Source organism: Monodon monoceros, unplaced genomic scaffold (genome assembly GCF_005190385.1).
Source record: "Monodon monoceros isolate NGI ecotype Baffin Bay Population unplaced genomic scaffold, NGI_Narwhal_1 Super_Scaffold_11, whole genome shotgun sequence".
Lineage (NCBI taxonomy): Eukaryota > Metazoa > Chordata > Mammalia > Artiodactyla > Monodontidae > Monodon > Monodon monoceros.
In genome coordinates, this window is record NW_021703767.1 from 18897159 (window position 1) to 19041337 (window position 144179).

General features: G+C 38.4%; 3 protein-coding genes across 5 annotated transcripts; 1 reads left to right on the forward strand and 2 right to left on the reverse strand.

Annotated features, from left to right (window-relative positions):
* Nucleotides 1-7230: 7230 nt before the first annotated feature.
* On the reverse strand, nt 7231-39818 carry GABPA (GA binding protein transcription factor subunit alpha). Its single transcript, XM_029214904.1, has 10 exons — nt 39683-39818; nt 32622-32723; nt 29025-29169; nt 26820-26904; nt 24493-24738; nt 18755-18949; nt 14965-15018; nt 13887-14027; nt 13452-13644; nt 7231-7608 (listed from the first exon to the last, which is right to left on the reverse strand). Exons 2-10 carry the CDS (start codon nt 32696-32698, stop codon nt 7380-7382), a joined length of 1365 nt encoding a protein of 454 aa, XP_029070737.1. The 5' UTR covers nt 32699-32723; nt 39683-39818; the 3' UTR covers nt 7231-7379.
* A 214-nt stretch (nt 39819-40032) lies between these two features.
* Nucleotides 40033-47381, forward strand: ATP5PF (ATP synthase peripheral stalk subunit F6). 2 transcript variants are annotated; one of them, XM_029214906.1, is made up of 4 exons: nt 40033-40274; nt 43742-43918; nt 46576-46700; nt 47201-47381. In XM_029214906.1, exons 2-4 carry the CDS (start codon nt 43755-43757, stop codon nt 47236-47238), a joined length of 327 nt encoding a protein of 108 aa, XP_029070739.1. In that variant the 5' UTR covers nt 40033-40274; nt 43742-43754; the 3' UTR covers nt 47239-47381. The 2 variants fall into 2 exon arrangements, with proteins under 2 accessions (XP_029070739.1, XP_029070738.1); XM_029214905.1 differs by lacking the exon at nt 40033-40274 and adding an exon at nt 40375-40459.
* A 7204-nt stretch (nt 47382-54585) lies between these two features.
* On the reverse strand, nt 54586-121027 carry JAM2 (junctional adhesion molecule 2). Of its 2 annotated transcripts, none has more exons than XM_029214688.1 (10): nt 120546-121027; nt 81709-81774; nt 74468-74575; nt 72889-73041; nt 69714-69916; nt 65721-65820; nt 61410-61517; nt 59629-59644; nt 56853-56895; nt 54586-55285 (listed from the first exon to the last, which is right to left on the reverse strand). In XM_029214688.1, the coding sequence occupies exons 1-10, from the start codon at nt 120766-120768 to the stop codon at nt 55253-55255; spliced, it is 1053 nt and encodes a 350-aa protein (XP_029070521.1). In that variant the 5' UTR covers nt 120769-121027; the 3' UTR covers nt 54586-55252. The 2 variants fall into 2 exon arrangements, 1 of the variants encoding a protein (XP_029070521.1); XR_003792363.1 differs by having other exon boundaries at nt 55187-55285; nt 65725-65820; nt 120546-120773.
* Nucleotides 121028-144179: the final 23152 nt, after the last annotated feature.

Consider the following 144179-nt stretch of genomic DNA (forward strand, 5'->3'; position numbering starts at 1 on the left):
GATATGCAAGAGCAGAGAGGCTAAACGACTTGCCCTCAATTTCATATCTAGTCAGCGGCAAACCTGGAACTATAACCTAGTTCTTCTGGCTCTTTCCTTGACATGCTGCCTTGTGTATTCTGTACAGTTAGGTACTCTGTATTTGTTTAATCACTTAATGAATTTCAAACCAACAGGGTAGATATTCACAGCTAAAGAATTTTCTTTAAAATAAAATATCCTCTCCATTTTATAATCTGAGAGCTGAAGACAAGAATTCTACTATGGGGTTCTTAATGCATAACTTTTTCCTTTAATCACTAAGCCAAGCGAACATTCTGGTTCAACTACACAGTAATGTTGATGGAGGTACTAATGGAATGTGTACCATATCCTTTTATCCATAAAGTAAAACCAACCTTAGAGATAGAAGCCTTCACTTTTCCTTTAGTATGGAGAATATAAGAACAATTTTTTTGCATAGATTTCTAAGCCAGTGAATTGAAGAGTTGTTCTATTCCATTCATATATAGTTACTGTTACACCTAAAAATAGCATAGGTGTTAATTGGGTGTTAGCTGTGTCATGAAGTACAGACCCCAAGATCAATTACCTTGTTAGCAGATATCAGAAAATGCTTTCCTCAGATTACAGAGACATTTTCATACACTAGTGACATTGCCATAATCATTCAGTTAAAAGTGATGCTCATCACCTAATGACAAAATATTCTAAAAATCAGTGTGGTCTGCAGATGAGTATCAGTCAGTGAGCTCTTGTTATTTGCCCACAGGGAGATAAGGACAGACATTGAAACTACAGCAATTTGACAGAGTAATCTATGTCTGTTGAACTTGATAAATTTTAAAAAGTGGGTATTTTTGTCTTTCTCATTTCATCTTTCTAGCAATTCAGTTTTTAACTTTATTGAGGTGCAATTTACATAGCCTCATGCTCCCAGCTTTACAAGTACATTTAATTTTGGTAAATTTGTCCACCCATGTAATTGTAGCATAACGTAGAAGAGGCTCATCACCCCTCAAAATTTTATTGTGCCCAATGCAGAAAATCATCCCCCATCCCCAGCCCTAGGTGACCAGGGATCTGCCTTCTGTTCTTACACATTAGATGTGCCTTTTCTAGGGTTTTTGGTGAAGCAGTAGATATTTTTTATTGCTGAGTGGTATTTCCATTGCATGAGTATTCCACAGTTTGCTTGTTCAGTCACCTGCTGATGAACATTTGTATTGTCTACAGTTTGGGGCCATTATGAATAAAGCTGCTATAAACGTTAGTGTGCAAGTCTTTCAGTAGATGTTTTATTTCTCTTGGGTAAAAGCCTTGGATTGGAATTGCTGGGTTGTGACAAAAATGTGTTTAACTTTACCAAAGTAGCGTGCTATTATTTTACATTTTCACCAGCGACATGAATGATTTCCATTTGGTCCATGTCATCACCAGCACTTGGTGTTGTGAGGCATTTAACTTTTAGCAGTTATAAGGAATATTTGGTGGTACTGAATTGTGATTTTGTTTCATGATGACTGATAATGCTGAGCAGTTTTCCATAGACTTATTGACTATTTGTACATCTTTTGTGAAATGTCTGTTCAAATACTTTGACCGTATATTACTGGATGGTCTTATTAAGAGATCTATATATATCTTTGAAATAAGAACTTTGTAAGATAAGTGTATTGCCAAGTATTTTTCCCCAACCTGTGTTTTGCCTTTTACTTTTGAAGTGTCTTTCAAAGAAGAGCTTTCAAAAGATTTGAAGTCTATTTTACTGATTTTTTTCTTTATGATTCTGCTTTATTATCTAAGAAGTCTTTGACTATGCCAAGGTCATGAAAATTGTCCTGTTTTATAAGTTTGAGAGGTTTTAAATTTTTTATTTTTAAATTGAGGTATAGTTGATTGACAATATTATATTAGTTTCAAGAAGTTTGAGACTTTTTATGTTTAGATTTTATGTTTAGGTTGATGATCCATTTTTAGCCATCCAATTTTTATGTGTGATATGAGGTAAGGACTGAGGTTCACTTTTCTCCATAAATATATCCAGTTTTCATAACATTTGTTGAAAAGGCTATCCTTTCCCTATTCAGGTACCTTGCACCGTTGTCAAAACCCAATTAGCTATATATGTGTGAGTCTATCTCTGGACTACTCTGTTCACTAGTCCCTATCTATCCTTATCTCAATACATCTTGCTGTATAAGAATAGCAAAGCTTTATATAGACAGTGCAAGTTCTCTAATTTTGTTTTCAAATTATTTTGGCTATTCTGGGTCATTTGCATTTACATAAAGATTTTATAATCAGCTTGTTTACAAAAAAGACTGCCAGAACTTTGAGTTGATTATGGATTTAGAGACAATCAACATTTACAAAACTGAGTCTTCCAATTGACCATTATGGTATATATCTTTTTTTTTTTTTCACATTTCTTAGCAATTTCTGTGGTTTTCATTGGACCAGTCTTACACAAATTTTGCTACATTTTCCCCAATTACTTCATGCTTTTTAATACTATTGTAAATGGTAGCTTTAAATTTCAATATCCAATTATTTGTTGCTAGCATAGAAATAACATTGAGTTTTGTATACTGACCTTGTGTCTTATCTCCCTAAACTCACTAATTCTAGCAGATTTAAAAAAAAAAATCATTCTTTAGGATTTTCAACGTATTTGATGTATTCTGAAGTTTTATTTCCTACAATACATATGCCTCTTTTTTTATTGCCTTATTTCCAGGTAGTCTTCAGTATAGTGTTGACCAGAAATGGTGACAGCAGATATTTCTTTGCTTTTCCCCAAATCTTAGATGGAAAACAAACCACTGTGCATGATGCTAGGCTGTAGGTTTTTCATACTCTTTATCAAGTTAAGGAAGTTCCCTTCTAATTCTAGTCGGTCCAGAGATTTCATCATGAACGGATGTTGAATTTTACTGTATTCTTTCCCTGCATCTACTGAGATGATGTTTTTCTTCCCTCTGTATTGTTAATTTGGTGAGTTAACTGAATTTTTAAATTCTCCTAGTAACTGATTTTTTTAAAATAAGCTTTAATTGTGGTAAAATACACATACCATAAAATTTATCATCTTACCCATGCCTAAGTGTACAATTCAGTAGTGTTAAGTATATTCATTGCTGGACCAATCTCCAGAACTTTTTCATCTTGTAAAACTGAAATTTTCTACCCACTAAACAACTCCCCATTTCCTCCTCCCCACATTAATTCACTTTTTATTTTATAAAAGTTTTAGTCTGTGACAAACTGGAAATAAAAAAGTCATCCTTCACACCACAGAAATTTTAAAAGTCGTGTTCTAAATCAGTTTGCCAGTAGTAAAAATCTTTTTAAACATGTGCTTATTAGCTTGCAAATTAAGCTTTAAAGTTGTACACAAAAAAAGTGTCTTGGGAGAACAAATATACCTCACTAATTTCCTAACTGATGATTTTCATCACTTCAAACCAGAAAAAATTAGACAGTGTGAAAAGCAGTTTATTTCACTCAAACTGTTTCTTTTTAAAGCATGTCAGTCAAAATGTGATCACTGCTTGACCATAAACAAAAGCGTAAGTCAGGCTTTTCTCCTGTTCCCTTTGACCCCTCTATACTCTGGTCCTGGTTTCTCAGACAACAGGGAGAGGTCATTTTTCATAATTAAAAACAAAACAAACCAAAAAACCCACAAACTTTACTAAGAATTTCTATTTTAGCGATCATCAACTTGCCTTTTGACAAGTACTCAGTGTTACCTTTCTTCTGTTGCTATTCTGAAACAGTTCGGCGTTGTGGATGGGGTTTTCATTTATTTTCTTAAAAAGACTAAACTCTCTAACACCTAATTTTAGTTCAGTGGAATTTGTTCTTCCCAAATTGATAGTTTTTAAGTAAACTATATGGGAATTATATACTAGATGTGAACTGTCATATTTTCATCTAACCTAATATCCCAGGAATTTGAGACTATCTGTATGATGGGGAAAAAAATTCTAAAAAACAGAAATATACTGTATAATAGTTTTATTTTTCTCATTTTACTATTTTTACATTTTATGCACAAATATTTTTTATCTGAGTAAAAATAGAAAATAACTGTCTTATGTAAAATTACAAAAAAAAAGCCACAAAGAAATACATAATTGTTGTTATGACAGTACAAGTGTCTTTATTTAAAGAGTAAAAATGTATGCAAAAATCCTCTTCCCTCTTACAAAAGATTGAGAATATTTTTTTCTGGCAGCAAGTGAAATATCACTGAAATATCAATATTTTTATACCCTCTAGATATGAAGACAGTAAGTTAGTCACACGTTGTTGTTTTGAAATTATGAATTTTAAAACATTTTTGTGCTATTTCAAAGATACATTAGTTCTTTTTAAAAGGCAGTAGCATAAAATGATGAATATGTAAAACAGCAGACCTCACCTAAAATATTCGGAGGCACAATCCTTTAAAGAAATATCATAGTTGAATTTCACCATTTATTCAGGGGAGAAAAACAACTAAACAATTTTTCCTAATTAACTGACACAGACTGACACAAAAATAAATGTGATGAGTCGATTCATGTGACAATCAACCACAGAGTAATTCTGCCTAATTTGTTGGATTTTCTGATGCCAACACAAATTTCTAAACTTAAGGCCAGCAAGATATGTATGAAAGTTGGCTCAATGAGAATCTCATGTGGAAAAAAAGTTTTAAAACAAAAATGAACACACTTCATTATTTTTGTACTTACATGGTATGGAAGATGGCCAATAATTTTATCTTTCTCCCTTTTGAATATATTGTAAATTCTTCTCTGGAAAATTTATTCATAAAAGCAGAGCAAATTATATTTTCTTTCAAAACACAAGTTATCTTTCAACAAAAGAAAAAACTACTTGGCTTCTGATAACTGCAACCTCAAGAAGGACAACGGAAATAGTTTATTTATAAGTTGAGACAAAGTAACCGAAGTTTCTTGAGTCAACTGGGGAAATTAATCTCATTACTTATGGTGCATAAAACAATGGTGAGAGGCAAAGAAGAAAAAAGAAACAGCACCTGATCATGTATGAGAACTGTCTCTGTTCAAATGATGAGGAATAAAATAAAAACTGCAAAAGGAAGAAAATGGATAGAATGTGGTTCTTTAAAAAAAAGTATCTGAGGAACACATAAGGAAAAAAGAAATAATAGTTTGATTTTAGGGATCTAGAAGAAATATGGGTGTTCCTTGTCTTAAAAATATATATACATACAGTTGAGACATAATGGAAATCTGTCATCTTGGCTAAAACCTTAACGTGTCTCCCCCAAAGTATTTGAAATCAAAAGGTCAATAATTTTAAGCTCTTGAAAAATATACCAGAAGAGTAAACTTTACTATTATTATTTTAAAACTGTAAGTGACTTGTCAACTTCCCAGGCCATAAGAGGATGGTGCAAACCTTCTTTTTAGCTGTTATCTGAACTAGAGCTTCTATATATTATTTCATATTGCTATTCTATTCAGATATCCTTGCAATCACAGCATCCAAATTAAACTAATAATTTGTCAGTCTACTCTGTATGTGTTTATAAAAAGGTAAAAATGGAAATTACAAATTTTATTCTTTTTAGATTCTACTGCAGGGTCTTAAAGGACTTAGACATAGACATAATAAAAACCTAAGTGACCTGACATTACACGTTGCAGTCGTACAGCATAACACTTAATATTATGATTTGAGGTTACCAGAAAAGGAGGTCACAGACGCCCTCCTCTACTCCTTGTTCCTAAGATCCCTGTCCCTATGGTTCTCTCCAAACCACTATTTGCTACTAGTGGCAGCAACTGCTAACAGTGCCTCTTTGACTGCATTAGCATGGCACTTTCCTCCTAGTTAGTCAAAAGTATTGAGCTCTTATTAAGCTGTTTAGAGGGACGGATTTAAAGGCGATGATGAGGGAGAAGATACATAAAGTAATATTTGAGAATCAATCTTCTGCTATAAGAGGATTATTTGCCAGTATCTCATATCAAGATTCGTGCGTAATACCTTAAAACAAAAAGAAAAAAAGCAAGGAAACCAAGCACAGCAAGCAAGAAAAAAAGAAAGACATTTCTAGCCATTTCTCTTTAGTGTTGGCTTGTGGTAAGTAAGGAGTTTTACGTATGTAAGAGTTATTTAATTTTTAAAGAAGTTTTTAAATGAGTTATCACCTTTTGAAATATCTTTGCTTTGAATATTATGTCTTCATTTATATGTGTGTACATGTATATATGTATAAGATGGTCAACTGGACATGTATATAGATATCTGTACACTCATATATAATATTCAAAGGAAAAAATTAAATAAATGGGAAATTTTGTTTTAAGAAAAGACTGCCTACACTGGAGTTCAAAATGTCCTTTTAAAACTATTTGCAAGTAATTTACTAATGTCTTGAAAGGTAAAGTACTACTGACTGATTTAAAGTCTTCACTTCATCAGAAACCCAGGACTTATATAAGCTGCGTTGTATAATAAACCAGCACTACAGGGTAATTAAAAAAAAAAAAAGCCGTACCAAACCAAACTAAACCAAACTTTTATTTTCAGGTTGAGGTACACTTTTTCAGTTTTTTAAATCTCTGATAGGGAAAGCAGAGATCATTTGAGAATTTTTGTAATAGTTGGTTTATTAGAATTTAATGCCTCTCTTATAATAATTTAAATTCTTGGCCTGACATTATGAAATAGCTATACAGTAAATCCTTAAAATTGGCTTGAGTAAAGCCAGATTTAAACCTGGATCTCTTTCTTCAGCACTGTTCCTCTGCCAGTCTTCTACTGTCCTTTGCTTGCAAATATATAAATTACTTTAATAACGTGATGCTCTTAGTTTAGTAATTTATTAATATTTTATTTGATATGACTATTTTAGCTCTGCTTGATTAGATGCAACAGGCATACATGCTTCAGCTGTGAAAAATTCCATTTTCTGGTTCTATGTAAAGCAACATCTAAAGCAGCAGAGGGGAAACAGTTATATTTTCAAAAATAGTTAAGCCAGACTGTTTCCTGAAGATACTTTCATTTATTTTTCATCAATAGCTACTGGCTATTTTTGGTTGGGCTAGACATTAATACTGACCAGTTTAGCTTTCTTGACTGTTAACAAACTATCCCACAATGAACCTGCCTAAAGACATTGTGGTGATCGTTTAACATACACATTTTCTAAAATATATGCTCAAAGTAAAAAGATCCAAATTCACAAGAGTATGAAATATTTATAAAAAAATCATGCATCAGATTGTACAGTCTAGAAATAAAAGAAGATTCAAATTCAGTAATAAAGGTAAGAGCAATACTTGCTCTAACATTTAAGAAAGACCTTGGACTCCCAAAAGGTCCTGGGCTCAATTATCCTTTTCTGTTTGCAGAGACGCAGTAGCCAGGGCTACTGCTGTGACTGGCTGGGCAATTCCATGGAGTTGCATCTTTGCAAGTTTCTTCTGTTCACATTCTGTGACCAAACGGTTCAACTCTGCTGCACTGTATCCAATAAGAGTCTTCAAGTCACAGACAAACTTGTATACAAATCTCTTGCCTTGAACTTTACAAATCATGTCCCCATCATAATAATACCTTTAAAAAAAGAGAAAACACATTAGGACTATATATAAAAAATTTAAATTTGGACTTCTTGGGAATTCCCTGGTGGTCCAGTGATTAGGACATGGGCTTTCACTGCCGTGGATCCGGGTTTGATCCCCGGTTGCGGAACTAAGATCCCACAGGCTGTGTGGTGCGGCCAAAACCAAAACAAACAAAACAGAAAATAAAATTTGAAACAAAACTACCATACAACCCAGCAATCCCACTACTGGGCATATACCCTGAGAAAACCATAAATCAAAAAGAATCATGTACCACAATGTTCACTGCAGCTCTATTTACAATAGCCAGGACATGGAAGTGTCCACTGACAGATGAATGGATAAAGAAGATGTGGCACATATATACAATGGAATATTACTCAGCCATAAAAAGAAACGAAATTGAGTTATTTGTAGTGAGGTGGATGGACCTAGAGACTGTCATACAGAGTGAAGTCAGAAAGAGAAAAACAAATACCGTATGCTAACACATATATATGGAATCTAAAAAAAAATGGTTCTGAAGAACTTAGAGGCAGGACAGGAGTAAAGATGCAGACGTAGAGAATGAACTTGAGGACACGGGGAGGGGGAAAGGTAAGCTGGGACGAAGTGACAGAGTGGCATGGACATATGTACACTACCAAATGTAAAATAGATAGCTAATGGGAAGCAGCTGCATAGCACAGGGAGATCAGCTCAGTGCTTTGTGACCACCTAGAGGGGTGGGATAGGGAGGGCAGGAGGGAGATGTAAGAGGGAGGAGATATGGGGATATATGTTTATGTATGGCTGATTCACTTTGTTATACAGCAGAAACTAACACACCATTGTAAAGCAATTATACTGCAATAAAGATGTAAATAAATAAATAAATAAAATTTAAAAATTTGGACTTCTTACAATATTTCACAGATTATTCCATAAGAAGAAGCCTAGTATTGTATCTATTGCAATAGCAATTAACACTGAGTCTATATAAAATATTTAATGTTATTATCCAAGGAAACATCAGAACATTAACTAAAATTTCAATGCTAAGCACTCAAATTTTATGTACTAAATCTTCAAAACATATTTTCAAAAATTACGATGAAACACTGATTTAAAAATAAACATTACTAAGCAAAACAAAAAACCTTGGGAGCAGTAACAGGGCCTAAGAATAAGGGCTCTGAATCAGAACGCCGAGATTCAAAACCTAACATCTCAACTTATTCCCTGTGTGACCACAGGGAAGGCATATTTTCTCTAAGCTTTTATTCCTCATTTATAAAATGACATTAAAAACAGTATGAACACTAATAGAACTGTTGACGATTAAAAGGATTATCTTTGTAAAGTGCTTAGCACACAATGACTGCCACATATAGCCCTCTAGAAAATAGAAGCTATATTGATATATAGCTTTATTCACATAATATGAATAAAAATTTAATACATATATTCTTTGGATTGTTGGAATGTCCATTTCCTCTCTGTCTTGTACAAAATCCTTTATTATGTAGCTATGCTTTCATCTTTATCATTTTAATATGTAAAGGCTCTCCCCTTACAAAGAAATTCTCCAAACCAACAGGGAGCCTCAAAAGAGTAAGCAAAAGGGCTTGAAAAAAAAAAAGAGAGAGGATACAGAAAAACATAAAAGAGGACATCATAAAGAAACAATGTTTCTTAACCTGCACAGGTACATTTGGGGAAATCACTCTAGAAGTCTGGTTTACTGCTGTTTTCTATGGATATAAAACAGTTGGATTTATACTTACTTTGGAAAACAGACTTTATTTACCCCTATGCACTGCCAATTCCAATAATAGGAAAAAAAAGGTAAGTCGAAACTTTTCTGGGCTGGCAGATTTTGGAGACTTTATTTTAAAACTGCACTGCCCATTTGCGCCATTTGACGAAGAGCTGTTACAAAAGAAACAGCTATTTGCAAAAGTACCAGTGGTATAAACGATCACATTTAGCAGGATTTTATTATAAAAATCACTCAGTTTAACCAAAAATCCATTAATGAAAAGACTACATGCAGGAAATTATGTCATCTTTCCCTAATTCTAGAACAGCTAAAGTATAATGGCTATGTTCACTTTCCCAGTAAGAGATATAACACACTGGGCATAGTCTCCTGTCTCCTTTTTTGTCAATTACATTAATACAGAATTTAGATCTCAGCCTACAAACTACCAATGCTTGTCATCCAGTTAAAATGCTGTAGGCATATCAATTTCTTAAGAAAATTTCGACATAATACGTAAGGCTGTAACAAATAAGACACTTGGGAAAAAAGGAAAATGAAGAGGGAAAGTGGTTTTACATTTCTAAAACAAAATTGGAGTTGGTATAATCGTATGTTTCTTGGTAAGATGTTATAACATGTCATATACATACGTTCTCATTTAAATTAACACTTAATTTTACTTAATACTTCCTCCAATCTAGATGCGTCATACGACCACATATAACAGCACTCACTGCATTTGTTTCCCCCCTAAAATGAAGAAAGTAGAAAGGTACACAATGCCTGTATTTTCTTTCATTCATTCATTCATTCATTCATTCATTTATGGCTGTGTTGGGTTTGTTGCTGCGCACAGGCTTTCTTTTTAGCTGCAGCGAGCGGAGCTACTCTTCATTGCGGTGCACAGGCCTCTCATTAAGGTGGCTTCTCTTGTTGTGGAGCACGAGGTCTAGGTGCGTGGGCTTCAGTAGTTGTGGCACATGGGCTCAGTAGTTGTGGCACACAGACTTAGCTGCTCCATGGCATTTGGGATCTTCCCGGACCAGGGCTCGAATCCGTGTCCCCTGCATTGGCAGGTGGATTCTTAACCATTGTGCCACCAGGGAAGCCTCGATGCCTGTATTTTCATGGATATGACTTCTTTTCTCCCCACCCCCTTTTTTTAACTTGTATTTTTAAAAAACTTTTAAATTGGGAAATATATTACACAAACAGAAAGGACACAAAAGCGAACAGCTCAGTGATTTATTACAAAGCAAACAGTCACCTGTTAACTACACAGGTCAGGACACAGAACACTGTCAGCACCCTAGAGCTCCTCTGCGGCGCCTCCCCATCATCACCCCTCCCTTGCTCCAAAAGGTTACACCATCCTGTTTCATGATAATAATTCCATTGCTTCTTTTTATAGTCTTATCACCCAAACATGCATCCATAAATGCTGTAATTTAGTTTTGCTGGGTTTTTTTAAAACTCTACTATATAAATCCAGTATATACTCTTTTGGGTCTGGATTTTTTTCACTGAATATTATGTTTGTGACATTCACCCACATCAGTGCATTTTTAATGGATACACAGTATTCCCTTTGTATATTATAGTTTACTTATTCACTCTACTGTTGATAGATATTTGGGTGGTTTCTGGTTTGGGGATGTTATAAATAACGCTGTTATAAGCATGCATGTGAACATATATGTACATTTTTGTCTGGTACATCCTTAGAAGACAAACTACTGGGTTATCGGTCACAGTTTACCTTCCTACCAAAAGTGTAGAAGCATTCTCACTGCTCCATATCCTCATCAACACTTGGTACAAGCAATTATTTTAATTTTAGCCACTCTGGGATGTGCACTGTACCATTTTATTGTGGTTTTAAAATACATTTCCCTGGACTTCCCCGGTGGTGCAGTGGTTAAGAATCCGCCTGCCAACGCAGGGGACACGGGTTCAAGCCCTGGTCCGGGAAGATCCCACATGCCACGGAGCAACTAAGCCCATGTGCTGCAACTACTGAGCCCGTGTGCCACAACTACTGAAGCTTGCATGCCTAGAGCCCGTGCTCCGCAACAAGGGAAGCCACCGCAATGAGAAGCCCGTGTACCGCAACGAAGAGTAGCCCCTGTTCGCCACAACTAGAGAAAGCCCTCGCACAGCAACAAAGACCCAACGCAGCCAATAAAAAAAAAAATAATAATAAATAAATAAATAAAATACATTTCCCTGATTACTAATGAGGTTGTGCACCACTGCATATGTTCATCGGCCATTTGGACAATCTCTAGTCTAATGTGTCTGCTTAAGTTTCTTGCCCATTTTTCCTAATTTTCCTATGGATTTGTAAGAGTTCTTTACATATTCCAGGTAAGAGTCTTACGTCAGATATGTGTGGCTTGACTTTCACCCTCCTAATGATGGTTTCTGATGACCGGAAGTTTTAAATTTAAATGTAGTCCATTTTATTGATCGTTTCCATTATGTTAGTGCTTTTGGCTCTGTTAATGTCTTTCCTCATCTACTGAAGTCAAGTAGGTATTTCTAGATGCCTCCCTATTTTACTTTCACATTTAGAGCTACAAGCGACATAGAATTGATTTTTAGTATGCTATGAGGAAGGGGTCAATATGGATAGTCAACTGTCCCAGCACTACTGATTGAAAAGTAGGTCTTTTCCCCACTGCCATCTTTAAATCAAATGTTCCTATATTCTTGGTTCTATTCGGGCTATCTACTCTAATCCTTGGTCTATTTGTCTATCCTAAGCAAATAGATCACTGTCTTACTGTTGTAGCTTTACAGTGAGTCTCAATATCCTGTAGAGCAAGTCTTCCCACTTTGTTAATTAATCTTCTTCAGGTGTCCTGGTTATTGTGATACCTTATATTCCTATATAAATTTTACAATTATCTTATCAAGTTCTATGAAAACATTTATTCAGGCGGTTACTGCATTGAAAGTTAGACCAATCTGGGGAGAAGTGACATCTTAACTATTAATTCTAATAATTCATCTGTAATTTTGAGGGGACTTGTATGTACACAATCACATCAACTGTCAAAACTGATTATACAGAAAGGATCTTTAGATAGTTGGCAAAGTGTTTGAGACTGAATAAGTGATAAGTACATTGAAAATAAAGCACTGTAGTTACTTATGTATGCTAAGGAAAACAAATGGTCATTCTGGAAAAGAAAAATAATCATGATAAACTATATAATAGTACTTACATGCCATGATCCTGTAACAATGAATACTGATCTAATCAACACTTCCACATAATTATATAATTACACTTGGATGAAGGGATGGGAAGGGTATATGTGTTAATAATGAGAGGTAAATCGTAATCTCTGTGAAATTCACAAACAATGCTCTAGTGAAACATGAAGTAGCAGTAAAAGCATGTTATTTAGGAATACAGAGGTAAACTGCAGAACTGCTTTACCAAATTCACTCTTCCAAAAACATAGACATAATTCCTATATATCCTACTTCTCAGATACTTAAGTGAACATACTGAATTTCTATCACTGTAGTAAGCATAATTTATGACAGTAATTATGTCAAAAACTTTCATACCACTTACGAGAAATTATAAATAATTATTCTACTCCAATTTAACTGATGTAAAGTTTGGATATTCAGATTTTGGCATATTGTGGGGGAAGGAAAAACAGGGAAATGGGTTGACATTTTGCATCTAATTATAAAAATTGACAATATCTACGTATTTGCTAGAATTTACACTCATTCAGTTCACCTATACCAAACGATAGCATCTGTTATGTAAATAACAGAAACCTCAAAGATTAGATATGTTGGTTTTAAACATAGTACATGCTTTTAAATCAGATAAAAACAAATAATCTTAGAATCATCTTTTAAAAAACTCTACGTACCTCAAATTATTACTAAAAATCTTTTTAAGAATTTTTAACATAAATGTGAAAAATTTTAGTTTTATTTATATAAAGAAAACATTTTATAAACAAGTATTTTAACATCATTATATAAGTGTTTACACTAGAATAAGAAGCTATTTTTTAGAAAGGTTTGATATTTACAGAAAAGTAATAAATTCTTACCTTAATGCACGACTAAGTTTCTCATAGTTCATTGTAGGTTTATTTTTACGTTGTCCCCATTTTTGTGCAACCAGTTCGGGCTGATTTAGCTTAAATTCTCCTTCATCACCAACCCAAGAAATGCAGTCTCGAGCATCCTTGTCAGTAAGAAGTTCTAGCAAAAACTGCCACAGTTGGATTTGGCCGTTGTTTCCTAAAAATTGACAAGAATGACAAATATTGACCACAATGCTATGGATTAACAGAGGGCAAAAGACAACACACAGGTCTTCTGGTGCATACCTCAGCCACACTAAAAACACAAACTTTTTTTACAAATGCTGTCTAAGTATCACCAGAGAAAAAGTCCATATTCACATTTTCATACTGTGAAATAAAACGAAATATACATAATTCGACAAATTTTATAAATACCAGATGATAATGCAAAAATACCTGTTCTGTTCCCAGGTGAACTTCTATCTTCTCCTGAAATCCTTGGAGCTCTTTGTACTTTAGCTGCCTTTGCACTACTATTTATAGCTTTAATGGCTGTTGGTGTAGCAGACTGCACTGATGCTGGAATAATTTGCACAGCTGCAAAGCAAGACAAGGAAAAAAAAATTTTTTCTCCTTCCAATACAAACAGTGAAAAAAATTACTGAAAGAAATAAAATGCAATTAGTTTAACTAACGCCCATCTAATTACCTCAGCACAAGTTCAGAGGATAAGGTATGATGTCTGTATTACAGTTTGTGAATCTTAACATAGCGAATAAAAGTTGGTCTCCTTATTTTGGAAAAACTTATTGATGTGATAAATCTAGTGATACATTAAAGTTATTTTAAAAAATCTATTTTTAAAAATATTTGATCATAAAAAATAGTTTATCAAATTTTGGAGAATGTGGACAAATGAGAATTCACGTTCCACCGCTGATAAGAGTACAAACATACCCTCTTTGAGAAAAACTTTGGTCTTACCCAGTAAGGTTGAAAGGGTAGAAACCCCATGATATTACAACCAGAGAATCTCACAAGCATTCTTACAATATTCATTCAATGATGTTCACAAAGTTTTAAAAATAATATACAGCAGTGAAAATAAAATTGAGCTACATGTATCAACATGGGTCTCATAAATGTTAATGTTAAACAAAAAAGCGAGTTACAAAATGATATGCACAGTATATCACCATTTTTCCCCAAAAGTTCAGACATGTAATCAACAATGCCCTAAAGTGTTTATGGTTACGTAAGTTGGTAAAAAGATAAAATATGCATAGAATAATAAACATCAAGTTCAGGATAGTCATTTAAAGTGGGATCTACAACAGGTAAACCTGATATATAAAGTTTTATCTCTTATGGTATACACAGATGTTGGTTATACTTTATTATTTCTTTGTATATCTAAAATACTTCACATGAAATTTAAAAATTAGTTTTTCTTTTTACTACCTTGCAGTACTAAATAAAGAAAACGTTTCTTATTGATAAATGGGCCACATATTATGGGCACATGAATACTCACGTTGATCAATTGTAACTATCTCATTCATCTGTTGTTCTTGGCTTGCCAATACATCTGAAGAACACACATAAAAATTTTTTGTTTTCACTTAAACCAGAAATGCAAACTCCAATCCAGTAAAATTCAAAAAAAAAAAACAAAAAAAACCCCTCCACAACTAAAACAAAAACCAAGCAAACAAAAAAGCAAAACATCAAACAACTGAAACTTATTGGCATAATAACTTAAAAAGATCCTTGATCGTCATTTTACAGGGAAAAGATGTTTTTAAGAGAAGTAGCAGAAGGAAAGTTCCAAATTCTTTTCATGTTCAGAAAAGTTATTCAGAGAACCAGGGTTTTCTAAATGTAAATACCTATTCTAAATCTATTTATCTATGTTTTATATTAAATAGGAAATCTTAAAGATCAGATCAAAGATGAGAATATACATCACAATGAAATTATTTAGATACACTTTCTTCATCAAAAAGGCTCTTTCTCTTTAAGATGATCTGAGAGAGTGTCATAATTTACTTAACTAACATCCATTTTTTAATAAAACGGCTTTAACTTTAGAATGCTTCTTCTTAAAGACAGCCAAATTTTCAGTGGAATTGTAGCTGTCCTCAGTGTCACAACTGAACTAAATAATTTAACATGTCTACAAATACAGCTCTCGACATGAGTTACAGTGTAAAAGGTCCTAGTAACCCTTTGGAGAACCATTCATTACTCATCTGTTGCTATTCCCTACCTCTCAGACAAGGGTTACACTTCCCAGTCTATATTCCTTCAGCCTATTTAGTGCCCATCATAGACTGGATGCTTCTCTCTTGAACTGAAATAGCACCTACCAGCAGTCATCTGTGTACTGAGTGAGTCCTGGGGCCTGGGCTCCCAACACAGTTCTACTTAGGATGCCACGCCAGGATCCAACTAAAGACACAGAGCTGGAGAGGACTGGGAAACTAAAAAGAGATCTGAATCCTACTTGTCAGATGGGAGCTTTCTTTGGGGGTCCTGAGTTTGGGAGTTTAAACAATTACATGGAACTAGCCTCAGATCTGGGTTCTGATCTTAGCACTCACTCACTGGCTGTGTGACTGTGGTAAATTATTCAACCAACTTCACCACTGATTTCTTCACCTTCCACTGTATGAGGTGGTTGTAAGGATTAAAGGAAAATATTTTTAAGAAGCACAATGCCTGAAACATAGTTAACTTTTCAGTAAATTGAAGACACTATTCTTTTATCCACATTCCTAGTTCTGAGCCTTCTCCCCAAGAACCACTGTCCCTCTTGAAGAAAAATGCATGCTTTATATTTGTGGTACATTTTCCCTCAGATTTTATAAAAGTAACTTGAAAAGGCAAAGTGCTATTGGAATGAAATTGTTCCATTCGTGACTGTAAATAAACACAGTGCCCTAGACCAAAAAGAGGCGAAAGAGAGTCACCACCACACAGCACAGGCATTACTGATCTGTAAGATCAGCTTCTCAGCCCTGATTTTCAGAGTGGAGTTTGGTTTGTTTCCTGGGGAACTCTCAAGATAACAAGGCAGAACACAGAAAGAGAGGGGCTTTGGAAAGGCTGGTCCAAGACCATACAGGCACTCTAATTATCATATTCCTCTATAGCCCTCAAATCCTGGTCATACATGAAGGAAGCAGAGCCCTAAGGGGCAAAGCTCTGAGCCTATGGAGGCATTTTATGAAGAAACTTTGGACACTAAAGGTATAAGGCAATTCTTTTTTCTAAATAAGACCCTCAGCAAACTGAGAGCTTTGTGCCTTTGGTGGCAGAAGACATATTCATACGAAGAAGGACATCATAGAGCTGGTACTACTGGAACATTTCCTAATTATCTTCCCCATGTATTGTAGGACTTGGATGAAGTTTCACAAGAAGGGAAGCTGCAGGAAGCTGGTGGCTCAGGTTGGAAAACTAACACAAATATGTAAAGATGGAGCTCTATCTGTTCAGTACTGTGTCTCCTTGATAGATCATTGAGGAAAAGATAATAAATGCTGGGTTAATAAATGCCTTTCAGAAATATGCTGTAGACTTCACTCTACAGGAGGGGCCAGAGAACTAGACTGTGCCCAAAGGAGCCTGTTCTGAGAGGTAAGGCTTGTGAATTATAGAAAGTCTGCCAGAAATAGCCTTACACACCACCCTATCCATTCCCAGATTCTGAGAATTAGATTCCCAAACCAGATGGGATTTCCTCACCAGGCAAAGAACCACGGCCAGATAAGCAAGGAATTCCCTAAGATACTCATCTAGGCTCTGGGGCTTTGTTACTTTTGAAAACAAAACAATTCCAGAGCAGAGCTCTTCTGAAGAAGACCCATTCTACCACTGACTGCAAGGAGATGGAAAGATACACAAGATTTCTCTGCCCCCCGTACTAGGAAAAGTCTCCGAATGAGCTTTAACATTTGAGAAGCACTGGGAGAACCAGAGAGAAACAACCAAAAAGTGCTGACCTGGGAGACAGAGCGAAAACCATGAATTTGAGAAAAACTAAACTGTAGTCTAAACACTGTCCTTGTTCTATTCTCGAGAGTCCCTAGAAGAAAATGTTTCTGTAAACATAACTTACATGTTAAAAACCTGAAACAATTCAGGAATTTACCTTACTTAGCTGAAAAGCTCTGCAGAGAAGAAAACCTGTGAAGCCAAGGATAAACTTTCAACCAGAACATTCAACTTATTTATCTAATAGGAACTGAAACTGGAAATAAACCGTGTAAATATAATGAATGTAATAAGTCTTTTAAATATTTTTCTCCTCCTGATATTTAAGAGAACCAACACAAGAGAGATATTACCAATAAAAACAATGAAGGAAAGCTTCTCTACAGAGCTCATTTCTTATTCAACAGCAGATGAAAACACTAAGCATTAAATGACTGTGAAAAATCTCTCTACCAGATCTGTCCCCTTACTGGGTATACAGTAAGATGAAATGCTACCAGTTACATTTTCATCCATAACCATTATAAAACAAAGTCAGAGTGTCCTATTCACACATTCAGAAAACTATTTGGGTTTGGCTAGCATTCCTGATTTATTTAACAGTGTCAGGGAATGGGTTACTGCTAAGATATTTTAACAGTCACTGAAATATAAGATGGATTAAAATTCAAGCAAAATAATTTACATCTATTTGAGCTCTTTTTGTTGGACAGCCATAATCATAATAATAATGTCTGTCAAGCAACATGGTAACACTATAATCTGTGGCTTCCAATTCAAGATGGTGTGTTGCATACTTACACTTCCCCTTTCTCCCTTAAGATTCCATTCAATTAAAAGACATTTTAAAAGATTTAATCCCAATAATGAAGGGAATGCAAGGGAAGCCACCTGTGAACAAATAATCTTAAATTTCTAGAAGATGAGCATAAAGGACAGGACTGACTGATGAAACAGAAGTCAATAACTAGAATATATGAACAGAGCTAAATGCAGGGCATAGAATCTTACTTCAGAACTTGGATTCTAGGGTTAGTCTGCCTGTTTGGAGCCTGGCTCTGCCTCACCCTAGGTTCTATAACCTTGTAGGGGCTCTCTAAGCCTCAGATTCATATCTGAAGAGATAAGGAAAGTAATGATCTGTGGCATTAGTACGAGATCAAATGAGATAATACATATAAAGCTCTCAGTACAACCTTACACAATTAATAAATGTTAATTATTATTGCTATTATCAATGAACAATTTAGATGAAAACAAAGTTATAAAGAAATAAAACTAAACTTAAGCTACAATGCAAATAGACAATAATTTCAATTTTATACATTTTCGAAGAAGTTCCAGATGACTCCAGAGAATTTCTCCCCGAGGAACCCGCTGAAAAAAATCTTCTTGGTTGAGACTACAGAGTTCTCTTCCGGAAATATTCAGCGTAGTGAGGTCTATATCGGTCATGCTGAATTCCTTCATTACCCAAACCACCCAATGCAGGACTTGGTCTGTGGACCACTGTATGGGATCTAAAGAGAAAAATATTACCATTAGCCTAGTTGCATCTTAGATATTATATAAATTTACAGTTAACTTGTAAACACACACACACACAAACACGCAGATAAAATCCAGACAGGTTTCTTTTTTTTACAAGTAAGTGAAGTAAATAAACTCATTATATGAAATAAAAAAGATTTTTATGCTCTATTTTCTCCTTAGCTCCTTTTCAATTTCTTAATCTAAATTTTTGATGGATTCACTTATTTCTACATCAGTTAGTCTGGAATTTTACCAAGAAAAACAAAATGCAAAACTGCTCTCCAGTGGGCCAAATGGAAGAATAAAATACATGATTACCTTGTAGGAAATGGAGTAAATTAAACAAGTTTTTAAAAATTATTTTGTAGTAGTGTATGATTTGATGCACTGAAAAAATAAAATTATAAGGGGTTTCTGGGGAGACGTATTCTCCAAAATATGAACATAATCTTTCCTCACTTTTACTTCTTGTAAAAAGCTAGTTGTTCCTGCACTTACCCTTATGGTAGCACTTACAATACAACACGCTAATTGCATGTCTACTCAGCTGTCCCCCCTATAAAACCTTGAGGTCTTAAATATAAGGACTGTGTCTTGTAAACCACTGAATCTTCAGAGCTTACCACGGCGCTTTGTGCGTACATTTGTTAAATCTATAAAAGGTGAATCCAAATAGTTTCATTTTCTTCATCATTTTTTACTACTGAATGAATTCACAAATAAAAAAGATAGTCAACATGTGTAAATAGTTCATGATTTGTATCCCTGGCATGTAACGGAATTTCTACTCACAGAATTTTAATAAATACTAGCTGAATTAATTTTGGTATAGGTATTTCTGCACGGAGAAGGTAATCTATCCAAATGGTATTGATTATATGCCCCCAAGATGCATGCTATTCAATAAGAAAATAAGTGAGGAAAAGTAACACTCAGGTACTTATCAAGAGCCAATTTACAGTAAAAATGAATCAAACATAATACAGGACTGCAAGCCACAGAATTGATTTTTTATTTGATTTTTTTCACAAGGAAGTTAAGGAAGGAAGATTCTAAGAAGATGGCAGCAAAGTTTTAAAATTTCTCTGAATGCACACATAAAACAAAACAAAACCCACCACTGAAAGCAACTAGAGAGCAAAACCAAAAATCCATGGACATTTACAATTAAACCAGGTGACATGATATCCCCTTGGAACCCAAAATACACGCAGGTGAAGACAAAGCAGTAACAGTCACAAGAGCTGTATGGTATCAGCATCTGTGCAGGAGAAAGCAGAGGGAAGCAAAGGAACATCTCACTCTCCATCCCGAGCATGCGAAAAACTGAACACAGCCAGGAAGTATTCTTTGAAAGCACAGTTTTGCCCAACCCAATAGCAGAGGAATACAAAGGCCCATGGTCAGCTTTAAAGGGGATGGAGCAGTGAAGCACCTGTGAAATTTTCAAACTAAGCCAAGGATCACTTCCAGAGGAGAAGACCACAATAAAGAGAAATCGGTGGGAGTGGAACTGAAATTGAGTAGCATCGAAACACGAAGGAAAGGGAGAGAGGAGGTCCAGATAAAAGTGAAGTCAAGGAACTGACAGGAACTGAGAAAGCAAGAGGCTCTATTTTTTAATACTACTCCAAAACAACAAACAGAAGGAGCTCTGGAAAGTTAGAAAAGCTATCCTGAAACACACTTCAAAGTTCAAGTAAGCACATTTTACGTAAACATGAACAAAAAAGTATCAGGATCAAAAAGTTAGAGGAGGGGCTTCCCTGGTGGCGCGGTGGTTGGGAGTCCGCCTGCTGATGCAGGGGACACGGGTTCGTGCCCCAATCTGGAAAGATCCCACATGCCGCGGAGCGGCTGGGCCCGTGAGCCATGGCCGCTGAGCCTGCGCGTCCGGAGTCTGTGCTCCACAATAGGAGAGGCCACAGCAGTGAGAGGCCCGCGTACCGCAAAAAAAAAAAAAAAAAATGTTAGGGGAAAATAGTCCGCCTTGTTTTCTTAAATAATATCAGGTCTTCTAGTTTAACATAACTAATTGCCATGCATGTTCTCCCTGCCTCTTTTCTCTAAGTCCTTAGTAAAATGACGCTAAAGAAACTTCTGAAAGATGTAAACTCACAGGAACATGAGTGGGAAACGACAGAAATGGAAGCATCTCCCCACCACGTAGGCACCAGGAACACTTTAGACCGGTCTACAAACCGAAGAGTGAGACCCTATCCACCCACTCCACTTCCCTTTCCACTTCCAGAATGCAACATTTACACACACACATCAACCCTAAATCCTCACCCCAACCTTCTACTCCTGACAGGTGTTTGGCCAATTTTCCAGAGAAGTTGGGAGACCCAGGAAAAAGATTTATACATGCTGACACTTGAAAATCTTTTAATAAAATGACCAACACCCCATTTCACCAGCATAGTCAACAAACTCCTTCCAGACTTCAAACTAATTAGCTTTAAAGTTATTCACTCTTAAATATGAACAGGTGGTCAAAAATAATCAGATATTTGAGAGACGAAAAGGAAACCACTAGATGACCAAAAATAAACAGAAAAAAGCAGAACCCAGAGGAAGCAGAAATAATGCAATAACAAACTGCACACATCAAAAAAAATAATAATAAACCTCCACTTCACTGTAATCAACATAGAGAGGAGAGAAAACATGATATCTGTAATATAAGGTCAGAATGCTATGGAAAGGTAACAACCAAAATAAATAGCCCTTGTAAATTGAAACTAAAAATCAGGTTGCAATATAAAGAAAAGAAAGGGACTTCCTTGGTGGTGCAGTGGTTAAGAATCCTCCTGCCAATGCAGGGGACACAGGTTCGAGCCCTGGTCCGAGAAGACCCCACATGCTGCGGAGCAACTAAGCCCGTGCGCCACAATTATTGAGCCCGTGAGCCACAACTACTGAGCCTGTGTGCCCCAACTAATTGAAGCCCACGCGCCTAGAGCCTGTGCTCCGCCAACAAGAGAAGCCACTGCAATGAGAAGCCCGTGCACCGCAACGAAGAATGGCCCCTACTTGCCGCAACTAGAGAAAAGCCCACGCTCAGCAACGAAGACCCAATGCAGCCATAAATAAATAAATAAATAAACAATATATAATTAAAAAAAAAAAAGACAAGAAAATTTGGCAGAAAGTAGTACAAATAGATATGAAGATGAAAAATAAGGAAGAAAAAAGATGTAGAGTATCAACCCAGGAGATTTGATAGGAGTTCTAGAAAAAGAACAGAGAAACACAGAAGGTTATTATCAAAATAATAATGAAGGAAAACTCCCCAGTACTGAAGGCAGAAATTGTGTAGATCAGCACTGTCCAACATAATGCAGGCCACTATGTAACTTTAAAATTTTCTAATGGCTACATTAAAAAGGTAAAGAAACAGATGAAATTCTTTTTGATAATAATTTCACTTAATACATCCAAATGTTTTCATTTCAGCATGTAATCTAGGTAAAAAATTTATAAGATTTTACATTCTTTTCCTTTTGTACTGGGTGTTTTACTCTTACAGCATATCTCAATTCAGACCAGGCATATTTCAAGTGCTCACATGGGACTGGTGACCACGGCACTGGGCAGCACAGGGCCAGACTGAGATGCTACACAGAAAACCCGAAATTGACAGCAAATGAAAAGATCCACACTGCCACTAGACTTGGTCTTAACAGCTTTCTTATTCTTTGAGGAATGGCTTAGGTCTCATCCTTCAAACTGGACTCTTTTATCTTGTTATGAATAACTCCTATCCTTGCTTCTTTAATCTTTCCTTCTCCCACTAGTTCCACACCATTTATCTACAAATACACTCAGGTCACCACCAACTCTTGAACCTTCAATATTATTTATTTATTACCCCAGCATTCTTCCCACCTGCCCCCCCCATTAATACTCAATTTTCTCCATTTCTACAATGTTTATTTAGTTCTTATAATTCACCTTTGTCGCTCCAACTCAGCAGCTGCTTTTATCTAAATCTACCAATGAGCCTCTAATGACCAAATGTAATAAGATATTACTCAGTCAGCATTCTTTGACTTTCTCAGCAGTGTCGAGTCTTGTGACCATCTAAAACTCTTCCCCAATTTCATCAGCACTATATACAGTTCTTATTTTCCTTCTATCTGTTAAGCTTTCCATGTCTCCCGCACTTCCTGTTCCTCAACCCTAAATGTTGACAAGGTCCAGCATTATGTTCTCTTCCATTTTATCTCTCTCCGTCAGAGACTGCATCTACTTGTATGACTTTAACAAATTCAATGTGACTGAGTCCCAGATAACATCTTTATCTCCAGTCCAAATTTTGTGCACCTGAAACTACTTTCTGGTGACCTCCAGTTGAATTTGTACTATTACTTGAAAATCAAGTACAATCAACACTTTTCCTTGAAAAATCTTTCCAATACCAGACTTTCCTACCTTCCCCACTAAGGTTTAGAAGGCATGGACTATCTTTCCTGTGCACTACTGAAAGCCCAGAATTTAACATGGTGTCTGGCTCAGGAAATATGTAATGAAGATGTAACCAATTCTTATATTATTATTGCCTAGTCACCCAAGCTTGAGAAGTTAGATCAATACTTGAATCTCCCCTCTCTACCCTCACACAATCCATCAATCAGTTGCTCAGTCCCATCATTATTTTGATTCATCTCCTCCTTTCTGCTCCCACAGAAATCATCTGGTCTAGGCTAACCTAAATATTATCACCTAGTCACACCCAAACTACCTGCTCCAACTTATGCCATATAGCACTGCCACATTCATTTTCAACTGTCACTTCCATCAATCAAAAACAGTTCTACAGGGCTTCCCTGGTGGCACAGTGGTTGAGAGTCCACCTGCCGATGCAGGGGACACGGGTTCGTGCCCCGGTCCGGGAAGATCCCACATGCCGCGGAGTGGCTGGGCCCGTGAGCCATGGCCGCTGAGCATGCACGTCCGGAGCCTGTGCTCCACAACGGGGGAGGCCACGACAGTGAGAGGCCCGTGTACCGCAAAAACAAAAAAAAAACAAAACAAAACAGTTCTACAATGCTACAGAATAACTCCTTACCCAATGCATCTTCTCACTACTCACACTTCTCAGCTTTGCACAAACATTTCCTGTCGGCAATGTCTAGCAGTTTCCTTGTCTATAATAAACTCTTTCCCAATTTTCCCCCAGACCACTATGATCCTTTTGAGATTCTAAGAGTATGTTTCTTTATACCAGTTATTGACAGCTTAAAAACATGTTACGTTTATAGCAATTATCTTTTTTCATTTATCTTCTCTCTCTTCAACTACATTGTGAATGCCCTAAGGGCAGATTTTTTTTTTCTTTGTATCTTTGTATTCCCAGCACCATCATATGTTACAGTCCAAAAAAAACAAAAACAAAACCAAAGAAAATCAATATATTTCCTAAAAATTCTACATTTAAGATAGATAATCTACTCACCCTACTGTCTTTCATGTCAAGCTTAATTCTTATTATTCTACCTAACATAATTATTATGCATTTTATTACCATAGGGTATCCCAAGACGTTCTTGCTCTTTCCTATAACCTTCCAGAGCAGCAGCCCATCTCGTCACTTGTTCTGAGGTTTCATCTGAAATGGTTGTAATGTGTTTTGTGCCATCAAGAGTTATCACTTGAGCTTCCTCAACAAGATGTGCTTCTGCTTCGGCATGGTGGGCATCTGGATCAATAACTACTTCAACTGTTTCCGCAGGTTTAACAATTTCCAGGATGTTTAGCTTTGGTTCAATTCCTTACCAGTGATTAAAAAGAAAACAAGTATATCTAAGTGAAAACACGAAAGTCTCTAACAAATAAAAATTTAGTTTATATGTTCTCAAATGGTAGAGCAAGGCTCCATTTTAAATATTTTTAGCATTATGTCTAGAGAATTTAAACAGATTTCTATTAAATGAGAAAAACAACAATTCAGCAGAACTTTGATAGATTAGATAACAGTATTGTACCAATATTAATTTCCTCATTTTGATAACTGAACTGTGGTCATGCAAAAGAGTTTCTTGTTTTCGGAAAACACACTAATGTATTTAGAGATAGGAAGGAATAATGTCTACATCTCATTCTTAACCAGGTCAAAAAAATAATGTGGGGATGAGGGAGAGAGAGAATAAAGCAAACATAGTAAAAGTTAACATTTGGGGAATCTGGGTGAAGGATATCCAGGAATTCTTTTACTACACTTACAACTCTTCTGTAAGTCTAAAATAATTTAAGAATACCACCACCACCATGCATATATACACACACACATGCATGCAAGCACACACACCCCCCACCTACAAACATTAGGAAAAAAAGTACCACTATGGAATAGAAAATTAAAACTACACTATGGAGAGTATAAATGAGTAGCTACTTATCCTGAGAAGTTGAAAAAATTAAAATTATTTACTGACTCCTTTTCTTTTTAGAAGACAAAGTACATGTATTAAAAATGAACAGACATTAAGCTTGTTACATTAAATTCACATTAAATTCTGATTTTCATTTTCAATTGAATAAAGAAAAACCCAAATACTTAAGATATTCAAAATAGAATAAACTAGCCCTTTATGAAATAATCTCAGATACTTATATTAAAATAACAGCTGTAAAAAACTATCATACTACTTAACAGCTACTGTTTGCTCACTGATTCAGTTACAATCTTCATCAAAAATTTAATCAAAGTGTATTTGCAAGAAAAAACAAAACTCAATTTCAATATTCTGAAGTTCAATCAGGAAAATCATTATTACAAGAAAATATACAGCTATCATTCATCAGGTAGTGTAAACAGAAGTCAGTTCTTTCAAGGATACATGAGGAAACAAATTATAATTTTTGAAGAAGATTTTTCCTAAAAATTATCCCCTAATCCTCCATTCAAATTGCATCAAGTCAACTCTTCTTAAACACACCTATACTGAGAGGTCACTAACCTTTTAAAGATAAAAAACAAAGATTGATTTTCTTTCCTATTCCCAACAATAGTAAATCCTGGGGAAATTAAGGATCATAAGTAGGTAGTTACCATTTTCATAATGTGAAGAAAACTTTGGTTTGTGAAATATAATTGTAAGCAATACAATATGTTCAGAGATGAAAATTAGTCTAAAACTCTGGTTAGAAATCCCAAAAAGCCACATTTAAAAAAACTAAAATTCAACCCACCAAAAATGGTTTCCTAATTTTCTAACTTGTGTATTTACACAGATTAGTAAAATACTGTGATGGATATGGCTGACTGGGTCACATCACACCCTTTGCAAATTCCTCTCTCTGTGCTAAACTGCAGAGACTATACATGTCCTTGCAGCTACGGTGGCAGATGTGATTTAGGTTCTAGAATCACTGCCATGAGCGTTCTATTTGGAGATGAGTTAAGAGGGGACAAGCAAGCACACGGCATCCATTTTTTGGCTAATGGGAATCACTGAAAAGGCAGCATGGTTCCAAATCGACAGCTATAGTTGTGGCTTTCAGATTTGGCATTTTCCAGATCCCGGCAGAGCAGCAGCTTCCTTGGCAGTCCAGTTCTACAGCGTGGCTGAGGCATTCTTAGAAAGTCAACTAGAACTTGTTCTTTCAGCCCTCCCTGTGATCCTGTTATTTACTACCCTGTAATATACCCTTTCCTGATTAAAGTAGGTAGAATGTGTTATACTATCTGCTTCATCCTGGCAGATAAAACAATTAAATCAAAAGCATGAATATTTGGCTATAACATCACATTAACTAATTTAGACAACCATCTAAAACTTATAAAATTGAGTTCCCATATTAGAAAAACATGAGCTAAACTTTTAAGTAACAACATTAAAAGTAACTTACCTTGGTAAGAAATTACCTGTACACTAAGCTGTACAGTTCCATCTGTCTTTACTCCTTGGTCAAATAAACTTCGTTCTGGATCCAGCTAAACATGGATAAAATGATTAAGATTATTTTAGCTCAGTCATCTTGTTTAATATAAATGGATGTGCCAAACAGGACTTAATTACTGAGGCATACTAATTAAGTTACAGAACACGTTTAATTATTCAAGTTGTCCTATCATTTAATTCTTTGCCAAAACTGAAAATAACTTAACCACTGTGGTAGCAATTAAGGACAACACAAACGACAGAATTTATTGTAAGTGGTAGTTTTCTCTAGCTCTGGAGTCTAGTTTAGAATTTTAAATAATGCCAAGGGCAATTATTTTTTCTGTATAAGTATTTAAAGTAGAAGATAATGCTATTTATCTGCCATGAATAAGCAAGGGTGTTTTATTAGTGGGGACAATTTATATAAATTTATTTACGTAATTCTTGCCATATCTCCCTTGTAACCAATGATACACATTTAAGATCAGGGTTAACTCTAAATTTCTGATCATAAAGTTAATGAAGTTAAAGGACTTATAACCTTACTACTTGACCTAGCTATGAATATCTTTAATCATAATTCTGTATCCTTTCAGTATCTTTCAGTATCAGTGCTTTTGAATACATTTCACACAAATGGCAAAAAGTAATTCTGACTTCTAGACATTTTGTCATCCATTTATAAACAGGCTTCTGTTGTAATTATTTTGAATAATGTGTATCTCTGTGTCTGCATATCATACAGCTGGAGGTACAAAGATCCTCCCACTCTCATTCCCAAGAATTCAGCCAATACTGTAGTCATGGTACAAACATATTTTCTAATATTAAAAACATCATACACATAAAGCCTAAAATCTTAAGTGACTGCATCTAACTCAAACAGAGACAAGACAAACTTTGTAACACTACACTTGGACAGGTCAAACGTGGCAGCATCACTCCTTAAGACAATAGTCTCTGCCTGACATTTTGTTAAAAATTCTCCTCATAGCAAGACTTCTCCCCTCTCCAGTAGACACTGGTACTATCTACTAGAAGCTAAAGCCTGTGTAACTCTGAAGAGGGCTCTCAGGTACTGGACACTCTAGCTAGTTCAGTTAAGAGCTGGCACAAGGACAAAACTCAAGCATGATATTTGATCTCAGGTCATATTCCTTAGAGAAGTGCAACTCAACTGTTGTTCATCAGCTCTGAAGTCAGCACTCATCTGAAAATACAAAAGCATTACCACAAGCAGCAAGCATTCTGACTCCAACTGTATATTTGCATTAATTGACATGGAGAACAGAAGTTACTATCCTCAGATCCTTTTTGAGGAGGAGAAGGGGGAGGGGGACAGGAAGAAATCCAAAATGTCCTAGATGCAAGGCCAGCTCTGAATTCTATGATACTATAAATTATGCATATTTCCATTTATTCTACCAATATATATTGAGATCCTATGATAGGCTGGGTACTTTGCAGGTGTTACTTTCGTTTTGGTTAGGTCAGGTATTGTAAGAGCAGCAACAAATATCAGAGCTAAAAAACAAGTAAGAGATTGAGTCCAGATTGAGTCCCTTAATTTTACATATGAGAAAAAAACAGGTCAAGTCCAGTGACAATGAATTATTCAATAAAAACTTTATTAAAAAGTCAGCCTCAAACAAGTGAAGAGTTTTAGAGTCACACAGGCCTGGGTTCACATTCCAATGTATCCCTTTGTAGCTTATCCAGAATTTACTGCTGGAGCAAATAAAGATGGAAGGGAATATAAAATCATTTGGTCAAACTATCTCTAAAAGATGAGGAAACTGATACACAAAGAAGTTAAAAGTTAGAAACAGGGTGTGAGGACACACTTCTTCAGCTTCCAAGGTCAATGTGTTTCTCACTACTCTACGTTTTAAGCTCTGATTAAAATGTATTTAAACTTCTAATTTTATATTTGTCAAAGTAAAAAAATGAATGTTTGATTTATTACTCAATCTTTTAAAAATAATTTTAAGTGGAGGAAGTTTTTCTGAAAGAATTCTTTTTACTTCTAAATGCTTACATTTTATAATAATATAGGTCAAATGGAGAAAAAGGTCACAGCTAGAGAGAAAAGGCCAACAACAACAACAAAACATTTCTAATGCAGATATAAATGCTGAAATACAAATCTCAAAAAAGAAAAAAATAATACCTGGATATCTTGCAGGCAAATTTCATGAGCATCCAAAGAACACTGCAGTCTTGGTTCTAGTAGTTTCTTTAAATTGCCTATTGGCTCATTGATGTCTATGGCCTGGCTTACACATTCAGCTGGAGTGTAGGTTTGTTCAACAATGCTAAAGAATACAATGTTAAAGGATCCAGTGTTAAAGAATATAATGGTTAACAATTATATTCTTACCCTGGATATTAATGCAATGATATGGTGAAAACAAAATTCAACACCAAAACACATTTCTGGCCTTTGAAACTCCTTTCTGCACAGACACCTTTCACAGTGGTAGGCTCATCACCAGCTAGTGTTGCCAAGCTTAATACTGAATCACATCGCACAGAGAAATGCTAGCTTGAAATTTAAGGCAACTTTTCAAATACACCATATTATATACATACATATGTATGCATGTGTGTATACATATACAAATATTGCATATACAATATTTAAGGAGAAACGTTTGCATTTATATTATATTTCCAAGTTATTTTGAAGAATTTTAGGCTCAGAAAGGAATATATAAAGCCTCTTCAAAACTTGTATGCCATCTCTACTAGTCAACTTCTCTTTCCAAGATTAATACAATTTAATAATGTAAATTATAAGACAGGAAAATATAAGTTATCAAAAATATTTTCATTTAATCTAATCTGAAAACTACTGGTTATAATCAGTCTAGATCCACCTTAAAAATTATAATTTTCCTTTACAACTCTCTAAGGGCTCTTTTGCATTATTATTTCATACTTTGAATTCTACAAAGTTCCTTGAGGTAAAATCTCTGGTACGTAATTCTACGTATCTTTTGTGAATCCTTATTTGAGGCCAAACAGAAAATAGGCACCAATTAGTATTTGCTGAATTGATAAACCTAGAATTCAATCAAGTTTCATGACATGTTTAATTTATATATGGTTTAAATCTCATTTGCAGTTGTCAAAAACAGTATGTATTTAAAATTTGTCAAGTTCCATTTTCACATAAATTCCAAGTATAATGCAATATACACATGATATTCACTGAACGTATTCAGCCTAAATTCCTAAAACTTTTAAAATTTATAAAAGAGAACAGTCATGACTGAAAAAAACAAGATTATTTTAAAATAATAGTAAACATATTCTTATTATTACTATTTGTTAAGGTAAAATAATTGGGTCTGGCTAAGTGAGTATTTTTACTAATTCTTCAGCTATAGCAGAGTGGGCTACATTTTTCTTCTTTTCATAACAATAATCTTTAAAATGTCACTTTAACACAGATTTTTAAAGACCTATTTTACATGAGCTCAACATTTAAAACATTTTTTAATATTCTGTTGCCACCATTTAAACCTTGGGAGATCCATATAAAAAACCTGATTACCAATTTCCCTTGAGAAAGTGTGGATGATCTCACATCACTGGACCTAAATTTCTGCATAGCAATCTGCTACAACTAGACAGCTAGCTATAACTGCTTCCTTTACATAGCTACTCCCCAGGTCAACAGTAACTATCAACCACAGTAACTACCAATATCTTACATGAGACATCAGCAAAGGTTTTCTGTAAGGGGTCAAACAGTAAAAACTTCAGACTTTGTGGACCATTTGTATGTATGTATATATAAAAATAAATATGTGCATGTCAGTCTCCAAGATAGCCCAAATGATTCTTACCTCCTAATATTCACATCTTTTCATAGTTCCCTCCTGAATTGTACCAAGGTTGGACTGTGTGACCAAAGGACTAAGGACTAAGAGTGATATATGTACTGCTTCTTAGATTAGGTTATTTAAAAATAAGACACTGTGGCGAAGGCTCTCTCTCAGACCATCTGCTTTAGGGAAAGCCAGCCGCCATGTCATGAGCAGCCCCGCACGGAAAGAAGCCCATGTGGTGAGGAAGCGAATGGTCCTGTCACCAGTCTTATGAGTGATCTCAGAAACAGATATGCCAGCCTCACTCAGCTCTTCAGATGGCTGTGGCCCAGACGAACAGCTTCACTGCAAGCTCACAAAGTACCCTGAGCCAAAGCCATCCAGCTAAACTGTCCCCAGGTTCCGGATTCTGAGAAACTTCATGCGATAATAACAGTTGGGTGCTTTAAGCTGCAAAGTTCTGGGGTAATGTGCTACATAAATAAATAAATAAATGTATGTATGTACGTATACACACAAAACCTAAACATTTATATGTGCACATGTATGAAAATTAAGAAAGACATGCAGCCTATTGTTTCTTCCGTTGGAGAAAATAGCATAATCGAACATGTTGAAAAGCTCCATTAAAAATTTAAGGTCTCCCAGGCAGTCATGTCAAGGTATTTTAGACCTTTTCTGTCAGGAAAATGTTTCTGTGCCAGGGCATGGTGGGAGAGGACAGGACGGAGGACACTAAACTGGGGTTTCTCTTTTGAGGTAGAGCCAAACGCCTCTTCTGAGCAGAAGAGGTGGCATAAGTAACCGCAGAAAAAATGGGGGAGTTGCTAATTAACTGGCATGAAATCTCAATTATGCAAGATGAATAAGTTGTAGAGATCCATTGCACAACATTATGCCTACAGTTGACAATACTGTATTGTACACTTAAAAATTTATTGAGGGTAGATCTTGTGTTAAATATACTTACCACAATAAAATACAATTTTTAAAAAATTTAAGGTCTTTAACCTCAGCTGCACTCTCAACACTCAGCATCCTACTCAACTTTAGTGATCTTCTCCATTCCCATCATAGTTGTTCTAAACCTTCGTTACTCTATGTCAGTTTTCTGCTACCCTTTAGGTCCTTTTACTTTCAGTTTATTATCTCCTGCTTTACACAGTAAAGTAGGACTATTAGCCATTACCCTCCTCAACCTTCTTGACTCCCAAATCCCTATTTTTTACCCATATTCTCTCCTTGGATTCTGAACTCATTACCACTGCCCTCCTTCCTTAATGGAGTAATATTCTATTACTATTCCAAAAACTAACACCTTTCACTTCTCTATATGCTTAGTACTTTGATGGCTCATACAGATGTATGTTTCTTCAAATACAAGGTAGTCTCTACAAGGGCAAGTTACAGTCTCATTTATTCATGTACTCCAGACAGCTGTTATTTGTTGAATTAGTTCAGGCTGTGGATTAAACTCTTACTGAAATAAAAGTAATCAGCACTGACAAAAGGAAAAAGAATCAAACAGTGCCTGAGGGGGAAAAACCATCACAATCAATTGCTTGATCATTATCAGCTATGCTTATTACTGTCTTTAAAACTATCTTTTCCTCCCAGCTACAAAACCAACAAACCCAGTAAGTCTGAGGAAAAAGGCAATACATATCCCGCAAAATGCTGAGGTCAGTTGGAAAAAAAAAAAAGGCCCCCAAAAGAACTTGGCTTGATTTTTTTTTTTTTTCTTTTGCGGTACGCGGGCCTCTCACTGTTGTGGCCTCTCATGTGGGATCTTCCCGGACCAGGGCACGAACCCATGTCCCCTGCATCGGCAGGCAGACTCTCAACCACTGCGCCACCAGGGAAGCCCTTGGCTTCATTCTTAATTAGGCATGTTGATAATATAAAAAGTGGTAAATTAAAAAAATACCAACCTTTCTTCTGTGCACTCTGGTTTCTCTGTTCCATCAATCTCAATTTCTATCAGCTCCTCTGCTTCTCTTTTCGTCATGATTGAAGTATTTCAAAAGCTGACCCTACAAAAGTTAAAATGAAAGACATTCTGAAATTATCTGCATAAGCAGACACGGTATACAATAAGTAAAGACCCAATTCAAATAAAAGTGGAGGATAAGCAGAAGAGGAGGAAGTAATCTTCACATATAAAAGAAAATCCACAAGTAATATTTATAAACTAGTTTTTGTTTAAATGGTGTTTATTAGCCTGACATGACATCATTATCATTCCCTTGGACTTACTGGGATGTTTTCAGCCCAATCTCAGTCAATAAATTAATTCAGGTTACTTCAAAATTAAGTGAAGACATGTCAACTATATTACAGCAATTCAGTCTTAATAACAGATTCAAACCTGCAGCTTAAAAATCAACATGGACATTCCCTGGCGGTCCAGTGATTTGGACTCTGCATTTCCACTGCAGAGGGCATGGGTTCCATCCCTGGTAAGGGAGCTAAGATCCCACATGATGCATGGTGTGGCCAAACAAAAAACAACATGGAGATGAACAATCTACAATCGTTCAGCTAAAAGCTGTACCTTATTAGCAGAATTTATTGCAAACCATTATACTGACAGAATAATATAAATTACAAGTTAATCCCAGCTTTGTGTTACATTTCTTATAAATGCCAGTACAATATTCTCAAACAGCAAAATAAAGTAACAAAATCATTATAGATATGTGCATTATTGCCCTGATTACACACTAGAATTTTTTTTTTTTTTTTTGGCTGCGTTGGATCTTTGCTGCTGAGCGCCGGCTTTCTCTAGTTGGGGCAAGTGGGGGCTACTCTTCGTTGTAGTGCACGGGCTTCTCATTGTGGTGGCTTCTCTTGTTGTAGAGCACAGGCTCTAGGTGCGTGGGCTTTGGTAGTTGTGGCATGTGGGCTCAGTAGTTGTGGCGCACGGGCTCAGCTGCTCTGCAGCATGTGGGATCTTCCTGGACCAGGGATCGAGGATCGAACCTGTGTCCCCTGCACTGGCAGGTGGATTCTTAACCACTATGCCACCAGGGAAGTCCCAACACTAGAATTTTTTATGATTGTTTTTCAGATGTGGTTTTATACACTTTAAACAAACCATTACTTCAGTTTTTAATTCTCTCGTGTAAAATTATTACCTGCTACATTAAACTTCCATTGATTTTTGTACCATTGATACATTATGTGCCATTTTGTACCATTTGTACTCCTGATACTAAAACATTATAATGAAAAAAATGCTAAGTAATGCATAAAATAGCTGCATATATTGGTATTTCTTTATGGCCATTTCCAAGGTGTTAATGTAAGTTTCAGGATGTTAGGACCTCACTGTAGGTCAGTGAATCTGTCTCTGGACTCGATATATACTCTCAGTCCAGAATAGAGTTTTCTAACTTTACTACTACATCTAAACAAGTACTTCTAAGTGCCTTCGACTCTCTGACTTGCAAGGAATTGTCCTCTAAATTTGGTACTTAAATGTTTACAAAGGAGTCCATGCTCCCACTTTAAAGATTTGACAAAATGAAGAATTCAAATATTCATTCCTATTAATAATAACCATTATTTACTGAGTATCAGGCACCACATTCAAATGCTTTACACAGAACAATCTTATTTTGAGTCCATCCTCATAAGAAAACTATCCAGAGGTTAGTGAGGCTAAACTGCCTGTGGCTCCATAATGTCATGCTTTAGGTCTATCAACTGAAGTACATGCTCTATACTGCAAATATACACTAGAACAAGAGCCTCCACCATCTCTTACCTGGAATAGCCTCTTCCTAACACGTTTCCCTGTGTTGGTGCCCTTGCCCCCCTACAGTCTATTTTCAGTCAATACAACTGCCAGTGTGATCCTTTTTAAAAGTGAAGTTACATCACAGCACTCCTTTGATACCATTCACAGTAAAAAAAACTAAAGACTTCACAATGGCCAACAAGGTCCTATGTGATCTACTCCCCATCCCCATTCTACTACTGCTCTGACTCCCTCTCCCACACTGGCCTCCTTACTTGTCCTTGCATCTTTCTTCTTGTCCACAGCACTCATCCTCTAACATACTAATAATTTACTACATTTATTGTCTTTCTTTCTCTGTTGGATCATTGCCAGGGTGCAAAAACCAAAACTGTCCCAAAGTGACCCCAGGAACTTAAGTTGGTTTGCCTGGCCTACGGACTTCCCCTAGCTACTGGAGGTGGGAGGGGCTTCCCCAGGTCCCAACTTCTCAAGGAACCAAGGTCTTTGTGGTAGGTACAATAACAACCCAGAACCTGTGATTATGCTAAATCACATGGCCAAGGGGAATTAAGTTTACTAATAAACTGACCTTCAAATACAGAGATTATCCTGGCTTATCTAGGTGAGTCCAAGGAAATCACAAGTATCCTTAAGAGTGAAAGAGGGAATGTGAAGAGATCCAGAGTGATTCAAAGTGAGAAGGACTTGACTGGCTGGCTATGACTGGCTTTGAAGATGAAAGAAAGGAGCCACAAACCAAGGAACGCAGGCAGCCTCTAAAACCTGGAAAAAGGAAACAGATTCTCCCCTAGAGCCTCCAGAAGACGTGCAACTCTGCCAACATCTGATTTTAGCCCAGGAAGACCCATTTCAGACTTCTGACTTCAAGAAATGTATGATAATAAATTGTTTTCAAGCCACTAAGTTTGTAGTAATTTGTTACAGTAGCTCTGGGAAACTAACACAGTCTTCCTTCCCACTTTAAAAAGGATTGTAACTCTCCTCAGGTCCAAACATCTCCAAATGCTGGGGAGCTGGTTTTCTGACAACTTAGTCTATAAATCGCTGGCATCCAAATCTAGACTGCCTAGTACAAAAATGATCTGACTTTCCCCACATTATTAAGGTTGCTCTCACAGCTCCCCTACAATAAGAAAGCATAATAAGAGGGTGGGGCTCTCCACTGAAATAGATACACATCATGCACATCCAGCAGAATGCCTAGGCCCCAGCAGATTTTGGTTGGGATGATGAAAGAATGAAGGGCTTTTGTTTTCTTTTCTTGCTGACCCTGGCCTAGTAAGTCTTCCCTTTCCCCATAAAGCCTATTTCTTAACAGATACTATGTAAAACTATGGAATTCATCCTGAGCACTAGAGCAAAACAGGAGGTGGTGACCCAATAGGGCCTATCCTTGTAGGACAACACAAGCTCACCTGGGAAGGGGTATTTGTTCACAGATATATACAAAGAACTTTGAACTGCCTCTCCCTTTGTAGGCACTCTATTAAAATGTGTTGGATAAGTGAATGTTATAACAACTATTACACACTGTATAACTGACTCCAGAAGCCTAAAAGGCTTCAATGTGAAAGGTAAAACTATGAAGCTAATAGAAGAAAATGGTGGGAATTTTTTTGTGGTCTAATGATAGAAAAGATTTCTTAAATATAATTTCAAAAACATAAACCATAAGGAAAAAAACTGATATATTTCCTTACATAAAAATTAAGAGTTATGTTTAACTGACAGGCTACAGAGTAGAAACAGATATTTCCAATATCCACACATGACAAAGGACTAATAATTGGAATACACAGTGAACTCCTGCAAGTTGATAACACCCCCCCAAAAGTCAGGACAAATTAGAAAAGTCAGTAAAGCACAGAAAAAGGAAACTCACATGAAGAGAAACCAAAATGGCTACGGACATGAAGAAATGCTCACATTCAAATGATTCACTTTATACTGTGCATATATGGCAAAGATTAGAACGTTGAATACTGAAAAGAGTTAGCAGGGACATGGGGGCATAGAATATAGACAGGACTATTGATAGAGTATAGACAGGACTATTTTTGAGAAAAATCTAGCAGCACTTGCTCAAATAAAGTGCTTAGACTTATGACCCAGCAATCTTGCCCTCAGATAAGCATTCCAGAGACATTCTCACAATGATTGATAATAGGATGTTAAAGGCAGCTTTGCTGGAGATAGCTGAAAGCTGAAGCCAATATCCATGGTAAGAGAGTACTGCGGATACAAGAAAATGTGAAAGAAGTACACACTATGGAACTATAGTAGCCGTTAGAAACAAGGAGGTAATGTACACACACACGCGCAAAAATCATAAAAACTGTACAAAAAAAGTAAGAACCAGAATAAGGTTTTTAGCAGGACAGCACTTAAAAGGATCATTTATGTTGTATTTTCAGGGCCTACAAGGACATCCACTCCCATCTCCATAACCAACTTTAAAAAAAAGATTAGAAAACAAGTGAATTTTCTAGGAACTTTGGAAAAACAGAAAGCCTAAGAAGCAGTAACTGTAAGCAGATAGGGTAGGCGGTACCCAGAGAAGAAGGACCAGGCATGGCTTTCTTGACATGAGAAGCCATTTTTGGCCTAAGCCATTTGGGAATCTAAGCCTGGCCACAATGATTACCCTTGAACAGGTCTCAGTAATAATGCTCTTAAGGAGTAACAATAGCAAAGATAATAAATCAGTTATAAAGACTTCCAGTTCTGTTTCCATGGTAAAGATTAGCCTGAAGCACTTTCTTAAGCTGTTTTTCAGAATTTAAACCCCCCCCTAGCGCTCAACCATCAGATCAACTGTAACCTAAGGGATGATAATGTTGACCTTTTCTGACCCTTGTGACTTCAATCAACTAAAGCATGGATGCTGTCAACCTTTGCCCCAATTCTATGCTGAATTCTCCTGCTGAAGCCCCTTCATGAATAGGCATGCACCACCCAAAACCCTTCATGAATATGCAAGTACCCTTAGCTTAAAAGGTCATCAATTTTGCTGTTCAGGATACTGCTTTGGGAAGATCCTGGTATTCTCCTTGCTGCAAGTAGTACACCCTTTCTTCTTCTGATCTTTGGCTTGGTTGTGTCTTTTGTCTTGCCACCCACCAAGAGATGAACCCAGTTTTCTGGTAACAACCAGAGGCTGAGAAAAGGCCCTGAGGGCTTATCAGCAGGGACACCTTTGGTACCTCTGAGTATAAGCACTAAGACAGAGGATTGTTAAGAAATTTACCTTGTGATCTTCCAAAAAAGTCACAGATCAGTCTCTAGAAGGTGCCAAATAAAGAAAAAAAAAAAAAAAGAATCCAATATGCTTTTGGAAAAACTCATGCTACTTACAGTCCCTGAATTGATCTTCCTCTTTCTCAATTCTCTAAATTTAAGCTAAAGAAGCAATGGAGAGATTTGGGAAACTGTCCAAATCTTTGATATCACTGCTTGAGTGGGTCTTAGCTCTTTTTCTGGAAACAATTCCCCAGGATTCTATATCAATACGTAAGAAAATGGAGAAGAGAGCATTACTTTGAGCCCTTCCCCCTAGGAAAAGGTGCCCCTTGACACCCTGGTTTCTCCTAGATTAAATCTAACCTGGGTTCAGAACACTTCACAAAATGAATACAAACTAAATTTATATTTAACTAACAATTCCAGGAAAGGTTACTATTCTTTAAAATACAGTTATGTTTATCATTCTCGTTTAGAGTCACAGATAAATTTGAGGATTATTCTTCACTGGAACATATTATTAGTTTACAGAGTTTAGGCCAATTTTTCCCAGTAAAGGACAATAAATAAATAAAGGATAATAAATAAATAAAAGATACATAAATACAAGTGCAATCTGGGAGTACCTACCAGATAACTGCACATTCTCTCAAGCTAAAAAATACTGTTAAGTATCCTGAGTAAATTAAAAGACATTTTTGTTTCTTAAAGATAAAGTCAATAGCTAAGAAAAAGTAACACACATATATCTGTGTGGATACACATGGAGAAAGAAAGCAAGTGTGGAGAAAGGTTAACACTTGGTGACCCTGGGGGTGAAGGTGTTCCTTGTATAATTTCACTGTATAATTTTTTCAATTTTCCTGTAAACTTGAAGTTTCATAAATAAAAGCTGGAGGAAGATTAAAGTCAACAGTTTTAATTTGGTATTCAGCCTCCACATGCTCTCATGACTTGCCTCAACGAAACACCTAGCTCATTATTTTCTTACTTCAAGACTATACACCCCTCATGGCATTGGTCCTGTAGACGCAATCCACGTAAAAACTGCTTAAGTCCATAGTGTCAGAATATGTTTAAAAATAAATAAGCTTGGAAAGCTTGGATCAAACCCTAAGAGAGAGAAATTATTATTCCCTTTAAGTAGTTCCGAACGAGTTGGACCAGTTTGATATTTAAGAACAGCAAAGTACCTAAGAACGTTATCACTGTCCAGTTCTTCACTTTGCTTAAGTGGACCTTTCTAAACTTTGCTCCTCTCACGACTCTGACCTACTGCGCGTATTTCTAAATCACTACTCGTCATCTTGCAGTGCAACATCAGGCGTTGTCCTCTCTGCCGTTAACCTAATCAAACTAGGGTTCCTAAATACAAACACGCGCGGGCGTATCTTCCAGTACACAAAAAAACTAAAAAAGCTGACAAGCTACACTAACCCATCATTTTCCCCTTGCCTCACACTTCCTCGTTTTTAAAAGAAACCCAACGGACACCATATACATTAATAGATAGATTTGATGCAACTGTAAGAATTCTAGAAAGACAACTGGATACGAAGTGAAAGCGAATCGCTGAGTTGGCAAGGAGGATGGTTTTGCATGTTCCTCTGAAATCCCCGGGGCGTCAGGATCAGATCCCGACCGCGGCGAATGCGGACCACGGCGGACAGTCGAGCAGGGGATAGTGAGGGAAGGGGGCGGCGAAGGGTGACACGAACGACCGGGGCCCCGAGTGCGCGCGGCTTAGCAGAGCCCCGCGCCGCGCGCCCCCCGCCCCTCCCCTCCGCTCCCCGCACAGCCTCCCCCGCCCCTCCCCACCCGGCTCCCTCAAGCCTCCACGAACGGAAATGGGAGTCACAGCGCCGGGGACCAGCGGAAACAAAACACAGAGGCGGCCGCGGGGGGGCCGCTGTGGGGGAGAAGGCCCCGGAACGAAGCCGGCCCGCGCGGACCCGCGCTCCCCTCCTCCCCAGCGGCCGCACTCACCCGCTCTGGATTCGGCCCCGTCGCCCCCGCCCGCAGTCCAGAGCCGGCTGAAAACCGCAGCGCCGCGGGCTCCACGTGCGGCGTCTCTCCCGGTAAGACCCACAGCTCCAGCGACTCGAAGTGAGAGGCCCCTGGGCCCTTCCCGCGAAAACGGCGCAGAGAAACTCCAACCCCCCCTCCCACCTCCCAGGCACCCCCGGGTCCGGGACTACAACTCCCAGCAGGTTGCGCGAAACGAACGCCCGAGGCAACGGAGGCTCACGAGGCAGAAGGGAGCCCAACGCCCCAATCCGCTTTGTTTTACACTCTGTCACTTTGCCTGCACAGTCGTACACCTCAACCACCCCAAGGAAGAGGACGCTGACTCGGGGCGGTGGGGATTGAACTAGGGGAAAGGCCAGTCCAAGTGCGCATGCGTACACAAGGTTTCCGAGAGGGAAAAAGAGAGCAGGTCAACTTGGGAGAAGGAAAGATGGCGGAGGCGTCGCCAGGGGACCCGGAAGCACTTACCCTCCACTTCCTCCTCCTGTTTGGCTTCTGTCTCACCTAGAGCCGTCCGGTCGCCGACTGTCTCCGAGACGCTTCCTGTCCGGTGAGTGTCGACCGACTGAAACGGCGGCCCATAATGCATTGCGATGGCGGGTAGGCGGGGGGGCGGAGCCAGGGCCGGAAGTAAAACGGTGGCAGCGGCGGTGGCGGCGGCGGCGGCGGCGGCGGCGGTGGCATCGGTGGTGGTGGTGGTGGTGGTGGCTCTGGCAGCTCGGCACCAAGTGCAAGGTGACTGGGAGGGTAACTGGACTCACTTGGCCTCTAGGGACGAGCATTCTGGGTTTCTTCACGAGGTCTGGGATGCCTATCGCCTCTGCCTTTCTGAAAGAGAGAGCAGCCTGTATCCTGGACACCTTCACGGTCTGGCCCGGAGTCATTGCTGACCTCGGCGCCTTTAGGCCTTGAAGTTTGCGGTAGACTCAGTAGGTAGCCCTGATAATACCGCTCTCAGGGCCAGCCTGACGCTCAGGGTGGCGTGGGAGTCAGGGGGGCCGGCGCTTCATGGACCCGCCGCTCGGCTGGGGCAGCCAAGGTCATGCCCGCGGGGCCGGTCTTCAGCCAGGCCTGCTCAGCCCTGGCGCGCGGGCGATTGTTCTGAACTACAGCATTTAAAAGTAGAACGTAAGAGGGGAAAGGATAATAGTAATCTTAAAAGTTTGCAACCTACCTAAAAACGTTGGTGGTGCTAAAACTTGGTTAAGCAGCTTTGTTTTACATCACGGATTCCAGGAGGGAAAAAGAGAGCCGGTTAAGTCAGGCGAGTTGAGGATTGACTTCAGCAATGAACATGCGCCGAAATCGCAGCGAAAGGCTGGTCAGTCATCATTGTAAACGGGAGAACCGTGCTCCCTCTCAGCATAAGGCCGCCTCTTACGCTGTACCCTTTTCTTGCTGTTGCCTTCCCCAGTCTTTCTGAGTGTGTCAAATCCCTATCATAGGCTGGCGTGGCCCCTCATAGTACTCGAATAGAGAACTTAATCATAGTTGGTATTTTATACCTATTTGTGTAATAACATGTATCTTTCTCACTAGATCTTTAATCAGTGGGGAAAAAAATGAAACGGAATAAAGGAAAAGGAGCAAGTTTTGATAGTGAGATTATGTGTTCATTTTTTAGATAAGTTGAATTTGAGGGCCCGGTAGGACTTAGGAAAGGATGAGAGCTGTCGAATGTATAGGTTTGGAGTTCAGGAAAAAGACCAAAATTAGAAGTGTGATTTGGGAATCATTCGTACTTAGATGATAGAAATAGAAAAAATGAAAATGGGTTTTACCCATGTTGCAGTAGGAGTAACATGATCTTTGCAATGTTAGAGCAAATTAACTGTGGGAATATGAATAATTTAATCACTTTTCTTAAACATTTTCTTATCTGTAAAGGAGGGATAAGAACACCTTTCTCTGTTTCTTCAAAGTATTGCCATAAGGGTACAAGGAGAGAATATGTCTAGAAGTACTTTGCAAAATACCTAGGGCTGATCAAGTGTTAGGTGACCACATTGCAGAGTGTTGTGTGTCTTTACATTGCCAAAGGGGAAAATATACACTGAATTGCACAATTTGAAAAATATGTTTGTGTTCTGTCAAATTCTACTGTGTAACCTGGGATCAGGTACTTACAGCTAAGCCTCAGTTTCTGTGTAAAATGAGAATGCTATTAAGTGGCACCTTAAGGTCATTTGTTGTTTGCTTGGAGCCTCCCCTCCCCCCCCTTTATTTCCTCTGATGAGGTATAAGAGTGATGTATGATGAAATCTTTAATTTCTTGAAATAGTTTTCTTTCATGCTGGCAGGTGAAGGATATTTGGTTGATTGTAGGATTTCTTTTGGTGGTTTTTATGTGCAATTTCAGGGCTTCTCAACCTTAGCACTATTGACATTTTCGACCAGATATTTCTTTGTTGTGGGCAGGCTATTGTTATTATTGTTGTTGTTATAGGATGTTTGGCAGCATCCTGGTTTTTATCCACTAGAGGCCAGTAACACTTGCCGCTATCAAGACAACCAAAAATGTCTTCAGACATTGCCAGATATCTCCTGGGGGATACCGCCACCTGTATTTGAGAACTGCTGTGCTACTCCATTGTCGTCTAGCTTAGTGCTTTCCAACTCTCATTAGTAAAGGGCCATTTTCCCCTCAACCCGTGTGGATATTTTTGAAGAATACAGTAAAAATGAATTACTGGAAAAATTAGTAGATGAAAGACAAAACAATGAAGACACACAAAATATGAACTCTTTTTGTATTATTAAATTCAACAGATATGAATTACTCTGTCAATTTGCTGTAAAAGCTTCTAAATGCTTATTGCCAATTTTGGTATTACTATAGACCAGTAAGGCAATACTACCGCTGGTCCCCAGACCACACTTTGAGCAGTAGTATTATAATTTAATAGTAGTCCAGTGTCAGTGAGATGATGCTTATTGTTATTGCTGTTATTAGGTAATTTGGGGGGGGCATGGGAAACATGTTAGCATGTTGGGTTTTCACTTTAAGGTTCAGAAATTTTACCAGGCTGTATTGAGGTGTGAATCTTTATCATCATTCCAGAAGGGTTTGGTAAGCCCTTTCAGTTTAATCAGCCTTTCTTCATCTTGGGCAGTTTTTTCTAATTATTTATGGTCTCCCTATTTATTTCTTTTCTTTTGGAATTTCTGTTTGCATACAATTTTTTTTTTTTGCATTTGATCTTTTCAGGACACTAAATGAGGTCTCAACTGAGATCATTCTCTAATTTATATACTGTAATTTTTTAGTTAGATGACCATGTATTTTAGCTTCAGGAAGTCTAGGACTTAGAAGTCTTTAAGTGCTTATTTTAAAAGTTCAGACTTTCTTCTCCTTCACAAATTCTATTTCACTGATTAGATTGTACTGCTTGATTTTTCCTCTCTTGTTGGTGGGCTCCCTTGGACTAGTTGCTGTCTTACTTGCTGGTTCTTTTGGACTTAGATTTGGTTTTTACAGTGTCCTTGAATGTCTAGAATCCTGCAGTTGTAACAAGCAGAGAGTTTCTTTCCCTGTGGGCCCGGGAAGTAGAAACTGAGGGCTCAGGCAACTGTCTCCAGTCTCCCTGCACAGCTCCCTTTTTGCCTTTTGAGGGAGTCAGGGAAACCTGGTACGTTAATTTGGGGATCAGTATTATTCTTTTTCTGCTGAGGGTGGGCAGCCAAGACTAATAAATTCATGGAGAAGAAAACATGCCATCCCAGATTCTGAGCTTTCTTTCTGCGTCTGACCCTAGTGGAGCCACACGCAGGCCTGAGTGGTTCCTAACTGCTGCTAGGTTCCAGGGCCTTTTGGTTAAGAAGCAAAAAACTTGCAGTGTGGGGTAGAGAGGGGAAGGGAGCTATGGTCAGGTGACTGTTCTTAGTGTTTACTGAATTCTGGTATGATTTAAGTTCTGTAGCAATTAGTAGAATTAGATGCCCACTATAACATATTAACAGGTGTTTTACAATTATATCTATTTTAAAGTATCTTCACATTCTGGTGCTTGTCTCCAGTAACAGAATCACCATGATTCTTCAGAGGCTCTTCAGGTTGACCTCTGTCATTCAGTCTGCAGTCTCCGTCTCTTTGAGGAGGAACATCGGTTTTACAGCAGTGGCATTTAATAAGGAACTTGATCCTGTCCAGAAACTCTTCGTGGACAAGATTAGAGAATATAGAGCTAAGCGACAGTAAGTGGGTAGATAATCAACTATGGTGTACGTGTGAATATTCAAAGTATGTAAGTTTTGAGATGGTAATAAAAAATTACTTGGCGTTTGAAAGTGTCTAAGACCTTCACTGAGCTGATCTCTATCATAAAGGTTCATTACCTGCTCCAAAGAAGAAGATGAGAATCTTGATTTTTTTTTTTTAAGTCCCAAATTTTCTCTTCCTTATATGGGTTCCAAGGGAGAATCCCATTAAATCTAGTGCCATTTTAGATATATCCCTACTATAATGTCATTTATTATAAACTAGAATCAATTCATACAAGTACATGGGATCTTGGAAATCATTTAGGAACCATATTTGAGAAAAACTAAGCCCCTTAGACATTGATTAGCCTAAGGTCATAAAACTAATTGTGGGGAAAACATAATCAAAATATTCTAACTCTCAATTCAGTGCCCTTTCTGTGACATCATGATTTGGGGGAAATGTATAGACACAACATTTTTTCTTTAATGCTACTTCCATATTTATATATTTCTGGGAATATCAAAAGACTCCTGCTTTATGACATAAAGCAAGTCCAGGAGCAACATAATAATAGAACCACACAGTTTTGGAGATGAATGATGACCTTAGCATCAAGTTCAACGCCCAAATCTTCAGAAAAGTGATACAGATCATTTCAGAGTTTTGTTTTATTTGGTTGTCTATCATGTGCAAAGCGCTGGACTATTAACAGTGGTGGGCTACAAAGAAAGAAGCCACTTTGCATTTACACAATATTCTTTTTTTTTTTTGCGGTTCACGGGCCTCTCACTGTTGTGGCATCTCCCGTTGCGGTGCACAGGCTCCGGACGCACAGGCTCAGCGGCCATGGCTCACGGGCCTAGCCGTTCCGCGGCATGTGGGATCTTCCCAGACCGGGGCATGAACCTGTGTCCCCTGCATCGGCAGGCGGACTCTCAACCACTGTGCCACCAGGGAATCCCTACACAATATTCTTAAAGTCTGATGGGGTAGAAAGTTTCTAAGCAAGTAAATACAATATAAGTTTAAATAGGTTAGATGCTAAGATAGTGACACATTCAGTGTTTGGAGAACTCATAGGAAGAAATGCTCCTTTCTAGCTGGTGCATTTTGGAAGGCGGCTTGGAAGAGTGAATGTTTCTAAAAGCTTGTGGATCCCAGAGCTGGACAACAGTCATCAAAGTATCTGGTTGAAGGCTCTATCTAGAACTGAACTGTATATCTCTATAGCTATTAATCACATGTGACTATTCAAATTCTAATGAAGTGTAAATAAAAATTCAGTTCCTCAGTTGCCTTAGTCACACTTCTATTGCTCAATACCAGATATGGCTACTGGTTACCATATTAGACAGCACATACATAGAGCATTTCTATTATCACAGAAGGTTCTATTGCACATGCTGATGTAGAAGAACATTGGGTCCATAGCAAGAAACATCATTAACAAGTTCTTAAATTAGAGCTGGCTCAGTATTTTTTGTGGAAATTCTGTAGCATAAATAAGATCCCATGCTTTTATCATAGGCATGGGTGAAAATATTAGCCTTGATAGAATTTTCACTTATAGATTTTTTTATTATATTCATTGATAAGTGGGCAGTAACATTCTGACAAACAGAATTTGTGTAAACACTGCTGGTCCATGATGCTATATTTATCTTTCCAAAGCACAGCTCTAATTTTGTCATTTTATTGCTTAGCAAACAAAATACAAAGTCCCAGGCTTAACATTCTCGGCCTCCTGTGATCTGGGTCCCGCTGGCTTTTCCCTCTAGGCTGTTTAGTGTTCCCCACATACAGCCAGTGCTTTACCACCTCCTCATCCTTGCTTTTTCAGTCTTAGAACGTCTCAAATTAAAATCTGACCCAAATGCATGGTTTGTCACAAATGCCACCTTTTTAAAATGAAATTTCCCTGTTCAGCTTAGCAAAAGTGATCCCTCAATTCAAGTAGCTTTTTGTTAAACCATGTCCTTGTAGGTTATCACCTAACTCCCTTACAGCATAATTGTTTATAAACATGTTATTTTTTTCTTCTAAATGGCAAAACCTCTGGGGGTAGGAAGTAATTTGCTTCTTTGTTAGGCCCCTATTATAGAGACTTAAAGTTTTTGAATGCCGTCCAGTGGTGGTTGATCTAAATCATAGTGATAGTAGATAACTGAGTGCTCACTGTGTGCCAGGCACTATGCTGAGTGGTACATGTACACAATCTCCCTTTCTCTCAACGCCACCATCAGGTAAGACTTGGAGTTGTAGATGTAGAGTTTAGTTCACACGGTTTGCTCTAGTTCACACAGTTACTAAATTGTAGAGCTGACGCTGAAACGGAAGCAGTCATTCACCCCAGACCCCGCAGACTTGGCCATTGTACCTTATTGCTGCTTAGACCCTGAGAGGTTGACTTTTAATAAGTATCCTTGATACTGACAGACCTTGAATGTTAGAGGTTTGTTTGAAGTTGCTTCATTTATGTGAAACCTCGTAATAGTTAAAATAGTTTGAGCTGAAATTCAAGTGGAACTGCTTGTTATCTTTCAGAAAAGTCTGCTTTTCCCTACATATAGAAGATCTATGAAACTTAATTTTGTTTTTGTAAACTAATGATTAAAATCTGTTTTCAACTTGGTCGTTTACACAACAGGACATCTGGAGGACCTGTTGATGTTGGCCCAGAGTATCAGCAAGAACTAGACAGGGAGCTTTTTAAGCTTAAGCAAATGTATGGTAAAGCAGACATGAATATGTTCCCTAACTTCACATTTGAAGGTAAGTCTTTTTAATCACAGATTCATTGTTGTGGGAGATCATTTTAAGTGGAGAATATTTATACTTACTTGGGTTGTGTAGAGGATTAAATGACAATTACATGTGAATTTATTAGAACAGTGACATGTGCATGGGAAGCTCTGGGATAAATGCCATTGGAGTAGGAGATCAAATAGCATAGAAGTTAAACGGCAGGGATCTAAAATCAAACTCCTGACAATATCACTTATGAGCTGTGTGATTTTGGATAGTTAATTGGTCCCTCTTTCTCATCTGACATTTGGGGAGAATTATGCTGTTTTCCTCATAATGATAGTTGTAGTTAAATGACATAGAGAGCCTGGCTCACTGTAAGTCCTGAATAAATCTTAAGCAGTTGTTATATTTCCATGTAGATGTTTCTTTAAAAAATCAGAAGATTGATGAGTTAAATATTAAAACTTTCTAGAAGATGAACTTTATTGCAGTATGGCTAAGCTTGAACCTTTTTTTCCTCTTAGATCCCAAGTTTGAAGTCGTCGAGAAACCACAGTCCTGAAGAAATAATGTAAAATTTATCTGGTAATTTGTCCTAGATTATTGTATAACTGATCAGAAGTAACAGCATAAACATACATTTCACAACTGTCATATGTTCTTTTAATTCTGATTTCAAAATAAATTATTTGGTGGTGTTGGGTATACACTTGAGTGTATTGAATTCTGTGTTTTTAGATCCTCCCATTTGGTTATATCAAAGCAGATGGAGACCTTGGATTAATTGGGTACTACTTGCCAGATTCTTCTGAGTGCAGGGGTGTCCTTTTTGTTGCGGAGACTTACTGCTGGAGGGGAGCCACCCTGACTTAAGGAATGTTTGCTGTGGAGAATGTTATACCCGTTCCCAGAATATGAAGAAATGGTTCATAAATCCTTTTTCATAGCTTTTTCAGGAAACTCAAGTGTGATTGTGAATATGTCCAGGAACATCCATTGTGTTTTAACTTCCATCTCCTCGTATGTTAAATGCTTTTATTATCCCAGTAACTCAGGTCCCTCCTCTTCCCTTGCAGTGTAATGATCACAGTGTCTATTATGGGGCTATATGGATAGATCAGGGGGAGCTGGGAGCTGGGGAGGGGAGGGTTCTACAAAGGAATTTCCTTTAAAATATTAAGCTGTAGGGCTTCCCTGGTGGCGCAGTGGTTGAGAGTCCGCCTGCCGATGCAGGGGACGCGGGTTCAGGCCCCGGTCCGGGAAGATCCCACATGCTGCGGAGCGGCTGGGCCCGTGAGCCATGGCCGCTGAGCCTGCGCGTCCGGAGCCTGTGCTCCGCAACGGGAGAGGCCACAACAGTGAGAGGCCTGCGTACCGCAAAAAATATATATATATATTAAGCTCTATGGTGTTGTTTGCCCAGCTGATGGAAGGTCCAGCAGATATGATGTGCCAGAGAAGTGGCAGAGCAAGCACATCAAAATTTCAGAGAGTAGATGGTTTTATTTTTAATTATTCTTTTTTAAAAACAGGAAAAGCAGTTGTGCCTTTTTCTATCTGACAATCTCTCTAACTTATGTCAGTAAATACCTGTCTTTAGTAAAGCTGTAGAGATTTCCTTCAAAAATGTGAAGTCAGAAATACAGCCTTTCTTATGAGGTTAGCTCACTTCAAAAGAGAAATAGATTTTTACTATGGCATGCCATACTAGCTGAAGTCTCAACCTGGTGAGGAATACCTTTTTCAAAAGATCCACAAATATTTCCTAATGGTATAGGTGTGATTAGTAAGATGTGAAGAGATGGAATTGGGGAGGGTAAAGTAGTGGGAAGAAACTGCCCAATTTTCTTCAAATGAAGCTAAGCAATGATGGGTCAGTTGGACTACTTTTAAATAGTTGTAGACGTTGAAACAGAATTCGATGTTTCATTATGGCACCATTAAAGGTAACCAAGGAAGCCTCATTGATCTGTTCCTTTGTCACTTCCCCTCCCCTGAAGTGGCTCTACTCCACCCTCCTGTGGCAAGCAAGTAGCCTGGGGTCAACAGCGACCCTGCCAGTCTAGGTGGAGATGGGGCTGACCCTTTCCGTTAATGTTTCCCTCCCCAATTCAGAGTTTAGTTGAATTTTACCTTTTATAATCTCACACCTATTATCTTCATAAATTTTTTTTTGTCTGTCTCGCAACTACTTGGAGTTTGCTTGAACATCCCAATCTCTTCATTATGTAAACAGAAGGACTCTATTTGTGGCTTTCTGCAAGAATACTGTGTTAAGCATCCTACTCATGCCCTACATCTTAGGGCTATGCATTTAGCTAAATTTTGACCAGAGAAGTGCTCTTGTTTTTTTCCAACTGAATGCTGTAGTGGTGCTTTGAGTCATGGATGTTAACCATTGCCCCATCTTCCTCATAGACCCTTCAACTTTCTGGTAAGCCTGCCCCAAATTTGCAAACTCCAGCCTTTATCTGTTACTTCAGCCTACAAGAAAGTGGTCCTGCACTTAGCATTTGGGACCACCTTATATGTTATTACAAATGACCTCAACCTTCTAGGCTTTTAGCTGTTTAAAATGGCATTTTTCTCCCTTGCCTGGTAGTGTGGGCTGAATCATATTCCCCTAAAACTCGTATGTTGAAGCCCTAACTCTCAGAACCTCCCAATGTGATTGTATTTGGGGATTGGGACCCTTAAAGGGGATTAAGTTAAAATGAGGTTGTTAGGGTGGGCTTGAATCCAGTCTGACAGGTGTCCTTATAAGAAGACTGGTGTTCTTATAAGGGCATATTTGAGTTGAGGAAAGGTACAGGAACTGGAAATGGACATGTGCCTGCCTGTTACGTGTCTAGTACTCCCTTTAATAATAATAGTAATAACCAAAGAGGGCTTCCGTTGTAGGTGATTTTTACTTAAATCCATTTAGTGTAGAATTTTGTTTCTGATTGTTGCTACCCTTGGTGTGGCAGGCCTATAAATGCTTACTCTGGTTAGATTCTTAATGTATGAGTTCTTGGAAGGCTCTGTGGGCTAGAAAGTTTCCTATTATGCAGATTACCTTAAATGGGAGGTCCGACCCATCTCTTCCAAACTCCCCTCAGCTCCCACCTCAATGGTCCAGTTCACAGACTCTTATTTCAGATGTTTGCTCTCAGACACTGGCAAGAAGGCTCAAGGCCAGCTACTTTCAAAGATGCCTACTTGACCACAGGAAACTCACACATCCTTGCCCTGAGATACAATGGGAAGATAGGTGCTTCACCATTTCCCCTGCTCTCTACCTTGATATCTTTTTCCAACTCTCTTTTCACTCTGCTCAAATAGCTCTTTGCTTCTTGGCATGTGCCTTCAATTGTTGCAGGTGATCCTCTTTAAAATCCTCTTTACTTGCCTTGGGGGGTGAGTTGGGAAGTAGAACTCACAACTTTGACAAACTCACACGACTTGGACAATTCATTCTGTCTCTCTCCATTGCGCCCCACCCCCAATCCATCCCTACACACTTCAGTTTATGGATTTTGTGTGGTGGGGTAAAGGAGAGAGGACCAGGGTAATAATTTCAGGGTAGCACAACTGTCTCTTCATGAACATCAAAGCAGGTATTTATACCCAAATTAGTTATGGGTTTCTTTAGAAAGTGAGGTACTTGTCAGCCTTCAGGCAACAAGAAAAATCCCAGTCGACATTCTGTTACATGAATATGTCTTTACGTATAAAACTTTTTCTAATTCTTTTTGCTATATGTTATCCTAAAATTTAGAAAACTAGGTTTCTTGACCTACAGCAACTTCAGTATAATTCATGGTAGTTAAATATTTGGAAGGAAAGGAAGCTTGAGAATGAAAAGTTAAATGGCAGGGGGCAACTTTAGGAATCTAACTACAGGTCATAAAAAAATCTCAGTTTTTACACCATCTTTAAGAAGCACTTCTGTGTAGCACATTCAGTGTTGAAACAGATCATAAAATGGAGCTTTAAAACCATCTGCCCTCAGTCTTAAAGAAGTTAAACAAGTCCATTGTTGACACAATATTCATTTGTTTTGACAACATTTTCTTACTAAAAAGTATAAAGACATACTCTAGTAGAAAAATATTTTAAGATCTTTTTAAGAACTGTGTGGAAATGGATGCCTAATAACTAACAGGAGTAGAATAAAAGTCATGTCTGTCCAGCCTTAATTCATGGAGCATTAATTTGTGTGACTCTGCATAACAAATGAACTGGATTATAATAACACTGCAAAATACAGTATTAATATTCTAAATCTATGGAGAAATTTTATCAATAAATACTCTTTAAATTGCCCTTTCACAAGTGCTCTTGATCTTAAAAAATTCATTTAGCACTTACTGGATACTGACTACACATTAGATACAGTTAAATACTTTGGGGCTTATAAATATGTATGTAAAACGTGGCTCTTTTCTCAAAGTGGTTCTATTAATAGATTGGTGGTGATGCCAGAGATGTACATACATAACTGTATTAAGAAATATAAAACCAACAAGTGCCATAAGAAAACCAAGTGCTATGGAAATTCAGAGAAGAAAGAAACTTCTTCCAGAAGGGAGAAGAGGGAAGGCTGCATAGAGAAGGTGGAATTTGAAAGATGTCCTGAAGAGTAACTAGAATCTACATATCTTGTGATTAGGAGAATCAGCTTTCCAGGTAAAGGAGGAGAAAGAAAGGGTCGTTGAGATATACAATGACCTTAGTTCAGTTTGAACATGTGGCTGAACAGGTAGGTGTGACAATATGACAACGTGTGTACATGGGGGGAGGCCCTGAATTTCAGGCTAAAATGTTTAGACCTTGGTGAGAGACTAAAGGAAAAGAGTGAAAGGTTTTCAGCAAGGGGATGGGAGAAAAGGGAGAAGGGAGTTGACTGTTCAAGAGAGTAATCTGGCAGTAACTGTTAGACTAATGGGGTGTGTGAGGGGGAGACTAAAGGGCAAAGGAGCCTTCAGGATGGGAGAGATTAAAAGTGCTACCAAGTGTATATATGTCCATGCCACGCTCTCACTTTGTCCCAGTTTACCCTTCCCCCTCCCTATATCCTCAAGTCCATTCTCTAGTAGGTTTGTGTCTTTATTCCTGTCTTACCCCTAGGTTATTCGTGACTTTTTTTTTTTCTTAGATTCCATATATATGTGTTAGCATACGGTATTTGTTTTTCTGACTTACTTCACTCTGTATGACAGACTCTAGGTCTATCTGCCTCACTACAAATAATTCAATTTCGTTTCTTTTTATGGCTGAGTAATATTCCATTGTATATATGTGCCACATCTTCTTTCTCCATTCATCTGTTGATGGACACTTAGGTTGCTTCCATGTCCTGGCTATTGTAAATAGAGCTGCAATGAACATTGTGGTACATGACTCTCTTTGAATTATGGTTTTCTCAGGGTATATGCCCAGTAGTGGGATTACCAAACGTAAAATAGATAGCTAGTGGGAAGTAGCTGCATAGCACAGGGAGATCAGCGAGGTGGTTTGTGACCACCTAGAAGGGTGGGATAGGGAGGGTGGGAGGGAGGGAGACGCAAGAGGGAAGAGATATGGGAACATATGTATATGTATAACTGATTCACTTTGTTATAAGCAGAAACTAACACACCATTGTAAAACAATTATACTCCAATAAAGATGTTAAAAAAATTAGAAACTAAAAAGTAAAACTAACAAAAGCATTTGTTATTTTATATAAAAAAAAATGCTACTAAGAGAGGGGGTACTTGAGGGAGGAAGGTAGCAGAAGACAAAAGATGTGAGATAGTAGCCGGAGATAAAAAGTAGTGACAATCGTGCCAATGAATGATGGAGTCTGTGGGAGGTTGAAAATGGAGATAGGGAGGGTGGTAGTGGTAGAGAATATAATTTAAATGGTGGTTAAATTTAAATCGTGGTTAGTTTCAATCTTGAAAAAAATTAGATTAAACATTTGGGTATCTGTGGCAAGGGGATGAAATGATCCACCATGGCATTTACCTGGGGTAGGGGCAAAGGGAAGGCAGAAATTATCACAGGCTGTGAGACTAGGCAGGGTGAAGGGAAGCTGTCCTAGGAGAGAAGAATTTGAGAATTTCAAAGGAAGGAATGTTGGGGGCAGAGAAAGAACATCTTGTGTAAAAACATCCTGCATCGGATAGACCTGGGTCACATAGACACTGCCTCTTCACTTGTCAGCTTTGTAAACTTGGCAGTCACTGACTCAGTTCATCTCAGTTTCTTCATCTGTAAAATGATGACATTGCCCTCTTTATACAATCGTTGAGGTGAATTTGAGATTTTATACAGCCTCAACTCCATCCACCCCCCACTTCCACGACATATATAAAGTGTTCAATAAATAGTTGTGACATTTTACTTTCAGAGCATTTTTTCAGCATTGGAAAGGTTGCCAGGCACCCAGACTGAGAGATGAGATTCTCATCTTAGGCAGCTAAAGCGTTAGCCTTGTAGCTACAGACAGTAAGAGGGACTAGTTTCCTGGGTTTCATTGAATAACAATAGGTGAATGACTCTTCCCCTGCACCATTAAATAGGACTAAAACATTGAACACGTTCAGCTATTTTTATTAATGTAGACTTTAATCAGACAAAACCACCTGTGAGATGAAGTTTTTTTCAAGGCTGTATTGAAAAACAGTTGTTCCAGATTTAGTTAGGTTAAACCCCCGAGTAAAAATAAATTAAATCTAGTTACAATGATAATAATTAAAACTTGCTATTAAAGATACTAACGCCCTAACCTTTATAAAACACAATTTTACTTCATGAAAACAAAATCAAAATGCTCTAAGAATTATAATGATAGTTTTTTGTTTTTTTTCTTTTCATGCTTCATCACCAAGAGTTGGGAAACTATGCATGTGGACCAGATCCTGTCTGTGCCTGCTGTTTTAAGAACACAAACATGACCATTTTAAAAGTATTGTCTGTGGCTGCTTTCATGCTACAATACAATGACATGAAAAATGGCAGAGTTGAGTACAGTACAGGCAGTTATGGCAGGGACCATATGGCCTACATGTCTTAAAATATCTACTACCTGGCCCTTTACGGAAACTGTTGGAAGAGGTCTGGTGAGAATCACTGAATGTCACAGACAAGTGGGGGCAGTGTGACAACAGGCATCTTCCCAGTGACCTGGTGTCCAGGCACATATTCGGCACTTCGTGAGTACTTAATCCAACTGTCTGTCCCGTGAATCCTGGCGGTTTGCTCTGCCTATTGGGCAAAAAGAGTGGACTCCTTTAAAAGCAGTTTAACCATGTTCAAAGTTGTCAAAGGTAGTGAGGGACCTTTTCGTCTAGATTTGCCTGGAACTGGAAATGCCCTAGCCATATTGTCTTTTCAATATGAAACGAATAATCAGAATAAGTTCTGGATGATTATGCTTTTAACACAGTCTAATTACTCTCCCTATTACATGGATCATTGGAATTTTCACTTTGTAACACTAGCTGGAGGTCTTTGTGGTCTATCAGTTTAGAAACCTGATGATCGGACCCATTTTTCATTTCATTTCTCCTGTGTTTTCTATGTATCAAGCGTAGCACCAGGTGCCAGGAGCCACACTGAGCCGTTTCATCTCATTTTACTTGTCAGGCAACCTGTCCTCCCCTCCATATCCCTGACTTTGCCATAAGCAGGGTTGGAAAACCACTGGCCGTAACAGCAAGGGACTCGGCCCAATGCAAAATTTCACTGCACGAATTTTAGAGACAGAGAGATGTGAAGTCACCATCACGCAGGGACAAGTATCTGTAGGGTTATGTGTGTTGGTTCCAATGGCGAGTTCTGATGTCAAAGTCACCGATCCTCTTCAAAGGGGTCTTAGGGGAGGGAAATAGCAACAAGCAGCTCTGGGGGTGAAATAAGACACTTGGGTTTGTGTTTAACTCTCAGACTGATGTTTAATGAAGAAATCAAGGGCACACACCAGGTGAGTGAGCTCTGGTCATTAGGTATTTTTCTTCATGTTGATTTTGGTTCTCAGACATGAAAGTAAACAAAAGGGGCAAATCCTTGGGTGTAAGACCCTTCCTGCCACTTCCCTTCTGTGAATATATTAGTGATAAATGAGCAACAGAATAACGATTGTATTGGGGGAAAAGGAGGATTCTGGTAAGAAATGAGACCAGAGGTTCCTTTTGCATCTGTCAGAGTATTTTCTGAACCCTCTAAATCAGACTCTTGCACAGAGGGTGCATACAGCTTACATTTTCACGCTCTGTGGATTAATTTCACAACCAGTATGATATATTTTTAGTAACTTACTCTAGAAGTTATGATATTTAACATTTCACAAGCCCCAGAATATTACAAAGTATTTTGACTCCTTTAACTTTGTCCAGACACAAGAAGCCAGACTGTATTTTAGCTGCTGACAAAACTATTTGTGTAAAATAAAAATTTCAAGTGATGTAGCAGTCATAAAGATTATACTGAAACACCAATTTCACCACCTCATGTACCCCTTGGCAAATGTAAGACAAAGCAGAGTTTTATAATCTTTTAATAGTGCAACAACTGTGGTTTTGGTGCATCGCAAAGGTGGAATTCTTTTAAATTATAAAGGATTTTGTGTGCTTGAAATCCTAGGAGAAGAAAGAAAAAAGTTTAAATATGATGTATTACTTAACATTTAAAGAAATATAGAAATCTTATGAATACAAAGATACATCCACTATGAGAATCTTGCAGGTACAAACCAGCGTATATTTAATTAAATCTATTTTATGGGGAACTAAATAATTAAATACCAGGAGACAAATCCTTGAATCTTTGCCTAAAGAGCAAAGAAGTAGGAGTGGGAATTAGAACAGGAGAAGTCCTGTTTGCTGGGGGGATGCTACTGGCATCTAGCAGGTAGAGGTCAGGTGGTCCTAAGCATCCTACAACGTACAGGACAAGAAAGAATTATGTGAAATTATAAAAAATTCGTTATATAAGCCTTAGAAGAAATTGTCATTTCTTATATAAATTGTTATATAAGAATTAGGAGAACATGACAGTAGTGCCAATGTTGAGAAACCCTGCTCTGGGGCAGAATTCAAATTGTACACTCTTGCTCTTGGCTGATGAGGGCAACCAAGCAGAAGACAAAGAAAAAGAGCAAAGCTTTTGTTCTTCCGACTCAGCCACAAAGTGTCTCTTCCTATTTGGTCAGGTGAGATTATTTTACTCTGCACTCAAAGGAGTATTTTCTATGCAAATATAGAGTTAACATGTTGCCTGTCTGCTAATTAATGAACAACATGCTTTGGTATTGTAAACCACAAAATAAAGTGATTTCCATGATAGATTATGGAGTAGACAATTTTTTAAATTTTTGGCGGAAAAAAAGTCTATGGAACAGTATGTAGGTCTTAAAGGATAGTGTCTATCAGAGTCACTTAAGTGTTTAAAATACACGCCCCACCCAAGCTCTACTGAAAGGAAATCTAAGCAAATCCCTGCCACAGAGTACTAAGGAATTCAGGGAAGTAGCGCTCCATTTCTCAAGAAAGGGCTTAGACTTCTAAAAACATCGGGAACCTCCCTTCCCTCACTGTATTGCTGAAAAATAGTCCAGAAGGCTGAATAACCATCCAAAGAGCTACAAAATCTGAGTAATGATGGCATTTACTGCTTCAGTGTAGTGCTTACAAATGCAAAAGTACACAAGGGTCCAAGCATCTAAATTATGTTCCCTTAACCATCTGAATTAGATAATTCTTGCATCTTTTCAAGGATTTCTGAAATGTTCCTTTCTGCAAAAGCAGAGGATATTCCATATCCCTAAAATTTCCAAGTGCTTTGAATAACCACAGGAGAGTCCTGGAACCACAGATCTTCTGGAAGTGATCTGCTTGGTCAAGCTGACAAGAATCAAGGTACCTGGGTCCCAGCTTGGCCATTGTAATACTGTGAGAATGTGTGTCCTAATTTCTTCATCTATAAAATGGAGCTGATAATGCCAGATCTAATGATACTAAGGAGGCCGACTAATAATAGAAAACACAATGAGAGAAAATAATGGGATGGTAAAGCCCCACTGCTCTACAAATGCTGCCTTCCCAGACAGGGGATGGGAGCTAACATTTATTTAGCTCCTTCTAAAGACCAGCGGTAGACACTAGTACAAGGTATATTAAAAGTGAAATATGCTTTAAAAATACTCACATTTTCACTCATTGCAGTGGCTTTAGATGCAGAACTACTCTTCCTGTTTGTGGAACATAAAAGACAGCATTTACTATATTATTGCTTCCAATTCTAAAACATATCCTCTTTTAGTTAATGTTACCTCCACACATTTTCTCAACAGGAAGATGAACATTTATCTTAGTAAAAAAAGGTACAAAAGCCTCCAGAAATCCTAACTGAATTTCTTATATTTATAGACAATATTCATAGAGAAAACCATGCAACAAAATATCAATATGTGTGAAGCCCTGTGTGTCTACTTGTAGCCTAGGGCTAGATACTAACGACTTTTGCAGAATATGCAAACCAGAGACTTACTAACTTTTAACTCAACTCATTGACATTTACTATTTTGAAAGTTTAATCATTATAATCTCAAATTTCATTTTTTCCATGGAAAGAAAGTTTTATGTGGTGACTACGGTTCCAGTTACCTGTTATGGGCTGAACTGTGTCCCCACCAAACATTCACAGGTTCAAGTCCCAACCTCCCAGTACCTCAGAATGTGACCATATTTAGAGACAGGGTCTTTAAAGAGGTAATTAAATTAAAATGAAGTAATTAGGGTGGGTCCTAATCCAATATGACTGATATCCTTATAAGAACAGGAAATTCAGACATAAACAGGGATGTTTAAACATAAGATCGTGTGAAGACAGGGAGAACACCACCTTTAAGTCAAAGAAAGAGGCCTGGACTTGTAGCCTCCAGAACTATGAGAAAATAAATTTCTGTTGTTTAAGCCACCAGTTGATGGCACTTTTAAGGCAGCCCTAGCAGACTAATACAACATCCAATTCATTGTCCAACAAATTTTGAGGAGCATGGATTTGACAAACGGAAGGTGTGTCTAGGAATAAAGATATTGCCTCTCTGGGTTAATAGAGACAGTAATAGGGACTGAATGAAAGAATAACCTCCCTCACCCTAGTATTGCCAGCCTTTCTCCATATATAAGATGATGTCTCTTCTCTGTTCATAACCCTCCCTCCAATCACTTTCCATCTTACTCAATAAAAGTGGGAATCCTCACAGTTGCCTGGAGTGCGATGGGGGATTGGCCATACCACCATCAGGCTACCCTGCTTTTCAGAACTCACTCCTGACCTGGCTACTGCTAGTCCTGTTAACTTGGACCTCATCCTGGACTTGCACTGGGATATTATGAGGCTCAGAGACCATCATTGAGGAGCAAGTCTAGGAACAGGAAATCAATGGCATCTTCTTGGTCTTCAAAAGACTTAGGAGATGACAAAGTCTCCAAAGCATGGCAGCTGAGAGTAGAGGGGAACGCCCATAGAGTCGAGGTTGGGTCTGCCATTTCCATACATACAAGGACAGGCACAAATCAACTGCAAATACACTGGAGACTCTGGTGATCTCATCCAGTTCTCATGTACCAATGACTCCTAAATTTCTAACTCTAGTTAAGATGTTTCCCCAAACTCCAGATTCATATATTCAGTTACTCACTAATTATCTCTACTTGGCAGTATAATAGGCATCTCAAATATTAAAATTTCAAAGCACTCCAGACAGACCTCTCTACCTACCTCCACCACCACTCTCAAACATGCTCCTCCTGAAACCTTTCACACTTCAGTAAATGGTAACTTCATCTTTCCCAGAGCCTTGGAGCCATCTTTGATTTCTCTCTTCTTCTCACAGCCCGCATCCAATCAACCAGCAAACTGTTCAAAATATATCTGGAATCCTATCAATCACTTCTCAACATTTCTGACACCATCACTTTGGGACCAGCCGCCATTTTCTCTTGTCTAGATTAGTTAGTAGTTTCCTAACTGTTCTCCCTGCTTCCTCCACCCTCTGTCACCTTACAGTTTATTCTCAACACAGCAGTCAGAGTGAGCTTCTAAGAATTAAATGAGATGCTACCCCTCTGTTCAAGAACCTCCAATGATGTCCCATCTTACTCAGAACCAAAGCCAAACTCCTCACAACTACCTGGAACAGACTCCATGTAATCTGGCCCCCACTACACTATTTGTGTTCACTCATCTCCTCCCTGCATTGTTCTCACTCTGTTCCAACCACACCGGTCCCCTTGTTGTTCCTCAGATACTCCAGGCACACCTAGCTTCGAGATCTTTCCCTTTGTTCTCTCCCCTCTGCTTATCTGCATATCTCACTCCCTCAGACGTCCCCTCATCAGTGAGGCCCTCTCTAACCACCTGTTTACAAGGGCAATCTCCACTCCTCCCCTGTGCATTCTCTGTTCTCTTACCTGCTTTATCTTTCTCTGTAATACTTATCACTATCTGACATACTGTTGCGCTCATGTAATTGTTTACTTTCTGCCTTACTCTACTAGAATGCAAGCTCCATGGGGCAGAGGAGTTTTTTGGTCTATTTTATTCACTGCTCTGTTATCAGTCCCTAGAACAGGGTTGGACATATATTTGGTATTCAATGAAATGTAAAATGACTTTTAGGGAAAAATTTATTTGAACATTTTAAATTTAGAAAAACACAGAAAAAGTTTTTCAAGTAGTACTATGGAAATGCCTACAAAGTCAAATTAGTGACTATATTTCTTCTCTAGGTAACTAAACATCGTTGACAAGTTGGCATGAGGCACGAGGTGGGATGTGTTCCTTGATGAATTCGAGTCACCGCCCATAGCATTAAACCCACACAAACAACCCAACTTCCCACTTTTGACTTTAAACGGATGATGAACAAAAAAGTAGTTGATATGGGGGAAGGCATGCATTAAGAAAGTATACTTACTGGAAGGAGGTTTCTTCTACAAAAGAACAAGTATATATCATTAATGCAAGAATTAATAGGGTATGATACAGAGTCATATAAAAATGAGTTTGAGCTTAATTCCTTTTTCTCAGTTTTGATTCTCACTTGCTGACATTGTATACCTCCTAAATCAAACGTTGGCAAACTTTTTCTGTAAAGGTCCACATGGCAAATATTTTAGGCTTTGTGGGCAAAGAGGTAAAATCGAGGATATTAAGTAAGTACTTACATAACAAAAGAGAAAACAAATTTTCAAAAATTTTTATCAATGAATTAAAAATATAATAATAATAATCAAAGTCTTGTAATACAGGTCTACTAATTAGAAGAATGGAATTCTTTGGAGGGATAACATTTCTCTTATTTGGGGGTTCAATGTTAGGGTTCCCTATTATCAAATAGACTGCAATGTTTATATGTAAAAACCATTCTTAGCTCGTGGGCCATAGAAAATCAAGTGGCAGACCAGATTTGGTCCATGGGTCATAGTTTGCCAGCCCCTGTCTGAAATGCAAGTTCAAGAAAATGGTTCTCTTAGATAGATTTTCTGCTAGATGAAAACGGGAGTAACATTCTTAGCTAATGAACTAATAATATTCACGTAAAATCTTTAATTAATTCAGCATTTTAAGAAAAACCGTTTACCAAGTCTTTAATAAAAACACTCAGACAGGTATTCTTTGCAGGTAGAGAGAAAAGACAAGAATTTTGAATGAGCAACCTTATCTGTCTGTACTTCCACTGTTGACCAGCAGGGGGACTCAGCCGGATTACATTACACTGGACTGGATAGGAGCACCACACAACAGCTACTATTCATTCACAGAGCAGTTATTCTTAATTATAGGGAATATCCTTGAAACCACATTCATGGAAACATTTTACAATACCTATTTATAGGTATTATTAGAAACCCCCTTTACATTTAAGTTTTATTTTGGTATAAGATATTTTTTAAACATAAATTTCAAAATTAATGTTCACTATAAAAACAGCAGGTCTAAAATTTGTTCATGCTATAAATGTATTATCCTTAAAAATTCTACTTTATACACTATTTTTAGTGGACTTGATGGAGTTGTGCAACTTTGAAGGTCTCAGATAATTTTAAAGACTGGAAGTAAAATGCATTAAGAGAATAAAACATTTAAAAATCTCATCCATTTACATCAAACCTATTGTATCACCAAACGCGAGTTCCAACAGACCTAAACTTGAAGAATTAAAAACCTCAGAAGCAACTATAATACAATAGGTTTCTAGTTTTTAATTGAACAATTGTCTTCTAAATACAGTTGTGCTAAATTTGACATTCAACATTCCACTGTTCTATACTGATAAAACATTTCACAGATTTATTCCAATGAAATTTCTTATCATAAAACTAGAAATTAATTTTCATCTTGAGATATACGATCCCTTACTTAAAATAAAAGGATCTTAAATACATGTACATGTGCTATAAATATCCATCCACATTGCACATCTCTCGGTATCGCTGCGCTATGCCCCTCCCCAGTGCCTCTCACAAATTCTGTGATGATTCCTGGAATGTTGCGATGAGACACCTCTGCCTTTCCTCCCTATATTCGCCGGGGTGCTTCATGACTCACCTTCATGTCATCTTGGACATTTTCTACTGCAGAAAAATTAACGAAAAATATTCTCCAGAGTCTGTTAGAACATCTTAGGAGAAACAGTGTCTCAGAAGAAAACTATATCCACAGGAAGTTGTCTGGCAAAGAGTGAAATTCACTTACTTGAAAAGTAGCCTTTCCTCTGAGCATAGCACACGCCAAGGCCACAGACAGAAATCACTAAGGCCACAACTACTACAGCTGCTATTATGCCACTTACGTTGAGATCATCTGGAATGCAAAATAAACCATGCATGAATTCATGTCAAAAAGATGGACCGATGTAGTTATTAAATCGAAAAAGCTCAAAAAACTCCCCTCGGACTTCCCTGGTGGCGCAGTGGTTAAGAATCCGCCTACCAGTGCGGGGGACACAGGTTCGAGCCCTGGTCCGGGAAGATCCCACGTGCCACGGAGCAACTAAGCCACAACTACTAAGCCCACGTGCCACAACTACTGAAGCCCGCGCGCCTAGAGCCCGTGCTCCACAACAAGAGAAGCCACTGCAATGAGAAGCCTGCACACTGCATTGAAGAGTAGTTTCTGCTCGCCGCAACTAGAGAAAGCCCGCACGCAGCAACGAAGACCCAACACAGCCAAAAATAAATTAATTAATTAAAACAAAACAAATAAAAGCTCCCCTCTGTAGCTATACCATAAATACAGATAGTTTCATGCTTTTTAAGCCTGTTCCACTAACTCACTTCCACGGATATGGTTCAAAATTGATTGAAAATATTAACAGAGCTAAGTCTTGCAAGAATCTTAAATTTTAAAAAGTTCTATGATCCAGAAATAAAATGTATGGTATTCTCTTGCATGCATTTGGAGATGCAATAATCCATATAACTAAATATCAGATTGGAAGTGAGCTTTGAAATTCAGTGAGTTCAAGTATTCTACTACAACACTCCCCTCAAATTTTCCTTAAAATTCCTCTACATCGTCATCTGGGTCAATTTCACAAATACGGAAAATTCATTCAGCCCCAAAGAAAGCCCATGCCACTGTTGTTCTATAAAACTAAGTATCAGAAACATCTTCTTTCTTGAATTTATATGGGCTTGTGCGTGGGTGTGTGTACATACGCACACATAACACACCCACATACATATATGCCATTAAACTGTTATCCCATTAAGTTAAAAATGAATTAAACTTCCCCAGGCTTTTTCCTGTTACTACTAAGTCATCTTTCCTCTAACCCAATATAACTGCATTTTTTGGACCTAACTTTGAAAAATCACTACCATGTTACCAACTTGTGAGGTTTTTCCAGTTACTGATTCTGTTGCCGAAGAATTAGATTATTAACCTTCTGAGGTTAATATTTCTGCAACTGGGAACTGCATCAAAAATACAGTCAAGTCATTAATAAAATGATAAACATGACTTTGGGAAAGAACTATTTAACAGGCTATTAGACATATATCTTCATATAACAAAATTTACTAGCATGCTCTGGGTGAGGGATCCAACCATGTGTGAATCCATCTACACATTCAATTTGGGTCACATCTTTCCATCTTGTCCATGAGGATTTCATGAGCCATACTCTTCTGTCATTTAGACACTTCTTATGTATTGATTAATATGCAAATTCCTACACTTTTTAAAGGAACAAAGGGTTCTTTTTTTAAAAGCAAGTATTAATTAACATATGGTTAAATAACTTGGAGAAAATATTAGGTACCAGTTTCTCACTAGTAATTTTAGATATTTTAAAGCAGTGCACATTTTGGGAATGATTTTTTAGGAAATATTATTTGAATGAGTCTGCTTATCGTAAAATTTCCTGGTCTTAATTTTTTTTCTTAATGCCAAGTGTTATTAATTTTTCCAGATGCCTCTGAAATATTAACTGATTTTTTTTTAAAAAAAGGAAACTGGGTCAATCTTTTGAAAGGCTGAGTAATTTGACTAGAGTAGGAAACCTTAATTATTGCTTGATATAAACTCGGTTCATATTTGCTTGGGTATTGGGAGGTGGAGATTCATCTATTTATGCACTTGGACAAAAAATAGCAGAGAGGAAAAAAAGAACTACATAATAATCATAATCTAAGGCAAAATTAAATTAATAACTAAATAAAACTCCTGAGAACCAAACTGCCTACAATTTTCTTTGTAATAGTCAATGATTTGACACCTACAAAGGGTTTAACCTAAGGGCTATAATCACCCTTAGATTGAAATTTTCATTGACAAAAAACTGTCCTGTAGTTTGTCAATGAATCTGACATCCATGAAGTATTCAAGCTAAAGGCAAATTCTAAACAAAAAAAACTGTCTTATCCAGTAAGTACTAAGTCGTGGTATAAATGTTATTTTATTTTCTTCAAAAAAATAGAAGAGAGAAGACTTGTAAGTTAGAGGTAAGTTGTGTTCATCCCATTTGTAATTACTGTGAGATTCTGAGCAAGTAATATGCCCGCCTTATTATGCCTCACTAAAGAGAAAATGTAATAACACGTATGAAAATATTGTGTGTTCTTTCTTAATAAAAAAGCCACAATAAAAGGAGGGTATCATTATTCTAAAATAAAAGGAAAGGAACCAAATGCTAAGTGTGAGCAGAATTTTCTGGAGTTGTACAATAAAGCAGCCTGGGAATAATCAGCAAACCCATGATTTACTTTCTTTCTGTACCTCAGAAAGGATTTATTTAGAACAGTAAACAGATCTGGTTTTGGTTACAAGTTGTTGGTGATACTTCACAAAGAAAACTGGAAATGAGACTTCATGAATTATGTGTTTCCAAAGATCTGAATTCCAAACCAAGGATGTAAAACATCGAGGATCAATGGATGAGCTTTAAACAAAGCAATTCTAACTTTTAAGTCAACTTATACCAGAAAGAATAGATATATGGAAATCATGTTCAAATTAAAGTGATACTACTACCAAAACACAGAAATCTAAAGTTTGTTATGTATTTATTCACTGCATGCTAGGAAAAATTTAACTAGTATGTCAAAACCATGACTTCACCTATATTATTTCTTAAGATAAAAGTAAATTAGGCACTGAAATTAAACATGATCATTTAAAGAAAAAATAAAATGTGATAGTGAATTTTCTAATAACTCCAAAGCGGCATTGAGAGGGATATTTTCTGATAATTTAAGCAAATGCTTATGTTTGACTTTAAATGTCAACACTTGAGTGGGTCGGGTAGATAATATGTGTCCCCGAATTTTTTAAAAAACCCTGAAATTCAAACTTACTTGTGGAAATTAGAGTATACTATTGAATATCTTATACTTTAAGATATCCTGAAGTTTAATAAGATTATATTTTCTTTAAAATATCATGCTAAGAGTTAACTGTACACAGACAATATAAATTACTGCCCACGTATCTGCACAGCTCAAGACGCGCTGAAAAAATGAATTTCTGACCCCACAAAGCTGAGGACAAGCTCCTGAAACCTAGGGTGCAGCCCCCTCCAGAGTGACCTTTAATCCTTTGGGTGCCATCTCCAGCTCATCCCTCTCTATTACACAACCATTTTCAAAACACGGCTTTCATACAAGAACGAGTTTAACCAAATTGTTAAAAGTAAAATGAAAAACAATGTTTGCTCTGAAACTCATGTAATCTGAAAAGATAATTGAGCCTGAATTTTACTCGACTCTAAGACACTTATTTTGTGAATATAATATATGGCAGCTATGTTTTATAGCAAACTAGATCCATAACTATATTCAACATGTCTTGGGAGTTCCCTGGTGGCCTAGGACTCGGCGCTTTCACTACTGTGGCCCGGGTTCAGCTCCTGGTTGGGGAATTGAGATCCTGCAAGCCGCGCAGCATGGCCAAAAAAAAAAAGTCTTTTTGGACAGTCTACTCTGCAATAAGTATAAACATACTATTTCAGGGGTTTGAAACAAATTACCAACAATTAAAATAGCCAGTACCTATATAGTGCTCAAAATACACCAGTGCCATTCTAACACTTTTGAATATTAATTATTTTAATCTTCCTAACAACTCTATGAGGACAGTGTATCATAACTTCAATTTTGGGGAGACTGAGGCACGGAGGTTAATTAACTTGCCGAAGAGCCCGTAGTTAATAAGTGGCAGAGCTGGAATTCGAACCCCCATTCTGAATTCTTGACTCTGAGCAACTTACAGGACTCTTAGCTTTTGTTTCAAAGAGGATTGCTCAGATGAGCATATTTTAAAATTAATTATTGGAAAAAATCAAAAATCTATAAAATACAATGTTAAATATTCCTGTCTTGCTTGGAAGCTGGATTAAAACAGCATCTTTGCTTTTTGTAATATTATGTCAAACTGATTTTAAACATTCCCTTCCATTTATACTTCAAATCACTCAGATCTTACTTACTCCTTGCTCCTTCCACCCCCAAATATTTGCACATACTAATTTTAAACCATTTGTTCCTCCCAATATTTCGTGCTTACCTACTTGCATTCGTTTCCCAGGACACCTGCGATGTCCAACAGAATTACGGGCTTCACAGGAATATTCTCCACTGTCCAGTTTTGAAACAGTATTAAATTGCTATTTGTAGAAGAAAAAAATACATATTTACTTAAGCAATAAATCTATCAGTAGACTCCCAAAAGAACAGTGTTCCTTAAATTTATCATTAAGTCGGTCTTTCCTTTTCAGTGACTTAGGACTTTATAAATTTTTTTTTAAATTTTATTTTATTTTTGGCTGCAGTGGGTCTTCGTTACTGCACGCAGGCTTTCTCTAGTTGAGGCAAGCGGGAACTACTCTTCTCTGCAGCGCGCAGGCTTCTCATTGCGGTGGCTTCTCTTGTTGCGGAGCATGGGCTCTAGTCATGTGGGCTCAGTAGCTGTGGCTCGCGGGCTCTAGAGCGCAGGCTCACTAGTTGTGGTGCACGGGCTTCGTTGCTCTGCGGCACGTGGGATCTTCCCGGACCAGGGATCAAACCCGTGACCCCTGAACTGGCAGGCAGATTCCCAACCACTGTGCCACAGGGAAGTCCCTAGGACTTTATATATTTACAGTGAATTCAGAAATCTGCCATGTCTTCAAGGAGTAATTAGCTAGGCCTCTGTTTAATTTGACAGAGAAAGACTTAAATATATACAGGAAGTGTCTTTTTTAGTGTGTGATACTGAAAAAGTAGTACAGTTAGGAAGACAGTGGGCATTTTAAAAAGTTTACAGCACATGGTGGTATTAAGTATTGTAGGTAGTTCTAAGTCCTAGGAAACACCATTTATAAATAAAGGCCTCCTTGGCCTTAAAGTCAGTTTTCTAAGTCACAGTGAGTTCACTGCAGCAGCAAACAATGAACACTTCCTCTAAAGAGCCAGAGTTACTACCAGTAAGTAGCATAGGGCCTAGGAAAGTCTTGATGTCATTTATAGGATTACAACTTCTATCAGTTGTAGAATCTGTGGAAATTATGAAAAGATAAAGTCCAACCAACCCTTGTTCTGTCTACTCTGTGCCAAAGCAACTGAAAGGCAAGACTTTGATGTAACAGGCTTCATAGTAGTTTAGCACCTCGGAGAGTTTCAGGAAGGAAGGAAGGAAAGAGGGAAGGAAGGAAGGAAAGAAAGAAGGAAGGGAGGCAGGCGGTTAGACAGGAGGAAAGAAACAATGGGTAGATAGATGGATAGAAGGAGAGAAGTTGGTTAGGTAGTTAGTAGGAGGGAAGGAATTCAGTGTGTTCTGGACACCTTCAAGAATCCTGCCAGGACCTAAGGAGGGTGAGAGGGGTGCTCAGACCCATTCTTTCAGTATCCTCCTGTCACACCCTCAGTACCACAGTGGTCACTGCTGACTGCATCCAAGAGGGGCCATGAACCTCTAAGGAGCACTTCCTTATTGTCTTGTATCCTCATGTAATATATGTGCCTAAAAACAGCCAGGGTTTTGATCTATTTAAGGCCTTTTCCTCTCTTTTCCCTACCCACTACCCATATACCTCTTCTTTCTGTATCCTTCAACATGGTGCAATAGAAAGCAGTCCCTTGTGTATTCTCACTTTATGGAATCGTCAGTCCCAAGAGCCAGACTCCTTTAAAGATATTCACCATGAACTCAAAGCCAAGGTTATGTATAAACAAAAGTTAGACTAAAACCGAAAATGATCTTCCAGGATATTATAACTGGTGATTAAAAGGAAGCCGCTGTCTTCCATACACTGGAGTCTTTGTTTTGCTCATTTTTCAGAAAATAACCCATGCTGGTTCTGCCCTGGTGCACCCCTTTGACATCACAGATATTTCAAGGGTTGAGCTGAGGAAAGTGAATCTAAATCTTTTCAGACTTGGCTTGGGGCTTTTCATCACCTGCTCTGAGAAAACACAAATTTGAAAAGTAAATATAACCAAGTGTGACAGCAGGTTTTCTACCCAATTTCTCAGTGTAAAATCACTTGGACCTGCTGACTGAGCCTGCTGACGCTGAAAGGGCCAGAGCATCCCTTCCTTAGGGAGTAGCCACATCAATCCACCGATATGTTTATCTTTCAGTCACTTTATCAATATGCTTTATTACTTACCAGAGGATCTAGTTTTTAAATGTTATCATGTACTTGTAGATTGAAGGGATGAAAGGAAATATTATGCCTCCTCTAAAAATTTATTAAAATTTTTATTACCATGCCTTTAAGATTCTTTTGATAATGGTTGTGATAGTGACTCTGCCTTGCTGGAAATGCAGCATTTTTAAACTGACATATTACTTTGAATTAAAAAAAAAAAGCTTCAAATTTAATTGTCTTTTTTTTACCCCCACCTCTACCCTAAAAAGTCAGAGTCAGAAACAGTAAAAATACTTTTATTTGTAAATGTCATTAACTTTAAAGATCTTATTTACAGATTTCCAACAGGATTCCTTAGAAAGGCTTTTCAATCGATCAGACAATCTGGACTAGATCTAAAGTAATAGATACTCAAGTCACAAAGTCAATTGTTGACGAGCTAGTCATGGAAGAGTTTAATGACACAGACATCCTATCATAGGTTGGCAAGAGTCACTATTCTCACACGGCTGGTACTGAGGTCAGGGCATCCCCAAGAGAGTTTTCTATTTGAAAAAATTTTTTTATTAAAGTATAGTTGATTTACAATGTTGTGTTTGTTTCTGCTGTTGTTATACATACATGTATATCTCTATTCTTTTTCAGAATCTTTTCCCTTATGGTTGATTACAAGATATTGAATATAGTTCCCTGCACTATACAGTAGGACCTTCTTGTTTACCTTTTTTAAAAAATATTTATTTATTTTTAATTTTTGGCTGCGTTGGGTCTTCATTGCTGCGCGCAGGCTTTCTCTGGTTGCGGCGAGCGGGGGCTACTCTTCGGTTGCGGTGCGTGGGCTTCTCATTGTGGTGGCTTCTCTTGCTGTGGAGCACTGGCTCTAGGCATGCAGGCTTCAGTAGTTGCGGCACGCGGGCTTCAGTAGTTGTGGCTTGCGGGCTCTAGAGTACAGGCTCAGTAGTTGCGGTGCATGGGCTTAGTTGCTCTGCAGCATGTGGGATCTTCCTGGACCAGGGCTCGAACCCGTGTCTCTTGCACTGGCAAACGGATTCTTACCCACTGCGCCACCAGGGAAGCCCTGTATCACATTTTAGATTCCACAGATAAGTGATGTCATATGATATTTGTCTTTCTCTGTCTGACTTACTTCACTTATTATGATGATCTCTAGGTCCATCCATGTTGCTGCAAATGGCATTATTTCATTCTTTTATATATAAATATAAAAGAATGAAATATATGCGATATATATGTGTGTGTGTATATATATGTGTGTATGTATGTATGTGTGTGTATATATATATATATATATATATATATATATACAGCACATCTTTTTTATCCTTTCATCTGTCAATGGACATTTCGGTTGCTTCTATGTCTTGGTTATTGTAAACAGTGCTACTATGAACACTGAGGTGCATGTATCTTTTCAAATTAGTTTTCTCTGGATATATGCCCAGGAGTGGGACTGCAGGATCATATGGTAGTTCTATTTTTAGTTTTCTAAGGAACCTCCATACTGTTTTCCATAGTGGCTGCATCAGTTTACATTCCCACCAACAGTGTAGGAGGGTCCCCTTCCCAAGGGAGTTTTCATGCATTTCCCTGGTATTATAAATACGAGACTGCACCTAGTACCTTTCCAGGCCTGATCCATCATCAGGACTCCATCTTGGCCTGCGTCAGGCCCCTGGTGCAGACCTTTTTGTGTCCAGCTCCCTAGTTCTCTGTTTTGTCTTCTCCTCTCCTGTGGCAGCCTTTTCCATCACTTCTCTGTATGAGTGCCGCCATCTTTCCTGCTATCCTTTCCTCTCTCTACTTAACGAGCAATGGTATCAGCCCTCTACTCTCCATTATTTTAGTTCTAATATTTTTTTTTTCCAAATGCAAGACAGTTATTAGGCCAATGCTTGAAATGACCTTACCAGAGTTCCAGATTTCGTATTCATTGTGTATGAGCTGTTGGCACTTGGGGAGCCAAGTTTTGGATTCTCTAGCAAACGGATGCCATCCTTAAACCACGTGTATTCAGGAGCCGGGTTGCCTTCTTTGTCTTGACATCGCAACTCCACCACAGTTCCACGCAGTGCAGAACTGGGTACTTCACATGATGGAACTGCCGGAGCCACTGGAGGATGGAAGTCAAATAGCATTGGTTATTTACAAGCTAAATGAGGATTTTAACAGCCAGCTAAAGATGGATTTATTGGACACCTGTGACAGAGACTGGCTACTTGTTCAAGAGACCCACTTCCTTTCCTCACAGGCACACAGCTAGACCACATTTGTCAGCCCCCTTGTAGCCGGATGGGACCACATGCATGAGTTCTGACCAATGGAATCTGGGGAAAAGTCATATATGCTATTCCCATGCCTGATCCATAAAAGCTTCCTGTATGATTCTCCATCTATTCCCTCCCCCTCCCCCTCCCACTACCAAGGAGGTGTCAATACCCATGGTGACCTCAGAAAGCTATGTATCAAAGATGTCATGCTTACATTAGCTTGGGTCCCTACTGATTTCATTAAGTAGGGCAATATAGTTCCACCACTGCTATCTCTGTCTCCAATTATTTAGACTTTATTTACATAAGAAAGAAACTTCTATTATGTAAGCCACTCACTGAGAGTTCAGGGCTTACCTGTTACACTTGCAAACACTACATTGACTACTACAACAGCTATTCTTTTCTAGATAAACAATCTCTACTTCTCCCCTCATCAATGATTTTCATGTATTATTATCAACTATATTCAAACAAAGTCAAACCTGAGTATATTTTCAGGATCAGTACTCAAACTAAAATCCCATTCAGGCCAAGACAGAGAATACCTGAATTAAGGTTATTCTGGTCTCAGAGATTTGTAAAGTAAACCAGACTTTACTTAAATCCAGGAAAACCCAGAATTGTCTGTGTAGGCAGAGTTCTAACACGGTCCCCCAAATTCCCCGGCCCTGGTGTATGTACACGTTCTCTCAGTTATTCAGTCAAACACAAATGTAGGTACTACTCTGAAGGGATTTTAGAGATGTAATTAAGGTCCCAAATCTCTTGTCTTTAAGGTAGGGGAGATTATTTAGATGGGTCTGCCCTAATGACATGACCTCTTTTTTTTTTAAAAATATTTTATTTATTTATTTATTTATTTATTTATTTAGGCTGCACCGGGTCTTGTGGCATGCAGGATCTTCATTGTGGCCTGCAGACTTCTTAGTTGCGGGCATGCATGCGGAATCTAGTTCCCCGACCAGGGATCAAACCCATGTCCCCTGCATTGGAAGCGTCGAGTCTTACCCACTGGACCACCAGGGAAGTCCCCACATGACCTCTTTAAAAGTAGTTTTCTCTGGCTGGTCACAGAAGGGAAATTCAGAGATTCAAAACACAAGAAGGATTCAACATGCTTTTGTTGGGTTGTAGATAGAGAGGCCTCATGGCAAGGAATGTGGTGGCTCTGGGAACTGAGCGTGGCCTCCAGCTGATAGCCAGCATGGAAAGGGGACCTCAGTTCTACAACCGTAAGGAACTGAAATCTGCCAACAAGAATAAATGAGCTTGATGGCAGATTTGCTTCCAGAGCCTCCAGTCAATAATTGAGCCCAGCTGACTCCTCGATCTCAGCCTTGTGATATCCTGGGCAGAGAACCCAGCCACATTGTGCTGAGCTTCTGATCTACAGAACTGTGAGCTAATAAATGGGTGGTTGTTTTAAGCTAAGTTTGTGATCATTTGGTATGTAGCAGAAGACTAATACACCAGCTGAATCTCCTGCAAGGTTTTCTGAATGAAATTTCTTCTATAACAGTAAGTACATCATTAGAATTTTAGAAAGAGCCTGGACTATGTAGAAAAAGGAAGAGGAGTTGTTTTATTCTCTTTGCTTAGTAGTTTATAGTAACATCTATGGAGAACTGATCATTTCCTCCACCAGTTGTCATCATGGGCAGTTACTATCTATCAGTGAGTCTTAGAGTAACTAAATATATTGGCTTTGAAGTTAACCCCATCTGGATCCAAATCCTGGCCCAGATACTTACTAGCTCTGCAGCCTTAGGAAAATCACTTAGCATCTATCTCCTCATCTGTAAAAATCAGGTTGTCAGTGAAGATTAAGTAAAATTACACACGTGAAAGAGCCTAATGCATACTAGCTGCATAATAAATGCTAATTTCCTTTCTTTACCAAAATAACTTCTATACTTCCCCAGCCTACATTTAAAAAAAAATTATTTTATTGAAGTATAGTTGATTTATAATGTTGTGTTAATTTCTGCTGTACAGCAAAGTGATTCAGTTATACATATATATATATTGGTTTTCATATTCTTTTCCATTATGGTTTTATCACAGGATATTGAATATAGCTCCCTGTGCTATACAGTAGGACTTTGTTGTTTATTCATTCTATATATATAGTAGCTTGCATCTGCTAATTCCAATACTTTTTTTGTTTTATTGCTTTTCTATCATCTCATTTGAGACTTTTTTTTTTTTTTTTTGCAGTACGCGGGCCTCTCACTGCTGTGGCCCCTCCTGTTGCGGAGCACAGGCTCCGGACGCGCAGGCTCAGCGGCCATGGCTCACGGGCCCAGCTGCTCCGCGGCATGTGGGATCCTCCCGGACCGGGGCACGAACCCGTTTCCCCTGCATCAGCAGGCGGACTCTCAACCACTGCACCACCAGGGAAGGCCAGAGACTATTTTATATGGTAAGATAATTACTACCTATGCTGAAAATGATTGAAAAATAAACTCTTGATAAAGCAGAAACTAACACACCATTGTAAAGCAATTATACTCCAATAAAGATGTTAAAAAATAAACTCTTGGGGAAAATGCTTCTATGTACAGTGGAGGACCATTAAGGTTTACCTGAATCTTAAATGAAAAGAGATTTTGTCATAATAAGTTAGTAACAGTAACATTTAAGCAGCCAACGAGGTGAAAAGGAGTAATAGCCAAGATTTTGCAGGAACGGCGGTGCTGGTGGTCCACCTTTAAAAGTTCACTCGCTGGGGCCCTGAGTTGCCTCATTGCTCCAGGGTTGGATGATGGGGATGAGGGTGGGAACAGTAATCACACAGATACAAGCACATCACCTAATACTTCTAGAGTGAGTGTATCCTCTTCCAGGTTTTGACCTTGTTCAGATGGGGCACTAACTTCACAACGATATTTCCCGGCATCATTTCTCGTAACATTTTTGATCCGTATGCTGAAATCTATCATCTCAGCTCGATCTTTAAAATCTCCTTTTAGAAAAAGAGGACAATGATGTTAATAATGATATAATAACTTTCTATATACTACCTTTCTCTAGTCACTTCATTCAGTAACCACTGCATTTATTTTCCTATTAATAAACTCAATTTAAAAATTTTAAGATTGTATATGAGTGCTGCTCTTTCAAACTTCTATTTCTTTTTTAGAACGTCATACTGTTCACAAAAGAACACTCAGTTCCGTATTCCCATATTTCATTTGAAAGAATTCAACCCTCATTCCTGCCTCATCCCCTTTCTAGTACGCTAGAATAAATAGATTCACATCTTCAAAAGATACTGGAGAGCCTAGTTTAACTAGCTGGAACAGTAACTTTATGTGTGGTGGCTGGCATGATACTGCCACAAAAAAGAAGGTGAGGGGGTCTTTAAAAACATTCTTTGGATTAGTTTTTGATAGTAATTTGTGCGGAATTAAAATAGTGTTTTGTATCACGTTAGATTAGCATTACAGAAAATTCAAGTAAAGACAGCTGTGCTATTAGTACTCTGCTGCCCGTAATCCTATCTTAACAGGTAAGAACCACAGGGATATTTTAAATTTTCTATGAACTTTAAACATTTGCTCACTTGTTTAATTATTTAAAATTAAAGTAAAACATATTTTAAAATAATAACCTGTTTATTATACTTAAGTTATATTTCCAACTTTTTAAATAATTATAATGGAAAATTTCAAGCATGCACAAAATTAGAGAGTATAGTAAAATGAACCTCAACAAACCATCACCCAACTGTAATTTTAATCAATGCTACGCTTGTCTTACTACACCTGCACCTTTAACTACTGGATTATTTTGAACTAAATCCCAGACACCATTGCATTTTATCTATCATTACCAATACTTTAAATTAAAAGCTCACTATATATTCAACAAGAAGGATATGGAGTATAAAGAAATGTGTAACAATAAAAAATGTAAAAAAGAAAGCACTGGATAAGGGTAGCTGTATTTACCTTCCCCTAAGTCTTAACTCCCTAAACTTCTCAGTGATGGCCTTGCTTTCTCAATGGTGATATGGAAATAGGGTAAAGTTACTACAATTGAGCAGTGACCCTCCATCCCAACCCCACACCATCTTTTCTTCCTTTCCCGCAAGAGTTTAATCTACTGGGCCCCAAGAACAATTGCATCTTACATCCTCTAGAAGTGAGGTGAGAAATGAGGGGTCCAGGGCCTCCATGGAGTTCGTGCATGGAGGTGAACTTCTTCTGTTCCCTGTCCTCTGTTTTTGTGGTTGTTGTGTTTTGGGTCTCAGTCTCTATTGGTTTCATCTCACACTTAGAGAAACACATTCTCAGTCATCAGCCATGTCCTGCCCTCATTGGTTAATTAAAGGACCTGGGGTATTTGGTGCTCTCTTGCTCTCACCTTATCGAGTCCCAGCATCTTACCTTGAAGAGCCTGTTGATAGTAGACAAAGGAGACACTGCGCCCCAGTTTCTTCCACTCCAATCTGGAGGAAATGGTCTTCTTTGGGTATTTACAGGCTAAAATAACCTCTAGGAACAAAAACAAAAATACTTTTTAAAAAAATTGTCCCTCTGAAATAATATTTTACTTAATTAATAAATTTTTAACATCCTTAAATTATTATTTTATCCATTCATTCATTTATTTATTCATAAATTTCCTCAACAGGTACCATGTTGGCTTAATTCAAAGATGAATTGAAAGCATTATGATTATTTCGCAAAATAATTTTGTGACACTATGCTACTTTCCCTAGTTCTTGAGCTTCAGTTATCATCTGTAAAATAAGATAGTATCTCATAGAGTTGCTGAGTCTTAATATACAATAATATATGCAAAGCATACATGCCTGGACATAGTAAGTCTTTAAAAATGGCAGCTATGATTAATTATTTATCTTTTTCTTCCCCATCTCAGTCTTCAAGGAGTTTACAGTCTGGTAGAAGAGACAAATAAGACAGTGTAATTTCAGTCCAAGGTGATGAGTGCCAGGATGGAGGTAAATAGTGGATGCTTCACACCTACTGCCTAAGAAAGGCACTTAGCCCAGCCCAGGCCATGCTATGGAACCCCAAATGGTCCCTCAACACGCTACATCCTCACTCAGATCCCTTTTTTGATAACCTTCTCTGAAAATACATTAATACACACCCAATATGGTCTCCTAATAAATCATTGACTCCCACCCCCTCACCTCAATCCAGAAAAATTGTTCAAAGATTTCATCTTGGCATCAGGTTTAACTGCCTCAATGTAGCTCACTAAGGTTACTTTACCACGGGCAATTTACTGCACTTATGTCATTAAAGAATTCCTGGAACTACCCAAGGAGCCCCCTCTTTTAACTGTCCAAACAAGATGACGGACGGAAGAAAAACCCAGGGCTTGCCTGCCAACTACTTCAAGTTGCCAAATGGAAACCTCTAGTTCTAACTTTTTTTTTTGCGGTACGCGGGCCTCTCTCTGTTGTGGCCTCTCCCGTTGCGGGGCACAGGCTCCGGACGCGCAGGCTCAGCGGCCATGGCTCACGGGCCCAGCCGCTCCGCGGCATGTGGGATCTTCCCGAACTGGGGCACGAACTCGTGTCCCCTGCATCGGCAGGCGGACTCTCAACCACTGCGCCACCAGGGAAGCCCTAGTTCTAACTATTTTTAAAGTATGTTTCAGCCAGCTCTCCGGAGTGTCAACTTCGTATTTTTTTTAAGTTTTTATTTTATATTGGAATATAGTTGATTTACAATGTTGTGTTAGTTTCAGGTGTACTGCAAAGTGATTCAGGTATACATGTACATATAACCATTATTTTTCAGATTCTTTTCCCATATAGGTTATTACAGAGTACTGGGCAGAGTTCCCTCAACTTCATATTTCTGAAACTTTTTTTCCTCCACAATGCATACAGTTTGAGCTAAAAAACACAGTATCTTTGACTAGAAGAGAAACTATGTTAAAATCCTTCTCATACCTCTGATTTTGATGTTAAGCAGACTTAATGCCGTTAAAAAAAAATAATTCAGGATATTACATGACATGGTAGATTAGAAAGCAATACTTATAATATTTATCCCAGGTTTTATTAAAAGTATACACATAGATATGGACAAAAAGCCTGTATGAATATGTATGAAAATATTAACCCAGTGATGATTTCTGTGTGACAGAATTATGATTTTTCTGTTAAAATGTAGTTTCTAATTTTTTTTTTAGTTTCACACACATTGCCAAAAATATAGAAATAGAATAACAGGTAATGGAAGATAGAAAGTAGGATAGAGAAAAGAAAGACAAGGGAAAAAATCCAAAATTTTTTTTTAAGGATGCCTAGGTTTTTTTTTTTTTTTGGGATGCCTAGTTTTAAAAGGTTTTATGTTACAAACAGACATCATTTTACAGGCATGTTTACAATTATGCTACACAGACAAACGTGTGCCGAGGGACTTGTCTGAGGAAACATGGCTCTGTTCTGTTGATTAAGGAGAATGGGTGGTGGCCTTCCGGAGTCTTGAGCTCTAGATAGGTTTCCTTCCCGTATTTTGTTGAGTTTCCAGCAATTAAACACACACCCACACTCATTTTTAGCTCACACTCCTAGGTCTTAGGAATAAATTTACACTCAAATAATCATATTGTTTCACATATTTAACTGGACACACACACACACACACACACACACACTCCTTTTGGTGAATTCTTCCTGATTTCTATACTCATTACTCTATGGAAAAACTCTGCAGAAATTATGTTAAAAATGTAACCAATGGTTTTCTTAAGTGAAGTGACTCCACTCCAGCCTCAATCTCATTGACCATATAAAATGTGGAGAAATGGTCTATGCAATTTGTCCAAAGTATATTGAGTATTTACTGTGTGTCCAGCATTGTTCTTGAGCGATAGCAGTGAGCAAAACAAAGATCCCTCCCCTTTGGGATCTTACAATTTGCAGGGGGTCAGACACACAAGAAACATCACGAAGTGAATTATATAGTACGTTAAGAGGTCATGAGTGCTATGAAAATAAGAGTAGATCAGAGTACAGGAAGTTTGGGAATCTGGGGAATGGGGGTGCAGTTTTAAAAAAATAGAGTAGTCAGAGTTCACCTCATTTAGAAGGTGATAATTAACCAAAGACTTAAAAGAGGGAATTTGAATTTTTGAATTTCCTGGAATCTGAATTTCGCCTTGTGGTTCTTTGGGAGTGTTCCAAGCAGGGGAACACCTTGACCTCAAAAACTGTGAGAAACAGTAAATCTACTGAATCATGGGGCCAACATCTGAGGATAAAGAACCAAGTGAACTGAGAAGCTAACTACCATGGACTCGCCTCTCTCTTTTCAGCCCAAATTCAACATTCATGGCCAGCATAATTTTCTGTGTCTAGCCCTCGGCATTATTATGCCATAATATAGTAGTTTAAGGCACAGGCTTTGAAGTTAGACCTCTGCCATAAACCAGATGTGTGATATTGAGCAAATTATTAACTTTTTAAAAAAAAGATGTGATTGTGTTCACATCTGTAAAATGACAAGAACAACATTACTCATCTTGCAAAGTTGTGGTAAAGATTAAATGAGATAATATATTTACATACTTGGGTGTACATGGTACTCTGTATATAGTCCATGTTCCATAAATGGTTATTATTACTTTTACCCATGAGGCACTTCTCTTACTTGTAGTTGTAAGCTTGCCTTGGCATGGTAGAAATCCATACTTAATACCATCATAAATCTACCCCCAAATTACTCAGATTTGAGCTAAAGTGTTTCCTGTGTTTGAGACAGTAAAGAAAATAATATAGACATAAATCATACTTTCTCAAAGCAAGGCATATTAGAACAGAAAAATGCACCAAGTTTTTCTATTAAGATGATTATTACATTGCCAAAAATATCTGTTCCAGCTTGGATTGAGAAAAGATAATTCTTTGTTTGGAAAAAGCATTTGTTCAACATGTAGCAAAATAATCACTTTAAGGAATCACACAGCTAGAATCACTGTGAATTTTAATTTTTCTAAGATTCTGTATTGCTGACTCTTGTTTGATTTCATTCTCTGTGCTCAAGTTAAAAATCATCAAAATCTTACATAATGCAAGAAGAGAATGTATACTACCAAAGTAGTTCTGGAGAATTACCATAAATTATTACTTCTGGGGAGAAAAGCATGCTATTAAACTCTGATTTATTTCTCTCGGGGTCGTGGTCTCTGCATAAGGCTGCTCATGTAACTTACAAGCCTGGCAGAGCAGCGCTCGCTTTACTCTCATTCTGCTTTTGGCATCACTATGGGAGGTGATACAGAAAAGCAGTACTGAAAAGAAGGAATTAATTAATTCATGATTGTTTGACATCATAGAGACAAGAGACAAAAAACTGAATGAATTGGGGGGAACACACATATACACAAATCATAAAATATTTTAGTACAACTCAACAACAAAAAAACAAACAACCCAATCAAAAAATAGGCAGAAGACCTAAATACACACTTCTCCAAAGAAGACATACAGATGGCCAAGAGGCACATGAAAGATGCTCAATATTGTTAATCATTAGAGAAATGCAAATCAGAACTACAATGAGGTGTCATCTCACACTGGTCAGAATGACCATCATTAAAATGTCTACAAGTAACAAATGCTGGAGAGGGTGTGGAGAAAAGGGAACCCTCTTGCACTGTTGGTGGGAATGTAAGCTCGTGCAGCCATTACAGAAAGCAGTATGGAGGTCCCTCAGAAAACTAAAAATAGAATTACCATATGATCCAGCAATCCCATTCCTGGGCATATATCCCGACAAAACTATAATTTAAAAAGATACATGCACCCCTATGCTCATAGCAGCACTATTCACAATAGCCAACACATGGAAACAACCTAAATGTCCATCGACAGATGAATGGATAAAGAAGAGGTGGTACATATATACAGTGGAATACTAACTACTCAGCCATGAAAAAAAAAAAAAGCCATTTACAGGGGGCTTCCCTGGTAGCGCATTGGTTAAGAATCTGCCCACCAATGCAGGGGACATGGGTTCAAGCCCTGGTCTGGGAAGATGCCACATGCTGCAGAGCAACTAAGCCTATGCACCACAACTACTGAGCCTGCACTCTGGAGCCCGTGAGCCACAACTACTGAACCCAAGTGCCACAACTACTGAAGCCCACGTGCTCTGAAACAAGAGAAGCCGCTGCAATGAGAAGCCCGCGCACTGCAACGAAGAGTAGCCCCCGCTCGCTGCAACCAGAGAAAAGCCTGCGCGCAGCAACAAAGACCCGACACAGCCAAAAATAAAATAAATAAATTAAAAAAAAGAAAAAGCCATTTGCAGCAACACGGATGCCGCTAGAGATTATCATACTAAGTGAAGTAAGTCAGAAAGAGAAAGACAAATACCATATGATATCACTTATATGTGGAATCTAAAATATGACACAAATGAACCTATCTAAAAAACAGAGACAGACTCACAGACATAGAGAACAGACTTGTGGTTGCCAAGGGGGAGGGAAGGTGGGGGAGGATAGACTGGGAGATTAGGGTTAGTAGATGCAAATTATTACATATAGAATGGATGGACAACAAGGTCCTACAACAAGGTATAGCACAGGGAACTATATTCAATGTCCTGGGATAAACTGTAATGGAAAAGAATATAAAAAAGAATGTATAATGTACATATGCATAACCAACCGAGTCACTTTGCTGTGCAACAGAAATTAACACAACATTGTAAATCAACTATACTTCAATTTAAAAAAGTAAAAACAAAAAAAATATTTTAGACTTTAAGTAAAATTAAGTTACTGCATAAAATATCCTAAAAGTGAAATGTTGAAGAAGATAGATAGAAATTTATTTTTGCTTTATGGAAAGCCAAGTTGGAATGATTGGAGCACGTATAAAATAGAATCAAAATGTAATTTTTAATTAAAAGGAGCAGAGGCGAGATTAAAAAAATAGAAAATACTTACTTGGGAGTAAATAAGACTAACATTTGATTGCAATAAACATAGAAGGATTTTCTATTTCCTATCTGTAGAAGGATTTATTTTAAAAATAAAACACACATTTTAAAGTGATGTAAAAATGGTACAGGGTTTTAGTTTAAAGTGTTGGAAATGCTTTGAAACTAGACAGAGGTGGTGGTCACACAACATTGTGGATATAATAAATGACACTTAATTGTTCACTTTAACATCGTGAATTTTATGTTATGTGAATTTCACCTTAATACATTTTTTTAAAGTAATGTAAGACTAAAGAATATACTTATGGCATCCTAATTCAGATATCATGGCGTAGGGCCTGGGGAGGCAGGGATGAATATCCACGGTATCCCGCTGGACCCAACAGTAAGATCCTCCAGAGAAGTAAAAAGTGAGAGAAATTAACTTCGTTTCCTTTGTCCCACATGGATATCCTGCTCCATCTTTTCCTCTCACTGTGCTCACTCATTGGCTTTTCCAGTCTCCTTTTTGGCATCTCACCCAGCCGTGTTTGTCTTCCCTATAAGTACTCCATAGTCCCAAATTACTACCAATCATTAATTTCTTTTTCCCACCTCTCCCCATTTAAAACTACGTCATGATAAAGAGTGTTTTATTAGCTTAATCATGTAAAATATTAGGACTTCAAAGAACCTGAATAACCTAAATAATTATTTAAGTGAATGACTGATTCACTGATTCTTATTATAGCATATTATTATTTAACAAGCACGTATAACTTACTCTATGCCAGGCATGACTGGTTAAATACTAGATAATTTAATTCTTCTCACATCAGGCCCCCTTTTTAAATCTTCTTCTCTTTACTCCAAACCTATCTCTCTCCAACTGCAGGAAACTAAGACATGCCTAAAGAAAAGGGATCAGACATTTGAAATCAGTTTCTTAAATGTTTATGGTCTAAAGAAGCATCACATTTAAGAAACAGTAATTTTTCAGGTTGCCCAGTATTATTAATGTGTTCTAGGCAAAAACCCTTCAGAGAAGTAGTAGATAGTCAACATTTGAAGTAAATTTATAAAGGCTCATAATTCTTTTTGGTTATTAGATCCTTAAAAAAATTTTAATTGTGATAAAATATACGTAACTTAAAATTTACCTTCTTAATGATTTTTACTGTACAGTTCAGTAGTGTTACATACATTCACATTGCTGTGCAAGCAATCTCCAGAACTTTTTCATCTTGCAAAACTGAAACTTTACACCTGTTAAATACCAACTCCTCCCTTATAAATATTTTAAGAGGCTAAAATAAATAGCAAAATGATACCCCAACAATAGGCTATATTAATGTTCTCTTAAATACATAGAGTGGGGTTTGCAGTGTTAATTCCCATTTACCAAATTTAGCTGACTGGAAACTTTGCAAGATCTCCTTCTCCCAGTTTTACAAATTAGATTTGATTTGTTGCAGATACTTTACATAATGAGACATTCTTTGTACATCAGGTCTCTCGCGGAATGTCCAAAATTTCTACTGAGGAGGTGGAGAAAGGGTTCTCAAGGGGGAAACAGCAGGGAGCAGCATTTCAGCAGGGGAGTTAGCGTGAAGTGAGACTGAGGTTCCTGACAAACAGAAAGGCACTAACGTGTGTCATCTCTGTGAGTTATTTCAACAATACAGACCGTGAAAATCAGTAAGGTACTCTACCTTGATACTCTATTGCTGTGACTACTTGATGATCTTTTGAGGCCGAGAATCCATAGGCCTTATGATCTGAAAGATGAAAACAGATAGGATAATTAAAATAGTGCAAAAGGCCATTTTCAAATGTTTGAATGGGATGCCATATTAAAGAAAACTAGCCTGAAGTTTGGTGACAGTTTCACACAATTCATAACACATAAGTTTTAAAGTATCAAAATAGGAAAAGCTCAGGCAAACTATACATTTTTTCCATTTTCTATATTGTGGTTTTGCCCTTTAAGCATTTCCCAAAGCAGAACTCATGCATCTATTTGCGCCCCCCCCCCCTGCTGCCCCCCCAGACAACACACTCTCACCAGCTCAACTGTTAAACAAGAGTTTATGTCCTTAATTCAGTCTAATGTGCGATCTAGTACTGTCACAAGTATTGCCCCCTGCAAATAAAAGCTAATTATTTTTAGTGCTTTATGAACTTATCCCTGACTATACCTATATCATATAGAAATGAGTCATTCAACGTATTTACTATGAAATGTACATAGTACGTACATAGTCTGTACATGATATATACATAGTATATATGTACATAGTATATACATAATATATAATGATTATAAACTTTGTGTAATAAAGGTCTGATAAAAAATGTAAGCAGAACACTTTTGTTATCCCCCTAAACAGTTCCATGATTTCCAATCCTGGAAAAGTCACTGATCTATAAGACTGAAACCCCTAATGGGATCTGATATGATGATGGTGGTGTTGATGATGGTGACTGATGGTGGCGATATTATCAGTTTCCCCACCTGATGAAATCCACATTTTTTTCAGGTGGGGAAATTGAGGCACTGAGAGGCTAAGAAACTTGGCCAAGGTTATATTAGTAGTAAGTGGTGGATCTGGGATTTTAACTTACCTAAATTATACCCGAAGCCCACATTGTTTATTACTGTTCTATACTGGGCCTCACATCACGTTCCTCCCAAGCTGAACTATGAGGAAGGACAGCAGATTAACAAAGGTACCTGGTGGAAAAGTCCACTGGTCTAATGAAGATGGCATAGGTTGAGAAATTGGTGGTAATAAGCAAGGCAAGGACTGGCTCAGAAGAATAACAGGAAGGTGGAAGCTAAGAGACTATGACTGGAGAAGTAGAACACTAAGGTAATCTCAGAGGAAAGCTCTAGATAAAGCTTTCTCAATGTTGACACTATTGACATTTGAGACTAGATCATTCTTTGTTGTGGGAGGCTGTCCTGTGCATTGTAGGATGCTTTGCAGTATCACCTGCTTCTACCCACCAGATGCCAGTAGCATCCCTACCCCCCTACCCCAAGTCATGACAACCAAAAATGTTCCTAGATATTGCCAAATGTCCCCTGAGTGTAGGATGGGGAAGTCCTACCTGGTTGAGAACCACTGCTCTAGACTTACAGCTAGGCTGGTTTGACAACCCAGGAATAGACTTAAGGAGGGCAAGGAACCATGAGTTCAAGGATTTGGAAAGTTCCTATAAGATCAGAATTTCTTAACTATGAAATAATTTATTACACTTTTGTGAAGGAGAGAAAAATCCTTCATATGACATGGCATCTTATCTTTCAATCATTTATCTATAAGTACATTGACATGTAAATGAATCTTCCACTGTGCCAGATTTTATCACTCCTGAAGAATACATGCTATTCTGGATAAATTTTTCTTTTTTCCTTTCTCTCTTCTCTTGGAAACCTGGACAGCAAATCTAATTGTGAAATTAAAAATCTCAAAAAACTATAAACCTCAAATGCCTAGCTCAACTGTTCAACATTGTTTAACTATTCAGGTTCTACATATCTCTAAATTGCAAACATCTTCACTAAGGAAACTGGCCAATCTATGTGAAGAATGTAGGCCTGAACTGATCCTTTTTACTGCCCTTGTAAATATATTTGTATAAAGCAGTAACCCACTTGGCTCAGTCTTAGAGAGGTATTGGAGCCACCAAAGAGTAATTTCAAAATAACTCTTTTGCTTGCATATTTCAAAAACCATGAAGGGGTCCAAGAAATCTTTTAAAATACTCTATTTTCCCTTTTCCATGTACTTTTGTCACATACTAGAATATGTCCCGTAGTCCTCTGAACCGCTCCCCCCCAGCCCCTCATGCCTTTCTTTTCCAGCTTCTCCTCTCCTGCCTCAATTTTATTTTGTAGAGTCCAAAAGGAGGGTTTGGATTTTCAGAGAGCAGAGGAAGGGAAGAGACTAAGCTGGCCAAGCCAGAATCCTCTTAAGTGAGCTGGAGAAAAGTTAGGGTCTCATGGGTCCTTGTGCATTACACCCACGTCTAAATGACATGATCGCTGAATGTTTTTCCTGTGATTCTGATTCTAAACCACTATTCTGTGAAACTTTCGAAGTACACTTTGAAAGAGTCTCTTTTCTCCTTTAGAAATGTGTAAATTAGTGTGCTCAGAGAAGTTCCAATTATGACTGGCATTTCTCATGACTTTTGAACTATTTTAGTGTACTTTTTAGACAAAACAATGAAGATTCATATTCCCTAGAAATCAGTTGAGAGGACAATGTTGGCAAAATAGGAAAAGATAATCTTTGTTCCCTTCACATCATGTCTTTGAACTTTTCAAACACCACATTGCCTACTGAGAATGTTTATTTTCTTTAGGAGTCTTGGGCCTTCTTTCATTTGAGGCAAACATTAGTCCAATCTGAGACTGGAAGATTTAGGACCAGACTGAATCATCTTTCCCTTTTCCTTTTTTAAAAAAAATTAATAATTAATTAATTTTGGCTGCGTTGGGTCTTTGTTGCTGCGTGCGGGCTTTCTCTAGTTGTGGTGAGTGGGGTCTACTCTTTGTTGCGGTGCACAGGCTTCTCATTGTGGTGTCTTCTCTTGTTGCAGTTGCTGAGCACGGGTTCTAGGCGTGCAGGCTTCAGTAGCTGTGGCACGCAGGCTCAGTAGTTGTGGCGCACGGGCTTAGTTGCTCCGTGGCATGTGGGATCTTCCTGGACCAGGGATCAAACCCGTGTCCCCTGCATTGGCAGGCAGACTCTTAACCACTGTGCCACCAGGGAAGTCTCTCTTCCCTTTTCTCAGTTCCAGTTTTCTACTTGCTAAAACTTCCTTTGAGAATTATTTCTTTAATTTTCAAAAATCACTTTTAAAGTTCTATGGAAAATAACAGCTGTTAACTTCAGGAATTTTATTAATTGCCTCATAACTTTTGTATGTATATATTTGAATAGAAAAAAAAAGTGTCTCAGACAAGGAAAAAGAAAGGATTGGTTGAATTGCAAAAGCTATGAAGGCAAAAAAAATTATAACGGGGCTTAGTACTATTAAATTAATGAATAGATAGCATTTCTTGGTAGGCTGAATATTTCCTTCAATGATTTTAAGCATCTTCTCCTAGCTGTCTTGCTTCCTCTAATTCCATTTACTTCAAGGTTTGCCTTTAATTAAGTAAAAATATTTTTTAAAGTGTAGTCACTTACGTTGAACTTATTTAAACAGAAAGCTCTAAATCTTAAAAAATATATGTAAGATTTCTACTGTTTTCCAGCCTAAGTCTTCAAATTCAGTTTTATTTTTCTAACTTGAACCCAATAACTCTATTTATGAAAACAAAATGTTTTGTATCACTATTTCACTAGCAGGTGTTAGGAATAGGATCTGTTGGCCGTATTCTTTTTTTTTTTTTTTAATATATTTATTTATTTATTTAATTTATTTACTTTTGGCTGTGTTGGGTCTTCGTTGCTGCACACGGGCATTCTCTAGTTGCGGCGAGCAGGGGCTACTCTTCGTTGCTGTGTGCAGGCTTCTCACTGAGGTGGCTTCTCTTGTTGCGGAGCAGGGGCTCTAGGTGCGTGGGCTTCAGTAATTGTGGCACACGGCCTCAGTAGTTGTGGCGCACAGGCTCAGTTGCTCCGTGGCATGTGGGATCTTCCCAGACCAGGGCTCGAGCTGTGTCCCCTGCATTGGCAGGCTGCTGGCTGGTTTCTTGAACTGATTTTCTTTCTTCACTTTTCTTGAGTAAGTTAAGTAGAAAAATAAACAAAAACTTGTCATGTAGGGCCGCTGGTTAAGGTCAAAAATTGTTTTAAACCTAGTTACAAAACGTCTTTCATAGCTATGGATATGTTCCAAAATCACTGGCAGTTCATAAAATGAGATTAAGAGATGATTATTTCAATAACTTCTAAATCTCCAAGTCAAGTAATTCCTAGTCAAATAAAACCTTTGTGATTCTTTTCTCCCCCCCCACTGTAAGAATGAAAGTTCTTATATGTCTATCACCCGTCTAAAATAATTTGGTTTGACTAAGAATAAATATGTATTCACACTATCACAACTTAAAAATTTACTATAAAAGTGTTATTTAAGTGAATACTTTTCATTGAAAACATGATTAGGAAAAACTGATATGTTACAGAGGTTTTGTTTGTTTTAAAAATACATTAGAGAGGACTTCCCTGGTGGCGCAGTGGTTAAGAATCTGCCTGCCAATGCAGGGGACATGGGTTCGAGCCCTGGTCTGGGAAGATCCCACATGCCGTGGAGCAACTAAGCCCGTGAGCCACAACTACTGAAGCCTGCGCGCCTAGAGCCTGTGCTCCACAAAAGAAGCCACCACAGTGAGAAGCCCGCGCACCACAACAAAGAGTAGCCCCTGCTCACCACAACTAGAGAAATCCCGCGTCCAGCAACGAAGACCCAATGCAGCCAAAAATAAATAAGGACTAATAACTAACTAGTAAGGACCTACTGTATACCACAGGGAACTCTACTCAATTCTCTGTAATGACCTATATGGGAAAAGAATCTAAAAAAGAGTGTATATACGTATATGTATAGCTGATTCACTTTGCTGTACTCCTGAAACTAACACAGTATTGTAAATCAACTATACCCTAATAAAAAATTTTTTTTAAGTACATTAGAGAGAATACCGTGCATAAAAGCAAGTCATAAAAACTGTGTATAAATTATTTCATAAGTTTTCAAAAATAAAAATTAATAGCCATGTGTTTTCTTTTTTAAAATTTATTTATATTATTTTTTGGGGGGCTGCATTGGGTCTTCGTTGCTGCATGCGGGCTTTCTCTAGTTGCGGCGAGCGGGGGCTACTCTTTGTCGCGGTGCGCGGGCTTCTCATTGCAGTGGTTTCTCATTGCGGTGGCTTCTCTTGTTGTGGAACATGGGCTCTAGGTGTGTAGGCTTCAGTAGTTGGGGCACACGGCCTCAGCAGTTGTGCCTCTCGGGTTCAGTAGTTGTGGCTCGCGGGCTCTAGAGCACAGGCTCAGTAGTCGTGGTGCAAGGGCTTAGTTGCTCCGCAGCATGTGGGATCTTCCTGGACCAGGGCTTGAACCCATGTCCCATGCATTGGCAGGTGGATTGTTAACCACTGCGCCACCAGGGAAGCCCTTAGCCATGTCGTTTAATCACTTATATACAATTATTAGAGTAACAAATATTTTAAAAATCCATAGGACTAGCAGTAACAATAATACCATCCAGTATTTATGACAGATAAATATTTATATGGATAGAAAGTAACCTAATGAGGTAGGAATTAGGATATATTAGATAATATACTCATCTCTCTTGCTATCCGTCATTCAACCATAATAGGTCATAGAAGGGGAGGGAGAGGGCTTCCCTTGTGGCGCAGTGGTTGAGAGTCCGCTTGCCGATGCAGGGGTCACGGGTTCGTGCCCCGGTCCGGGAGGATCCCACATGCCGCAGAGCGGCTGAGCCCGTGAGCCATGGCCGCTGAGCCTGCGCGTCCAGAGCCTGTGCTCCGCAACGGGAGAAGCCACAACAGTGAGAGGGCCGCGTACCGCAAACAAAAAATAATAAATAAGGGGAGGGAGAGGAGAGGGCGGAGGAGGGAGAGGAAGGAAGTAAGGGAAAGGGAGAGAGAGACAGACACACAGAAGGACACGTTCTTCTAGTCTCGGGCCATTCTGGCCCTTCTTCTTAATGAGACATTGGCATCCTATGTTCAGAGAAAGGGGAGCCACACCAAAGCGCAAGGAGGAATAAAAGATGTGTTTGACTTTGGAGCTACCCATGGCTGATGTCCTGGTGAGTTAGTGATGACCTGAAGAATTTAAGGGTGATTTTGACAATGAATAAATTTTCCCCTTAAGAACCTGGCATCTAACAAAGATGTGACTCCACTCTGTTAATATCCTTATTTGACAGATGTGACAATTGAGAGAGGTTAAGTACCTTGCTCAAGGTCACAACACTAGAAAGCAGGGAAGCCAAGATGTGCATCTACCTACAGATACGTTTAGTCCGGCTCCACAGACCTCCTCCCACCCCACCCCCTCATCCCCCGTTCTCAAATCTGTGCAAGGCATTGGGAGAAATCAGTACCAAACAATGCTACTCTCAGGCACTCTGCAGACAACTTCACATCCACTATCAATCTTTAGGGTTGTAAAAATATTCTTCAGAGAGTTTATAACAAATTGCCATTTTAACAGAGAAAGTGTTAACGGACAGATGTTTATGGTGAATGAATTAATTTGAACAAACTTTGTATATTTGTTATATACTGCACAAAAATTTTATGCTCCCTCCCTTTTCTGATTTTTTAATCATTTGAATACAAGAAGGACAAATGATGCTTTGGCACTAAGTATAAGTTGTTTTCATAAAACTATATGCGTTAGTAAATTTAGGGAAACTTTCACAGTTTTCCGTTACCCAAACCACTGGACGATTCAATTTTTCATGTGATATTTGCAATGAAGTAAATAAATTAACTTCTTACAGTAAAATAAATTCTCAAAAATTTCAAAGAAATGTTCTTCAAGCACATCTTCAAATGTTTAATGGTGGCCAACAGCATCAGAAAGCCATCAGTAGCTGAATTTCTCACCAGATGCTCACCACTAGGACATGAAAGAAGCCCTTTGAGCATTCTGAGATCTTTCTTTGACACTCCCCAAGTGACAACCTCAGCCAAACACAATTTGTTCACCAGTGGCATTGACTATAGATTTTAGATAGACAACAACAGTCAACTCAAATCCAGCAGACTCTCGGACAAGATGAGGAAATGCTATCTTCCAACACTGATGCTAATAGGAATCACATACTCAATGTAAGGCATGGATATTAACCATTCTATGTCCTAATTCGTTCTCCCTAAGATTAAGGTGCCAGAAAACAATGGCCTTAACACTCTGTTAGTGTAAAATAAGAAATCGTTACTAAAGATGTCAAGTATCAAAACAGACAATGGCCAAGATACTAAAATGAGAGATAAACCTGAGTGTCTCTCTTCACTAATTGATTTGTAGTCTGGGTTGTGTCTCAGGAACATCCTTAAAATATAGATGGTACATCAGGCTTTGAGAACTTGATGATACTTTAATTTAAGATTATTCATTGCCCTTTAATGCAAAATGATAGTTGCTAATTCTTAAACTTCAATATAGTTTTTCAAGATTAAAAGTCCCACCACCAGCATTCGATAGTTACGTTTCTCAGCAGCAATAAACATACTAATATAATTATCAAATAAACAATTTTTTAGAAGACGTATTGTTAGTCACTTCTCCAGAATTTTGATCAGCTCTGAGCAAAGAGCTAAAACCAAGCTTCTGAATCTGGATTCTGAACTCTGGTTCTGAATCTCTACAATATGCAAATCTGCACAGAAAGTCCTAACAACTGACAACACAGATTATTCAGTGGCTGTTTGGGCCAGGGGACAATGAAATGGTTATTTTACAGTCATTTGATATCTATAAATCCACTGAAGCAACATATGTGAGAAGACAGCTCTTTACCATCTGTTAAGCTCTCTCTATCCCCAACTCTGTATAGATGTTTGTTTTAAACTTTCTTTACACTTCAAGAGTTTTATTTCTCCACCTTACTGACTGAATTTCCGGAATCAATAGCAACCGTTTAATGCAGTAAAAGTTATGTTTTGAAAGAGTGAACATGCAGCTATGAATACAAATTGTGTTTTACAGAGACTAGCATAAAAAGTATCAAAAAGATCTCTAATATCACCAGTCTGTTAAATTTATAATCTGCAAATGAAGTTATCTTTGCATTTCTCAAATGAAGATAGTGCACAGCTAATGTTTTCAGTCTTTTTCTGAATTAGAAGATCTATAGAATACAATGAATAGACACATAACAGGAGACAGACTGACTGAGTTTAATAAGGCTTAAGCTTTGGAGTCCTCCCTTGCCTGGACACCTCCTAAGGGTCTGGGGGTGAAGTGAAGAGGGCCTAGTAATTTGCACATTTTGTAAAATTTGCAAGGATAAGATTTTTTTGTATAATTTTTCTTAGTGAGAACTCTAATAATCCATCCCGGCACACACTTATGGACTGCTCCTTATAAATGAGTTTATTTAGCTTTCTAAATTTGACCACCCACAATAAAGTGGTCTCCAGGGTCCTGAACTAACTGTCTAATAGTTCAGCCTTTAAAATAGTAAGATTTTAAAAAAATTTTTTTTAAAATTAATTTATTTTATTTTTGGCTATGTTGGGTCTTTGTTGCTGTGCGCAGGCTTTTCTCTAGTTGAGGTGAGCAGGGTTACTCTTCGTTGTGGTGTACAGGTTTCTCATTGCAGTGGCTTCTCTTGTTGCGGAGCATGGGCTCTAGGCGCATGGTCTTCAGTAGTTGTGGCACGTGGGGTCAGTAGTTGTGTCTTGTGGGCTCTAGAGCACAGGCTCAGTAGTTGTGGTGCATGGGCTTAGTTGCTCCGCAGCATGTGGGATCTTCCCGGACCAGGGCTCGAACCCATGTCCCCTGCATTGGCAGGCAGATTCTTAGCCACTGAGCCACCAGGGAAGCCCCTAAAACACTAAGATTTTATATGACCAAGTAAATTGTATTCTCTTTCTCAAATTTCAATTCTTAAAATATGAGAGTTGAATAAATTTTAGTTTTTAACTCTCCTGCTGGATGATGATTCATAAAAGCTTTAGCCCTTACATTTCATACATGTGCTATTAATTAAATTCTATTACCATAAATGCTTCCAGAAGAGATCTGAAAACTAAGGGAAAGCTTCCCAGTTTATTGTTGCTTCATGTTTCCTTGATTAATCTTCAGGAAGCCAAAGGAACAAGAACCATTTATTTTGAAGTGCAGAACATGGAAACAATGGCTTGGCGTTGCTTAACTGTCATATTTTACTACTGTCAGGCAAGATTGCTCAGGGTTAGTTACCCTGATTTCTAGGGTGCTCAAATCCAAGAACTATAACTTCCCCTTCCTTTTATTAAAGACAGTTCTCTGACTCATTCTTTTATTTCAAAACTGGTCCTACACATCCAACTGTGAGCTAACACCAGAATGCATTTTTTAGGGCCAGTCAACTAAGCCAATTGAAAGAAATGATTTAATGAACATCTGTGTTATGGACTGAATGTTTGTGTCTCCCCAAAATTAATATGTTGAAATCCTAACCCCCAATGTGATGGTATTAGGAGGTAGGGTTTGGGGGAGGTGATTAGGTCTTGAGGATGCCGTGACCTCATGAATGGGATTAGTGTCCTTATAAAAGGGACCCCAGAGGGCTTCTCTGGTGGCGCAGTGGTTGAGAGTCCGCCTGCCGATGCAGCGGACACGGGTTCGTGCCCCGGTCCTGGAAGATCCCACATGCCGCGGAGCAGCTGGGCCCGTGAGCCATGGCCGCTGAGCCTGTGCGTCCGGAGCCTGTGCTCCGCAGTAGGAGAGGCCACAGCAGTGAGAAGCCCGTGTACAGAAAAACAAACAAACAAACAAACAAAAAAACAGGGACCCCAGAGAGCACTCTCTCTCTCTCTCCACCATGTGAGGATACGAGGAGTTGGCAGTCTGTATTATTAGTAAAATCCAAAAAGTCGAAACAAACCAAATGTCCATCAACTGATGAATGGATAAATAAAATGAGGTCTAGCCATACAATGGCATATTATTTGGCAATGAAAAGGAATGAAGTTAAGATAACATGACACAACATGGATAAACTTTGAAAATATTATAAGTGAAAGAAGCCAGTCACAAAGGCCATATATTATGACTCCACTTTTATGAAATTTCCAGCATAGGCAAATCCACAGAGACAGAAAACAGTACGTAGTTGCCAAGGGCTGGGGAGAGTGCCTGTTACAGGTATGGGGTTTCTTTTGGGAGTAACGAAAATCTTTTGGAATTGGATAGTGGTGACAGTTGCACAAATCTGTGAATATGTTAAAATAAAACACTGAATTATCTACTTTAAAAGGGTGAATTGTATGGTATGTGAATTATATCTCAATAAAGCTGTTTAAAAAACAAAACAAAAAAGTATCAGTCTGCAACAAGGAAGCAGGCTCTCACAGACACTGCATCTTCAAACCCATTGATCTTGGACTTTTAGCCTCCAGAACCATGAGAAATAAATGTCTGTTGCTACCCAATCTGTGGTATTTTTGTGATAGCAGCTCAACATAACTAAGGCAATCTGCATGCATTCAAATCAGTGGGGCCTACAGAGCTACATCCTGGAATGGTCGTAAAATGAGTATTAGAGATCCAATTTTTGACCCTTATTCAGATCAAGTATTAAAAAGATGGACAAAGGTATTTGTGTCCAAATACGGCATGCAAAAGTCTAATTGCTGGGACTTCCCTGGTGGTGCAGTGGTTAAAGAATCCACCTGCCAATTCAGGTGACACAGGTTCGAGCCCTGGTCCGGGAAGATCCCACATGCCGCCGAACAACTAAGCCTGTGTGCCATAACTACTGAGCCTGCGCTCTAGAGCCCGCAAGCCACAACTACTGATCCCGAGAGCCACAATTACTGAGGCTGCGTGCCACAACTACTGCAGCCCGCACGCCTGGAGCCCATGCTCTGCAACAAGAGAAGCCACCGCAATGAGAAGCCCGCACACCGCAATGAAGAGTAACCCCCGCTCTCCTCAACTAGAGAAAGCCCGTGTGCAGCAATAAAGACCAACACAGTCAAAAATAAATTAAAAAAAAAAGTCTAATTGCCATAACATAATTCAAGCGAAATGGCTTTGACATCCTGTACAGCATGATGAAGACTGAATTTGTGGCAGAATCAGCGAGATATTTTGAATTATGTAGAGTCAGTCTCAGCATTTCAAGTTTCTGATGAGGAGATATTAGAACTCACTTCTCACCCATGGGGATAAAGAGCTAAATAGTATTGTATCACCAACACCACCACCTTCCACAGGTTGGCTTTTTGACTGAATATCATCCAAAGGCAAACAAAAAGCAACGTTAAGGTCCAGATGGGTGCAGAAAGGGTAGTCTGATCGAAATGTGACCTAAGTCTTTATTCCAGATGAAAAGAGAATCATTCTTTGTCTTCAGGAAGTCAGAACTGACAGAGAGGAAATGAGATCTATCTAGGTTGGAAACCCGTTGCTGTGAATGATTAGTTACTTCGCCTTGGGCAAGCTACAGCCTCAATCTTCTAAACCTTAGTTTCCACTTAGGTAAAATGAAGCTACCAATGTCTTCCTTATAGGTTGTAAAGATTAAATTAAAGTATGTAATTGCTTAGCCTCGATGCTGGCAAGGGTCCAATCTCTACAAACATTTGTTTCTCCTCTCCCTCTCCTCACTCCACATTGTTTTTTATCCAATGTGTTGATGCAAATTTAGTGTTTCATAAATGACTCCATAGTAATCATGTATTAGGATGGACTATAAAAATAGAGAATGAATTTTTAGAGTTATTACTTTTTCTTCCCTTTTAATTAATTAATTAATTAGGCTGCGCAGCTTGCCTTGTGGGATCTCAGTTCCCCCACCAGGGACTGAACCCAGGCCATGGCAGTGAAAGCGTCAAATCCTAACCACTAAACTACCAGGGAACTCCTATTTTTCTTCCTTTTCAAAATGACTAGCTTGACTTCTTCATTACAGTGGCTGCCTAGAGAAGGGAAGGCCTAGGTTTAAATTCTTGCTTTGACATATTTGGGACAGTTATAGCCTCTTTGGATTGTGTTTTGTCATTTGTAAAGCATGATTTATGATGACACCTTCCCTAACTATCTTAATCTCACAGAATTCATCATACCCTTCTCCTTTATATGCTTTTTGCACTTAACGTCCAGGACAACACACTTGTCTAGGTTTCCTTCTCATGGATCTTATCCTGGGACATCTCCTCTTCTCTGTCTATACTTCCTTCCTTAATGATGTGAACCAAACTCAGGGCATTAAACACTCCCAGATGTTAACAACTCCCAAATACATAGCTCCAGTCTAGGTGTCTCTGCTGAACTCTGGACTCAGATCCAAACACCTATTCAACCTTGAAGGTTTAACAGACATTTCAAACACTACGTCCAAACCTCATCTTTATTTATGAACCTGCTCCACTTTCCCCACCTCAGATGATTATTCTGGTTGCTCTCGCCAAAAATCTTGCAGTTATCTTTAATGATTCCACTCCCCAAAGCCCATGCCATATCCAGTTCATCAGCAAACCCTATTAGCTCTACCTTCAAAATGCATCCAGAAACTGTCCATTCTCACTAATTCCATTGCTACCACTTGATCTGAGCACCACTGCCTCTTGCCTGGATCACTGCAATAAATTCCTGACTGGCCTTCTACGCTATCCTGCTCCTGCAGAATTTAATCTCAACACATACACTAAGGTGATCCTTTGAAATGCTAAATCAGATCGTGGCACCTTGGATTAGTTCTTTATTTCACCAGAGTAAGGGTAAAAGTCCTTCATTGGCCGAGATGGCTCTATACAATTTGGCCTCATTGCCTTTCAGACCTTCTTAACTCTTCCCTCTGAGCTCTGCTCCAGGGACAATGGCCTTCTTCTTCTTCCTCAAAACAGGCCAGGCTCTGTCTATTTCCTCTTCCTGAAAGCCTCTTCCTTCAGAGGTTTACAAAATCCTTCACTTTTTCAAGTTTATTCTCAAAAGATACCTCCTTGATGAAGTCTACTCTGATGACCCTGTTTAATATCACAATCTCACCTGCACCTGACCTTTTCCCTTTCAAACTCCTGCTTCCCTTAATCCTGCTTTGATTTCTCTTTTTTCCATTGAACCTGTCATTCTAACATAGTATATAATGTACTTATGTATTGAGGGCAGGGGCCTTTATTTCTTTATCAATAGCCCAAGGGCTAAGAATAATGCTTGATGTGTAGCAGATACTCAATAAATATTTGCCAAATGAATGGAAATGAATTTAATTATGGAGAAAATGAAAATGGAATATAAAGAGCTATGTTTAATTTTTTAAATTAAGGGATGAGACACACAAGATTAAACAATGAAAAATTTTGAAGCAGCCGATTTGAAACTAAAAACACTTAGTGCATCACTGTGGAGAATCAATTTTCATATTATGCTGCAACAAAAAATTAAACATATTTGATGCGAAAAATGATGAGTCAACTCCTAAAATATCTTTCTGAGTAGTTACCTTAAATGTGATTTTAAATGCCATAAATCACCATTCTTGTTTTAAAAACAACTTTGTCACCTAAAAGTAAATGTAATAAAAAATTCTAATTTTAATAACCACAAAAGTGAGAAGTTTTATCTTTTAAAACAAAATTACTTGCTTTTTAAAAGTTTTGATGTATGATTTAAAATAGCATTGTGATGGTTAATTTTGTGTTGACTTGGCTGTGCCACATTGCCCAGATATGCGGTCAAACATTTTTCTGGATGTTTCCATGAGGCTGTTTTTGGATGAGATTAACATTTAAATTGGTAGACTTTGAGTGAAGCAGATTGCCCTCCATAGTGTGGGTGGGCCTCATCTAATCAGTAGATGTTCTGAATAGAACAAAAGACTGAGCTCCCTCAAGCAAGAAGGAATTATGCCAGCAGACACCCTTGGAACTTGAACTGCAGCATTGGCTCTTCCTTGGTCTCCAGCCTGCTGGCCCACTCTGCAGATTTTGGACTTGCCTGTCTTTTTAATCGCATGAGACAATTCCTTAAAATAAATCTAGATATCTATATATTTATATCTATGTACACACACATATCCTATTGGTTCTGTTTCTCTGGAGAATTCTGACTAATAAAAGCATCATAATGAATTACAGTAATAAATTAATTTTGGAGTGTCTAATTTAATACAAGTGTTCTTTTTTTTTTTTTCTTGCGATACGCGGGCCTCTCACTGTTGTGGCCTCTCCCATCGCAGAGCACAGGCTCCAGACGCGCAGGCTTAGCGGCCATGGCTCACAGGGCCCAGCCGCTCCGCGGCTTGTGGAATCTTCCCGGACCGGGGCACGAACCCGTGTCCCCTGCATCGGCAGGCGGACTCTCAACCACTGCGCCACCAGGGAAGCCCAATACAAGTGTTCTTTGTATCTTAGGAGTTCCTTTTGGAGGTTCAGCAATACGCTGTAATTTTAAGAAATGTTCCATAATCATTTATGTTCTGAGAAAGCTCATCTAGAATAAACTTACAAAGTCAACCACTCCTCTTTAAACTTTAACAAACACCCTTCTCAGAGCCATGTCTATATCTTCAAGACATGTTTAATTTAATCTTCCTTATTATTTTCACATAAGTCTTCACTTGGAGGTGTGGGCATTAAAATTCTCCACTAAAATTCTTTCCAATCTTCAAGGTCCCTCTTAAGTCTCACCACCTCTAGGAACTTCTCCTGTGAAAGCTCTGAATGATATTTTGACTACCCATGGAACTTTCCTTTCCAATCTACTTTGATAAAATTAAATAGCATTTTATGATTTGGCTCATTTGGTGGCTTTTGTGACACCATTTCCCTCCTGTTTTTTTTTTCTGATGCTCCTTTTCTGTCTCCCATCCCTCAGATTGGCCATTGACTTTTAGCATTTCACAGAAGATGAAGGTTTCATGGTCATAAAGATTTGACAAACATTGGGTTAGCAAGTTAAATCAAAGTTATCTACTGTAGGACTTTACAGAGCTCTTAATATGCTAAGGATTATTGTGACTTTCCAAGGGGGGGATATAATTTATAGTAGAATAAGAGAGAAAAAGTCCAAGAGAAAAGTATGTAGAAGATTGAGAAAAGGCGATCAGAGAAGTAAGAGAAACCAGGAAAGAATGACGTCATGGAAATCAAAGATGGGCAGACTTGCAAGAAGGGAGTATCAACAACGTCTGAAGTCCCAGAGGTCAAGTAAGGTTTTGATGAAAGTAAGCTGTGAATTTAGGATCTAATAATGTTACTGGTGATACAATGATAGCAATTTCAATGGCGTGGGAAGGGCAGTTTGACGCAGGTTGAATGGTCAGTAAAAAATGGAGAAAATAAATATAGAGCATCAATTCAAGATGTTTGACTATAGAATCATGGTGGATCTTTTTCCCTCTCGAAATTGCAGAGACTTGAACATGTCTATAGCCTGTGATAAAAGAGTTAATAATGAAGATAAGTTGAAGATATATGAGATAGGGAATAACTGCTGAAGAAAAGGACCCAATGAGACTAGAAGAATAGCATCATGAGCACAAGCAAAGAATTAGCTTTCGACAGGAGACACTCCACTTCCTTTGATTCAGGAGGGAAATAGCCAAGAATGAATGCAGATGTGGACAAGCTCGCAATTCATCTGCCTCCCTCCTACACGAGTTAGATTCTGAAAACACAATCTGATCATATTTAGCTTCCTTCAGAGGCTTCCCCTTTGCCTTCAGGATGAATTCCAAATTCCTTCAAATGGCCTTTCAGAACTAGTTCCTGTCTTTCAATCTCCCCCTCAATCACTGCCCCCCTCCATACCCTATGTTCAAGTCACCCACCATGGGGCTCCCACTCACGTGGGCTCTTTTCACTCCAAAAGCCTTTGCAGTCTCAAAGGCTCTCTGCCTCAAATTCCTGCTCCTCAATACTCTCCTGAGAAATGCTGAACTTCTCTGTATAATTCAACACCCCACTGAAATATCAGGAAAGGTAAAGTCTTCACCAGCCCCTTCTGTCCTTCTATACATACTCATCCATTATCCTATCTGACACAGCACTTTTTACGAGCCCTTATGTGTTTATTTTTACAAACTGTCTCTTACATATCTGATTCTTCCATTGGGTAGGGTTGGCACATGGTGATATTAGGAACTGTACCTGTATTGTGCTTAACACACAAAAGGAGATAATTAAATGTCTGTTGTAAACAAGACTGAACATGTTTTGTCTTCAAATCGGATGTATTGTAAATTTTTTGCAGTATTTTGTATAAACTATATACCTAATATAAAGCATATTTTAAATATACTATAAACTATATATATATATACACATATATTTTTAAATTTTATTTATTTATTTATTCACTTTTGGCTGCTTTGGGTCTTCATTGCTGAGTGCAGGCTTTCTCTAGTTGCGGCGAGCAGGGGTTACTCTTCGTTGTGGTGCACAGGCTTCTCCTTCTTGTGGCTTCTCTTGTTGAGGAGCATGGGCTCTAGGCACGTGGGCTTCAGTAATTGTGGCACGTAGGCTTCAGTAGTTGTGGCTTCCAGGCTCTAGAGCGCAGGCTCAGTAGTTGTGGTGCACAGGCTTAGCTGCTCTGTGGCATGTGGGATCTTCCCAGACCAGGGCTTGAACCCATGTCCCTTGCATTGGCAAGCAGATTCTTAACCACTGTGCCACCAGGGAAGTCCCTAAACTATATATATTTTTAATCTAGCACAATACCTGACATACTAGACCAATGAATAAAACCAGCTGAATTAAAATAAAGTATTAAGCTTTAGTTATATTTTAACATTTCTTTGATTGTATTAAAGGTTTATAGCCTCTTTGTACAAAAATCTAAAATATTGACACTGCATAACTCTAAACTAGCAATACCTTCATTACATATAAAAGGAAAATACTATTTTAGCATATTTTAGTGAAATGTGCATATATGCACACATGGTTTTCCTGCAGTGCATTCTGTAGTGTCATTATTTTTAACATTTTTCTCCCATTTCACTTTTTTTTCTCATGTCAGCTAAAAATGGACCTTGGAAAGGGAAAAGTTGGTTCCCTAAAAATAGAATATATAATAAATTTCCTACCTTCAACTGCCACAAGCTGAAGAATTTAGTGCAATGATGAAATACATGTAATTTACATTTATTTATTTTAACTCATTGGTTCTCAGCACTATCAGAATCTCTTTTCATAATAAATTTTTGATGCCTCTATTATTATCCTGAAACAAAATTTATAGATAATTAACATTATATATTTATATTATATACACAGAATTTGGAAAACTAAATATAAAATTTATAACAAATATATTATATTTATAATATATAATAAATATATTTATATATTATATAAATATAATATTTATATAAACTAAATCTAAATATAATATTCCTTTAATATTAAGGAGAAATAAAAGGAAAACAATTTATAGTAACATAATATATATTTCAATTTATAAATGCTTGTACATGACTACACTAGAAGACACAGTGAAGAAGTCATATATTAATCTACACTTATTGACAATAGCCAAGATATGCAAACTACTGTCGACAGGCAAATGCATAAAGAAGCTGAATAAATATTATTCAGCCATTAAAAAAGAGTGAAATTTTGCCATTTGCAGCAACATGAATGGACCTTATGCTATGTGAAATAAGTCAGAAAGAGAAAGACAAATACCATAGACCTCTCTTATATGTAGAATAATTTTTAAAAAGAAAATTTCTTAAAAAGCTCATAAAACAGACTTCCCTGGTGGTCCAGTGGTTAAGACTCCATGCTTCCACTGCAGGGGGTGCAGGTTTGACCCCTGGTCGTAGAACTAAGATCCCGCATGCCATGGTGTGCAGCCAAAAAAACTCATAAGAAATAATAATAACATTAAATTGGATTTAAGAGAAGTAAGAAAACCAGAAGCCATTCCAAATGGTACTGAAAAATAAAGAACCGGGTTACTGTGGACATAAGAATAGAAAATTGTATATTTAGATATATATTAAGGCTGTGCAGCAACAAAAAAACTGTGTTCATAGGTAAAAAGTTTGCACTTATATGAACATGCAATGGAATCTGAGAAAGTCATGGAGGATGAAAGGTGAGGGACACAGGGAAATTATTTTGCAGCATGGCTTGGCACACAGATGTTTATCAGCCTGGTCCCTGCCCCGCAAACCACCCATCACTGTGACAATTAAATAGGTCCTACAGAGCTCCATGACACCCCCTGGGGCAGGAACACCGCTCCTGGGGGTAGTTCCCAATTGAATTCCTTGAACACACTCTGAGCTAACGGAAATTTGGAAGCTTTGCTTAATAAACTGAAAGTGTTCTCCACTTATACAGCTGATGTAACATAACCATAAATTTAACTTTTCAAGAGTGAAACTTATGATCAGTATCATGATACACTGGTGGTACCTGTCCTCACAACAAAACTGCAAATGGGGTACTGGAGAGGATACAGGATTTTTTCAAGACCTATTTTACACAGTTTGGAGGCTTTTCAATTTTGTTACTTTCTATCTTACCTCTTTCAACTTTGAATTACTCACTGCTCCAAATTGAAGCCCAATATAATTCTTCCTACTCACAATATGCTGTATTTCAAAGGATAACATTTTCAGCTAAGAAAACTTTAATTTTGATGAATTTAACTGGGATAATTGATGTCTCTTAAGTCTTCTTATCTCTCAATAACAGTATGCCTAAAACTATTTTATTCTTTTTCAGGCATGTACTATCACCCTTTTAAATGATCTTTAAGATCTCTGATCCACATCTTCAATAAAAATCTTTGAAAAGGTAAGTATATTATGAAATCATAACAGTGTTCTCCACCTTCAAAGATATAACACAGAGCTTCCCTGGTGGCGCAGTGGTTAAGAATCTGCCTGCCAATGCAGGGGACACGGGTTCGAGCCCTGGTCGGGGAAGATCCCACGTGCCGCGGAGCAACTAAGTCTGTGCGCCACAACTACTGAACCTGCGCTCTAGAGCCCATGAGCCACACCTACTGAAGCCCGCGTGCCTAGAGCCCGTGCTCTGCAACAAGAGAAGCCACCGCAATGAGAAGACCACGCTCCACAACGAAGAGTAGCCCCCCGCTCCCCGCAACTAGAGAAAGCCCGTGCGCAGCAACAAAGACCCAACACAGCCAAAAATAAATAAAAATAAATTTATTAAAAAAAAAATGATACAACACAGAGACTCATATTAATTAAGCTATAAGTGCCCGAAGCGTAATTAGAAATCCTGGACTCAACATTCTGAAAGATCTTATAATATTAACTTTTAGAAAAAAGGCTAGAAATTAGGGGGACTTTTTCCATTTCCCTTTTAAATGACCTGTGATGCTCTTAGGTTGACTAAATTCGATAATAAATCCCGGATGATATTGAATATGCTCATTTTTGGATATTTTTCCCATTTACTTAAACAAGATTTTCAGATCATGAAATATTTATTGCAGGCTTATGGGTTACCCTTCGGGTTAATATTGCTCTGAATTCAATTTGAGTTGTGAACATGGAAGGCATTTATATATGTTGAGACAACCACAGTGCAAATATACGAAATATCAAAAAGTATTTATTAACTCATTAAGATATTTAAACCATGAACCACATTCCAAACAGGATATTCAAATTATTTTCTTATTACGATAGAAACAATTAGTCATTTTTGCACTGAGCCTGCAGGGCACTGTGTGCTGATTCTAAATCTGTACATAACAAGACGGAGGGAAGCTCCCTCTCTCCCTGCCTCGTGCATCATGTTGCTGAAGTGAACACCAGGAAGGAGCATCTTCATTTCCCCCCGAATCTCCTCAGCCTTCTACCTTTCCTGATACTTTGTCATCCACAAAGGAAAAAAAATGAGATTTGGAGTCAGCAGTTCTAACTTCAAGTCCTGCCTCTAAGTACTGTATCACTAAAGACATTCTAAGCCTCTGTTTCTCATTTATGAAACCGTGATAAAAATAGTTCTAGGTACCACAAAGGGATGTTAACACGACTTAAATACCATAATTCCAGTGAAAGTATTTTTTTAATTCTAGAGTTGTATTCAAATGCTAATTTTGTTCTTTCTTTACTTTTTAATCCCTCAGGTTGCCCGCTACTTCACTCTGATCTTTCCCCTTCTTCATCCTTCTTAGCCTCCAGATAACAATTGACTTGGCAAAATTCCTCCCCTCATCCATGACACTGTTCTGTTGCTTGCCTATTATTTCCCTGGGCACTTTTTCTTCATTGTCTCTGCTCCTTTACATTCTTTTTTTTTTAACATCTTTATTGGAGTATAATTGCTTTACAATGGTGTGTTAGTTTCTGCTTTATAACAAAGTGAATCAGTTATACATATACATATGTTCCCATATCTCTTCCCTCTTGCGTCTCCCTCCCTCCCGCCCTCCCTATCCCACGCCTCTAGGTGGTCACAAAGCACCGAGCTGATCTCCCTGTGCTATGCGGCTGCTTCCCACTAGCTATCTATTTTACATTTGGTAGTGTATATATGTCCATGCCACTCTCTCACTTTGTCACAGCTTACCCTTCCCCCTCCCCATATCCTCAAGTCCATTCTCTAGTAGGTCTGTGTCTTTATTCCCGTCTTACCCCTAGGTTCCTCATGACCTTTTTTTTTTTTTTTCTTAGATTCCATATATATGTGTTAACATACGTTATTTGTTTTTCTCTTTCTGACTTACTTCACTCTGTATGACAGACTCTAGGTCCATCCACCTCACTACAAATAACTCAATTTCGTTTCCTTTTATGGCTGAGTGATATTCCATTGTATACATGTGCCACATCTTCTTTATCCATTCATCCGATGATGGACACTTAGGTTGCTTCCATGTCCTGGCTATTGTAAATAGAGCTGCAGTGAACACTGTGGTACATGACTCTTTTGAATTATGGTTTTCTCAGAGTATATGACCAGTAGTGGGATTGCTGGGTCCTATGGTAGTTCTATTTGTAGTCACTTCTCACCCTCTTTCCAATTGTCTATACAGACATTTTTAGTTGGCTATTTTGTTGCCTCCTGAACTATAGACAATAATCACTCCTTTTCCATTTAAATACTATGATTTCTATGGTTCTTCATGTTTACAATACTTAGAAGTATTGTTCTGATTTCTTTGATGTCCCCTATATTTAATCAAGCACTAAGACTTACCAATTTCTATTTTAAATGTCTTCTGGATTTAACTCTTTTTAAACAATTTTTTTGACAGCTACCACTTTAATCTTGGACTCTATTACCTAATACCTGGGCTAAAGTTACCTTTTTCCTCCTGTCTATCCTACATGTAGGGATCAAAATTATTGTTTACTTCAAATACCAATTTTCTGGCATATTGTTTCACTCATCAAAACTTCCAGCAACTTCCTGTTGCCTACTGCATCAAATAGAAACTAAACATAATATACATGAAGATATGAGCTCCATGAATACCAAGCCACTTTTGGAGCCCATGTCTTGCTTCTTTTCAAAACAAACTCTGTGTTTTAACCAATAAGAACTCTGAAAAAGGCAGTTTAGAATTAAAACATGTTCACAACTCCACACAATTTTTTTTTTTTTTTTTTGCGGTACGCGGGCCTCTCACTGTTGTGGCCTCTCCCGTTGTGGAGCACAGGCTCCGGACGCGCAGGCTCAGCGGCCATGGCTCACGGGCCCAGCCGCTCCGCGGCATGTGGGATCTTCCCAGACCGGGGCACGAACCCGTGTCCTCTGTATTGGCAGGTGGACTCTCAACCACTGCGCCACCAGGGAAGCCCAACACAACTCCACATAATTTTATCATCACAGGCTAAGTATGGTACATTTCCCCCATTAAAAAATATAAAACGTTAAATTATAAAGAACATTATCATCATTAAATCAAACCTCCTCCCTCATTTTACAAATAAGGAAAATAAGACCTGAAAAAAATTAAGCCGTTTTCTAAAGCCATATCATTACTAAGAGCAGAACTGACACAATCTTAGCTCCTTGGATCCCAAGCTCCATTTTATTTACATCATACTTTTTGTTTCTTTGTGAACAAATGTGACATTTATGGTTTAAAATATAAGGAGGTTCTTTGAACCATCCAGTAGAGACATTTCACATGGATATTTAACCTATAAATTTGATAATGTATCACTGTCAAATATACATTAGAAATATAATTCATAAAATTAATTTAAAAAGTGAAGGTGATTCTGCCCATCATCCCAGTCAGTTTGAAAATGCCCCAGAGTCACCCTGTCAGGGAAAATGTAATGGATATTCCCTCAGGTAAAAGATGGGAATCCACTGTCCTCTGGGAAGAAACATTACTATTCTACACACTCATTGGTGAGGTAACTTAGCTTTAGAAAAAAGTACCTCTGTGTCCCACTTCCAAAATTACTTGTCCTTTTTTTCCCTAATAATTAGAAAAATACATTTCTTCAGCTATTCTAGCCCATGTAATGCAAAAGACTAGTTTTGACTGTTCTCATCATTCCTCAGCAGATTTGGGTGTCTCACCGCTAAACATATAAATAGTTGAACGTGTAAAATGGTACAGGCTATAGAGATTCGACTTGTTTGTTCAAATAATTAGGACTTTAAATATAAATTCTATGAGAGGGTTGTGATGCAATCTTGCTTGCACTCTAAAACCAAGAAATAATAGAATGGAAGATGAAGTGAAACTCTTTCCTCTATTAACATCTACATTCTCTTGCTCATGAATTCATGGCGCATTGGGGGAAAGTGTTGAAAATAGCTTCTGACATAGATGACTACATTACTAGTGTGCATAAGCTGCTGACACAGGCTCTAGGTTTCTTCCAAACGCCTCTATTTCTTCCATTTTTTCCCCACAGAGTCTTCTCTAGAGAATCTTTAGAGCTTTGGAGTCTTCAGGGTTCGAGGAACTATGGGAAATTAAATCATATAAAGAACTCATTTCGGGGACATCCTTGGTGGCGCAGTGCTTAAGAATCCTCCTGCCAATGCAGGGTACACAGGTTTGATCCCTGGTCCTGGAAGATCCCACACACCACGGAGCAACTAACCCTGTGAGCCACAACTACTGAGCCCATGTGCCACAACTAGAGAAAGCCTGCTCGCAGCAACAAAGACCCAATGCAGCCATAAATAAATAAATAAATAAAATAACTCATTTGGAACTTGACATTAAGTTATTAATGACATGGGTTTGAACATTAAATATTTTAGAAAGTATGAGCAATTTTGAAAGAGTTGATAATGTCAAATGCTGGATATGCCCTTACCCTATAAGAAGGCTGCAAGTGTTCTCTTTTGTTGTTTAGAAGAGCCAGATGCTTGATAAGAAAGGCCTGATTGAGTCAGCCTCCATTAAATAAATGCAGGAGAAAAAATTTTAAATATTTAGGAATTTAATCAACTCACTTTTTACATTCATCTTTTCTTGCCATCAGTCTATGAATATGACATGCACTCATCTAATGGGTCCTTTCACATTTTAGGGAATAAAATATTAAAGTTCCTTTCAAAATAAATGAACCGAAAGATCCACACTACATCATGAAGGAAAATGGCTGTTATGCAGTGGATTTACTAACAGATTTTGCAGTGTAACCCAGAATCGTGGAGTTCCAGTTAGTGGCAGGGTGTTCATTTGTTTGTCTGAAGGCATTTTATTAGTGTGAAAGAGACAAACTAGATTTAAAAGGGGGCTATTCAAACAGAATGTGGGTTTCTTATATTGACTACCCTGGCTAAGGTGTGGAGTTTAAGAAAACAGATAATTCAGATATCTTATGTAGACTCACTTTGGTCTTTTTATTTTCTCTTTAAACCAGTAGACTCTAAGGTAGAATGTATAAGAAAACCCAGAGGGGTGAATAAAAATATTAGAATTTCTATATATTTGTCACATTCTTCTCTTTATTTGTATTTATGGGTTTAAATAGTTTTTTACTATGAAAAATTTCCAAATAGACATAAAAGTGGAGAGAACAGAACAATAACCCCCATATTTCATTATTTGGATTCAACAGTTATAAAGACTTTGCCACATTTACTTCATCTACCCCTTTTTGTTGTTGAGGAATTTTCAAGCAAATCATATATATTAAAAATTTTTTCTTTATTAAATATTTAAGTAGGTATCAACTCAAATTGAAGACATATGTCTACAACTCCATTAGAACAACTAACAAAATTTAAAATACTTCCTTGGTAAAATCTAATATCTAGCCCTAGTCCAATTTCCTTGATGTTTTATTTGAATCAGGATCCAAACCATGTCTCAACATTACATTTGCTTTGTAGGCTTTTTGTCTTGGTTTGTTCTAATCTAAAGCTAACCTGCTCTTTCCTCCCTTTTATTTTTTCCTTTCATGCCATTGACTTGTTGCAGAAACCTGGTCAGTTATTCTGTAGAAAAGCCCAGTTTCTGAGTTTGTGTGTGGCCTTGTGGGGTCATTTAATCTATGTATCTACTCTCCTTCAAACAGAAGTTAGCTTGTCTAGAGGGTTGATTCAAGGAAAGGTCACTCTTTTTTTTGAGAGATGGTCAAAAATACTACATAGGGAATGTTATATGCTTCCTATTATATCACTGAATGTTTGGTTGTGCCACTTTTAATGATGTTAAGACTAAATAGTGGTTTCAGGTGATAAAGAGACTGATCCCTCCATTGTAAAGTTTCCCATCAACATTTTTTCTGTTTTTACCCATTAATAATCATATCCTAAGCCAATTACAAGTTGCAGGATAATGATAATTAGATTCTATTTTTTTCTATTATCTTTGCACATTTATTAGCTTGAATTCTATAAAGAAGAACTTTTCCTTGTCAATTAAGGATGTGGTTACATATGCAAACATAAAGGAAAGCAGGACAAAGCCTTATTATTGACTGCCAAATATCAGAGTAAGAAGAAACTGACTTAGTTCAGATGGTGACCAAAGCGTGGTAACTGTGTCTTTTTTTTCTTTCTAATTGACTTTCTCTCTCTTTTTGGTATCTGCATAATTAATACATCAAAAAATATATTCAACATCTTTAAATCAATTGCATTCAATATTTAAAAAAATTTTTTTGATTCTCAAATTGCCTCTAATTTGGCCAAAGGGAGCCCTTTTATGTTGATTCCTGTGTCTTTTAGACACAACCTCAGTAGCTCTGAGAGTTCTAACTTGCTTTCTGGTGCAACAAAATGTCCCACACTCATATATGCCCAACTCTAAACACGGAATCAGATGCTCCTCCAAAGATCCCGAGTCACTGCTAGTGTGGAATGGTATCTAGATCACAGTCTGCTTGTGATCATTTTTATGGGGTTGTAGAATAGATTATATTATTATTCCCAACTACTCATTCCCTTCCCACTTATTATCGCATGATTTCCAGGGCATCCTGGCAGACAGAATACACTCCCCTACCCCAGTTCCAGGTCTGGCCATGTGACGCGCTTTGACCGGTGGACATCCATCATGTTAAGTGGATGCTTTCAGAGCTGTTGCATGATTTAGCTCTGCCTCCTGCCTTTGCCCTTGGCCACAAGGACTGTCTCTTCCAAATAGGGGCAGCTCTTTCAGCCTGGGGCCAGGAATGAGACATGTAAAGCAGAGATTTTGCAGCTGACCTGGAGCCACCAAAATTGAAAAGCAGCAAAAATGATGCATATAGTTGCAAACTACTGAGATTTGGGTGGGTTTTGTTACTTCATAAGAGCTGACTGATACAGGTTGTGATTTCATCTAGGCCTTTTTAGTAGACAGACACAGAAAATGTGTTGTTCTTTCTTTTTTTTTTTGTATTTTTCTTTTTCTTTCATTTTTTAAAATTTAAATATAGTTGATTTATCATGTAGTTAGTTTCAGGTATACAGCAAGGTGATTCAGTTACTGTATATATATATATATATATATACATATATATGTTTATATATATATATATTCTTTTTCAGGTTCTTGCATCTGAAAATAGCATCATGAGTTCATAGTGATTTTTCAAATCAAATATACCATTATAGAGCTTTAACTTACCTTTTTAAAAAACATTATACATGTATCTCTTTTTTCCTACAATGAAAATCTTTATCTTTCTATATCGATATAATTACTGATTTGAATTGTCCTGTAATACAAAGTAGTTTCAAAAGAACAAAACCACTATTTTAAATTACTTTAGTTTACAAAGTATTTGTAGCTTTATTCATCCCTAAAGTATATTCTACTATTCAGGGGAATATTATTTTCTAAGCTCAGACTGGAGCTTCTTTCCTCTATGTGGTTATATCACTGATTTGATATACAGTAGGTTCATCTCTTTCCAATTTTCACAGATGGATGCTTTAATGAATTTTATCTTTTAAATAAAACCTTTAAGTTTTCAAAATCAAATCTATGTAATAAGTTATTAAGAGAAATCTGTTCTATTCCTGTCTCTTCTACCCATTGTGAATAGTTTTCATTTAACTTCCCAGCATTTCTTTCTTACGAAAAATGTAGCATGTGAAGCTATACAGTTCTGTACCTTGCTTTTTTCACTTACTATATCCACACATGGAGACTGCCCTCATTCCTTTTCATGACTACATTGCACACCATTTTATTTATTCAGCCAACCCCCTACTGATGGGTATTTGATTGTTTTCAGTCTTTTTTTAATAAATAATTTTGAAATAAATAATATTATGCATGAATCATGTCCTGTTTTATACAGCTCTGGAACAGGCTCCCAGTAGTGGGGTGGATGAGTCAAAGGGTAGATATGTAATTCTTCTACACATTGCTGAATTCCACTCCAGAGCAGACACCTCATTACACTGCCCATCAAGAGTGTGTGAAGGTGCCTATTTCCATACAACCTCAGTAAAGGAACATGCAGATGAGTTACATGTTTTTGCTAATCTGGTAGGCAAGAGATGCCGTCTTTGTGAAGGTTTAATAATTTACATTTCAAGTTATGTTGAGCAGCGCTTCATACTTATCAGTTTTTTTTTTTTTTTTGGGCTGCGCAGCTTGTGGGATCTTAGTTCCCTGACCAGGGATTGAACCTGGGAGCCTTGGCAGTGAAAGCAAGGAGTCCTATCACTAGACGGCCAGTGAATTCCCAAGAGCTTCATACTTGAAGAATCATTTGAATTTTTCTTCTGGGAACTCTCTGGGGTTTGCTTGTGTGTATGTGTGTGTGTGTGTGTGTGTGTGTGTGTGTGTGTGTTGGCATGCCCATGTGCCATTTTTCTATTTTGTTCTTTATATTTTTATTCTCTTTCCATTTTTATGGGCTCTTTGTTATATCAGTGATAATACTCTTTGGTTTAGGATTAAACTACAAATATATTTTCCCAATTAGACATTTATCTTTTGATTTGTGTATAGTGTTTTATTTTTTTCATGCAGATGCTCTTTGGATATATAGTCCAATTCATAGAAGAACGTACCATGCTTTGTTCTGTTTTGTTTTGTTTGTTTTGTTTTGTTTGTGGGCAATGGTCTTATTTATTTGCTTACTTACTTACATTTAGATCTCTGATTCATTTGGACCTTATCCCTGTGTACACTATCAGGTTCAGATCCAATTTACCTTAAATCACTGCACAACTGTTGTAACAATATTTAATAAGAATTCTCAATGGTTTGAGATGCTACCATTTTATATGTGGATAAATAAACAGATAGATAGATAAATACAGACATATAGAAAGGTAGGTTTAGATAGACAGATCTCTATTTTTATACCTATCTATCCTAAATTTATAAATGAACTTGGGCCAATTTCTGGACTTTATATTCTGTTCCATCGGTCTGTCAGTCTCTTCATGTACCCGTCCCACAGTGTTTTAATTACAGAGCCTTTATCAAACTCTGTAATATAGGGCTACCACCACTTCATTTCTGCCCAAAGGTATTAGTGTTTGCATCTAGTATAATATTTATTTTATGTATATTTTATAATTAATGTAATATACTGATACAAAAATATATGTATATAATTTATAACCAAAAGCTTACATTGGGGCATATGCTCTTTAAAAAAAAAAAAAAAAAAGGAGAATATGGAATCAAAAAAAAAAGTTTGAGGGCTTCCCTGTTGGCGGAGTGGTTGAGAGTCCGCCTGCCGATGCAGGGGACCCAGGTTCATGCCCCGGTCCGGGAAGATCCCACATGCCGCGGAGTGGCTGGGCCCATGAGCCATGGCCGCTGAGCCTGCACGTCCGGAGCCTGTGCTCCGCAACGGGAGAGGCCACAACAGTGAGAGGCCCGCGTACCACAAAAAAAAAAAAAAAAAAAAATAAGAGGTAAGGGATTTTGGACTTAGACCTTCAGAGAGGACTTGCGTTTGGCAACATGGAGAACATTTGAACAAGGAGGACAACGACCGTAGAAGAGATGGAGGCTGGGAGGAGAAACATTGTATCTAGATAAAATGCCATAGAGGTTCACTCCCTTACACACACACACACACACACACACACACACACGACACAAACACAAAAGAGCCTGACTTCTTCTGGGAGCAAAAGCATTATATGGGGTAATAGTACAATGATACCATAGCTCCAATCAGTTTATGTAAAACTTTTATATATTTTATGGCAGAGCTCACTGTGTTTAGATTATTGGATTAAATAATAATAACCAGTAATTAAATTATTGGATTGAATAGATCAGTGTTTATTTACACTTGAGTCATTGTTTATTTCATATGTCCATTCTACTTTTGATTAGAATCCACTCCTATTTTACAGTGACTCTAGAGCATTTTTTTTAAACATAAACACAATTCTCTCTTTTCAAATTTAGCACTTTCCCAGTAGCTCAACGTGTTCCAATTTTATTCATGGTCATTACTTCTTTCCTCTCCTTTAAAAATAGCAGCAGCTTTCACTTGTCTGTAAATCCTAGCTGGTGCTGCTGTCTCTGTCCTCTCTGGCCCTTACTCTCTTCTCCTTTGGATTTTTTCACTGGGTCTTGGTTGGGATTTTTCTCTTTCTAGTTTTGATCACTGGTTTGGGAGTTTATTTCCCTCTGTTTTGTTATAGCACTTGGTTTCACTACTTATATTTAGTGGTTTTAACTAGAAGATCGTCCCTACTGCATCTTGGCATAGGGTTTTAAAAAGGCCTCTTCAAGATGTTATCATGAGTCCTGTTTGGTGACCCAGCTCTGGGTTGTGGCTTTAGTTACTGGTAAAAATAGATACTTTGTAGGAAAGCACAGAATATTATACACAATATGATTTGATCTGTTGGAAGGTGCAGAACATTAAGCACAGTAATTTTTATTTTTAAAGAAACTATACAGGTATGCTCATATATGCTGGAACTACATTTCCCCCCCACCATTTTTCTGGAATCACATGCAAGAAACTTAAGAGTGGGCTACTTCACTGATGAGGAAGTAGAGAAAAGGGAACCCTTATACACTATTGGTAGGAATGTAAATTGGTGCAACCACTGTGAAAAATAGCATGCGGGTTCCTCAAAAAACTAAAAACAGAGCTACCATGTGATGCAGCAATTCCATTTCAGGGCATATGTCTGAAGAAAACAAAAACACTAATTCAAAAAGATACATGCACCCCGATGTTCACAGCAGCATTATTTACAGTAGCCAAGATATAGAAGCAACCTAAGTGTCTATCAACAGATGAATGAATAAAGAAGATGTCTCATACACACACACACACACGCACACACACACACACACACAAACACAATGCAATATTACTCAGCCATAAAAAGAGAATGAAATTTGTCATTTGCAACAACATGGGTGGACTTGGAGGGTATTATGCTTAGTGAAATAAATCAGAGAAAGACAAATACTGTATAATATCACTTATATGTGGAATCTAAAAAATAAAACAAACTAGTGAATATAACAAAAAGGAAACAGACTCACAGGTATAGAGAATGAACTAGTGGTTACGAGCGGAGGGAGTGAGGGAAAGGGACAACATAGGGGTAGGAGATTAAGAGGTACAACCTACTATGCATAAGATAAACAAGCTACAAGAATATATTGTACAGCACAGGGAATATAACCAATATTGTATAATAACTATAAACGGAGTATAACCTTTAAAAATTGTGAATGTCGTATATCTGAAACTTATATAATATTGTACATCAACTATACCTCAATTAAACAATCAGATTAAAAGAGTGGGAGTGGAATGAAAATCAGGAGGACTGTAAAGGAGACAGTTCTCATTTGATAACTTTTCTGTGATGTTCGAATTCACCATATACATAAATTATGCTAGTTGAACATGTAAGTAGATGCATTTAACAGTGATCTATTTTTGTCTTTGATCACGTCCATCATAAAGTATTGAGCAAGTTTTCATAGTGTGAGAAAAGCTAAAACTGAAAACAGCAGGTGACTCTTTTCACAAGATGTGAGCCAGCAAACCGGAAACACCTTGCATAAAGGAGAGAGACCAGCTAGGCTTCTTCACTCTGTACAAATATAAAGACAAATTTGTCCCAAAATGTCCCTGTGAAGCACTTTGAAAACTAAAACAAAATAGAAAATCCAACGAAACAAATAAAATCTTGAGTCCAATGACACGAGAGAGAAAGACAAGATTCTTTAGTTAAGGACTAAAGCTCATGTCAGTTATGCTCACGAGGATGCTTGCTCAGGGCTTTTGGAGCCCAGACAGTGGAAAGCTAAGAGAGTAGCTCTTTTTCTTTTTTAAATCATTCAAGAGCACTTTATTTACTCACATAGAGTCCCCTCTTGTACGTTTCCCCACTTCCAGTTTCTAGAAGGAAATATTTGACATTTTTCTCCACAAAGTTTCTTTCCCAGTGGGCTGTTAGCAATGTCAACAACAGCAGTAGGAGATCCTTTGAAGACCTGGAGAACGCAGTTGAACAGGCATGAATGACCCGTTTACTTAGAGTAAAATGAAGTGTTTACCTCTGTTTTCAACAGTTTTAGAGAATTTCTGGGAGGAAAATTATGGTTTAATCAGTACTCGTCGAATTCTGTCCTTTAGAACATTATACAGTTCTGTGGTTGTACTTCGGGAACCGTTCAAAATTGTTTCCGAAAAATATATTTTTTAAATTATTATTTTTTTATTGAAGTATAGTTGACTTACAATGTTGTGTTAGTTTCAGGTATACAACAAAGTATATATATATATATATATATATATTATTCTTTTTCAGATTCTTTTCCATTATAGGTTATTATAAGATATTGAATATAGTTCCTTGTGCTACATGGTAGGTCCTTGTTGTTTATCTATTTTATATATAGTAGTGTGAATCTATTAATTCCAAACTCCTAATTTATCCCTCCCCGCCCTTCCTTTTTAGTAACCATAAGTTTGTTTTCTATGTCTGTAAGTCTATTTCTGTTTTGGAAATAAGTTCATTTTAGATTCCACATATAAGTGATATTATATGCTATTTATATTTCTCTGTCTGACTTACTGCATTATTTCATTCTTTTTATGGCTGAGTAATATTCCACTGTGTATATTTACCACATCTTCTTTATCTATTCATCTGTCAATGGACATTTAGGTTGCTTCCATGTCTTGGCTATTGTAAATAGAGCTTCAATGAACACTGGGGTGCCTGTTTCTTTTCAAATTAGAGTTTTTGTCTTTTCCGGATCTGTGCCCAGGAATGGGATTGCTGGATCATATGGTAAGTCTATTTTTAGTTTTTTAAGGAACCTCCAAACTGCTTCCATAGTGACTGCACCAATTTACATTCCCATCAACAGTGTAGGAGGGTTCCCTTTAAGAGAGCAGCTCCTGACCTACTTCACAGGACTAGGTCCAGGACAGTGTTCTGCTTCTCTCCTCATAAAACATAAGAACAATTCAAACTGCAGAACACTGCTGACCCACTCATTGGTTTGAAGATCCTCAGTAGGGTTCTGTGGGCCTGTCAGTAGGCATTCATTTGAGCACACACATCCTCTCTCTCTCTCTTTCTCTCTCTCTCTCTCTCTCTCTCTCTCTCTCATGCACACACTCATACCCTTAGTAATATAGAAGGCCACTCTTCTTCCCATCACAGCTAATCAAGTCACCCTCCAAAGGGTGGCAACTTGGTGAAACTCTAAAAACACTTAAAACAATACTGATGGAAGACAAACTCAGGTATTGGAAAAGAGAACAACACTGAAAGAAGAGAAATAGTAACCCAAAGAGCTACTGTTTTATGTTTATATGCTGGGAGCTGAACAGAAAGTTGGAAACACCTGCAGTATACATGATTTTTTAAAAAAATTCCTTAAAAACCAAAGAACAATTTTTCTCAAATCCCTGATTAATTAACTACATTTCAAATAATAAAACAATTTTCTGTGGGTATATGTATATGTTTAATGATATACGTTTGTGTATGTATATATTTCAGTAAACTATATAAAAGACATACTTAGGAAGTAATTGCCTGGACCACTCCAATCACTGGTCTCCCCACTTCCAACTTCCCACCTACCCATTCTGCCCATTCTCTATCCTCCATCCACTGGGTTCTCTTTTTGAAATGCAAATCTGATGGATATTCAGTGTTTAAAAGCCTTCAATGGCTTCTCCTTACTTTAGGATAAATTCAAAATCCTAACTGTGTCTCACAAAGCCCTCCACCACCTGGCTGCTGCCTCTCACCCTCCCCTACTCTCCATACTCTGGCCTTAAAGAACTTATTTTATTCCTTCACCCTCTTCCTGAACGCTCTCCCCCAGGGACATCTGTGCATGCTGTTGGCGCCATCAGAAATGGTCTCCCTCATCTTCTTTGCCTGGTTACAAGTATAATCTTTTCATAGATAGATAGAGATGTATGTGTGTGTATTTTGTAATAAAACTTAAAAAAACACATTCTAAAAAAAATTCTTTTTTTAACATTTTAAAGTTTTTAATCTAACATTTTAGTTATTTTATTTTACTTTATGGCCATGCTGCGCGGCTTGTGGAATCTTAATTCCCGACCAGGGATTGAACCAGTGCCCACTGCAGTGGAAGCGTGGAGTCCTAACCATTAGACCACCAGGGAATTCCCTAAAATAAACTCTTAAAATAATAAAAGTAAATAAAACAGGCTGTTTAAACTAGTACAGTACTTATGAAACAGCCTATTCTTTGTCTATGACTCTCAAAAATGTCAGAAATCCATTATAAGTGATAATATGAATGTTAAATTCATTGCCCCCCAATTTTAACAATAATAACAGTAACAGTTTTTTAAATGCTTTATACATGTGAACACATTTCTTTCTCCCTAAACCTCTATGAGGTAAGTACTGTTATTGGGATTGTCACCATTACAGATGGGTCAACTAACCCACACAAAAGTCAAATAACTTGTACAAAGTCACAGAGCTAGTAAGTGAGCAGAGTTCAGCATCAGAGTACGTCCTCTTTACCACTACACTATGCCATCTGAAATACAGCTCAAAAAATGCAAATCTATAACACTATGAAGTATAATTCAAAGGGAAGAGTTATGGTTGCGCCATAGGCTCTAGAATGTTCTTGGCCACAACACCGATTACACACATCCTAATTTTGGTTCCCGTGGTAGGCAAAATAACCACCTCCCCCCCCGGCAAGGTGTCCACATCCTAATTCCAGGAACCTATAAATAAGTTACCTTACATGGTCAATAGGAAATAAGGTTGTAGATGGAATTAAAGTTGCTAACCAGCTGATCTTGAGATGAGTGGATTATTCTGGATTACCCAGGTGGGCCTGATGTAATTTTAAGGGTCCTTATAAGTGGAAGAGGGAGGCAGAAGAGAGAGAACCAGAGATATGGCAGCCTGGCATCGCTGGCTTTGCATCTGGAGGAATGGGGCCATGGCTGGCCTCTAGAAGCTGGAAAACACATAGAAACAGATTCTCCCCTAGACCCTCCAGAAGGAACACTGCCCTTCCCATACCTCAATTTTAGCCCAGTGAGACCTATTTCACACTTCTGACCTCTAGAAATTTAAGATAATAAATTTGTGTGGCATTAAATTTATCGTAATTTGTTACTGTGACAATAGGAAACTAATATAGTTGGGCTTTTTTTCCCTGAGTTCTGACCTCAGTAACACCTTCCAAGAAAGTAGTGCCCAGTTTTAAGTTTTCTTTTTCTTCTTTTGCCAAAGAAAGCACTTGACCCAGATTCTGACTCACCCTCATCTTCCTCGAAACGTCAATCTGGGAGGGCTTCCCTGGTGGCGCAGTGGTTAAGAATCCGCCTGCCAGTGCAGGGGACAGGGGTTCGAGTCCTGGTCCGGGAAAATCCCACATGCCGCAGAGCAACTAAGCCTGTGCGACACAACTACTGAGCCTGCGCTCTAGAGCCCACGAGCCACAACTACTGAGCCCACGTGCCTCAACTACTGAAGCCTGCGTGCGTAGAGGCCGTGCTCCACAACAAGAGAAGCCACTGCAGTGAGAAGCCCGCGTGCCGCAACGAGGAGTAGCCCCAGCTGGCTGCAACCAGAGAAAGCCCACGCGCAGCAACGAAGACCCATCCAAAAATAAAATAAATAAATTTATTTATAAAAAACATCAATCTGGCAATACAGGTAGCCTGTAGTATCGGCTCAGCAGTGGTGTCACTACATTGTTATGGGATGTAAAGAAATGTTATTTTAAACAATGGCTTTTACAGATTTCTGCTGGTCTGACTTTAACAAACACAGTGGCTCTTGCCTCTATGGTCTAATACGTCTTCTCCACCAAAGAGGCCCACTGGAGGAAGACAGTGTGATAGAAACCATGGGCAGAGCAAATGTGTGTAAATTCACATGGGCTTCTCTCATTGAACTGCTCATGTGGAGGGGTAAATGAGTGTCCTCAGCCATAGGGAACTCACTGTTCTCTTTATGCTGATATTTTTGCTTTTGACATCTTCCTTTTTAATGTCATGTCTGTTACTGTCTTAAAATGATTATCAGGTCTACCAGCAAGCACAATTTGACCTTTGCATTCATCTTGACTATGTCAAGATGGAACCAGTTCTGTTCAGCTAGTTGATTATGGTGCTTTGCTCTTAACAATGTTGACAGAGGGCAGAATTTCCTGGCACCGGTTTCCTGGAGTGCTGTTTTGGGTCAATTCCATCATAGAGGCAGAACCTTGTAATTTTTCAGAAGATCCAAACTTCTCCCCGCCTCCACGGTCCTTGTCAGTTGATGAGAGATTACAAACTCAGGCCAAGTTGCCTGGCTTGGGTTCCAGTCTAGATCTGAGGACAAGCTGCCACCAGATGTGTATTGCCAAGAACAGCACACTGCTCTCATTCACATTCAACTCCTTTTCTGACATCTCACCTACGTAGAATAAGTTAGGGCTTCATGATTTATAATACAATCATTAACTCTATCCATACATTTCTTCCACCCACTCCACCTTATCCCCTTCCCCTTCGACAGGTGTATATTTACCCGTACTATTAACCAAGCACTTTGCTCAGCACTGGACATACAGTAGTGAGCAAACATCAAGAAATTTCTTCCCACATGGAGCTTCTATTTTAGTGGGAAAGAAAAATATAATTCAACTAAACACACAAATAAATGTCCATCTATTAACAGGTACACTGAAATCATAATTTAAGTAACAACAACAAAAAGCGATCCTCCTGACTACCAAAAAGAAACAAAGAATATTGACAGATAGAAGTAAAAGGAAAGAATGGGAATGAGCATGATATTATACATATTAGGATTGAGACAAAAGAGTGGTACAGTCGTATTTGGGATGAATATCAAGAAGATGAGTATATAATTAGAGCATAAGGAATCCACTGTCTTTTCTTGAATGAAGATGATAAAAAGAGTTAAGTGTTCAGAAAAATGAGAGTGAAGGCCAGCTATCTATGCAACAAAGTCTCTGATCTTCAAATCCCAGTGCCACCTCTTTCCAGCCTAGATAAGTGAGCCCAGACAAGTAACTTAGCTTTCCTGAGCCTTAGGGTCCCTACCTGTAAGTTGAAGATATGTTCTATCTCATGCATTTGTTGAGAACTTAAAAAGAGAAAACATACAGGAAAGTCCTAGGAACAGTGTGATACATAGGTAAGCCTTCAGTACAGTTTTTGGATCTGAATGTGAAACCTGAGTGGATAAATCAAAAATAGGACGGTGGGGTGAAACTTAGCCTCGAAGAACATTCTTGTTTTTTCAACAACACCCTAAAAGCAATGAATGTACCTAGTGCCCAGATCTTGGTTTCTAATACCATTCTCCAATCAAAGGAACCAGGGCTCCTTGGAGCAGTGGCTGATTCTGGAACTGGAACAGAAAATATACAGGATCAGCCTGGAGCATTTTGTGGGACCAGAAAGTAAGGAAGTGCTAAAAACAAACAAACAAACAAACACACATATATACACAATGATGGGGGGATGTCAAAGGGACACAGGAACCAATTTTAAGAACTCCCAATGGCCAAAGCTGACAATCTAAAATAAATAAAATAGTATTGGACTGTAATCCAAAGTGCAAAATAAATATTGATGAGCTTATACTGACATAAAAAAAAAATAGATGAATGAATGAATGAATGGAGTGGGGGGAGAGACATCTCTCAAGCAGAGAAATTCCAAGTAATTTATGGAGCTACTCCACTCTCAAGGAGGTGGAGTATAACTCTTCTTCCTTAAGTGTGGGTTGTACATAGTGATTTCCTTCCAAAAAATACAGTATGGAAAGTGGGGGGGAAGGTAACCCATGGAGATACCTGGCATACACTACCCGACCAGGTGATAAAGGTTAACATCAACAGTGATAAGTCATGGTCACAGTATGTACCCTTGATATGATGTGATGAAAATGATACTTCACCTCGGAGATCTCCCTCCAAAAAAAACCATAAACCCAGTCTAGTCATGAGAAAAATATCAGAGAAATACCAACTGAGGGACATTCTACAAAATATTTTGCCAATACGCCTCAAACCTGCCAAGGTAATAACAAAACAAGGGAAGTCTGAGAAACTGTCACAGCTAAGAGGAGCCTAAGGATACATACAGGATTACTAAATGTACTGTGGTGTCCTGGATGGGATCCTGGAGCAGAAAAGAACATCAGGGAAGAATGAAGGAAATCTGAAAAAAGTATGGACTTCAGTTAATAATAATGTATCAGTATTGGTTCCTTAATTGTGACAAATGTATCACACTAATGTAAAATATTAATAATAGGGGAAAGTGGGTGTGTTGTATATGGGAACTCTCTATACCATCTTTGTAATTTTTCTTTAAGTCTAAACTGTTATAAAATTTAAAAAAAATTTAAAAAGCAAATAAAACATTCTTGCAATACCAGACCTTTTGGCATCCCAGGAACAATACAGAAAAGATCCCTGCACACTTCCAAATTAATCCCCTGTAGGAGTCAGGGTTAGGAGGGCCAAAGTGTTAGCTTTACCCAAAGCTTGAAAAAGCGCTTATTCTGCCTATTCATCTAAGCCTGTGTTTGCCTCTGGGTTATTCTTGGCTACAGTTTCAAACTTAGGGTGTATTGTTTCTATTTTGATTACTGTGTAGGAATACCAGAGTAAAATAATTTTCTCTGTTTTTAATTAGTGATAATTCTACACTACAGTCAGTCCTTTTTATTTCAAATTTAAGACTGTCAGTGAAATACATAACTTTTCCAGTAGTTTTGTTACAATTCCTCCAGTCTGCCTCTTTGTTGCCTTTTGGCATTAGTGATTTTTTTGTCTGTGTGTTCAACATGATACCAATTGATATGTCAAAATTGCGTAATGGTTTTTATTGTGAAGCCTTGACTTCTTGGTTTGATTTCCTATAATATAGGTCAGCACATGCCCCCTTCACTGAGACAACTTGCACCTTCTTTCCCCACTCAGGGACAAAAACTCACACCACGTTGAGCTGAGCAATACTCAGGCAATGAGAGCTCGAGAGTCATTGTTTTATGCTATTAGACACGCAACCTGCAGGTTATTTTAAGTATTATATTACCAGAACTTGAATAGCAACAACAATAATGCATTCTATTAAAAATAAATAAAAGGAAAGTAAAAAGAAAAAAGAAAAAAAGGAAAAAGGAAAGAAAAAGGAAAACTTCGTTTCTTAAGTGTGCTAAAGATCTATTGTAATCTCCTCCATTTTTTTCTACAACGTTAACGCGAGAAAAACAAAATAACAGGAAACAGTCCCAGGATTTTAAATCTTATGAGCCCAGAATCCGTGAAAATCCTGTTTAGAACCATCCTGTGAAGTTGGCTTTGGGACGTCTCCTGCTACTGCATCAGAGCTTCTGTATCTTTCTAACAATCCCGTTGACGTACCCTGAGGACACAGCAGCTGGCTGGAGCGCCCAGACTAGACTCCTCTAACTGAATGTAGATGTGCAGGTGGAGAGGATACAAGTAATTCTGGCTCAGCAGCCAGGAATTCCCTCCCACCCCGCGTCCCAAAAGTGCACTGCACATTAGCGGCACAAATGGGACCCTCAAAAGCCATGACAATTCTAATAGTGGCCCCTGCTCTAGTGCTAAGAGTGTGGCTGGCGCCTGCCTCCGAGTGATGCCATCTTGGGATCTTAGCATCTTCTAAGGAGTTAGTGAGTTTTGCATTCTATTCACGTTTCCGTGTCTTTGAAAACTCAACCCAACTTTGCAAGATGAGAACCTGCTGGTGTAGACCCTTAACTTTCTCTAACTAGAACTGACAAAATCAGATGCGATTTACACTAAACTGAAGACCTCCGGCCCCCCGCCGCAGACGGCACCCCCGAATTCTGGGCTCGCTGGGTGTCAAGTCAGCTGCCCCGCGGCAGACCTTCCGTCCGGGACCCCAGAGAAAGCCCTCCGCCAGCGCCGAGCGTAGTAGGGGCTGGAGGTTTGGGGGAGCTGGTCTCAGCAGGAGTGGGTGGGAGGGTGGCGGTACCCCAGCAACTTACAGTCCAGGGCGACCACCAGGTAGCGCAGCAGCAACAGGAGGAGGCGGTGGCGGCTCCTCCTCGCCATCTTCGCGGGGTCGGGAGCTGCCGGCTCCTCGGAAGCCGAGGGTCCCGGCGGCGGGAGCGCGGAAGCGCGGGAGGCAGCCCGGGGGGGCACTGAACTTCTCGGGGCGGGAGCAGAGACACTCTTGCAGGGGAGGGGAGGGGCGGGGCCGGATGGCATGTCAGTTTCCCCCTTCCAGGGGCGTCTTCTTAACCGGCTGCCTAGAGGCGGGTCTGGCCTAACAGGGGACCTGGGGGGGGGGGGGCGGGGCGGTTCTTTTTTTTTCGGGGGGGGGGGGGGGGGGGGGGTTGGGACGGGGCGGGCCGAGGAAGCCGGACGAGGTGTCGGCTGGGTCCTAATGAGGGGGCCGGAGGAGGCGACGGGCGGAAGGGAAGCCCTGGCGGGGCGGGCGGCCCCCGCCCCCGCGCCGCCGGGATTGATCGGCTTTGTGTCTGGTCCGGCGCGGGGCTGCCAGCTGTCCCCCAGGGCGAGGAGCCCGGGCGCGGGAGGCCCTGGCCGCAGGGCTTGGGGGTGGGGCGCGGGGGAGGGGGCACTGCGCCTGCCTTGCTCCGACTCCTCTCTTCCCCTCCTTGGCACAAAACTTCTCTGGGGGTTTTCAGCCTAAGGGTGGAGATCTTTGGAAAATTTCTGGCCAACCCGCGAACCTGCGGGGTAGGCGCTCCCGGGAGATGGGGTTCGCCGGCTCCGCCTTGGAGGCGAGGGGGGAAAAAAAGCAATCAAGACTCGAGCTGGAAGGCAGGACTCAGATTTTAGCAATCGCCTTGGCCTCTTCTCGGTATAAGCTTTCTGCTTCTTTGGAGAGTTGAGGTGTGTTTTGTGTTCTTTGCTTTTCGCGTGTCAGAGTTAGAAGTTCATCTAACGGTGTGAAATATTTATCATGTTTCTTTCCAGTTATATAACTGCCGCCTGTGGCGTTTTCCACATGTTAAAACTCTACAGCTGCCCTTTGTCAGGTTTATTTTTGGTCTACAGTGCTTTTAAAAGCGAAACCCATTATGAATGCTCTGTTGCCGTGCTTTAAAATTGACCCGCACTTACAGTGCACACAGTGCAAGGGCTAAACAGGCAATTTTTATATTTACTCCTAGGGACCGAAAATGTCCGCTGCATTCAACAGTACTGACAGGTCTGGAAAAAGACCATTCCCAAGAGAAGAAATAGTTACACGTTTTGTTTTTTTTTTAAACGTAGAATAATGGTTAAAGTTCTGTGTAGAAGACAGTTGATTTAGTGGTGTGCACACGAAGAATTTAGTTAGCTCAGTGGACAAAGGCAACCAGAGTTCAGATATGCAGAGCTGTGAGGAATGAGCATCCCTGCTGTTTCCTTGGTGACAGTGATGGAAGCTTAATGCCCATGGCGGGAGAGGGGCAGAGGACCCAGAAAGGAAAGTCAAAATGGCAAAAATGTGAGAGCTATACTCTAGTCAAGCAAGGAGAAAGGATACAGATTCAACAACAGGCTTAACGCCAGTTTTTCTGGGCAGTAACAAGAAAGATTTAATGCTTTAGAAGAAAAGTTGTTGGCACCCTCTTTTCTCATTCTTGCCCCAACTATCTGCCTCTTTTGCTCCTTGCTAAAGATACACACACACAAAAGGGGTACTTTTTAAAAAAATTCTGTGACACCCTATGCGAATAATTGATTCACTCAGTTATCTGTCCCCCAGTCAAGGCATTTGTCAAATAGCTACAATATGCAGCTGCTGGAGGACAATGATGAACAAGATCAAGTCTTTGCTGCTAAGGAGCTCACAGTCTTGAGGAAAGAGAGAATGAGTCCCACCTGGAAAGGCCTCAAATACCACGTCATAAGTGTTACGGGAGGACAGAAAATAATACGTTTTTTTATTGAGTGCTTTCTCAGCAGTGGAGTCTGAATACTGCAATATCTAATCCTCCAACAACTCTGTTAGAGAGAAAATATTATCATTCCCACTCTACAGATGAGATAACCAGGCAGAGAGATGCTAAACAGCTTGTTCAAGATCAAAGGTCAAGGCTAAGGGGAGGTTCCTATGTTGGGGATGCATGCAGGACATATAACCTACACACGTCCTCCCATACACTCTTTATCGGCATGGAAAGTTGGGGCAACTTTTGAAAGGAAGGAAATAAGGGAAGGACATTCTAGGCAGAGCAAAGAGCAGGCTCAAAGGCTGAGAGATCTAAAAATTATGGCTTGTTTAGGAAAAGCAAGTTTCTACAGTGCTAGAGTAGAACATGTGGAATGGGGGCAGGGGAGGTAGCAGAAACTGAAAAGACGTTTGGATTATGAGTGTCATTCAATGTCATACTATAGACTCTAGACCTTATCCTGTAGGTAAAGAGCTTTTGGAAAGCACTAGGGTAGGATATAAAATAATTCACAGTAGAACTGCTCTGTCCATTATGGTAGCCTCTAGATTCATGTGGCTATATAAATTTGAATTCCATTAAATTTAAAATACAATTCTCCGGTCATACTTGTCACGTTTGAAGTTCTCAATAGCCACATCAAGTAGTGTCTGTCCTCCTGGACAATGCAGATATGTAGCATTGCCATCATTCCAGAAAGTTCTATAAGACATTGTTGCCTTAGAATGATGATTCATATGGAAATGTAGAGAATGGTTTAGAGATAAGAGAATCAGAATGTTAGACAAGTCTGAAAACCATTGCAGTGTTCTGAGAAAGAGATGAGGCATGAAGTAAATGGTCACAGTAAGTGAAGAGGCAGGTAGATTCCAATGGTATTCCACAGCAGGACTGTGTCATCTAACTAGATGATTGTGTCAGCTATAGAGGTGAGAAAGTGGGGGAGTTGTAGTAATGGAGATTTCTAGCCTCGGTGGCTATATGTGGTTATAGATAGCATCATTACCTGAAAACGAAACATAGGCAGCATACATAGTTCCAACAGGATTGGGTTGAGTTGACTAAGGGTTATCTAGTGAGATGACCAGCAACTATTAGAAAAATTGGGCTAGAATTCAGAAAGCCCTGAGAATTGATAAAGAAATAAATGTAGGGCTTCCCTGGTGGTAGAGTGGTTAAGAATCCGCCTGCCAGTGCAGGGGACCCGGGTTGGAGCCCTGGTCCAGGAAGATCCCACATGACGTAGAGCAACAAAGCCAGAGCGCCACTACCGAACCTGCACTCTAGAGCCCGCGAGCCACAACTACTGAGCCTGTGTGCCACAACTACTGAAGCCTGTGCGCCTAGAGCCCGTGCTCTGCAACGAGAGAAGCCTGCGTACCACAACGAAGAGTAATCCCCGCTCACCACAACTAGAGAAAGCCCGCACGCAGCAACGAAGACTCAACACAGCCAAAAATAAATAAATAAAATAAATAAATTTATTTTAAAAAAAGAAGTAGATGTAAATATCATCAGCTCCCCCTAGAACAGTGATCGCTAAGATTGCTCTTTGGAATCTCCTAGAGATCCTTAAATATGATTCTCTGCTTAAAATTATGTTAAAAATTCTGAGTCCCAGAAGTTTCTATCTCAGGGGCACCTGGGAAGCTGTACAGTCTCGTCCTTGGTGTCTGAGGGGGATTGGTTTTGGGACTCCCCATGGATACCAAAATCTGAGGATGCTCAAGTCACTTATATAAAATGGCATTAGTATTTGCATGTAACCTACGCAATCCTCCCATATACTTTAAGTCACCTCTAGATTATTTATAATACCTAATACAATGGAAGTGCTATGTAAACAGTTGCCAGCACGCATCAAATTCAAATTTTGCTTTTTGGAATTTTCTGGAATTTTTTTTCGAATATTTTTGATCTGTGGTTGGTTGAATCTGAGGATGCAGCACCTGTGGATACAGAGGGCTGACTGCATTACTGATAAGCACCCTGGTTGACTCTGATGAAACTATTCAATGGACTGGTATTTGAGAACCTTTCTAGAAGATGGGAGAAGCCATGAGACTGAATGAATGAGATCAATCAGAAAAAGAAGTGAATATTCATCTAGAGGTAAATCTAAGGAAATAAATCCAATAAGAGGTAGGAACAAGATCCATGTTAAAAAATAAAAGTGAATCTAGACACAGACCTTATATTTTTCACAAAAAATGAACTCAAAACGGATCACAGACCTAAATGTAATCTGCAAAACTACAAAACTCCTAGAAAATGTAGGGAAGGAGAAATAATTTTTCCACTCCCCTTTTAGGTTCTTGGCTGAGATCCCTCCGTAATGAAAAGACAGGTTAATGGGAGAAAAACAAACACATTTAGTAAATTGTATACCTTCTATATTCAGGGGAGATATCCAAGAACACTGAATAACTCTCCAAAATGGCCCAAGTCACCACCTTAGATGCCGTCTGTAGTTAAAGACAAAAGATGTTGCGGTCTCCCCCTACCCCCCCACCCAGGCCAGTTATAGGAGGTGACCAGCAAAAGCACAGTAAACAAGGGTAAGGTTGTTCTGCAGATTTAATTCACTGCCTTCTCCATTAATAAGTGTTTCCAGAGATTTAGAATCACCCTTCTCTTCTAGGTACAGAGAGGGAGATACCCATACAAATAGAGATTTCCCTTAGAAATATAAATGTCTCCTACAAAAGGAGCTTTTGTACTTCTACTCAGTTTTCAGGGCTTTCCCTATGTTTGCTGTTTCTTACAAGTATCAGCCTAAAATAATTCTCCTGCCAAAGAGGCATATTTTGGGGTGACAGATTCTGCTCCCCTTCAATAACAAAGGACAAAATCTAGAGGACCTTGGGTTTGTTGGTGAATTTTTTTGTTTACTATGTGCCAGATCTTAGTTGCAGCATGAGAGATCCTTAGTTGCAGCATGTGGGATCTAGTTCTCTGACCAGAGATTGAACCCAGGCCCCCTGCACTGGGAGCACTGGACTACCATGGAAGTCCCTGGTAGTGACTTTTTAGATAAAATACCAAAGGCGTGATTCAAGCAAGAAAGAATTGATAAACTAGACTTCATTAAAGTTTTTAAAATTAAAAACTTCTGCTCTTTGAAAGACAATTTCAAGAGAATTAGAAGCCACAGATTGGGAGAAAATATTTGCAAAAAAATGTATCTGATAAAGAGCTATTACCCCAAATATACAAAGAACTCTTAAAACTCAACAATAAGAAAACAACCCAATCTTAAAAATTGGTCAGGGGACTTCCCTGGCAGCCCAGTGGTTATAGACTTCACCTTCCAATGCAGGGGGTGCGGGTTCGGTTCCTGGTTGGGGAGCTAAGATCCCACATGCCTTGTGGCCAAAAAACCAAAACATAGAACAAAAGCTATATTGTAACAAATTCAATAAAGACTTAAAAACAAAAAAAATTGGTCAAAGACCTTAGGAGACACCTCACCAAAGAAGGTATAGAGATAGTAAGCATAAAAAAATTAATTAACAGAAACTTCAGGCTTCCCTGGTGGCATAGTGGTTAAGAATCCGCCTGCCAATGCAGGGGACACGAGTTTGATCCCTGGTCCGGGAAGATCCCACATGCCGTGAAGCAACTAAGTCCGTGTGCCACAGCTACTGAGCCTGAGCTCTAGAACCCGAGAGCCACAACTACTGAAGCCTGTGCAGCTAGAGCCTGTGCTCCGCAACAAGAGAAGCCACCGCAATGAGAAGCCCATGCACCGCAACGAAGAGTAGCCCCTGCTCGCCACGACTAGAGAAAGCCCGCGTGGCAGCAAAGAAGACCCAACACAGCCAAAGATAAAATAAATAAATTAAAAACAAAAACAGAAACTTCAATTAAATCGAGTCGGGGGACCAGAATGAGACGCTCTCATGCCCTGTGACAATAGCAGCGCCCAAGAGGAAGAAGAAAGACTCCTTCCCTGGCAAGGACTCAACCAATGAAAAGCCATGAACTCTGTTTATTTTACTGTTTATTTTAGCCCTCCCAACTTCCTTTTACCCTCTATAAAAGTGTTCTCCTTCCCTTGCAGTGCAGGGACTTGCATTTGGCTCACCATGGATGCAGACCCCAAATTGCAATTCTCTGAAGATCCCAAGTAAACCCATCTTTGCTGGAGAAATAACTCTCAGTCTATTTGTTTTAGGTCAACACACGCAACTATATGAAAAGATACTCTGCATAATATGTCATCAAGGAAGTCCAAATTAAAACAACAACAAGATACCACTATCACACTTATTACAATGAGCAAAGTCCAGAACACTGACAACATCAACACCGTCAAATGCTGGTGAGGCTGTGGACCAAAAGGAGCCCTCATTCATTGCTGGTGGGAATGCAAAATGGTACAGCCAATTTGGAAGAGACTTCAGCAGTTTCTTACCAAATTAAACATACACTTAATGTATATGATCTTTTTGCATGGGATTTTCTTCCCTCATACCAGACAATTCTCCCACTTTCTAGACACTGAGGGGGTGTCCTGCAATTCAATTCAATTCTGACTCTAACTACCCAGAATTAGTGCAGACCCCCCAGGTTCAGGGCTCAGTCCCATGACAACAGAAAAAAAAAAAAAAAGCACAACCTAGAAGTTGAGAATTATGTTTTATTCGGCAAACTTTCTGAGGGCTTAAGCTTGGGATACAGCCTCTCAGCTAAGCTCTGAGAGACTGCTCAGAAGAGGTAAGGGAGGAACCAGGATATATAGGAGTTTTTGCTACAACAAACAAACAAACAAATCCATGTAGTAGAATGTCAAAAGATTACTGCTAATCACAAAAACAGACATTTCAAGTTAATGAGTTTAGTGCTTTTCTATGTAGGGAAGATGCAAGAGTCAGAGATCATTAAAATCACTCCTTTGATATCTAGGGCCAGTGTCCTGTTTTTCACCATCCTGAGTTCCTCTCAGGGTGCACCACTGCGGGAACCTGCAGTGGTTGATGGCTTGATGGCAGGCAATATTCTTTGATTACTAAAATGTCAGGCAATATTTCTTTGTCCATAGTCCAAACCCATAGAATGTACAATACCAAGAATGAACCCTAATGTAAACTATGGACTCTGGGTGATTGTGATATGTCAGTGTATGTTCATCAGTTGTAACAAATGTATCACGCTGGTGGGAGACATTGATCATGGGGGAGGCTAGGATGTGCTGGGGGCAGAGCGTACATGGGAAATCTCCATTCCTTCTGCTTAATTTTGTTGTGAATCTAAAACCTAAAAAATAAAGTCTAATAACAAACTTGAAACAAACAAAAGAACACAAGAAAGAGCAGTCAAAAATGTATGAGAGGAACTCGGAGAGAATCAGGAGCCAGAGGTGGAGGTATTTACTGTCTTCAGTGCTAAAAAGACGATTGAAAATTGTCTCCTGCATTTAGTAATTATGAGGGCATTAACCACTTGGACAATAGAGAAAGCAAGCCTCCAAAGAACTTGTAGAAAAAATTTAAAGACTCGTGTTCTTTACTTAATAAAGTATAAAACTAGTGCAAAGATTGAAATGAATACTGAAATGATTACAAACAGCAGCAGCATAGGAGTTCCCTGGCGGAAGTGACTTCTTAAACTGAGTGACTTCTCACAACATCTCAGATTTGGTATTTCTATGTTGAATGGGTTATTTTTCCTCACGGGTGTGGAGAAGTTGCTGGTAAATGCCCACACTCTCTTTTCTTAGAGAAAAGAGGGGAAAACGTCTTCTATTTCCAGAACCACATAAATTCCCAAGTGTCTCTCATATACATTTTAACTGCCTGTAGATAGAATTTAAGGTCTTTCATGGGATGCTTATTACTCATCCCTCATCATTATCCCTCAGATTCTTTTCTGAAATAAGCCTGATTTCAGTTTTTCATTCTGATATACCCATAAGCACACTCATGGCTTGTGCTCAAATAAACCTATATTTAGAGAAGCCCTATTCTACAGCCCCTCAAGAAGATCTTTCATGACTCTCCCAAAGTGACATCTTTCTTCCAGTTATTATAACAATACAGTGCTCAAAACTTTCTTCCAAGAAAGAAAAAAAAACCCTCACTAGCCTTGTAACAGGGGAGAGCTAAGTCGGACTCCATGTTTCTTTGACTTTAACCTTTGCTTTTCGTTGCTTTTGTTATTATCATCATACGTAGTGGCCTGCCTCGGAACCCTGCCCCTCTGCCTGAATGTTAAAGTGCCTCTGTTCAGCTCACAGGGAGACAACCTGACCAGGCGCACTTGTGGAAGGCTGCAAGAAACAAGAAATGAACACATCCCCTCCACAAGGCTGGCCATTCCAGGGGATATTTGCAAAATTTATGGCCTTTTTACTTTACTTCCTCATCTCCTCCCCCTCTCTGTGCTATAAAAGAAACTGGCATCCAAACCCGGATAAGATGGTTTATCAGGGGCACTAGCCTGCCACCTTCTCGGTCAGCTGGCTTTCCGGATAAAGTCGTCTTCCTTGCCTCAACACCTTGTCTTGGACCCGGTAACAGCCTCACCTGGTTCTAATTACTACAAGCAGGACAGCGTTTCACAGTCTCTGCTCCTACATGACTTAACAGCTCCAGGGTGGTTCTACCTGACAGTTAAGTGACGTTCACCAGTGATCAGTAAATTAGTTATTAATGCTTTCTTTCCTTTTTTAAAAGCACATTTATTATCAACTCAGTGGTTGTTTTTTTTAAAATTGAAGGATAATTAGAAACTTCATAGGGAATTAAGTAATATGAAAATGACTTTTTTTAAATAGGATTTTCTTGGGGAAGAGACAGCATTTAACAAACATTTGCCAGGGTCAAACAAAGGATGGACAGGCATCAGTTAGTCTATAAGGATGGAGTCATAACAGCTAAAACTTGGGGGAAAAGGTACTTCCCAACTCCATCCCCTCCCCACATTTCCCCTCCCTCATTTCACAGTTAAGAATGATGAGAACCAAAGGAGTGATATAATTTACCCAAGGTCACACAGCAAGATAAGAAAAGAGCCAGTCCTGGAATGAATGCTAGTTATGTCTTTCCTCTGCAGTCCCCCAAAGAGTGTAGATCCCTCAGTACCGGCTGGGAATGGATTTGCCTTTTTGTATATAACTTGACCCACATTATATCTAATTTTCTCCTGAGACCCCTTGCCTAGGACAGCTACACTTAATGTATGTCCTTCATTGAAGAGTGAGTGGGGGAAGTAAAACTCCGCTGGGTTGCGGGAGCTTTGCAGTCTAACTCACCATCTTGGATCTATAGCAATACAGCCCAGATGAGAGGATACTAAAAAGATTTAGGAAAGATGCAGTGATTCTTCCATTTGGTTGCTGCTCTCCAGAACACTTCTAAAGACGAGGATATTAATTGTTACCATGTATTAAGTACTATTTTCTGGCACTATGCAGAGCACTTTATAGGCATTATCTGATAAACAACTTTGGGAAGAGGTACTATTATCATCTTACAGATGAGAACAAAGGCTTAGGAAAGTTAAGTCCCTGACCCAGGACTAGGCAACTAGGAAATAACTGAACCAGCTTTAAACCCAGATTTGTCTGACTTCCAAGACCCACGTTCTTAATTACTAAGATATCTGAGAAGATGGACTCCAGTGGAATGCATTTCTCTCTTCTAGGGAGAAGAAAAAGCCATCCTGAATGTTGTGACTTGTTCTGTGTCATGATAATGTCATCTTCATTTGTTTGACACGATATCTTGCAGGTCCTTTCGTACACATTTTCTCTTTGGATCTCTGCAACAACCCAGTGAGGGAGCTGGGGAAAGGTATGATTATGCGTTTTTAAACAGCCCTATCTATAACTGTTGGGTATCAGTAAGTACCCGATCAACTCCAGAGGCTAAACAAATAGAAGATCAAAATCTGTATGATTTCTGTATGATGAATGTTCAGGGTAATCTGAGTGACCAGCTGGGTGTGAGGCAGCCTGGGGATGTGGGAAACACACTATCGGGAGTTTGGCTGGCTGTGATAGGGACCTATCTCTCTGTATCTGTCTGGTGACTTAGAGACTTACTAACCTGCCCAAATTCACACAGGTAATGAACCCAAACCATCTGTCTCTAAAGACCCTGCTATTCCCCATTCCCTTACTTCAGTTATCTTTCATGTTCTAATAACTCTGTAGTCTATATCTCTCTAGCTCAGATCTTTCTCTTGAACTCCAAATCAGTTTTCCCTGTTTTTAGAATATCTAGATGTTCCACTCAAAATCAGTTAAAATTGATTTTTAAATATTTAAATTAAAATCAAGTCTAAAATTGAGTTGACTTTATCACCGCTTCACCCCACTTCAATTTTCTCCACTTTTTTACCTTCCCCCTTCTCTCCCATCCTTTCTCTCTTTCATTACACAACATGAAATAAGCACCTACTATAGGCCAACCACTATGCTGATGGCTTGGGACACAATTATATGCAGTAACAGACAATATCTCATCTCGTGGATGAGATAGACATCAATCAGGCAAAGCAAGCATGGATACTAGGGGGGCTAATTAATTAAGGGATTGCATATTTGGGAAGTCAGGGAAGGCTAGTCTGAGGGAGTGACGCTTAGTCTGAAAGTTGAAGGGAGTAGGAGAAAAGGTGGGAAGAACAGTCTATGAAAAGGGAACACCAGGTGCACAGACCTTGTGACAAGTACACAGAGTGAGAGTTGGCAGGTGGGACTGTAGCACAAAGGTTGAGAGCGAGAGCAATGGAGGCCATGGAGAGCCTGGCTGAAAACCTTCAAGGATTCCAGCAGCTTTTAGAATAAAAGGAGAATATACAACACCACTTCATTCCCTTTTTCTCATCATGATACCACAGGGCCTTTGCATATACTGTCCCCTCTTTGCACTTGGATCTTCATTCTTTGTTCTTTCTTTAGTATTATCTTTGAATATTTGCTATATATATATTGAATATTTGCTATATATATATATTAGGCACTATGCTAAATTCTTTTCACATTACCTACTTTAATCCTCATAATCATATAAATTAGAAAATCTATTATTTCCATTTTACAGGTGAGGTCATTGGGACAGAGAGATTGAGTGACAAGCCCAGAATCGCAACAACTTGTGGGGGATAGAGTAAGGTTTGCAATGGCACTGGGCTTAGTCCAGATTCAACACGCTGAACTGTTATGTTCACTGCTGTCATTTCACCTCCATCTCAGCTGGTCACCACCTCTTCATCCTTCTGTCTCTGCTAAACTTCAATTTCCTTAGGAAATTTTCCTGCCCTTCCTGACTAGATCAAATCCTACTATTGCAAGCTCTCGTTACCCTCTTCCTCTTTGGTATCAAAGCTCGGATTTTAAACTCAATTGGTCACAATCAGTCACCAGTAGTAGACTGTGAACTCCATGAAGACAGGGTCTAATTTTTAATCTCATTATTGTAGTCCCTTTTCCTAACAAAGTGCTTGTCAGTTTTTAAATGCTCAATAGATATATAGCTACTGGTTGGATATATGGATCCATATATCTTTGACAAGAGTGTGATAGTACTGTAAGTTTTTTTTTAACCTAACAACTTAGTTCAGGCTGCTATAACAAAGCACCAGAGTCTGAGTGGTTTATAAACAACAGAAATTTATTTCTTAAGTTCTGGAGGATAGGAAGTTCAAGATCAGGGTGTTGGGACAATCAGGTTCCAGCAAGGGCCCCCTTCCAGGTTGCAGACAGCCGATGTCTTTTTGTGTCCTCACATGGAGGAAAGAGAGCTCTGGCATCTTCTTATAAGGAGACTTATCCCATTCATGAGGGCTCCACCCTCATGACCTAACCACCTCCCAAAGGTCCTACTTCCAAATACCATCACATTAGGATTAGGGTCTCAACATATGATTTTTGAGGGAACACAAACATTCAGTCCATAACATCCAACAATGTCTTTTTAAAGTCAGTAGTACTGCTTTTAAGCTTCAGTTACCTCTACATGCCAATCTCATTGCTAAGTGCTCTGTGTTCATGATCTCCTTTGATTCTACATATGAAGGAACTGAGGGTCTGAATGAGGTCCAATAAATTGCCCCAGGACACCCAATTGGTCAATGGTACAACAGGACATGGTTCCAGGTCTGTCTATATCTAAAGCCTTTACTCTATAGCACTGCCATGTTACCTCCACTCCTATAACCCTTTTTCCAAGTCACCCAATCTACGGCAATATCAGTGCTGATGGCACCATTGTATTCGCTCTAGGGATATAATAACTGTTTAACAGATCCATATTTATTTACTTTTAGGTTGTTTTGATTTTTTAACATCATAAAGAAAGCTGTGATGCACATTCTTGTATGTTTGTACTCTTGTGTGATTATTTCCTCAGGATAGTTGGTGGTAAAAAAGTCAAAAGTTTTGATTCATATGGCCAAATTGGCAGCAGTAGAATTTGAGATTTTCGTAGTGGATTCTAATACCTGCCTATTTGCCAAGAGGGTATGTTTTGCCATTGGCCAACAAAGAAAAACATGACATAAAAATATTCTTTGCATTTTCATTAATTTATCCTGGAGTACAGAAAAAAAGGATAAAATCCACTGTGGCCCTTTTTCTTTGTACCTAGTTCTTAAGGCTTTTTTTTTTTTTTTTTTTTTTTTGCGGTACGCGGGCCTCTCACTGTTGTGGCCTCTCCCGTTGAAGAGCACAGGCTCCGGAAGCGCAGGCTCAGCGGCCATGGCTCACGGGCCCAGCCGCTCCGCGACACATGGTATCTTCCCGGACCGGGGCACGAACCCGTGTCCCCTGCATCGGCAGGTGGACTCTCAACCACTGCGCCACCAGGGAAGCCCACAAGGCATATTTTTTAAGTACAGAATTTAGTATGTGCTCCAACTTAAGACAGATAAATAGGAGTACTTGTAGCAAAAACAGGCTGCTTTTGATTTGTTTGGTGTTTACTATGTATCCTGAACACATTTTTCTCTAATGTATCTCTATAAACCTTTAATTTTTTTGCATAATCAAATTCTTAATGCTAATGAAATTCTATACCTAAAATAACTTTTATTACCAGCATCTCAACTGCATTTTTCATCTTTAAGACCTTTGGGAAGGGGTTAGAGAACATGAATAAACTTGCTACAGAAAAGATTAGATGGATAGACAAGAAACAGAATGACGCCTTTTTATTCCCAAAGATTTAGGAAACTGCTATGTTCTTGGATCTTTCCCCTTTAAAGCAGGTGGATAGTTTTAATTTTTCTGGAATGCTCTTTTTGACCCTGATGAAAAGTAGCTGACTGGAAGAGCAGCAGAAGGTTAACATTTGGTTTCATGACTGATATAATGCTCTAAGTGACAACATTCTGTCTACCAAACAAGCCAAGATTTGTGTTTCTCTGGAGAGGTCAAGAAAGGGCATATTTTCTCATATGATAACCTTTAAAACCCTCTTGCTTTTCACTGAATTTTAAGGTTTGCCTTGTGCCTTATAGATGTGAGTGCTCCTAGGAATTGGAAGAGTTTTCAAAAATATTTTTTTCCTGGAAGTGTGATATTCTAACAAAGGCCAGGCTGCTGATTCCCTGAAGTGCTAGGAATCCTCGCAGGGACAGAAGTTCAAATGTTTGTCCTCTGGCTTGGAGCCAGTGAACACAATGGCAGGGAACTTTGATGGAGACCTTGAAAATGCTTGATGGGGTGGATGCAGTTTAAGAGGCAGGATATGGGGGTTAGAGCCTATGGCGGAAATGGCCATCCTTGTCATTCCTCCTTAGGATAGGGCCTAAACATCCTGGAGCACTGACAATCAAAAGTGGAGATATATTGGCCATTCCAGAAACTACATCTTTTTTTCCCTAGAGACACTTTTAGATAAGCCATCTAAAACCTCTGGAACTTTGGTTCCTCATATATAGAAAATGGGACTGAGGTTTGTGATTTTAAAGGCATTTTCAACTATAAAACTAGGCTACACTTCAAATTCAGAAACAGAGAATAAGCAAGTCTTCTAGTAACAATACCGTATTTTATTGCTGCTGGAAAGTTGTCAGTATGATAAGCAACCTCTACTCAACTACTACAGATTTTTTCTTTTCCCTCCTGCCCCAACCACTTTAAACACACACACACACACACACACACACACACACACACACACATATACACACACACACGGTCTCTCTCTCTCTCTCATAAACTGTTTAAAGCATATTTAATTTTATCCTAGTAAGTCAAGAATCTTAAAACAGGACTTCCCTGGTGGTGCAGTGGTTAAGAATCTGCCTGCCAATGCAGGGGACACGGGTTCAATCCCTGGTCCAGGAAGATCCCACATGCTGCAAAGCAACTAAGCCCGTGCACCACAACTACTGAGCCTGTGTTCTGGAGCCCGCGAGCCACAACTACTGAAGCCCACGCACCTAGAGCCCATGCTCTGCAACAAGAGAAACCACCGCAATGAGAAGCCCGCGCACCGCAACGAAGAGTAGCCCCTGCTCGCCGCAACTAGAGAAAGCCCGCACCCAGTAACGAAGACCCAACGCAGCCAAAAATAAATAAATAAATTTATTTAAAAAAAAAAACAATCTTAGAACAGAAAGGGATATAGGCAGATAGAAGAAAGAGATGCATTGATTGTGGTATCTGAGTTGGGGTTTATAAGACTGTTTCTTTTCTTCTCTCTTCTGATCTTCCTCTTATCATCACTTTTCTCTTTTCCATACTCCCTTCCCTTCTTTCTGCATTCGAAACCTCCAACATGTTGACTGAGATTCTTAATTTAAAAAAGCTACTGGTATTTAGCCAAATCTTTCTGCCGCATTTTTCAATGAGGAGAGCTTTGGCTTTTGGCCTAAGTTGACCACAGTCTTTGTCAATAGTTTAGAATTAAAGAGATTTTTGCTTTCTGATGTCAGGGCCTTTCTGGAAACACCAAAAAATCAAGTCTCAGCTGGTACTTGGACCAATTCTAACAGGTCCAAGTTTTTCCCTCCTCTCCTGCTAGTAAGGGAAAGAGTGATGGGAATAATAATGAAAGCTTTGTAGTATTGGAAATCTCTCCAGTTTTAACCTCAAAAGTTTTAGTCAAGTGTAACTTGCTTTTATGTAAGAAAATGTCATTATTATTAAAAATATACACACTGAAAAATTAGGAGTGAAATGTCATAACATCTGTAATTTATATTAAAATGGTCAATAATATTATAATAGCTCTGCACAGGGACAGATGGTTACTAGACTTACTGTGGTGATCATTTCATAATGTGTGCAAATGTCAAATTGCTGTATAGTATACCTGAAAGTAACATAATATTGTACATCAACTCCACTTCAATTTTAAAAATGAATAAAAGAAAATATTTCATAAAAACATGGAAGAGGCAAAATGTGGCAAATTGTTCATCTAGACAGTGGGTATATGGCATTTGTTATACTACTTTTTCTTTTTTTCTGTACAGCTGAAATGTTTCACACATATTTCACACACATTGCAAAATTTCATACACATAACAAAAAGTGAATGAAAAAGTAACATCATCTTCATAAATAAGAAACCAAAGACTTAATTTGGTATCCTCTCCTCCTATGCAAACTTGCTGGATCTTCAAAATCTCTCTGCTATGTTACTGGCTCCACTTACTCAGCTGATCCAAGAGAAGTAAGCACTATCAAAACAAGTTTAATTTTATGAAGGCCTTGACTGCAAGTTGGAAGGCCAATTCACTGGGGGAGAGAAACAGAAACTTCTCTTCACTGTTTTTATCTTGCTCTCTCCAACTGATTCTAGCACTCCTGCTGTTCTTCGGGGGAGAAGAGCAAAGGAAAGAAAGGGGAGGCAAGGGAGCATGATGACATTTCACCAGGATTTTCACTTGCCTAGGAGAAGTAAATAAAATAAACTTTTCTGAAGAAAAACAAAACACACCCAACCTAATTAAGCTTAAAAGCTTTTTTACATCAAAGAAAGCCATAAACAAAATGAAAAGACAACATAGAGAATGGGAGAAAATATTTGCAAATGATGCGACTGACAAGGGATTAATTTTCTAAAATATACAAACAGCTATACAACTCAATAACAAACAAACAAGCAAACAAAAACCAAACGACCCAATCAAAAACTGGGCAGAAGACCTAAATAGTCATTTCTCTAGACGAGATTCGGCATGTTCAGGATGGTATGGCCGTAGACAGACAATTCTCCAAAGAAGACATACAAATGGCCAACAGGCACATGAAAAGATGCTCAACATTGCTAATTATTAGAGAAATGCAAATCAAAACTACAATGAGGTATCACCTCACACCAGTCAGAATGGCCATTATCAAAAAGTCTACAAATAACAAATGCTGGAGAGGGTGTGGAGAAAAGGGAACCCTCCTACACTGTAGGTGGAAATGGAAATTGGTACAGTCATTATGGAGAACAGTATGGAGGTTTCTTAAAAAACTAAAAATAGAACTGCCATATGATCCAGCAATCCCACTCCCGGGCACATATCTGGAGAAAACTATGGTTTGAAAGGATACATGCACCCCAATGTTCATTGCAGCACTATTTATAATAGCCAGGACATGGAAGCAACCTAAATATCCATCAACAGGAGAAGATGTGGTATATATATACACACACACACACACACACACACACACACACACACACACACAATGGAATATTACTGAGCCATAAAAAGGAATGAAATAATGCCATTTTCAGCAACATGGATGGACATAGAGATTATCATACTAAATAAAGTAAGTAAGGCAGAGAAAGACAAATATCATACAATTTCACTTATATGTGGAATCTAAAAAAATGATAGAAGTGAACTTGTTTACAAAACAGAAATAGACTGACAGACATACAAAGCAAACTTATGGTTACCAATGGGGAGAGCAGAGGTGGTGGTGGGAGGTTGGGGAGAGAGATAAATTAGGAGTTTGGGATTAACATACACACACTACTATATATAAAATAGGTAAACAACAAGGACCTGCTGTATAGCACAGGGAACTATACTCAATATATTATAGTAACCTATAATGGAAAAGAATCTGAAAAAGAATATATATATGTATAACTGAATCACTTTGTTGTACACTTGAAACTAACACAACATTGTAAATTAACTCTACTTCAATAAAAAAATAAATAAATAAGATTATTAAAAAAAACAAACAAGCATCCCAAATGGCTGTGGGACAGGTCTTTCCCTATTATTGTCTTGGCACATTTGTCAAAAATCAACTGATCATAAACATAAGGGTTTATTTCTGGACACTCAGTTTACTCTGTCATTCTATGTCTATCTTTATGCCAGTGCCACATTGTATTGATTCATGTAGTTTTGTACTGAGTTCAGAAGTCATGAGGTATGAGTCTTCCAATTTTGTTCTTCTTTTTTGAGATTATTTTTTAATTCTGTATGAATTTTAGAGTCAGCTTGTCAGTTTCTTCAAAGCCAGCTAGGATTTTGATGGGGATTATGTTGCAACTGTGAATCAATTTGAGGGGTGTCACTATCTTAGCAATATTAAGTCTTCTGATCCATGAACATGGGATGTCTTTCCATTTATTTACGTCTTTAATTATTTTCAGCCATCTTTTGTGGTATTCAGTGTACAAGTCTTGCACTTCTTTGCTAAATTTATACCTAAGTAATTTGTTATTTTTGATGATATTGTAAATGGAATTATTTTCTTCATTCTATTTTCAGAATTTTCATTGCTAGTCTATAGAAATAGAATTGATTTTTTTTTTTTTTTTTTTTTGCGGTACGCGGGCCTTTCACTGCTGTGGCCTCTCCCATTGCAGAGCACAGGTGCTGGATGCGCAGGCTCAGCGGCCATGGCTCACGGGCCCAGGCACTCTGCAGCATGTGGGATCCCCCGGACCGGGGCACGAACCCATGTCCCCTGCATTGGCAGGTGGACTCTCAACCACTGCACCACCAGGGAAGCCCTAGAATTGATTTTTGTATATTGATCTTGTATCCTGCAATTTTCTTGTACTCTTTTATTAGTTCTAATAATTTTTTAGTGAATTCCTTAGGATTTTTTATATACATGATCATGTCATCTATAAATAGAGATAGTATTACTTCCTCCTTTCCCATCTAGATGTTTTTACTTATTTTCTTGCCTAATTGCCCTGGATGTAACCTCCAGTACAATGTTAAACAGAAGTGGAAAGTATAGATATCCTTTTCTTTCTTGTTCCTGATTTAAGGGAAAGTATTTAGTCTTTCACTGTTGTATATAAATGTCTTAGCTGTGGATAGTTGAGGAAGGTCCTTTCTATTTCTATTAGATTGGCCAAAAGTTCATTCGGGTTGTTCTGCAACATCTTACAGAAAAACCCAAACGAACTTTTTGGCCAACCAATAGTTGAATGCTTTTATCAAGAAAGGGTGTTGTAGGTCAGTGGAATAGGATAGAAAGCCCAGAAATAAAACCACGTACATATGGTCAATCAATCTATGACACAGGAGGCAAGAATACACAATGGAGAAAAGACAGTCTCTCTAATAAGCAGTGCTGGGAAAACTGGACAGCTATATGTAAAACAATGAAATTAGAACATTCTCTAGCACCATATACAAAAAGTAAACTCAAAATGGATTAAAGACCTAAATGTAAGGCTGGATACTATAAAATTCCTAGAGGAAAACATAGGCAGAACAGTCTTTGACATAAATCACAGCAATATTTTTTTGGATATGTCTTCTAGAGTAATGGAAACAAAAGCAAAAATAAACAAATGGGACCTTATTAAACTTAAAAACTTTTGTACAGCAAAGGAAACCATAAGCAAAACAAAAAGACAACCTACAGAGTGGGAGAAAATATTTGCAAATGATGCAATCCACAAGGAATTAATTTCCAAAATATACAAACAGCTCATACAGCTCAATATCAAAAAAACAAACAATCCAATCAAAAAATGAGCAGAAGACCTAAACAGACATTTCTCCAAAGAAGACATACAGGAGGCCAACAGGCACATGAAAAGATGTCCTACATCGCTAATTATTAGAAAAATGCAAATCAAAACTGCAATGAGGTATCACCTCACACCAGTCAGAATGGCCATCATAAAAAGTCTAAAAATAATAAATGCTGGAGAGGGTGTGGAGAAAAGTGAACCTTCCTACACTTTTGGTAGGAATGCAAATTGGTGCAGCCACTAGGAGAACAGTATGGAGATTCCTTAAAAAACTAAAATAGAGTTACCATATGACCCAGCAAACCTCCTTGGCATATATTCGGAAAAGACGAAAACTCAAATTCAAAAAGATACATGCACCCCAGTGTTCACTGCAGCACTATGTACAATAGCCAGGACATGGAAGCAACCTAAATGTCCCTCAACAGATCGATAGATGGACGGATAAAGATGTGGTATATATGTGGTACACACACACACACACACACACACACACACACACACACACACAATGGAATATTACTCAGCCATAAAAAAGAATGCAATAATGCCATTTACAGCAATGAGGATGGACCTAGAGCTTGTCATACTAAGTGAGATAAATTAGACAGAGAAAGACAAATATATGGCATCACTTATATGTGGAATCTAAAAAAGTGATACAAATGAGTTTGCTTACAAAAGAGAAATAGACTCACAGACATAGAAAACAAATTTAGTTACCAAAGGGTAAAGGGGGGAGGGATAAATTAGGAGTTTGGGATTAACATATACACACTACTATATATAAAATAGATAAACAGCAGGGACTTACTGTATAGCACAGGGAACTATACTCAATATCTTGTAATAGCCTATAATGGAAAAGAATCTGGAAAAGAACATATATATATATTACATTATATATATACAATTTATGTATGAATCACTTTGCTGTACACTTGAAATTAACACAACATTTGTAAATCAATAGAAAAAAAAGGGTGTTGGATTTTTCAAATGTCTTTTCTTTTTTTAAAATTAATTTATTATTTATTTTTGGTTGCATTGGGTCTTTGTTGCTGCGCACGGGCTTTCTCTAGTTGATGTGAGCGGGGGCTACTCTTCGTTGCAGTGTGCGGGCTTCTCATTGCAGTGGCTTCTCTTGTTGCGGAGCACGGGCTCTACATGCGCGGGCTTCAGTAGTTGTGGCAAGCGGGCTCAATAGTTGTGGCTCACGGGCTCTAGAGCGCAGGCTCAGTAGTTGTGGCTTAGTCGCTCCTCAGCATGTGGGATCTTCCCGGACCAGGGATCGAACCTGTGTCCCCTGCATTGGCAGGCGAATTCTTAACCACTGTGCCACCAGGGAAGTCCTCAAATGTCTTTTCTTCATCTACTGAGATTATCGTTTTTTTGTCCTTTATTCTATTTTATAGTGTATTATACTGATTGATATTCATGTATTAAACCACCCTGGAATTCCTGGGATAAATCCCATTTGGTCATGGTATATAATATTTTTGTAGATTACTGAGTTCAGTTTGCTAGTATTTTGTTGGGAATTTTTTTGCACAGATATTCATAAGGGATATTGGTCTGTATATTTTTCTTTTGATATCTTTTTCTGGTTTTCAGAGTAATTCTGGCCTCATAAAATGAGTTGGAAAGTTTTCCTGCCTCTCCTATCTTTTGGAAGAGTTTGTAAAAAATTAGTATTAATTTTCCTTGAAATGTTTAGCTGACTTCACCAGTAAAATCACCTGAACCTGGTCTTTTATTGGTGGGAAGGTTTTAAATTACTAATGTGATCTCTTTTCTTATTATAGGCTTATTATCTACTTTTTCTTGAGTCAGTTTTGGTAGTTTGTGCCTTTCTAGGAATTTGTCCATTTCCTCTAAGTTATCTAATTTTCTGGTATACAGTTGTTCATAGCTTTCCTTATAATCCATTTTATTACATTAAGGTTGTAGTAATGTGCCCTCTTTCATTCCTGATTTTAGTAATTTTCTTTTTCTCTCTTTTTTTCTTGGTCTATCTAGCTAAAGGTGTGTCAATTTTGTTTATTTTGTCAAAGAACCAACTTTTGGTTTCATTGATTATCGTTTTTCTGTTCTCTATTTCTATTTCTCTATTTCTGCTTTAATCCTTATTACTTCCTTTTTTCTGCTAGCTTTGGGCTTAGTATGCTCTTCTTATTCTACTTCGTTAAGGTATAAAGTTAGCTATTGATTTGAAATCTTTTTTTAATGTAGGCATTCACAGTTATATTTTTAGGGAAGGAATGTGGACTATTTTGGGCCTGAAGAAGATGTAATAGTTTGACAGAAACCTACCAGTAAAACTGAATTATAATTTTACTTGGATGTTTTTGCTTAGCCTCTGATTCCATGGCAGACAATCATCCAAAATGCACAGGTTAAATACATACACCAGTGAGCTTTTGTTTTAGCAGTTACAATTATTGAAAGAGTTCATATAACTTTTAATTTTGAAGGGAGATTTACTTGATGAATATTGCGAAACATTCTCAAACCTGTCACATGTAGTAATTCTGCAGTCTGAGAAATTGTTACTGGCATTTGCAAGCATGGCAGAAATTTAATAAACTGTCGCCAAACCATTTGCTTGTTTGAATGCCAAGGTTTCCTTCCCCACATCACATGCAGTGTCCTGCTGCCAACAGTTATCAAAATACTCCCACAGTTGTCACAGAAAGAAATGTTCAGGGAGTTACTATTTCTTTATTCTTGTTGTCCCTGTATTTCATTGCTTTTGCCACATCTACTTGGAGAGTTATTTGAATAACTCGAATAATGTCAGTATAGAGCAGTTAGACACTAAGTAATGGACTGAAAAAATAAGAATGTCTGAGACATAGCTATAGATATATAGATACAGAGTGCAGCAAGATCTGGAAGGATGGCTTTCACACTTTACTCTCTATATGTTCCTAACGTTTGGATTTTCATAGAGAGACTATCGTTTGTGTAATGTAAAACAGCAATAAAAAATGTAAAAGTAGTTGAGAGGGAGTCCAGAGGAAAACACTAAGAAAAGTCTAATTAGATCAACTCATTCTAATCAAAGATATGCAATCATTTGGCACAAGCCTTTATAATAGGATTTAGAGATACAATCCAGCTCTCTGAACTACAGATTGACAGAAGCTGAAATTATTGGCTCTGAGTTTGCATTTTCTTTGATGACTCCAGCAAATAAACGCCAGACTCGAACAGGCGAATGCCTGGCCAGGTTAAGAAAACTCCTGCATCTGAAACACGAAAGGTGCAAGATTGGAGGGTCTGACCTTGGACCTCAGTTGCAAATTCAAAGATTCAGGGAAAGTGTAGCCTTTTACCACTATGATAATATTCGAAACTATCATCTGGAATAAACGTATCTCTGCTTTGTCTTGTATGTTAATGGCTTTGGTGGACACTTTGGAAGCACTTATCAATATTTCAAATGATATACATTTGACCAAGCAATTCCACTGCTAGGAAGCTTTTCTATAGGAATACTTATACCAGTGCGCAGATTTTTAGATACATAGATACTCATTGCTGCAAAATATTTCAAATATCCTAAGTGTATCTCAAAGAAAGTATGGTTATGTAAGTTATGGTCCAACTGGCCCAAGGCCACAGGGCTAAGAAGCGGAGATCTGGGATCTAACTGATGCTTTTACTCCTCACGATACTGTATTTCCTGAGTTAGTCTGTGGGTGAAGGTGGCTTTGGGTGATCAGGACTCAGCTTGTGTGTTCTTCCCAGGGCAGGTCAAGATTGGATGGTGGACAGAGGAGAAAGGACAGGCAGATGTCATAGCCAAGGGATAAGGAATACAACGGGGGGAGTCAAGAGTTTCAAACAACAATAAAGAGTGGAAAAAAAGGCTATGTATAATTAAGGGAGAGCGATTCTGGAGGAAAGTATTCTGTTTCATCAAAAGAGCATTACCTTAATTAATTTTCACCCCACCACCCCAAGAGCATGAACCCCTCACTCTGAAAAGCTCTGAATTTGTAGGTGAGCTTTCTCACTCTGAAACAGGATGGATGGGTGGTGCTGAAGGAGGAGCTTACTTTTGGAGACGCAAGCTTATATCCGTCCTTCTTCATCAAAGAAAACACATATATTAACATGTGTTTGAGGGATTAGTACATCTTTGAAACCCTAAGCAAATGGGAGAATTCTTGCAGTGTCCACAACACTATGCAATGAAGAATTTGGTGTGGCTGCCGCAGGGTGGGATGATCCAGAGCATTCTAAAGAACACATGCCAATTTCAGGAGTCCTGGCATTTTTCACATGCCCAGGTGTTTCCCGTCATCCCAGATGCTACGTTAGCATTCTGTATGACCTTGAGCCAAACACTAGCCTTTCTGTAACTTATTTTCTCTATTAAACGAGTTGGGGGTGAGTCGAGTAAACGATCCTTACTATCTCTTCAACTTGTGATTTAATTTATAGTTTTCAAGACTTACTGAATCACTAGTATTTTAAATAAACATTATCTGGTATCTATTAATAAGAGTCAGAAACAAAAAAAAATTGTGTTACTTTCTCAACACAATTTATATACACACATGCACATACATACATGCATATTTTTTAAAAATGAAAAAGGAAATAATATTATGTACAAGAAACTCTATGCCTTGAAGATCTGTATCCTTGGTTCTCTCTTTACTATTAGGAAAAGCACTGATACGATTTTCTTGTGGTATAAAGAAGAAAGGGATGGTTTAAGGAGGAATGCTAGTGGAAGTAGTGGACTATATGTACATCTTTATATTCAACTGCATTTCATTTCTCC

Coding starts and splice junctions, on each gene's coding strand:
- GABPA (XM_029214904.1), bottom strand. CDS start 32,698: ATGACGAAAAGAGAAGCAGAGGAGCTGATAGAAATTGAGATTGATGGA. Junction 15,019..18,754: donor TCTGGAACTTCTTCGAAAAT/GTATAAAATTGA, acceptor TGTGTTCTTCAG/ATGTATTGGCAAGCCAAGAA. Junction 14,028..14,964: donor GATAGTTACAATTGATCAAC/GTGAGTATTCAT, acceptor CTTGCTTTGCAG/CTGTGCAAATTATTCCAGCA.
- ATP5PF (XM_029214906.1), top strand. CDS start 43,755: ATGATTCTTCAGAGGCTCTTCAGGTTGACCTCTGTCATTCAGTCTGCA. Junction 43,919..46,575: donor GAATATAGAGCTAAGCGACA/GTAAGTGGGTAG, acceptor TTTACACAACAG/GACATCTGGAGGACCTGTTG. Junction 46,701..47,200: donor CCCTAACTTCACATTTGAAG/GTAAGTCTTTTT, acceptor TTTTCCTCTTAG/ATCCCAAGTTTGAAGTCGTC.
- JAM2 (XM_029214688.1), bottom strand. CDS start 120,768: ATGCCATCCGGCCCCGCCCCTCCCCTCCCCTGCAAGAGTGTCTCTGCT. Junction 73,042..74,467: donor CTATCAACAGGCTCTTCAAG/GTAAGATGCTGG, acceptor TTTTTCTAAAAG/GAGATTTTAAAGATCGAGCT. Junction 61,518..65,720: donor TGGGAAACGAATGCAAGTAG/GTAAGCACGAAA, acceptor TTTGCATTCCAG/ATGATCTCAACGTAAGTGGC.